The sequence below is a fragment of the Nelumbo nucifera genome, chromosome 4, assembly GCF_055504915.1.
Source record: "Nelumbo nucifera cultivar China Antique chromosome 4, China Antique-T2T, whole genome shotgun sequence".
Taxonomy (NCBI): Eukaryota; Viridiplantae; Streptophyta; class Magnoliopsida; order Proteales; family Nelumbonaceae; genus Nelumbo; species Nelumbo nucifera.
Window position 1 is genome coordinate 45,894,089 of NC_142652.1, and position 144,179 is coordinate 46,038,267.

Consider the following 144,179-nt stretch of genomic DNA (forward strand, 5'->3'; position numbering starts at 1 on the left):
AATTCACATTCTTTTCTAAAGGACCATTAGCTAATAATGATCCTACTGATCCAGGCTCAGAGGAGGGGTAACCTTCAGCATTTGTCTCAAACAAGCATTCTCATGGGAGCCAGCCTGAGATCTTACCATTGCACCTAGCAATGGATCACTCTTCTAAATTGATGCATCAAATTCAGTGATTTTAATTTAAGGCAAAATTACTATACAAGATCTTTTTCTATATAACAACTCTGAATCATAGTGAATTGGCCAAAACCCAAAAGAAAACAATAGAATAGTAAAAACTATCATCTTAACTGAAGAACTGTATATAAGGTATCAATACTGTATAAAAGATCTCTTTATCCAAAAAAGAAACTTGTACAACCTATATATATCAGCAGCCATAATTACCAAAATCAGACAAAAAAATCCACTCCATATAAAATACTACAAACATTTTTTCTAAAACCATGTCATGTTTTTGTCAGTAAAACTAAATTTTATTAACATCTCTGAGAAATAATGGTATACACCCAAGTTATGCCAACCACCCAAAAATGCTAGCCTTGGTTAACCCTCCCTTCTATTTTTCCATTTACATATCCCCCTATCACTGATAAAAAGCCATATACACTTCCATTAAACAAATGGAGTATTTTCAAAAAAAAAAAAACAAAGATTTTTCACTTTTGATCTCACAAGTAGCCCTTGCCCCTTGTTCTACAAGAAAAGGATTGTATGAAAACCAGTCACTAATCATTATATTGTTGAATTTTCTTACCCCTGTGAGAGGACTCTGCACTATTGAAGATGATCTCCTTTCAACAGATAAAATTAAAATGTATAAGCTAAAGAAGGCAATAATTTGTGATGCAGAGTAACTAGTAAATTTAAATATAAAATATTTTAAATTAAAACAAAGAGGATTTTTCATTTTTCCATATTAAAAATTTTAAATATAAAATATTAATATATATCTATAATTGAGTCATGTTCAAATCGAAACCAACCCAACGCCTCGAATTAGCATAATGCATGAACCAAATCCCATCGAAAATAGTTAAAAACTGACCAACTCAGATTGACCGGTTTGATTTTTTTTTTCTTTTTTTGATATTAGATTGATCGCCTTGATCGGACTTATGAACAATCATATTTTCAGTATATTGTTACCAAAAAGGGCAAAAGACTTAAACCTCCCTTGGGGTTTGTCATAAATACTTATACCTCCCCTCTAATTTTTAATAGGACTTAAACCTCCTATATAAATAAGATGCTGTTATATTTAACATAATTGATAAAAAGGCACTTTTATCCTTTATTATCCTTCAAATTTTCCAAGAGTACCACATGGCCTTCAATAAATGGGAGGTTGCTAGAGAATGAAAACTTTAGATTTCTCTTATGAAACTATTCAAAAGACTAAACCTGGACTAGCTAGGCTAAAACAGCGAAGGCAAAGCAATGGTGATAAAAGCACATATTATTTTCTTGCACTGCATTTTCTAATTTAAACACATCAACGTGCATTGAGTGATTGATGACAAGCTCTATAAGAACTTGCCTCTGTAAAATTTCTTGCCTCAGATTTTAATTGAATATTCATCGGAAAAAGGATTTTCATTCTCCATGAAAGCCAAATCTGCATAAAATAAACAGAGTACTGAATCGTACTCCTATTAATCGGTGCTTGTTCTCTCTCTCTCTTCCTGTCTTCTTTTCCTTCATCTCTATTCATTTTGATTTTTTCCTTCTTAGAAACCCAAATCATGAGTATGGTATAGAGGGACAATATTGAGTTTTTAAAAATATTTAATAAAATTTAACCGCACACGAACTCACATGCAACCAATTATTAACAATTAGCTAACAGAAGGAAGGTATTTGTTCTATGACATCACTCAATAAAGGAGGTGTTAGTATATTTTGAAAATAAAAGAAAGGTCTTAGTATTTAACATAAACCTCAAAGGAGGTTTAAATCTTTTACAAAAAAAAATAGTTTGAGTATATTTTATTTATCAAAATTGTAGTATGGATAATTCTGGTATAACATTGTTTTAGCCCAAACCCAAAGATAATATGCATAATAATCGCTTTATCCACGAGTAATAACTCGGTTGTAGGTATATAGTGGTTGCTCAGACCATCAAAATACAAAGGACACTGAATTGATATCACATGGATGCTTGCGATGAGTTTACAATTTATCGGTTGCTTACGATGAACTTATAACTCATCGAATGTCTTCGATGAATATATGACTCATCGCACGATTGCAACAAACTCATATTCGAGTCGAGTCATGATAAACTTTGGCTATTGTGAACTCACGATGAACTTTAGACACATACGGTTTTGCGATGAACTTCGGATGCATGCAGATTTGCGATGAACTTCGAACATGCTAGGAGTTACGACGAATGCCAGACCATTACAGAAACGTGAGATCACTATAGACTATAAATAAATATCGGTTACACGTGTGTCTTTAAGTTACACACGTGATAAGGTGTCACGTTGGTTTAATAAAAGCATGCCCGCTAAATGATAACATCACCATGCCACGTTGGTTAAATGGGTCACGAAAGGAAGTAACACACTTGGATTATGAGAATCCTCAGATGAAAGGAAAGTTAATTGACTAAGCTCATTCAATCCCTTTGCTTATCCTTTTACATAAAAATTTGTAAATTTCTTAAACTATCTCTATGGTTTAGTTAATTGACTAAGTGCACCCTTACTGTTTGAAAATTGATTAATGCTACCCCTATTGTTTCTGACAATTGACTAACTCTACCCTTATCATTAACATCCATTAATATTCTGTCAAAACCCGTAAACACGTGACAACGCATGGCGTTTAAAATTTTTTAAAACCAATGCTACCCTTGTCCCCTTCCTCTCAACCCGATACACCCTTCCTCCTCCGACCTCTCTCTCTCTCTCTCTCTCTCTTTCTTCCCTCTATCTTCCTCCCACGTCTTCGTCAACACCAGATCATCGGGGAGCAATTGCACCATATCCACACTATATAAAAGAACAAAGAAACCAAAAATAAATTAAAGCATCTGTCGATATTTTCACAATCAAGAACCAAAAAAAGAATAAAAAGAAAATTAAAGCCAATCTCTATTGTTTGCTACTGGTATCTTTCAAATTTTTTATTCACAAGAGTATCTATTAATCTTTCTTTTTCAGTGGGGTTTCTTCTTCGACCAACCATCTTTGGCCATTTGCTTGATCATCTCAGATTGAAGGGCAATGGCCTTGTTGACCTCAAAGTGCTCTCCATTGGAGCTCCTCACAATGAACTTTTTGGCTTCATTCTCTTTCTTCTTCAATAGTGGGGGTGCTTTGTTGAAGAAGTAGAGAACGAGTGAATTGAACAGGGGCAGTGGCGGCAACCCCCTCTGAACTCTGATCTTTCTTTCTGTCTCTTCTTCCTCTGGGTGATGGCTGCGGCAACCCCCTCTGAACTTCAATCTCTTTCTCTCTCTTCTTCCTCTGGGCGACAGCGGTGGCACTGCCTAGTAGCTCCACCCAGCGGCAGGATCACCCGACCATTCTCCCCTCTTCTTTCCTCCTCCTCTCTCTATTCTCCTATGTTTCGTCTCCCCTTTCCAATTGAAACTGACCATCCAAGTTGCAGCGACAGCTCTTGATTTCGTCGTTGATCAATCGATAGAGGAGGCCACCTATGTTCGATTGTTAGGGGCCCGGGATCGAAAGAAAACTTGAGAGATTCCACTAGACTGAAGACTGTCTTCACGGTCTTGTTGTAGGATTATCTTTGAGCTTTGCATTTTTTAAGCCGCAAGGCTCTGGACGCCATTGCAAGACTGAATATTTTGGACCATAAAAGGGCAGTTTAGGCATTTTGCACTGGTTCTGATGAAGGTTAACGGTAAGAATAGAGTTAATCAATTGTTAGATACAATAAGGGGTAGCACCAGTCAATTTTCAAACAGTAAGGATATAGTTAGTCAATTGTGAGACACACTAGGGGTAGCGTCAATCAATTTTCAAACAATAAAGGTATAATTAGTCAATTAGGTAAACCATAAGGGTAGTTTAAGAAATTTACCTAAATAAAATCTATTAAACTTAATGTGCACAGTGTACTCTCTTATTTCCCTAATTTTCTATCACCTCTAACATATAATATCAAATAAAAAAATAAAAATATATAAATAAATAATGATTGCTTATCTAAAAACTTGATCACCTTTTTCCGCATTTCTTTTACACTTATTCTAACATTTGAAAACCTTCATCTATCAAAGATCTACCATAAAGGACTGGGTACATAATTGTTTTGGTGACTCTCAGGTCGAATGGTCTGACTGTTCGGTTCAAATAGAAGGTTCATTCTGATTTAAAAAAAAAATAATTAAAATAAAAAGACCAAAAATCATTGTCTGGATCAGTGGTTTGATCGCCCAGGTCAATAGGTTACTGACCAAGCCAATGTTTTTTTTTGGCCCAAAAGCGGTTTTAGGGTGAAAAAGAACCGATTACCTAGATGGTTCATAGGTCAACCAGTTTGACCATCCGGTCCAATCCAATTTTCAAAACCATGATTAGGAGATGAATTACCATTGTAAATTTTATATATTATCCCTCTCTTTAAGTTTACCAAAAACAGAATTGTGCAATAATAAAATTTATCATACTTTCCCTCTATCTGAGATTTGGGGGGTTCATCACTTTTTTATTTTTATTTTTTTTTACCGAAAATGCAATTAGGGGGCACGATGGAAGACTCTTCCCGCAGCATCTAGAAATGATTTTTTTTCCTATTTTTTTACTTGTTTCCTAACTATTGTTTAACAAAATATTAAGGTTAAACTAGTCATAAAAAGTAATTAATGGCCTAACTGCACAACTTCCATCAATGGTCACTAACAGCAAGATGATGGAAGATAAGTTTTTAGATAACAAAAATTATTTGCAGGGGATCTTTAATGCTGTGTTTGGTTTGAAGGAAAAAGTATGAAAAGGAAAGGAAAGTTAGGGAAATTTTCATAAATCTTGTATACATTTCCTTACCTTTCCTTTCTTTTCCCTACTTTTTCCTTCAAACCAAACAAAACGCATTACAGTACCCTACCAATACTGCCTATCTATATACATGTTTCACTAGTAAACACCAGAGATATGCTAACAATGGAAACAAAACAGAAAACATCCAATACCAAAAAGTAAAAATATATATAAAAAAAAAAATAGAGAACAATTCTTTCGTCCATTCTATATTTGAATCTCATATACATTTACATTTTTCATGTGAGATCCATTAATTTTTCTTTTTTTTATAATAAAAGGTTCTCTGTATCTTTCAAATTTTATAAAACAATGTCAAGTGGGACCCACCGATTTCTTTTTATAAAAATTTCTTGCATATGTTCAAATTTCATGAAAACAAGGTCAAGTCGGACTCATGATTTTGGGTTTAAAAAACATGAAACACCAAGCAAGAAACGTGTTGAGAAATATTTTGGTCAATTCTTGAACCAAAAGCAATTTTGAAAATTCCTCTATTTTTTAATGGTACCTCTGTTTTTTTGGTAGTTAAAAGCAAATAACATTTTTCATTTCTTCCAAATTTTTTCTTTTATTCCTATTTGTTGTTAGAATAAAGTTTTGTTTAGGGCAGGGCATGGCAGAACTTGGCAACAAACCAAACAGGCCCATGATTTTGATCCTACACGTCCATATTTGAAAAAACACCACCAAGTAACCATCTCAACTATTAGATCATGTGTTCATTTTTCTACTTTGTATTGGACTGCTATTCATATTTATAGTGCAAATATAAATCAAAATGCAAAATTTGCATTCAATTTAGTCAACCTTAATTAGCCAATCCAAAATCTTAGAAGTGAGAATATTTTTGTGGGAAATTGTCTAAAATCCACCATCACTTATTACGAATTCTCTTAAACTCATCATAACTTTTTAAAACGTCCAAAACTCACCATTTAAATTCACTATAACTTCTTAAAACGTTTAAAACTCGCCATGTCAGTGAGATAATGATAACTTGACTAACGGACGTTACTAATTTACTATTTTAACTGTTCTTATGTTCGACCCATTTTACAATATCCTGAAATTACCCCTCTTCGTTCTCCTGTACGCTTGCTCTCTTGCTCACTAATGGCGTGGGATAATGCTGCTACTCTCGATCTCCAAAACTGCAACTCCTGTTCAGTTCTTCTTGGGTCCATGATCCAATTGCTGGCCATTCATTTTATTTTCTCTCCTTTACATGCTCTCCTTCCTCCTCTTCTTCTTTCTTCTTCATCGCGTTCTTATAGAAGAAGAAGAAGGAAAGAGAGAAATGTTTCTTTGATTTTTTTATTGTTATTTTCATTAGTGATTGATCGATTTTTGGTGATGGCCAACTTTTTTGTGCTAAGTACCTCGTCATTTGGTCTACTTCTAAATGGCCAATGACTCATGCCGAAGTGGAGAACTTTGGCTGCCGAGTTGAATCGAGCTGGGCAGGCTAGGTGGCGAGCTGACTATAGTGCCGAGCTGCCTATGAGGTGTCGGGCTGACCAGGTGCTGAGCTGCTTGTGAGGTGCCGAGCTGCCTAGGTGCCGAGCTAACCAGGTACCGAGTTGCCCAGGTGCCAAGCTGCCAGTGAGGTGTCGGGATGACCAGGTACCGAGCAGCCTGGCGGTGAGCTGGATTGATGAGCTTCGTTGCTCTTTAGGGACCTGCAAGGAACCAAATGTCAGAGGACCCGGGGTGGCTAACCCGGCGAGGTCGCTCCGATGCTTAAGTCAGTACTCTCATAGTAGACTAACTGCGAGCTAAAAATCACAAAGTATGAGAGCTAGAATTTGCTTACTTGCTCACTTGCTATTGGGGTTGGTGCCTTTATATAGGCATTGTTTGGTGTGGGCTTCACGCACTATATCCAAGATTTCTACGAGGTCATCTAAGTAGTTTGAGATTCCTAGAGGTAACCGTCGTGCACGTTGACCACCCTCCGGATCGTTCGGCACGTGGGCCAACTTCCAAGGATCGTGGGAGTGTTAGGACATGCATGCCGAATTTGTCGGTGAGCACGTCTTGTAGGCCGCCAGGTCGAAGCCTGGGCTAGGTCGCTAGATCAGCGCCTCGGCCAGGCCGCTAGGTCACGCCTGGGCCTGGCCGCCAGGTCGTGCCTGTGCCAGGCTGCCAGGTGGGACACCATCAAGTTAGCTAAGGCAAGTTGTTGCCAAAGTAGTTCCGGGTGTCACCTAGTTGTTTTGAGGTGCCATGTGTCACAATATCATTGGAGGGCCAAATCCGCCCTCATCATTTGCCCCCCCACTCCCAAGCCGAAAGTAACTCGGCGAAGGGAGTAGATTTCTCCTTTTGGCCCGGAATGAATAATTCGATGAGCTCGTAAGCATTGATTCAATTCCTTAGGCTCTGGGAGCGACTCGCAGTTCGCTCCTTGATTTTTACCATGCGGAAGAGGCGACTGGGTCTTATGTGGTATTTTAGCCCTTAGGCTCTGGGAGTGACTCGTAGTCGACTCTCCTTGATCTTTGATTTTGCCCAGGCCGAAGAGGCGATTGGGTCTTATGTGGTATTTTAATCCTTAGGCTCTAGGAGCGACTTGTAGTCCACTCTCCTTGATCTTTGATTTTGCGCATGCCGAAGAGGTGACTGGGTCTTATGTGGTGCCAAAGTCTTTTATCAGTTTGCCTATTCGCACCTGGGCCAGGGTGCTAGGTCGGTGCCCATGCTAGGCTGCCAAGTCGGCGCATGTGCCAGGCTGCAAGGCTGCAAAAGGGCCAGACTGCGTCTGGGCTGCCAGGTTGGCGCCTTAGAGCTATGACTGCATTGCATCAACCTCATTAGTGACGTCGGTAACCCACTCCTACAAGAAGCTACTAGGAGCTCGACTTACGGGGGGCAGCACTACTGACTTTAGGTCACTAGCTCGCACAGGATCCTTAGAAGGCTCGACCGGCAGGGGCGTCCATGCAATCTGTTGGCCGCTTACTCCGGCAGAAGCCACGAAGAGCTCATCTTTGTAGAGGGTACCTCACGAAGATGATTGATGAGGCTTTATCGGAGATTAAATAAAGTTGGTAGAGCTGCTTAGTCTGTTAGCTATCAACTTCCTGCATAGTCTTTGAATTCATAAAAAATGGAAACTATAAAGCGAGAGTTTTAGTTTCTAAAAAGTGAGGACTTAGCCTTTTAGAGGATGAGAACTTAGCTTTTTGTTGTGTTTCCTAATGAGGGCGGATTTGACCCTCCAATGATATTGTGACACGTGGCACCTCAGAACAACTAGGTGACACCCGGAACCACTTTGGAAATAACTTGCCTTAGCTAAGTTGGTGGTGTCCCACCTGGCGGCCAGGCCCAGGCATGACCTGGCGGCCTAACCTAAGCGCCGACCTGGTGACCTACGAAACGTGCTCACCGACACTTCGACATGCATATCCTAACACTCCCACGATCCTTGGAAATTGGCCCACGTGCCGAACGATCCAAAGGGTGGTCAACGTGCATGAGGGTTACCTCCAAGAATCTCGAACCACTTAGACGACCTCGCAAAAATCTCGGATATGGTGCGTGAAACTCACGCCAAACAATGCCTATATAAAGGCACCTACCCCAATAGCAAGTGAGCAAGTAAGCAAGTAAACAAATTCTAGCTCTCATACTTTGTGATTTTTAGCTCGCAGTCTACTATGAGAGTACTGACTTAAGCATCGGAGCGGACCTCGCCGAGTTAGCTCGACACCTGGTCAGCCCGACACCTCACAGGCAGCTCGGCACCTAGGTAGCTCGGTACCTGGTCAGCTCGGCACCTGGTCAGCCTGGCACCTCATAGGCAGCTCAGCACTATAGTCAGCTCACCACCTAGCCTGCCCAGCTCGACTCAGCTCGGTAGCCAATGTTCTCCACTTAGGCCTGAGTCATCGGCCACTTGGAAGCAGACCAAATGACAAGGTACTTAGCACAAAAAATCGATCCATCAATTGGTGTCATCTGTGGGAAATGATGGATCGATTTTTGGTGATGGCCAATTTTTTGTGCTAAGAACCAAATCATTTGGTCTGCTTCCAAGTGGTCGATGACTCAGGTCGAAGTGGAGAACTTTGATTGCCGAGCTGAGTCCAGCTAGGCAGGCTAGGTGGCGAGCTGACTATAGTGCCGAGGTGCCTATGAGGTGCCGGGCTGCCTAGGTGTCGAGCTCACCAGGTACCGAGTTGCCCAGGTGTCGAGATGCCTATGAGGTGCCGGGCTGACCAGGTGCCGAGTAGCTTGGCGACGAGATGGATTGATGAGCTTCGTTGCTCTTTAGGGACCTACAAGGAACCAAATGTCAGAGGACCCAGGGTGGTTAACCCGGCAAGGTCGCTCCGATGCTTAAGTCAAAACTCTCATAGTAGACTGACTATGAGCTAAAAATCACAAAATATGAGATTTCTGCGATGTCGTCTAAGTGGTTCGAGATTCCTGGAGGAAACCGCCATGCACGTTGACCACCCTTCGGATCGTTCGACACGTGGGCTAACTTCCAAGGATCGTGGGAGTATTAGGATATGCATGCCGAATTTGTCAGTGAGAACGTCTCGTAGGTCGCCAAGTTGGTGCCTGTGCCAGGCCACCAGGTCGTGCCTAGACCAGGCTGCCAGCTCGTGCCTATGCCAGGCTGCCAACTCACACCAGGGCCAGGCCGCCAAATCGTGCCTATGCCAGGCCGCCAGGTGGGACACTGTCAACTTGGCTAAAGCAAGTTGTTACCAAAATGGTTCCGAGTATCACCTAGTTGTTCTGAGTTGTCATGTATCACAATATCGTTGTTGGAGGGCAAATCTGCCCTCATCAATTAGAGATTTGAATGTTTATTCTTCCAAATTCGTGGTCAGAGATATCCCCGACGTGATTTGGTTTCTGACATTTTTGTTGTATTTGTGAGATCTGAGATATTTGCTTTTGGTCTTCCACCACTGATAATAGGTTGGACCACCTGAAGACGAACAGATGACTTTTCTTGAAAAGATATGAACTGATCATAGGGGTTTGTTCTATTGATTACCGGATAGATGAATCAGAATTTTTTGCAGTTGTGGAGTGATTTTCTGATGCTGGGTGTAGAGGCTTCCAATCACTAGTTCATCTTCTGACTTGGTAAACCAGAAATGGCTTTCTTCGGCTCCATCATAGATTTCCATCACTAGTTTGTCTTCTGACTTAGTAGGCCAGAAATTGCTTTCTTCGGCTCCAACATAGATTGTTGGGAACCAGACTTCGAAGAGTTCAAAGTTTCTATATTCTTTCTTTCTCTCCTCAGTTACCTCTACGCCATTACAGACAAAGGAAAAAAAAAAAAAAAAACAAAAACAAAGAAGGAACCATAGAGAGGGAATTTGAACTTTTACATTTTCATAATCCCACTTTATTTTAGTAAATGAAGAAACGAAAATGTTGGCTAAGATGATGCCAATTAGGATGAAGAGGACTAGAACCATTTGTGAAAGAGAAAACCAGCATTTGTCGTTGCTTCTTCCCCGTTTGAAAACATGAAATCCCATTGCCCCCGATGCTCCCATCATCTGAGAAGAACAGTCAGAACGGAACCAAAAGCACACCCTTCCATTCTTCAACCCAAAACCTTGTCTGAACGAAAGAGAAAACCCATTGCTGCAATTTCTCACCATTGTTACTGTTTCTCTCTTCACCTGAGAAGAACAATCAGAACAGAAGCCCATCTCAGGATACCTTTCAAAGATAGGAATTTATCGTCTTGTGAGAAGTTTTCTTTAGTACATGTAAAGATTCTGAAAGGCAACTACTCAAATCCGCAGACAGAAGTTGGAATTTTGAGCACAAAAGAAAAATAACAATAAAAAGGATAAAAGGATGATACTAAGAAAGGTAACACATCTCATAAATTTGTTCATTTTCATAAACACCTGAAAGCATATTAGAATTTGACATTTTGAAAGTTTTAACTAAAGAGATTTACAAATCTAGCTTCTTGTCCCTCACTTGGGGACTCTTCGATACAATCATAAAGCATACTAATAAAGTTGAAATGATCTCAATCACTCACAAAATAAACTCAACCATATCACCTAAACATAGACGAAAAAGGCAATTGCCAAAGTTCTATGACACTCCACTAAACTTGAACAATTCATTCATTCAGGATAAAACATAAACTCAGGGAATGAAAATTTTATCACATTTCTAACGAAGTATAAATGACATCAACGCCACTAATATAAATCTCTTCAGAAATCAGAACAAACGAAAAAGAAAAGAGACCATATCATAGTATCATCAAACATTTAGCAATCAACTTCAGAGAATAGACATGCCAGGAACTAGGAGAGTCCAGGACGCCTCAACAAATGCCACCACGAAGACGAAGAACGAGGTGGAGGGTTGATTCCTTCTGAATATTATAATCCGCCAACGTTCGCCCATCCTCAAGTTGCTTCCCAGCAAAGATGAGCCTCTGCTGATCCGGAGGGATGCCCTCTTTGTCCTGGATCTTGGCTTTCACATTGTCTATGGTGTCAGAGCTCTCCACCTCCAGTGTTATGGTTTTCCCTGTAAGAGTCTTCACAAAGATCTGCATACCGCCACGCAGACGGAGGACCAAGTGAAGAGTAGACTCCTTCTGGATATTGTAATCAGCTAGGGTCCTTCCATCCTCTAGCTGCTTCCCTGCAAAGATAAGCCTCTGTTGATCTGGTGGTATTCCCTCCTTGTCTTGGATCTTGGCCTTCACATTATCGATAGTATCAGAGCTCTCCACTTCCAAAGTAACAGTCTTCCCAGTTAGTGTCTTGACAAAGATTTGCATGCCCCCACGAAGCCTGAGAACAAGGTGGAGGGTGGATTCCTTCTGAATGTTGTAATCGGCCAAGGTACGACCATCCTCAAGCTGTTTTCCAGCAAAAATGAGCCTCTGTTGGTCAGGTGGGATGCCCTCCTTATCCTGAATCTTAGCCTTAACATTGTCAATGGTGTCTGAACTTTCTACTTCAAGTGTGATGGTTTTCCCAGTAAGGGTCTTGACAAATATCTGCATTCCACCTCTGAGACGGAGAACAAGGTGGAGAGTGGATTCCTTCTGAATGTTATAATCAGCCAGTGTCCTACCATCTTCAAGTTGCTTTCCAGCAAAGATAAGTCTCTGCTGATCAGGAGGGATTCCTTCCTTGTCTTGGATCTTGGCCTTGACATTGTCGATTGTATCAGAACTCTCAACCTCCAGAGTAATGGTTTTCCCGGTTAGAGTCTTGACAAAGATTTGCATTCCACCCCTCAATCGAAGAACCAGATGGAGGGTGGACTCCTTCTGGATGTTGTAATCTGCCAAGGTTCGGCCATCCTCCAGTTGCTTACCAGCAAAGATAAGCCGCTGCTGGTCAGGTGGGATTCCTTCCTTGTCTTGGATTTTGGCCTTGACATTGTCAATAGTGTCGGAGCTTTCAACCTCAAGGGTGATGGTCTTGCCAGTAAGAGTCTTAACAAAGATCTGCATCTGCAACCACAGGGAGCAAAGAGATTTCAACAAAACTGGCAAATCAAAGAATAAAACTAAGCGCAGGAATATAGAAGAACATAAAATAGAGACTATTATTTAGATCCACTATGACAAACAAGGCTGTGCAATCAGGAAAACCAAAAGCCCTAAACCACAAAGGAGGAAATTTTCATAGTGTAAAAACTAAAAAGGCAACAAAACGATCAAATTTCTCTTCGCGACATCTTCATAAATTTAGAACTTAAATAAAAGGTTGCAGTAGTTGACACAGGTAAATTGCAAAAGCTTCTGAAAGCGAAAAGAGAAATAAGTCTTGCACAAAAAAACCTGACGAAATAAATAGAAACGATAAACCATAAAGAATCACATATACGATAGAAGAAAATGGAAACCCTAGGTATTCAAACACAGCTCGAATCGAAATAAAAGGAACATCCAAGCGGATGAAAACCACATAAACCAAAGAGAAAGAAATAAAGGAAAATGATTAAACAAAAATCATAAACAAAAGCCGATAAATCTAGAATAGAATTTTAGATCAAGAAAAAGAGAAAGGAAAAAAGCACTAGAGAGAAGAAAGAATCGTTGAGAAGAAGAAAAATCATGCATACCTTGACAGTGTAGTGTAATCTGAATGAGCAACACGGGAGGAAGGGCGCTGGAAGCGAATTTAGAACCGAAGAAAACTGGAAGAAGCTTATATATATCTCTTCGTATTCGATGATATTGCTCACGGGAGAGAAGAGACGGAAATTTATAGGCTTTCTTCGAGGAGGTCGGTAGTTCTTAGCTTTTGGTCTCCAACTCCATATGAGATGATGATTCTTACACGTTTCTAGTTGTTGGACCACACCGGACATTTCTAGAAGTTGCCAGAAGCCCAGAACCCAGAAGTGCCAACGTCAGTCAATAAAATTCGGGCCGGGTAACCGGGTTCAGTGTTCTCACCTCACCCGCACTTATACATCTGAGATTCCACCTTCTGGAAAATGATCGTGGATCCTGGGCCCTGGCCCTTGGGCCGTGTTTAGAGTGTTGTGTGTGTTTTTCTTATTTGAATGGGTTTGGAAAGTTATTTTTTTTTTCAAAAAAGTTTTTTGAGAATATGTGAAGTAAATAGTGTTTGGATGGATGGTTTTTTAATCTAAATAGTTTATTGGGTAAAATATAAAGTCCTCTGCCCTGAATTTTCTGACAATCATAACAACCTCCCCTCTGGTTTCACAAAAACTTCGGTTACCTCCCTTTCATCTTCGTTCTAGTAATGTAGATTTCACATTTACGAAATTATTCTTACAACTTATTAGGGCATTTTCAATATAATTCAAAATACCAGATTTCTCCTTTAGACTTCATAGACCTAACTTTTGATAGAGTAAAATTGATTTATTCTTTTGAACAAGAAATATTTTTAATTAAAAGTAAATTCCCATCTGAATTGATAGATAGATGTAAGGGGGTAAAATGGATATTTTTGAAAACTAATGCATGAGGCAAGGTTTTCCATCCAAGACAATAACATAAGGGAGATAACTGCAGGTTTTTTCAATATTACAGGGGAAGTTTTTGTGAAGTTGAAACCTCAGGGGAGGTTTTTCTATTTTACCCTTATTTTATTTTATTTTTTAAGATGCTAGAAGATCATTTCAAACTTTTCCATCAAATTTTTACCCTCCTCCCCCCAAAAAAACATTTATGCCTTTTGGCTTCTCTAACGTGAAAACCTTTATGTCTTGATGTTTTTATTTTTTATTTTTTTTTGCATAAAAGGGCATATTTTGTATAAAAACATTGTGTGTTATTGAGATTTGAGGTCATTTTTGGAACATAGCCTTAAAAATAAGCAGTGATTAAAATCCACTTGGTAAGGCACTTTTCGGGGTGCTTTTTTCCAAGGCTGCATTTGGAAATAATACAAATGGAGTGTAAATCCCAGTTCACGGTAAATTTGCATGTATTTGGCAACATTATATTTATGCATTGACAAATGACAGAAAATACATTTTCCAATGCATATTTATATTGATAATAAGATGTAAAAATACATTAATAAAAAAGAAGTAAATTTGATAAAAAAGGTATATACTTTATTAGAATTTGTGTTTACATATATTACAGTTGAAAGTCTATTTAGTAAGAAGGTAAAATTATCTGAGCAAAATTAAACGCATCCTAATGAAAAAAGCACTTATTTGATAACATTGTGAGGTTCAAAATGGGCTTTTGCTAATATAAAGACAATATTACCCTTCATTGTTATAATCATAAAAAACATGTATAAATACCGTTTTATCCCTATTAAATAACATTTTCTTTGCTACCAATAATTTGCCAAGTCAATGGATGTTCTCACACCAGCTTCACATGGTTTAATTGACCCCAAACCACATTTGCTCGATATAATTGAAGTCCCTTCTTATAACTTATAGTGTTAAAGACAATATATAGCTAGATTTAACATAAAAAATAAAATAAACTTTGTAATGCCTTGGTTCATTGCAAAAACCACCATTGGAGGTGTTTGATGCAAAACAAATAACAATAAAAGGAGAAAAAAAAATGAACGAGATGGAGTAGTGGGAATCAATATTCGATCAATTATTTAGGAGAAAACAAGAAAAAATGGTATCAAACTTGATTGTAGCTCGCCACCACTATAAGTGGTGAGAAGTGAAGATGGAAAGTAAACATGTGGAAGAAAATGGGGAGAGGGTTTTAGAGTAGACTAGGCACTATCATTATTAAGAAAAATTTAGGGGGCTGTCTGGCATCATTGTCGTTTCCTGGAGCAACGGCGTCACATCAGTGCTATATCGGAAAAAATGGTGCTCTAGGAAACAGACATTTGTTTGGAACCATTTTTCCATAAAAAATGGTGCTCCAAGCCATGTCTTAAAAATCGGGAAGCCATGGCTTGGAGCAACACCAAATTTGGCATTTTCTGGAGCTGCAGTTCGTTGCTGCCAACAGGATAGCGGTGTAGCACTAGATAATGGGTACCAGTGCTGAAAACGTTTCCTGGAGCAATGGTACCAAACAGAAAAAATTGTTGTTGCTCCAGGAAACATCCTACCTAGCAGCAACGATTCCAAACAAAAATAAATGCACCATTTTCTAATAAAACGGTGCTCCAAGCCACACATCAGCAGCACCCTTTTCTGATAAAAGGTGCTGCAACTGCAGCATCAATGCCAAACATATACTAGATGAACAAAAACGGGATGAAAAAAAAATAAGAAGCACTTGTTGAAAACTCAAGAAGCCAGAATCCGCCCATCAACTGCCTTTTCTATTGAGCTTTTTTAGTGGAAAAATATCATTCACTTCTTTTTTCACCAAGCCCATTTTGTATGTGCTTTTAGCTTCTAAAATGCAATAAGCAACCTAAATTATTTAAACCTCCCCTATAATTGCTTTAACCTCTCTCTACCAAGCCCATTTACTTCTAATTAGTTTTTAACGTTTTTTTTTTTTTTTGCTTCATTAATCTTTATGTGTTGACTTATTTGATAGCTAATCAGGAATAACCAAAGAAGATCCAATTCATTCTCACCATCAGTTTCCCACAAAGGAGTACACAACAAGAAGTCAATCATAAATTTCATATCTTTCTAGGCAATGATATATACCGGGATTTGTATGTATTCTTAATGTAGATCATTAGATATTTAGGTCCGTTTTGTTTATTGTTGGAATTGGAATTAAAATCCTCTGGAATCAGAATCAGAATGGTCCATTCTCATAGTTTGTTTGGTTCAGACAGAACGGGAATGGGAATTCAAATCAGTAGCTAGGAATGGGATTTCATTCCCAAGGGAGGGGCAGGGAATGACCATTCCCTCAAATGGGAGAATGCCATTCTAGCAGGAATGGGAATGGGATTTCGATTCCGCCCAACCAAACAGTTGGAATCGAAATAGCCCATTCCGATTCCGACTCCAAACCCCTATTCCTGAAAACCAAATGGACCCTTAGGTTCTAATGATCTAAAGCATTGGAATTCAAGGAATATTGTAAGCGGTGTCGATTTGGCAATGGTCGCTAGGGAACGGCGAATACACAGAGAGATTGTCTTAGCCATATGTTTGGTTATGTAAGGTTATATCTTTCAAATATCTCCATTGCATTGATTATTGGTAAAGATAAGGATGGCAATTTTTACCTTATTCAGTGGGTGCCGATCCTTATCCTCCCTGACGGGGCGGGTTTTTTTTTGTTTGAATGACAAGTTTTGGAGCGGTAACGAGTTTTGGGATTCTACAACCCATACACGTACAGGTAGGATATGGTATTAGGCTAAACCCCACCCACCCCCACCTGCATATTGTTGGAAAGCATATAAACTTTATGTACTAGGTGAATTTTATGTAAAAGATAATTGATAGCGTATATGTTTTTTACCTATCTTAATCAAATAACTGAAAATTTTGCTGTTTATTTGTATTATTTTACTTATTTATTGTCTATACATGACAAGAAATAATAAGAAATTAAATGTGGATTCTAAACCCAACCAGCCCCTACACTTGAATGTGGGCAAGGTAGGGAAGGGAAAGGTTTTGCATTTTCATGTACGGGAAGGGATTGCATTCTCAAAATCTAACCCACTATGGGTTTTAGGGCAGTTACAAGCTGAGATGTTTAGGGAAGTGGGTAGGGTTTAGAATTTACAAAACTGGCCCCATTGCCATCCCTAATGGAAAGTTGAATTGGAGGTGGGTACCAAAGAAAGGACTGCATTGGAGGAAATCTAGAGAGCAGAATAAGCAAATTAATAATGTGGTCATTTTAGTCTTCTACATTCCTCAATTTCATATAGGTGTCCAAGACTGTTGTTATACCAACCATTTCTCATGTCTCCTTTCGTCTTTCCCTCTCACATCTCCCTTAGAGTCTTTTTCTAACAAACCGTTTTTATATACCACAATTATAATAATAAAATTATTAAAAATTACACAACACTAATAATCAAAAATAATTCTTGAGGTGGTCTGAACCAGGTGGGCCCAAATGTGAATGCCATAAGCTCCTTTTGATTTAGTCTTAATTAACAAAGCATGTGCATCGCACGGGTAGTGACTAATTGTTTACCCATGATGTATAATTAAAAATATTTTTTTTAAATAGAATAATACAAAAAAATATGAAGCAATTTTGGGCACATCTATAACATTATATACTAATAATATAAACAAAAATAAGTATGATAAATAATAAGTATTTTATCAATGATATAAATGAAATGCAAAATTTAAAACCAATTTGAAAATGAAACCATTTTCATATCTAGATGGTAGGTAGGTCAATGATCGGGTCAAATGGGTTAATCTATGATGTCATAATTAAGTAATGAATATTATATATATATATGTGTGTGTGTGTGTGTGTGTGTGTGTATGTATGTATGTATGTATGTATGTATGTATGTATGTATTTATGTATGTATATATTCACCATATTTTCGTACAGTTCTATTGTTATATATTCACTATATTAAACAAAATAAATGTGAAAATAATAATTACTTTTATTGATGATGAAAATGGAATACATGATTTAAAATTAATTAAAAAAGCAAAATATTTTTTCTATCCAAGTGGTGGGTTAGTGGTTAAAATATCATAGTCAAATGGATCAACACATAATGTTATTATTAAATAATAAAATACATAAAATTCTAGAAAAATGTAGAAATTTATTGATAATTTTGGGTACAATATATAATATTATATATTCATCATATAAAAAAGTGTGATTAATGAGAATTATTTTCATTAATGATAGAAATGGGATTAAAATTAGAATAAAAAATAAAGAGCATTAATGTCTAATGCATGACCCGACTAACCATGTCAAATGGTTCAATAATTTAATTAGCTTTGGTAGGGATGCAAACAGATCATATCATATTTGAATCAGGGTATATTCAAATCTGATATGATCCAAAGATTTGACCGGATCTCATAAACATTGATTTGAATCCGAATCCGATCAAGATGTTAGATATAGAAATCTAATACGAACTGGTTTAATTTTTTTTTAATTAATAAATTATTAAAAGAAAAATAAAATATAATAGTTGAAATAAAAAAACAAAAAACATATGTACTTTTCAACTATTTACGTCATATAAAAGTTTACAAAAATGCTATATAAATAACATATTTATAAATAAATAATAAATAACATATATATTATATATAAATACTATATATATATAATTGATTTGACCACAATATTAAAATCGAATGTTCAAACAATATATTGGAATCGATTTACTCTTGATAAATAAGTAATTTTTATTATCTCTTAAATTAAATAATAAAAAATATAGATTTTTTATAAATTTTATAAAAAAATTGAACATACATTAATATTATATATTCTTCATATTAAACAAAAATAGGTTTGAAAAAATAAGAATTATTGTTAGTAAATATAGAAATGGCTAAAATACAAAGAAAAAATGAATTAATGTCTTAATTATAGTCCATTTTCCTGGTTAAATAGGTTAATGGTTCAACCAGTAAGGTCATTTAGTTGCTGATTATTATCAACATCATCATTTGATACTACCACGTACAAAAGTAAATGCGAAAATAAGAATTATTTTTATAGATGATGAAAATGTAATACATGATTTAAATCAACCAAAAAATAAAAAATGGATTTTCCATCCAAGTGGTGGGTTAGCGGTTCAACTATCCATGTCAAATGGATCAACACATGATGTTATTATTAAATAATAAAATACATAAAATTCTAGAAAATATAAAAAATTGTAGATAATTTTGGGTGCATTATATAATATTATATATTCATCATATAAAATAAGTGTGATTAATGAGAATTATTTTCATTAATGATAGAAATGGGATAAAAATTAAGAAAAAAAATAAAAAACATTAATGTCTAACATATGACCCCACTAACCATGTCAAATGGTTCAATGATTTAATTAGCTACGTCATTGTAGGCAAGTGATTTAGTAAGAATTAAATTTAATTCGATCCGAAGATCTTATCGGATCTCATAAGTATTGATTCAAATCAAAATTTAATCAAAACATTGGATGTCCGAATCTGATATGATCTAATTTAATTTAAAAAAAAACATAAATTATTAAAAGGAAAATAAAATATAATAGTTTAAATAAAGAAAAACAAAAAATATAAGTATTTTTTCAACTATTTTCATCATATGAGAAGTTTACAAAAATACAGAGAAGTACGGATAGGTCCAATGAAGATTTCTGATTTCCACTGCAGAGCTATAAACATTCAAAATGTCAAAAACCCCCATTCTACACACCAATGCTCGCCCATGAATTGGCATCAATTCTGAGCTGGCATCCACCCCAACTGTACTTTGGGCCTAAAAATTCTGACCCTGGGCTGAACCGTCATTCTCCCTAAAAAATAAAACAGTTTAGGCCCATTACAAAAAAGAATTCTGAAATATAAATAAGACAGATAAGCCCACACATAGAATTCCGAAATCTTTGTAATCTTAAAGGTTTCAAATAATGATTTGAGTTCCAATTTGTCGCCATGGGTTTGGATGCATTAAAATATCAATGAGGACAATCCAGATTCCAGATGGTGATGTGAAGGATGTCTGATGACAAAAGAAAATCATAATTGTGATCATGAAAATGGTCTTGAAAAATTTGAGGGATTATCAAGTTGACCATTATGATAATGGCATGGTGATGAAAATGACACATTTTGATGATCTTCCATTGAGAATCAAGGCCCTAAGGAAAGATGTTAAATGACATTTAATTTATTGCCCTGATTCCAAATAATGCCAGTTAGGGTGATCAAGGGATAAGGGCTGTCTCCAAAAGTAATTCCTTTTAACTTAATTGCCATTTTGTGCCAAAAAATAATTCATACTAATCCAACATCAAGCATGGTTCAAGTGGATTTCAATCTGACAATTTTAAAATGACACAAGAACTGGCAGTTATACTAATTTCTCAGCCTTGACAAATCCCAGAGGTCCCGAAGACATGTATTTTACATGCATGTTTCCATCTGTTCAAAGCTCTTTGTTGAGAATCAAAGAATGGAGTTTTATTTGACTTTTATGCAACAAACTAAGGTCATGCTATTGTTTCAAAAAGAGAGATTAAAGCACTAAAGGAGTTTTTCAAGCATCAAAAGCTTACTTGGGTATGAAAGGAAGTGCCAGACAATGGAGATGGAAACCTGAAAAGGGTGAAAATGGAAGATTACATGTATAATTAAGGCACAATGCAAGTTCTGGAATTGTGGAACTGCATTAAAAGGATTTGATGAAAGATTAAATTGGCAGAGTTTTTTTGATCCATGAACTAGAGAATGATTTCATACTAGCACGGGAAAACTACACCTATATATCATTGTTTTCGGAAATTACTATTTATGTGGTATATTTATTTTGAGTTCCTCTTAGAAAATGAAATCAGGTTTTATTGATCTTGCTACTTGTAACATATTACGACATTGAAGTATGTCTAGGGGTTTAACTTGGTTGGACCCAGTCCGAGCCCGAACCAGCCCAACCCAGAATTTTACACGGGTTGGGCTTGGATTTTTGGTCCTCAGGCTGGGTTTGGGCCCAAGAAGTCGGGTTCTTTATTTTTTGGGTTGGGCTCGGATCTAGCCCTTAGGTAGCCCGAACCTAGAATTTTGCATGGGTTGGGCTTGGATTTTTGGTCCTCAAGCTGGGCTCGGGCCCAAGAAGTCGGGTTTTTTATTTTTTTGGGTTGGGCTCGGGCCTAGCCCTTAGGTAGCCCGAACCCAGCACGAGCCCAGCCCAATTATATACATTTATACATATATATATATATATGTGTGTGTATATATGTAAATGTTACATATATATTTACATATATATACATACATATTTGTATATATAACATTTGTATAGATATTTTGCATACATATTTACATACATACATAAATATATAAATATATATTTGTATAAATACATTTATATATGTATAACTTTAGAGTATATTCATTGACCAACCCAAGCCCACCCCGGGCCCGAACCCAACCCGAGTGCATCAAATTATAGGGTGAATTGGGCTTGGGCTGGGAAAATTGGACTTGACCTCGGACTCGAGCCTTAAGCCCAAATTTTAGGGCCGGGCCTGGGTTGACCATAAACCCAGCCCAACCCGCCCGACTTGGACCCCTAATACACACTGAGGTCAACACTACTCCCATCTGTAACATTAAACAATTAATCCTTAATGCATGATTCATTCATACCATTACAAACAGCATCACAAGTGTTAACAATCAAAAGCAAGAGGAAGAAGATGCGGCTCATTTGGTCTTGACAAGAGACAACAACCGATACAATTTTGGGCAGTTCGGAAAACAAGAATTAAAAAACTGAATGTTGATAGATGCTGTTCTTGTAATCCAAGATAAGCAATTAAGAATAGGGGATGTAATAAGACACAGGACTGGAACTATGTTAATAAGCTTCCAAGGTCCAGTTGGAGTCAACAACTCTTGAGGGCCAATAGCACATTCTCCTCCAAGTAATAAGGCTGCAACTTTACTCCAACTTGATTGTGCAAGGAGATTATCAGGTGGTGATATCTTCTAGACCTACTGCCCCTGGCTCCTCCGGTTAGAGAGGCAAGCTAGGGAACTCTTTGGCAGGAGCAGGGATTACAAGAAATCAGTTGGTTTGATGGTTCATATTTGGGTTATTTTGTATGGTGTAAAGGTGATACTATAATAGGGCCTAACAATCTTGGGCTGTTAAACTGTGCTAGTTTTCATGCCCCTACACAAGGGAAAGAAAGTTTGATTTTATAACCCAACAACAATTAGTAATTGTAACTAAAAGAAAAGAAAACAGAAGACCTGGGTTGACACTTATACATTGCTAAGCAAGTCTAATTGTTTTGAAGAGATAAGTCCAATATTTGCAGTTGACCTCAAGTCTTATGAGGATAAACAATCGAAAAGATACGAAGTAGCAAATGTTTTAGTAGTCGAACAAGACTACAGTAGGTTTTAAGATTTAATGAGAAAACAAATAAAGATTGAAGAGAAGAAGAAGAGGAGAGGAGAAGACGAACTCGAAGAGAGAATTCAGAAAAGAGAGTGAGTAGTTAGCAATAGCTGCCCCACTCTTACAATTTATATTCATATTGAAATAACTATATAAAAGGGCTGAATTACCTTTATTGCTTACATGGCAAAAAATAAAAGAAAATCTAATATCATAAGTCTGAAATAACTACTAATTAACAAAATGATGTAATTAATATAACTAACTATCTACTACTGTCATATGAACACAGTGGGGTCCACATCGGTGTTCTCTACACTCCCCCTCAAGTTGGGAATAGATATTTGTCATTCCCAACTTGCATAGGTCTGCCTCTAACTTCTTTCTTGAAATAGCCTTGGTGAGAAGATCTGCAAGCTGCATGTCGGAGGTGATATACAGAAGACATACTTCTTGAGATGCAACCCTTTCTCTGGTAAAATGTCAGTCCACTTCAATATACTTAGTTCTGTCGTGCTCTACCGGATTATGGGCTATATTAATAGCAACCTGATTATCACAGTACAGCATTAAGGGCTTTTTATCTGCAATACCTAACTCCTCAAATAGTGATCTCAACCATAGAATTTCAGCCACACCATTAGCCATGGACCTATATTCAGCTTCAGCACTGAAACAATATTTTGTTTCTTACTCCTCCAAGAGACAAGATTACCTCCTACAAAAGCACAATATCCAAATGTAGATCTTCTATCATCAACACACCCTGCCCAATCGGCATCTATGTAAACTTCTATCTTCATGTGATCATTATTCTTGAACAAAACACTTCTACTAGGGCATCTCTTCAAATATGCCAATATCCTCTTAAATACAAGTAGGTGAGTGGTTCTAAGAGAGTGCATATATTAACTAACAACACTGACTGTATAACTGATATCCAGTCGTGTGAGACAAAGATATAGAAGTTTTCTAACTAACCATTGGAACATAACTTTATCTTCAAGAGGTTCCCCACTCTCTACACTAATCTTATGGTTCTGTTCAATAGGTGTGTCAGCAAACTTAACACCCAACTTTCCAGTTTCTTCCAACAAATCAAGAACATACTTTTTTTACAAAACAAAAATCCCATACTTTGACCTAGCTACCTCAATACCCAAGAAGTATCGTAGCTCTCCCAAATCTTTTACCTCAAACTCTTGATGAAAGAGTCACTTAAGAGACTCAATCTCACTATTATCACTCCTTGTCACTACAATGTCATCTAAATATACAACAAGTAAGGTTAAGGAAGAATCCATTTTCTTAATAAACAAGTTGTGGTCTAACTGGGCCTGCACATAACCGAACTTTTCAAGGGCTTGTCTAAATCTATGAAACCAAGCTCTAGAGGGCTACTTTAGTCCATACAAGGCTCTATTCAATCAGCAAACCATCATTCATGTTTCTTCACCATAAAATCCAAGTGGCAACTGCATGTAAACCTCTTCCTGCAAGTCTCCGTTAAGGAATGCATTTTTAGCATCCATCAAGGCCAAGAGTAACTGACTGCAAGAGATAATAAAACTCTGATAGTGGTCATCTTTGCTGCTAGTGCAAAAGTCTCCAAATAGTCAATACCATATGTCTAAGTAAATCCCTTTGCAACTAATTGGGCCTTATACCTTTCAATGAAATCATCAGCATTATGTTTCACAGTAAACACCCATCTACATCCAATCAGTTTCTTCCCTTTGGGTTGATCAACCATCTCCCCTGTATGGTATCTGATAAGGCATCAATTTCTACCTTCATTGCATCCTTCTACTCAGGAACTAACAAGTCTTCCTACACTATTCTGGAATGGGAATATCAACAATGGATGCAAGAAACGACTTGTAAGAGGGGGATAGATGATCAAATGACAAGAATTGGGAAATGTAGTGGGTTATGGATGTGGTGCAATGGTGTTTGCCTTTACGGACTACAATGAGGAGGTCATGGTCATCCAATGAAGGTGAGGGCTCAACAGTTGAAGGTGAGGGCTCAATAGTGGAGGGTATCTCATCTGTAATATCTGATAAAGGAACTCTGATACTTGGATTTGGATATGTAAAAGGAACTAGGGCTGGCTTGGACTGTTGATGACCAAAATCAATCTGCCTCCACTATATGTGATAGACTCTTAAATCCCGACACCTCTAACAACCCTCCCCATTACATCCCTCTTCACTCAATAGTAGAAGGTGAGGGCTCAACAGTAGAAGGTGATGGCTCAATAGTGGAGGGTATCTCATCTGTAATATCTGATAAAGGAACTATGATACCTTAATTTGGATCCGTAAAAGGAACTGGGGTTGGCTTGGACTATTGATGACCAAAATCAACCTGCCTCCACCGTCTATGATAGACTCTTAAATCACGACACCTCTGACAACCCTCCCCTTTACATCCCTCTTCACTCAACAATGGAAGGTGAGGGCTCAACAGTGGAAGGTGATGGCTCAATAATGGAGGGTATCTCATTTGTAATATCTGATAAAGGAACTGTGATACCTAGATTTGGATCCGTAGAAGGAACCGAGGCTAGCCTGGACTGCTGATGACTAAAATTAACCTGCCTCCGCCATCTGTGATAAACTCTTAAATCTTGGCACCTCTGACAACACTCCCCATTACATCCCTCTTCACTCAAAGGAATAGGTAAAGGAACTTTTGATGAGTTAATGCCAACCTCACTACTCTCCCCCTAAAGAGAAACCCTAGGATAATAGGGTACATCCTCAAAGAAAGTGTCATCCATAGAAACAAATCTCCTCCCAAAAGTAGGTTCATAGTAGTAATATCCCTTTTGAGTTTGTGCATAACCACGGAAAATACATTTTGAGGCCTTAGTGTCAAATTTGGAATGTCGAGGGCCAAGAATCTGAACAAAGCAAGTACAACCAAAAGGTTCTAAGGGGAACAATAAACAATTATTTATCAAGATATAAAAGGGTAAATGGAGATTTCATGTTAAGAACCAGTGAAGGAATCCGATTGATGAGATATACTACTGTAGGAATAACATCCCCCCATAAATGTATAGGCACATTGGAGTTAAACATAATGCTTCTACCCACCTCCAATATGTGTATATTCTTTCTCTCAGCAACCCCATTCTGTTGTGGTTTATGAGGGCAAGTACTCTGATCAATAATCACATGGTCAAGAAAGTAAGAGGCTAATGGTTTTGCAAAATATTCTTTCACATTATCAGATCTAAAAATTTTGATTTTAACCCCAAATTTGGTTAAAATCATCTGATGAAATATCCGAGCCAATCCTGGAACCTCATCTCGAGAATGCATAAGGTAAACCCAAGAAAATGGGTATAATCATCAACAAATAGCAAGAAATATCTATACCCCCCCATAGCAGTTATATGATAAGGTCCCTACACATCGGTATGCACAATTTCAAAAGGAATATTACTTCTTTTATTACTCAATGAATAGATTGTTCTACAATGCTTTGTAAGCTCACAACTTTCACATCTCAAACTGGACATTTGGATAGACTCAAACAAACTAGGAAACAAACTCTTCAAAGCCCAAAAAGATAAATGAACCACCCAATTATGCCAAAGCATAACCTGACCAATAAACTGAGAAACAAAAGACCTCCTAGCTTCACTATCTTCCCAATGAGAGCTCCTTCCAAGCAGATAGATTCCATTCATCTCATTGCTAGTCCCAATTGCCTTCCTTGTCTCCAAATCCTAAAAAACACATCGATCAGGGAAAAAAGTCATTGAACAATTCTGGTTTTAGTAATGTTACTAACTGAAAACAAATTAGTATTAAGTTTAGGAACATGCAAAACTAAAGACAAGGAAATGGCATTAGACAACTTGATGTCTCCCTTTCCAGAAATGAGTACAATGGAACCATCAACAATGGACACTTTGTCTCTACCAGAAGATAAGTGGTAGATAGTAAACAGTAAGGGCAAGTCAGTCATATGGTCAGATGCACCTGAGTCTATTATCCAACAATGTTCAATGTTACCTGGAGCTGAAGCATGATAAGCTGAGGACCGAGTACCTGAATGAGAAAAGGCTGAGGTGGGAGGAGATGATGGTGGTTGAAGTGATAGAGCTAAATTACCAACTTCACTTTCCAACTAAATTAGAGCAGCCCGGATAGCGGCTTGGGTGTCAAGTGGTGTGCCTCTTATGCTTGATGAGGTTGCACAATCAGTATTAACAGCCATGTTAGCATTACCCTTTTTGTTTCCAAATTTTGCTAGAACTAGATGATGATGCAACTTTCAACAGGTGTCTTTAGTGTGTTTAGGTTTCTTGCAACGTTCACATATTAGGTCCCTCTTGTCTTTCTTCCTCATATCCCTCTCCTTATCACCCCCAGACTTGAGTTTAACTGCTGCCAAGGCTAATTCAAAGGGCTGATGCTACAATATAACTTTTCTCCTAATCTCTTCACCATGCACTAAGGAATAGGCTTGTGAAAGGATCACATTGTCTCTTGTCAACAGTTGTTGTCCCACAATATCATATTCAAAATTCAGACCAGCGAGGAACTCAAAAACCCTATTAGTTTAAACCTGCTTTCTGTAAGTTTGTGCATCCTTTTGACTTTTCCACTCAATTGTTTCTAGATGATCAATTTCATGCCACAAGGATTTCAAGATTGAGAAGTAAATCGAGACATGTTTCTCTCATTGCTTAAGATTATTAACCTTACATTTAATCTCATAAGCCCTAGCAACATTAAGAGGTTGGGAGTAGGTCTCTTTGATGACATCCCATATTTTCTTAGTTGTTTTTGCCCACAAATAGTTTCGATTGATATGTAGCTGCATAAAGTTGCACAACCAAGTCATCACCAAATAGTTCTCCTGAACCCATTTGGCATAAGTTCGGTCCTCCATAGTTGGTTCCTTCACATCCCCTAACAAATAGTTCAGTTTTTCCCTACTCCCAATGGCCATCATGGTTGATTGGGCCCATTCTAAGTAGTTTAATCCATCAAACTTAACAGTTGTAGTCTAAAAGGTGTTATCGGACATGTTACCCGAACCACCAGCCCCAAAAACACCTTCCCCTTGGTTCTTCAACTCCATTCCTAGTTAGGAGTTAATTAAAAAAAACATTTTTTTAATCACTGTACTATGAGAAACTGTACCCAAACTGGTAACAACCAACCTAGGAGGATGATTTAGATTCGGCAGTTACCCAGAAACAATTAACCGCTCTACTGGATCTTTTAGAGAGCAAAAAAACAAACCTAGATTTTAGGTTTTCTTCTTAAAACCCTAAAAATAGGTGAAAATGAGGAGATTTTCTAGCCGCAATCAATCTCAAAATTATTATTTTTTAAATCGATCTCAAGAAAAAAGACTTACTTCATGAAAAGATGAATTCCATCTTATCTCTTACTACTGCTGACCTCAAGAAGAGAAGAAAAAACTTGCCCAGAAAAATTTTGATTGCCTTCTTCAATCTTGACCAAAAAACTGTTACTAGCCTTAAGAAGAGATGCAAGCTTACCTAGAAAATTCTGATCACCACCTTCAATCTTGATCAAAAACTAATCTTGATCCCTTTATTCTTCCTGATTACCAAGAACACTCTCCAATCTTTGGATAGGTTGCTAAAGACTTATAGTAACCTCCAAGAATCAACTGGAAAGAATAATCTTTCTAAACTTCTAGCCCTAGGTAATTCTCATGTGGTCGGTTGGGTTAGACTCACATGAGAAACCCTAGATCGTGCTTTGATACCAAGTAGTCGAACAAGACTACAGTAGGTTTTAAGTTTTAATGAGAAAAAAAAATAACGATTGAAGAGAAGAAGAAGAGAAGAGAAGAAGAGGAGAGGAGAAGAGAGAATTCAGAAAAGAGAGTGAGTAGTTAGCAATAGCACCCCACTCTTATAATATATATTCATAGTGAAATAACTGTAAAAGGGCTGAATTACCCTTAATGCTTACATGGCAAAAAAAATAAAAGAAAATCTAATATCATAAGTCTGAAATAACTACTAACTAACAAACTGATGTAACTAACATAACTAACTATCTACTACTGTCATACGAACACAGTGGGGACCACATCAGTGTTCTCTACAGTTTTCTACCACAACAGCCTCTAGGAAAGCATAATCTAACCTAAAGCATTGACTCAGTAGTTAGTGAACTTCCATAGGGACAACGAATCTTCATATCCAACTGAAAAGAATCAACTTCTTTAATCTTCACATCACTAATATCAGAGCCACCTTGTCCCTTTGATATTAAATCCGCTACCCAAGGAACTTGTATTTTTCCGGCAGCAACAACAGTGAAATTTATGAGAACATGGAAGAAATGAGGAATTCTGGAAACTGAAAGATATTCATCGGAATAAGGGATTTTCTAAGACAAATCAAATCAAAAACCATTGAAAACAAAAGATACTTCCAAAAAGGAGAAATGGAGATGATCACATAACAGACTTGAACAAATAAAATACAATAAGCCAGTAATGATAATTCATATACAGACGAATAGAGCATTACAAAAAAGACAAAAAGATAGTAGAGGATCACCTATAAATATCATCAATAATTTTAGCTACTCCTTCCTTCCCAATAGAATTCTTTCTTGCCCAACCATGCACCTTGGAAACCGTAGAAAAAACAAGAAAAAATGTGACGGTGACAAGTTCGCATCCTCTGCATTGTGGTTGCAGAAAAAACTCCACAACCACCAACGCAAATTTAATGTCATTGGTTAGTAACGGAGGTGTGGAAGGCTGAAACTAATGGCCATTTTTTATTTTATTATTTTTACTATGTGTTGAAAAACCCGCCAGTCTTTTTTCAATGCTTTCTCTCTTCCCCCGCTTTCTTTCTCTCGCCCTCCCTCCTGCTCAGGAGTTCATATCGTCTGCTCAGCACTCCTTTCTCTTGCCCTCCCTGTTCCACACCAACCACCAGCGACGATTGCACCACTGGACACCGTCCACCAGCGACAATTACTCCTCTCTCTCTCTCTCCCCTGTTTTCTTGTTTCCTCTTCTTCCCTCTTCCTCCAAATCAGCAACCCATCACTCCATCCGGGCCACCGCTGCAATCATCGACGCTGCTGCAACCACTAGGCATTGGACAAAGCATGAACAAAAGGTTAAAATGTTAACCTCTAATGATTTTGAACCCTAAAACCTTAGATATTGTCTATTGTTTCCAGTGTTAGTTATTTGCTGCAATAATTAAGGGATCGAGATTTTTGCTTTTTTTTCTAAAAGTTTTTGCTTCTCTAGATTGAACCGTTATATCTAAATCATATCGTTTTTTTTTTTGCTTCACTATATGCATACCTGATTTTAGTTGTTCAATGTTCATCCCAATTGTCTTCCCGCTTATCTATTACATCAAGCCCTTATTCCTTCTTATCCCACTCTGTTATAGATACCAATAATATTTTCCTGTGCGTTTTAAAAGAATTCCAGTAAAAGAAGTTGGTTGAATGTTGGGGTTTGGGAGGGTTGCTTCATGCTGGGGTTTGGGTTCAATGATGGTTGAATGCACCCATCATTGAATTTTGGTCTAGTCTAATACCGGTCTGATTATATTTCCTGTTTAACGAGATTGTTTATGATATTAATATGAATTTAGGGTAGTATTACTAATACTTGTCAAGCGAAATACCTAATCTACCAAATTCCTTAATTATTGACCATTTCAGAAATGACCCAAATCTATATACTTCTCAACTTACCAACTTCCTGGATGACTGTATGCCGACTTGTTGCAAAGATACTTAAACTTGGCCAACCACCTAAATGTTTCTTATTCTTTCTTTAGTTTAATACTTACAATGGGTTATATACTCTTGTAATCTCAACTGTAAATTCATTTTTGTTGAATTCTTTATAGAGGTAGTTGAATTCAAGGGAAACAATAATCTTTAATTTGTTGTTTTCTTAAGTTTTCCTTATCTTTTAATTTGTACCTGATTTTGGTGTACAAAGTACAAAGCAATGTATTAATATCTATGGAGAGGGATCTCAATATATATTGAAGCATCATGATTGGTCTATGCATCCATGCAGCCATGGGATTTTGGTCAATACACATGGGAATGAAAGATTATTAAATATCTCCTTTGGGTTGTGTTTGGTCGATACACAACCTTGATTGTTTCAAGATGTTGAAGAACCTGTAATATACAAACCAATTCTGAAAGAAGAGCAGATTTTGAATTTTTTTTTTTTTTTTTTTTTGTACTTTGACCTATAAATTTGAAAACATGATTCCGACAGTATAGATAGGAACTTCAAAATGTGTGTATATCCGGATTTAGCACACTTGTTGCTATCCTACTACTGCTATTTGGGGATTCTCTATGTACATTTTCTAACATTCAAGAGAAGTTCACCTCTTTTCTGTGCCCATGCTTGCCAAGAAGGTGACCTCCAATTTCTAACCCTTTCTATTTGACTTTAGTGTGTGATTGGTTCTGTTCTCTTATTAGGTCTATCACATTCCCATTAGCAACCCCATTGGATGGATAGATGATAGTGTAGGTGTGGATGGACATGGGAAGCTTACTTGTATGGCTCCACAAGAGAGACTTCATGAAGTGGAACTGTCAAATTGGTCTTGCATAATAATGGTTATCACTATCTATATACATGGTGGACAAAACTTCTAGAGGATCACCTTCTGGCTAAGGTTTGACCCAAATTAAAGGGTGTGAATTTGATGGGCTTTTCTGATTTGGGACACCTTTTACACATAGTGAACATGTAGTGGTTCAAAGTGTGGTAGGGCCATTCCCTACAATTAAGGCTGTCAATGAATGAATGAGTCCATCTATAATCCAATACAAACCTTTTCTTTATCAGTTCCAATATGAACCCAATTCAACTAAAGCAATTTCTCATCTTAAATGGTAAATTAATTTATAATTGGGTTCATCCTAAGCCTAAAATGGAATAGGATGTAATCCTAGATAAACAATATTTCTCAGATTGTCAATAGTGATGTAGAACTTGTAACAAAAAGAACAAGTTATAATTCTAATGTGTAGATCAACCAAAGAATGTGGCTTTCTTTTGAATGATATATTTCTATCTAGAGCAAACTCAATCAAAAATACCAATTAAACAATGGCAAGAAAACAATAACCTTTATTAGTGATAAGAGTGTACTTCTTATATTATTCCATATCTCACAATTCTAAAACCTAGTAGCTTTGAAATTAATCCCTAACAGTAGCATGAATAAATGGATATGAACAAACAAACAAACAAATAAATAAATAAATAAACATGAAAAAGGAAACCGTGATAACAATAAAAATAAATGTGAAACAAGAATAAGGTAACATGAAGGGCAAAATCAACCTTCATTTGATATCAAAATAGGTAGAGCAAAAGCTTGTATACTTGTAGAGAAACTCATCGGAATTATACAATAACGACACCAAAATACAAAGCACAACCGAAAGGAAATGAACGAATGAATAAATAAAGAAACAAACTAAACTTAACCAATCAAAACCAGAGTTCTTCTAACCCAAAACCAACCAACCTTCATCAAACAACAATTAAGATTGGGAAAAATAACAATAAGCCCTAAAAACAAAGTAATAGAAGCAACAAAGTGAAAAAAAAAACAATTGCATTGGAGAAGCCTTGGAGTTGGGAAGGGTCACTTTTGGAAAAAAAAGACTTCATTATGTATTCTGTTTGTCACTCCTTATGCAACAAAACCAATGATCTTAGAGAAAACACTCAATCAAAAATGAAAATATAGGAAAGAAAACCTCAACCTAATGAGATCAACTAATAGGGACAGTAACCAAGTCTTACGTCTTGGGTATCTTGGATCCCGAGACGTAACAGGGAGAAGTAGTAGATAGAGTAGAGACAAAAACAAAATGTATCCACAGAAACTACTCTTGGCCAGCAAAAAACAAAAATGTTTGATGCAAAACCACAAGAGAAAAACAACTAATAAGAACAGAAAACACTTCAATTGCTTCAGACCTGAGAATACTTCAAACACGAGAGGAATGGAAAAGAGACCCAAAGGCCAAGGAAGATAGGGGAAGAAAAGAGGAGATGGAGGAGGTTGTCATTGAAGAAATCGTTCGAAGAGAGAGAACCCTATGCTTGGGAGGAGGAAAGAAGTATATTTGCTCGAAAAGAGTTAAATCGTGACTCTTCTTTTTTTGCCACCAAGATGGAGGGGTAAATATGTTATTACAGAGGCATTAGGTATTCCAGTAGTGAATTATGTTATAGAGTTGGGAGTTAGTTAAAGCATACAAAGGCATTAGAAATTCTATAATAAAGTTGGGAGTCATTTAAAGCATGCATTTAGTTATTGTTGGTGATCAATAACAGAATTCATTCAAATATGCCAAATACGAAAGGAGATATCATCAAATTCAAATATGCCAAAAGAGTTGAGATACCATTCAAATACCAAAGGAGCTATCGTCTTGGCTCTTGGCGATCAAGAACAAAATTCATTCTTCTTCAATTCTTCTCGTCTCTGAGCTATCGTCTTGACTCTTGGATATCAATAATAGAATTCATTTTTCTTAGATTCTTCCCGTCTCTCTCCTTCTCCCTTGACTCCCTCATTAGTTGGAGTTTTTTATTTTGTTTTGCTTACATTGTCTTGCTATTGGATGTTTTGTTTACAAAAAGAAATAAGAAAAAGAAAAAAAAAACATATTAGTATTCACTCTTTGATGCTTCGTCTAAGTTTAAGGTTTTTGAACTATCTCTCTTATTCTCTTTTCCTAGTTTGCTACTGATCAATACATTAGGGTTGAGGGATTTCCATTTTCATGTTCAAGAATCAAGATTTAAGATTCACTAATTTATCTTTTCCTACCAATTCATAGCCAACCGACTCTTGGGGTTTTCTATTTTCATCAGTTTGTCTTCAAGAACCAACTTGCTTATTTAGTCTCTTTTGATGGTTCAAAGTTGAAGGGACTTAGAGTACAAACTTTGAATCTCAGGTATGTCAACATCAAGACTCAAGACTCTTGTTCACATTTTCTGATTTTTTTTAGTAGTTGACCTTTTCATGAATCATGATAGCTAGGTGTCACAAGGTGACCAGATTGATGCTATGTGACTCGACCCTACTATGGGAAGGGATGGTAGAAGAGGTTTCAGGAACACTTTAGAAGCTTTCAAAAGCCCCAAGACACTTCAAGAGAGTTCAGGGAGATTCCAGAAGCATTCTAGAAGCCTCATGAACACCATTGAATTTTGTACATACTTGTACATACTTCTAAAACTATTCTAGAGTATTCTTATATCTAAGGGAACTAAAATAAGTCCAGAAGAAGGAGGAGTCTAGAAGCAAGTCTATGTTCTAGAGAAATCCTTTAAAGAAGTGGAAGTGCCTATAAAAGGAAACCCCCTCCCTCATTTGCAATCAACCAAGCAATCAAGTGTCGTATTCCACTCTTGAGCAATACAAGGAGTTCCTTTAAGTTCTTTATCTCTCTTTCCTTTTGTGCATTATCCCTTTGTTGCCCCAAGTGTGTACCTCAAAGTGAAGGGCGAGTTAGTAAGCTACTTGGTCTCAAGAGCTAAGAGAGTGCTCTAAGAGAGGAAGGTTGACTTGTGGAATGATGGACTATTACTTAAGTGTCGCACGAGACGCTAAAGGAGTCTAGGTCTATGACAAGTGGTATCAGAGCCTCATCAACACTAGGTGCATGGCTAAGGACAGGAAGGATATTGCCTTTTAAGTGGAGGATGCCACAAGGATTGGTGTGACCAAGGTGGAGCCAAGCAAAAAGAGTAAGCATGGTAACAAGAATCGGGAGGCATCCTTGGACAAGGTTGCTAGCCTGGACCAGCGTTACCAAGGTGGAGATGACTCTTGGTGAAGCCCAAGAGGAGATCAATAAGCTTAATGGCGGTCTGGACTTCTTTGAGAAATTATCTAGGTTCGAGGAGGCCATGAATGACACTATTACTAGGTCCATTAAGGCCTTGCACAAAGAATATCAAGGCCAAATGGAGGCCATGCAGCAGGCTATTGCCGAGCATTAAGCCAAGATGGAGGAGATGCAAGAAAATCATGTCATATGGAAGAGGGCTATGGCTAGTGGAGGACCACCCGCCCCAGCTTGTAAGGTGGTGAAGGTGAAGACCCCTGAACCTAAGTCATTCAAGGGAGCGTGAGCTGGACAATTTCCTATGGCATATGGAGCAATACTTTGAGGCAGTTGGCCTTGAAGACGAGAGGTGAAAGGTACATACTACAACTATGTACTTACTAGACACTGCCATACTATGGTGGTGTAGGCAGTGCATGGATGATGAACATGGCACATGTACCATGAATACTTGGAAGGACTGTAAGAGGGAAATCAAGAAGCAATTCTACCCGAAGAATGTTGAGTACCTTGCTAGGAAGAACCTTAGGCAGTTCAAACATACGGGTACTCTAAGGGACTACGTAAAGGCATTCTCTACGCTCATGCTAGAGGTACTTGACATGACAGACAAGGACTTCTTGTTCCACTTCATGGAAGGTCTTTAGCCATGGGCAGAGCAAGAGTTAAGGCGCCATAGCGTTCAAGACTTGGCTAGTGCCATGGCCGCTGCTGAGTAGTTAACTGAGTATAAAAAGGAAGCCAAAGGCCAACCCACCAAACCGGGTCAGGGTAAAGGTGGGGGAGATAAGGCCTATGCCAAAGAAGGATTGTCTAAGCCCCAGTTCCCTCAAGGCCAGAAGGACGAACTGAGTGGCAGTTGGAGAGACAAAGTCAAGGGCCCAAAGAAGAAGCCCCTCAAGTGCTTTCTATGTGATGGAGCACACATGATCAGGGACTGCCCTAAGAAGTAGGTCTTCAACTCCCTGACAGCCAAGGAAGAAGAGCAAGGGGAAGAGGCATCAATGGGTTCAATGCAACTCCTCAACATAGTGAAGAAGGTTGAGATGGCCCCAAAGCCTACAAAGGCTGGACTAATGTATGTGCAAGCAGGTATCAATGGCAAAATCACTCATGCAACGGTGGACACTGATGCCTCACACAACTTTGTCTCGGTAGAGGAGGCAAAGTGACTTGGCCTAAAGGTTATACTAAGGAGAATGATCGGCTTAAGGTCGTTAACTCGCAAGCCCAAGGCCATAGCTAGAGTAGCTCGAGGAGTCGACTTGCAAGTTGGATCATGGAAAGGCAAGGTCGACATGTCATTAGTGCCTATGAATGAATTCAAGGTTTTCTTTGGCTTAGACTTCCTTGATAAAGTGAAGGTTGTGCCCATGCCACATGCCAACTCAGTATGCATCATGGAGGAGAGTGCCCCATGCATGGCCCCTGCTACTCGTGGCTCAGGCTGTTAGACAGTGTATGCCCTTAGCTCCAATCAAAATGATGTACATTATGACATTTATTGTAAATGAATAAAATACATATTTGATTCATGTTATTATGGCGTGTTTCTGTATAATACCCTTAAACTAGACACATATGAGACTCGTATTAGTTTAGAATCTTCACAGTTGTTGGATAAATCTAGGGAGATTTATCCTGCCAAGGCTGACACTGATGTACCACCAAAATAGTTGGGGTGGCTTGTCTCAGCTACCAGGGTGAGACCTGAGGTACATGCAGTGTGGGTTTTCTTGAAATCCTGAACTGGACCAAAATTCCAGTATTTCCCTAGACCTTGGAGATAGATGAGAAAAACTGGAATGTTACACTTGACCCCTAGACTCGATTATGATACTGTACTAGGTGTCGGATTGGGCTAATTTTGATATGCCAATCAGTAAGATCCTTAGAGGGGGTCAAAACTTGGGTATGTTGGGACAGTCCGAGTATTCATTTGAGTGGGTGATCATAGTGACAGGATCAGCCCCTTTGTCGGACAAAGTGAATGATCGGGGATGCACTCTTTCTGATGGAAACCTAAACTACTGGCAGTTGATTTCAACCGTTGAAATTTGTTTTTGCAAAATATATTTATATATATATATATATATTTCAAAATGTTTGCAAAGGGTTTTAATTCTCGGGATCCATGTAAGTAGAGAGTGCAACACTGCACCTTGCAACCGAGGGAGAGGTCCTCTCTTGTCGGATAGTATTTGATCATTATGGGCTGAGAGGTTAAGTGTATGACCATTAAGGGTTATACTTGGTGGGCTAATCTTGCATTTGCCCATAGTCCTTGGGCCTTCATAAGATGGTTGGACCTAAGGACCATTTAGTGTAAATGTTGGGCCCATTAAGAGCATATAGTGATGGACTCAGGGGTTCACTGTATTAAACAGTGAATTCGGCCAAGCCTTGTAACAGAGGCTAGGCTGAACCCATGTGGCTGATGTGTAGATCAATGATAAGGTCCCACGCCATACAAAGAGAGCCAAGCTAGCCATCATTAAAGAGGAAGTGAGCCTGAAAGCTTAATGGGCCTAAAAGCCCATTTCAAACTGGGTTAATTATATTAATTAAATAGGGGCTGATATGGGATTTGGATCAACAGATAAGATAAGGGATTATCCTTATCCACTTAAAGAGTCTAAATCCAAATAAAGATTTGGATCATGGAACTCCTAATTTGATTAGGAATGATGATCTTTATCTGCAGATAAGATATAGGATTATCCTTATCACTTAAAGAGTCCAGATCCAAATAAAGATTTGGATCAGGAAACTCCTAATGAGATTAGGAAATTGTCTCTTTAAGGCTATAAATAAGAGAGTAGGGTGAACTTTGAAAACACACTCATTCAATACAGAGAGAAGACAACTCAGTTAGACTGATCTTGCCTTCAGTTCTTTTTCTTCCAACTCTTGCCGCCCTACCCTGTTCGATCTCCAGTTCTTGGATTTGATTAAGATTCGATCTTGATATTGTTTCTTGCCAGAAGAAGCAATTAAGAAGTTGTGTTCACTATCCCATTCGATTCTTGCTGAAGAATCACTAGTTCTTAGTGAAGAACTACCTGCTGATCCTTCCTCATCTCAAGCTGTGTCATCTTCAATGGAGGGATGATTTGGTATGCTCTTTGGGCGTGAACACCAATGTTGGGAGGAGCATTCTTGCATGGATTCCGTATCAGGTATATCATTTCCTAATTTTGGTTTCAGATTTGGTCTAATTTGGTTACAAGAACGAACCTTGAAAATGTAGTTTTCAAAATTGGGAATAGGATTATCGGATGGGAGTAAAGAAATTTTTGAAATTTTGCCCAACCTTACTGCAGGGTTCAGCCATCCATATGATGGATCTCCCATCCCTTCACAGGCACCAACCCAAGAATGTTGTGAGCCTTACAACTAGTAAAAGGCTTGAAGAGGGGTGAAGAGACTTACTTAGCAGGTATGATGGATGAAGAGGCCCAGGCAACAAGGGAGGAATTGCTCAAGGAAATTAAGAACGTGTTGAAAGAATTCAAAGATGCCATGCCAGCTGAGTTACCTAAGAAGCTACCACCTAGGTGGGAAGTGGACCATAAGATTGAGTTAGAACCTGGGGCCACCCCACCAACTATGGCCCCACACCAGATGGCACCACCTGAACTGAAAGAGTTAAGAAAACAATTGAAGGAGTTGTTGGACGCAGGCTACATTTGGTCCTCCAAAGCCCCTTATGGAGTCCTTGTGCTCTTCCAAAAGAAGCATGATGGTTCCCTCAGGTTATGCATAGATTATCGGGCACTGAACAAAGTAACAATCAAGAACAAATACCCTATTCCTCTCATTGCTAACCTATTCGATCAACTTGGTGGAGCCAAGTACTTCTCCAAGTTGAATTTTCGCTTGGGGTACTACCAAGTCTGCATAGTTGAAGGGGATGAGCCAAAAACTACTTGTGTAACCAAGTATGGCTCCTTCGAATTCTTGGCAATGCCATTCGACCTGACCAATTCTCCTTCCACATTCTGCACGTTGATGAACAAGATATTCCACCCCTACTTAGATCAATTTGTGGTGGTCTATCTATATGATATAGTAGTCTATAGCAAGACCATGGAAGAGCATATGGGCCACCAAAGAAAGGTTTTCCAGTTGTTGAGGGAAAATCAACTATATGTGAAGAGAGAGAAATGCTCATTTGCTCAAATGGAGGTAGTTTTCCTTGGCCACAAGATTAGCCAAGGGTAGTTAAGCATGGACTAAGCCAAGGTTAAGGCCATTTTAGATTGGGAGCCACTAACTAAGGTGACAAAGATACAGTCTTTCCTTGGCCTAGCAAACTACTACAGGTGGTTTATCCAAGGCTACTCGAGGATAGTTGCTCGTTTAATGGATTTGTTGAAGAAGAATACTAAGTGGCACTAGATAAAACAGTGCCAACTTGCTTTTGACCAGTTGAAGAAGGCTATGATGGAAGAACCGATATTGCACTTGCCCGACCCTAACAAGAGTTTTGAAGTACATAAGGATGCCTTAGACTATGCCATAGGTGGAGTACTTATCCAAGATGGACATCCCATAGCATACGAGACCCGGAAGCTAAACGAGGCTGTGCAGCGGTATACGGTCCAGGAGAAAGAGATGACAGCCGTAGTCCATTGCCTTAGGACATGGTGACACTACTTACTTAGGGTCAAGTTCACAGTCAGGACAGACAACATTGCCACAAGCTACCTCCAGACCCAAAAGAAGCTAAGTCCCAAGCAAGCCCGTTGGCAAGACTTCTTAGCTGAGTTTGACATGGAGTTGGCCTATAAGCCTAGGCAGACTAACCAGGTAACTAATGCATTAAGTAGGAAGGCCGAGTTGGCCCAAAGAGCTCCCTCCTAGACCGCATTCAAGAAGGGTTTGAGCAAGATGCGCTAGCCAAGGAGCTGCTCAAGGCAACCTAAGAAGGTAAGAAATAGCGATTTTGTGTACAAGATGGATTGTTGTATACTAAAGGGAATAGGACCTACGTGCCAAAGTGGGGTAATCTACAGAAGGAGGTATTGCAAAAGTGTCACGACACTCCATGGGCTGGACATCTTGGCCAATGCCGCAACTCAGTCTTGGTCAACGTAGCCTACTATTGGCCTCACATGGCGGACGATGTGAACGTTTATGTTTGGACATGTCTTGTGTGCCAGTAGGACAAAGTAGAGCAATAGGCACCAGGCGGCCTGTTGGAGCCCATGGGAGAGTGTCTCCATGGACTTCATCTCAGCCTTGCCAAAGTCAGAAGGGTGGTGGGTCTATCATGGTTGTGGTGGATAGGTTTTCCAAGTACGCCACATTCATAGCCACCCTGACCGATTGCACAGCAAAAGAGGTTGCCAACTTATTAGTGTTTGGGACCCCAAGTTCATAGGCAAATTTTGAATGGAGTTGTTCAAGCTCTTAAGCTCAGAGTTATGCTTCTTCGCCAGCTTTCACCCTCACAGATGGTTAGACTGAGCAGGTCAATGCCTTACTGGAGTTGTACTTGAGGCACTATGTGAGTGTCAACCAAAAGGATTGGGCTAAGTGGTTGGACATGGCCCAGTTCTCATACAACTTACAGAAACATGAATCAACCAACCAAAGCCCCTTTGAGCTTGCCATAAGACAACAACCGATGACACTATAGGCACTTGTGGTTGGCTACACAGGAAAGAGTCCAGCAGCCTACCGTGCTGGCCAAAGTTGGAAGGAATAAGCAAACTTGGCTCAGGCCTACTTGGCTAAAGCCACCAAAAAGATGAAGAAGTGGGCTGATCAAAAATAGGTGGCATGTGGAGTTCAACATTGGGGGCTTGGTGCTTGTCAAACTACTTCCTCAATGATTCAAGTCCCTAAGAAAGGTGCACAAGGGGTTGGTCAGGAGATATGAAGGACCATTCCCCATTGTCAAGAGGGTGGGCAAGGTGTCCTATCAAGTCCAACTACCCTCCAAGCTGAAGATGCATCTTGTCTTCCATGTGAGCTACCTCAAGCCATACCACAAAGACATGGAAGACCCCAGCCGAAATACCTCAAAGAGGGCACCCATAGCCATAGTCACATCCTTTGACAAATAAGCTGAATGCATCCTAATAGATCGGACAAAGAGAAGGCATGGTCTGCCACCCTACAAGGAGTACCTCATCAAGTGGAAGGACTTGCCAGACAATGAAAAAGTTGGGAACACGTAGAAGATCTTTGGCAGTTCAAACACTTGATTCGTCACTACAATGATGAAGAAGAGAAGAGGACATCACCAAATTAGGTGGGGGATAATGTCACAAGGTGACCAGATTGATGCTATGTGACTCGACCCGACTGTGGGAAGGGATGGTAGAAGAAGTTTCATGAACACTCTAGAAGCTTTTAGAAGCCCTAAGACACTTCAAGAGAGTTCAAGGAGATTCCGAAAGCATTCTAGAAGCCTCATGGACACCCTTGAACTTTTTGTACATACTTCTAGAACTATTCTAGAGCATTCTTATATCTAAGGGAACTAAGATAAATCTAGAAGGAGGAGTCTATAAGCAAGTCTATAACATCCACGTTCTAGAGAAATCCTTTAAGGAGGTGGAAATGCCTATAAAAGGGGACCCTCTCCCTCATTTGCAACCAACCAAGTAGTCAAGTGTTGTATTCTTCTCTTGAACAGTACAAGGAGTTCATTTGAGTTCCTTATCTCTCTTTTCTTGTGTGCACTGTGCCTTTGTTGCTTAAGTGTGTGCCTCAGTGTGAGGGACGAGTTGGTAAGCTACTTGGTCTCAAGAGCCAGGAGAGTTCTCTAAGTGGGGAATGCTAACTTGTGGAACGACAGACTCCTGCCCAAGTGCCACACGAGATGCTAGAGGAGTCTAGGTCTGTGACATAGGGATGTTAATCGACCAATTTTGGATTGGATCCAATCTGATCCAAACCTTATCAAATTGGATTTGGATGGTCCATTATAATTATTGGATTGTGCCAATCCAAAATAAATTGGTCCATGTTCTTATTGGTATGAATTGAACCTAAAGCAAACTTCCAATAATCCGATTATGAGGCCAAACCCTTGTCCAATTTGAAACTTATCAAAACTGAAGCCAGCATAAAATCACTTTTATGAAAATACTTTTACGATAACACTTTTACAAAAGCACTTTTATAAAAGTAATTTTATGAAAATATTTTTACGAAAGCACTTTTATAAAAGTACTTTTACATGAAAGCACTCTTATGAAATCACTTTTACAAAAGAACTTTTACGAAAGCACTTTTATGGAAGTACTTTTATAAAACACTTTCACGAAAGCACTTTTATGTAAGTACTTCTATATAAGCATTTTTATGAAAGCACTTCTATGAAAGAACTTTTACGAAAGCACTTTTGATGGAAGTAATTCTATATAAGTACTTTTATAAAAGTACTTTTAAGAAAGAACTTTTATGAAAGCACTTTTACAAAAGAAGTTTTACGAAAGTACTTTTATAAAAGCACTTCTACGTACTTACTTTTATAAAAGCACTTCTACGAAAGTACTTTTATAAAAATACTTTTACGAAAGCATTTTTACAAAAAAAATACTTTTACAAAAGCAATTCTATGAAAGTACCTTTATAAAAGCACTTCAATGAAAGTGTTTTTATAAAAATACTTATACAAAAGTACTTTTATAGAAACACTTCTATGGAAGTACTTTTACGAAATCACTTTTACGAAGTACTTTCATAAAAGTGCTTTTGTAGCACTTTTATGAAAGTACTTTTATCAAAGCACTTTTACAAAAGTGCTTTTTCAATGCCAAAATGGTATATTTTTGTAATTTTCAGATTTTCTTCATTTTAATATATTTTTATATATTTTATTTTTTATATAATTTTTGATATTTTCATTTGGTTTGGATTGGATCCCATCCAGTCCATTTACATTTTAATGGATTGGATTGGATTTAGTTTGTACTAATCCAATCCATTTGTAAGTGGACTCACATTGAACTGAATTGGGTTGGACCAAATCCAATCCAATTGACACCTCTAATGATAGCTATACTTCTAATTTGTTATAGTTAGGTTGTACCATGCAATAGGGTTATGCGGGCATATTTGAACGTTTGGCCCAACACATCCATGCCACAGGTCCGGGTGGGACCAGGCCATGCTTGAGTAGCCCAAAGTGCCATTAATGTGTTGTAAAAACCTGGTCCAATCCAAACTTAGCCTGGCTCATGGTCATCCCTAGGGAGAATCCAATTGTTGTGCCAATCCGGCCCAACCCATGATTACCCTATTTAGGCTGTCTTTCTTTTTGGTGTAAATGCCATTTCGATACATAAATGTATTCTAATTCACTTTTGCAACTATTATATAAGCATACATTTGTGTACTTAGTAATGATAGCTATTATAACTTCCAAGACATATTTGTTAGTTTGTATCAATTTTTTGATACAAGATTTGCACTCATAGTTTGCTAATGTAAAAATAAAAAAAAATAAAAAAAAAAGATTTTGGTCTTGAAATCCACATTTGTATTCATTACAACAAAAAACCGTTTAATTTGAGTAGGGGTGGAAATTTTTCACCCAACCCTTTGAACCCACCCATTTACTTGGCAGGTTGGAAATGGGTTGATGACCCATTGGGTCAATTTAAATGGGTTGAGTTGGGTTAGGTTGTGGATAACCATTGGGTTAACTAGTAAAGATACAAGTATGAATTCCTTAGTTTTTTTTTCTTCATTTGAGTGAAATGATTTATAATTAATACATTAATTAATTACTAAAATTAGTTTTTCTTGAATTAATACACTTCACCTGAATCGACATAAACCCAAATCAACCCGATCTGAGTTTGGACCAGTACGAATCAATTCAGCCCGGTCTAAATATGAACAGACCTAATCACCTCGGTTTGATTCATTTGGGTCGATCAGCCTAGTCCGAACCCAACCCGATTTAGTATGGAGCAATCTGATATGACCCGAATTTGGAACGGTTATGGACGGACCAGTTCAACCCATATCCAGTTTGATCTGGCCTGAAGCAACCTGGCCCACATGCTTTTGCTTGTTCTGATGCGACCGGACCCAACCCGAATCACAAACAGTTACGAACAAAACTGGTTTAGGCCAGATCCGATCCAACCCGAAGCCACATGGGCCACTCATTTTTGGATCCACTTTGGGTCGACCCAACATGGTTCCGCAATAGTTACGAGCAAGCCAATGTGGCCCAAATCTGGTCTAACCTGAAGCGGCATGACCCACTCGTTTCAGGTTCCAGGTCGGACTGAACCAACCTGAATTTGGACGGCATGCCCCCCTCTGCCCTGCTTCGAACTAGTCCATTTGGTCCCAGGCCCGTGTACAACCTGATATGGGCTGGTCCGAGTCAATCCTCCATTGACTGAACTGGTCCAATCTGGTACGATCGGATTGATCCTAATCCAAACTATTCAACCACTCTTGATGTGATTAGCTTGAAGACAAATCCAGTTAGATCGTTCAAATTGGTCTAACCAATTTGAACCTAAGTGGTTCAGTCAAACCTGAAACCCGAACATGGTCAATGGCTTCGCTACTTGTGTAAAAGTAATATGCATGTAATGTGATTTGAACCTTCACCACTTGTATAAATAACAACTACTATTACCACCAAGGTATGATCAATTTGTTTGTTAAGTGAGACAAATACTATTACCACCAAGGTATGACCAATTTGTTTATTAAGTGAGAGTTAGTTTTTAGTTTTAAGTACATAAATATAAGACTAATGGGTTTGGGCGGGTTAGATTGAGTAATAGCGGGTTTGGGTTGAATTCAACCCATGTAATTTTATATAATTGGGTCATTAAAGGGTTAGCGAGTTAGATGGATTGGATTGAAGCTCAACCCAAACCCAACCCAACCCGCCCAATTGCCACTGCTATGGGTGAGAGAATTTTTTAACAATATATTTGTTTTTTAGCCAAAAACAAACACAGCCTTGATTTCTCACAATTAAGTACAATCAAATCTGAATTTTGGAAATAATCGACTCTTTCCTGTGAATTCAATTAGGTTGCGTTTGAAATTGATGTAAATCAAAAACGGTATAAAAATTTACACCGATTTGATTTTGTCCACACTTGAAAAGAGAGTATAATGATGATCGAAATAAAACTCCACTCACATTCAGTTTTACTTACATTTTGGATGGAGTGGAGTTTTACATCCCTATCAAAAATAAAGTTTTACATCGATTATCTCCGGTTCGGATAAGTTTTGATGGAATGAAATTTTACGTCCCTATCAAGCATAAAGTTTTACATACATAATCGATTTTATCAATGTAAAACTTTACTCTTTCACCCATCACGTTTTTCAAAATGCAACGGTAACTTTCACGGTTCAGTGTATAAAGTTTGGTGACTCAGAGTGTTGAGAGTGAGAGCTTGTGCTGTGTGTCTGTTGCCAAACAATGGGAGAACATCAGCTCATGGAGTCTGTTCGCTCCATAGTGCTTAAAGAATCAGAAACCCTAGAAGGAGCATGCCAACAAATTAGGGGTTACGATTTCAGCCGAGGCTTGGACTATGCTGAACTACTCAAATCCATGGTCTCCACCGGGTTCCAGGCCTCCAATCTGGGAGATGCCATCGAAGTCGTCAATCAGATGGTGACTTTCGGCTTCATAGCTTTGGAAATCGCATTTTGCTTCCATTTCATCTTTGGCTTAAGTTTATATTTCTAAATTATTTAAGCTGTTTTGAAGCTAGATTGGAGGCTCGCCGATGAGGTTCTGACTGAAGATTGTAGTGAGGAAGAAAAGGACCTTGGCTATAGAGAATCTGTTAGATGCAAAGTATTCCTAGGTTTCACTTCGAATCTCATTTCTTCAGGTGTTCGGGAAACGGTTCGGTATCTCGTCGAGCATCGAATGGTGAGAAATGAAGGGGTGTGCTTGTGTCAGCGCGCGTGTTCAGTTTCTTGTTTTCCTTTCTAATTGTTTTTCTTTCTCGTCGAGCATTGCATGGTTAGAAATGAAAGTTATAGTTTGGAAGATTGAAACTCGAACTCGATTATTTCGTATTTGCATCACAAAATTTTACCTAACAGTACCGACATTCTTGAGTGTTGCACACTCAATTTACTTTCTTCTTGCTTTCACATGTTTTTGAGTGTTGCACACTCAATTTCTCAAAGTTGCAACCATATTGTGCTTGTGACTTGTTAACAACAAGAGCAACTGCACTGATGAAGATTTGAAGTTTAATCTATAGCATGGTAAGTTATGATACTTGGGTGCTTGTATATGCTTAGTTTACCCATGTTAGACATGATATGCATCCAAAGATACTGTATACTGCATGAGCACTTCTAGAATACACTTTGTGGCATTCAGCACTTCTAAAATATGCAAATAATATATTTTTGACAAATCATACTATAAAGAGTTACATATATTAGAAGGTTAATTGACATTGGCAAGATATAAGCGTTAGGAAGCAATACTTGCAAGAAAAATTTTAAATATATTAACCTGGTATCAGCATATTAAATGAGGTGCTCAAACCAACATCCATACCCTGGCTTTCAAGAAACAGAGCATCATATCTCCTTTTTTAATTTTTTTGTAGCATGTGCATGTTTTTATCCTTATTTGAAGTTTTGAACATCTTTGACAGTGGAAAAAGGAAGCGATCAGTTTTATATAGCAGTTGTTTTTGCTGTATTTCTGCACTATAATTTTGTCCCTGACATAACATCCTTGTCTCTTCAGAGACATTTGATAACATTGGAACAATATAAGATAAACTATCCTTGTTATGATGGTTGCAGGTAGATGTAGTTGTTACTACTGCTGGTGGTATAGAGGAGGACCTTATAAAATGCCTTGCACCCACCTATAAAAGTGATTTTTCTCTACCTGGAGATTACTTACGCTCAAAAGGTTTGAACCGCATTGATAACTTGTTAGTTCCTAATGACAACTATTGCAAGTTTGAGGATTGGATCATACCAATTTTCGATCAGATGTTGGAAGAGCAGTCCTCAGAGGTACTTACATCCTTTCACAATAATTCCATGCATGTTGTGCAATTGTTAGTTTATCATGGATATTCTTCTTTCTTTCCCTTTCTTTAACCATTTATTTCCAAGGATTTCTTTCTTAGATAATCAAATGTGATTTTTTATCACATTGTAATGACTTCCATGCAATTGCTTTTTTGGTCTAAGTCAATATCATTTGCAAATACGTACTTTTAGGACAATAAATCACATAAAACTCATATTGCTATCAGATAAATAACAATGGAATATTGGAAGGAAATTATTGACTTTTCCATTTATCCAATTAATGACTAATTTCTTCATTGATACCATCAGTTGCCACCTTTATAGCTACTATAGCAATACCTTCTTTGACAGAATTTAACTAGTGTTCAAGTTCTTTCAACTTTGCCTAAGTTGAAATTGTCATTTATCTTCTAACCTCAGATTAATGCTTTAATATTGGATTTCTTGGGGCATATAGCCCTGTACTGGAAAAATGGAAATTATAATACAAGAAAGAGAACAGAAGAAAAAATGGTCCACTTTGAGGTGGGAGTCTCATAAACCCAAAGCTAGTTTTCGAGTTAGCCTTCTTAACTGACATGGCCATACAACATCTACACCCTTAAATGGATTACTAAAACCAATTCATACAAAGACCCCTTAGTGCTGCCCAACCAATAACAACCTTATCTTATTCAATATCCTCTTCTGAACAAACAAATCCAACCTAATAATCTAATATAAATACATGTCCTACGTGAAAATCCTAATGTTGTGCACTTTCACAGCTTGCTGCTATGGTACTGTTCATCTGATACATTATGCTAGTATGCTATGTTAAAAGCCGGCAATTCATGGCTATTTTTAAGAAGGAACAAAGCCCCAAGGCAACCACAAAAAATGATTTTTTGTATTTTATTTTCATTTTATTCCCTCCTCCCTCCGTTCATTTTCCTTTTAAACTGGTCACCACAGTTGATTCCGTACTGCCTTTCTTCTATCAAGGGAATGTTTATCTTATTGGTGTGTCATTGAAACCCTCTACTTCATCTTGTCATATCAAAGACAATTCAATAACTTAGGACATCATGTAGTTTATAGTTTTATTAAAAAACTGAAAAGAACCACCTTCATAATGAAACCCTCTGCTTCATCTTGTCATATCAAAGACAATTCAATAACTTAGGACATCATGTAGTTTATAGTTTCATTAAAAAACTGAAAAGAACCACCTTCATAATGAGGCAGCCTTTCTTCTATCAAGGGAATGTTTATCTTATCGGTGTGTCATTGAAACCCTCTGCTTTATCTTGCCATATCAAAGACAATTCAATAACTTAGGACATCATGTAGTTTATAGTTTCATTAAAAAACTGAAAAGAACCACCTTCATAATGAGGCAGCCTTTCTTCTATCAAGTTTCAATAACTTAGGACATCATGTAGTTTATAGTTTCATTAAAAAACTGAAAAGAACCACCTTCATAATGAGGCAGCCACAATGTTTTAAAAGCGCAAGGCATAAAAAAAAAAAAAAAAAAAAAGTGTAAGGGGCATTTGGTACCCAAGGCACAAGGCACACACCTTTTCGAAGCAAGGCGCAAAAATACAAAAAGAAAAGCTAAGAAATACAAAAAATGTGAAAAAACTCAAAAAAATGCAAAATAATTAAAAATTATTAAACATAACATAAACTTAAATTTTAAAATGATTGCTTTAAAAAACCTATTATCTCAAATTACATAAACTATCAATCTCTTTATTTTTTTCCCAATGGCATTACTTCAAATAGCTAATATGATGTTAAACACTATGCTTTCCTAATGAAACCCTCTGCTTCATCTTGTCATATCAAAGACAATTCAATCACTTAGGACATCATGTAGTTTATAGTTTCATTAAAAAACTGAAAAGAACCACCTTCATAATGAGGCAGCCTTTCTTCTATCAAGGGAATGTTTATCTTATCGGTGTGTCATTGAAACCCTCTGCTTTATCTTGCCATATCAAAGACAATTCAATAACTTAGGACATCATGTAGTTTATAGTTTCATTAAAAAACTGAAAAGAACCACCTTCATAATGAGGCAGCCACAGTGTTTTAAAAGCGCAAGGCGTAAAAAAAAAAAAAAAAAAAAAAAAAAAGTGTAAGGGGCATTTGGTACCCAAGGCACAAGGCACACACCTTTTCGAAGCAAGGCGCAAAAATACAAAAAGAAAAGCTAAGAAATACAAAAAATGTGAAAAAACTCAAAAAAAATGCAAAATAATTAAAAATTATTAAACATAACATAAACTTAAATTTTAAAATGATTGCTTTAAAAAACCTATTATCTCAAATTACATAAACTATCAATCTCTTTATTTTTTTCCCAATTGCATTACTTCAAATAGCTAATATGATGTTAAACACTATGCTTTCCTAATGAAACCCTCTGCTTCATCTTGTCATATCAAAGACAATTCAATAACTTAGGACATCATGTAGTTTATAGTTTCATTAAAAAACTGAAAAGAACCACCTTCATAATGAGGCAGCCTTTCTTCTATCAAGGGAATGTTTATCTTATCGGTGTGTCATTGAAACCCTCTGCTTTATCTTGCCATATCAAAGACAATTCAATAACTTAGGACATCATGTAGTTTATAGTTTCATTAAAAAACTGAAAAGAACCACCTTCATAATTAGGCAGCCACAATGTTTTAAAAGCGCAAGGCGTAAAAAAAAAAAAAAAAAAAAAAGTGTAAGGGGCATTTGGTACCCAAGGCACAAGGCGCACACCTTTTCGAAGCAAGGCACAAAAATACAAAAAGAAAAGCTAAGAAATACAAAAAATGTGAAAAAACTCAAAAAAAAATGCAAAATAATTAAAAATTATTAAACATAACATAAACTTAAATTTTAAAATGATTGCTTTAAAAAACCTATTATCTCAAATTACATAAACTATCAATCTCTTTATTTTTTTCCCAATTGCATTACTTCAAATAGCTAATGTGATGTTAAACACTATGCTTTCCTAATTCTAAGAACCGCCTTTGTACCAAGCCCCTCGAGGCAAGCCCAAACAAGTTCATATCATGGTCTTAAATTCTTAATCCCTATTAAAAAAGATTTTATAACTTTAACTATCTTTTACAAATATCTTTTATTAGGATGGATGAATGAGCAACATTAGCAAATATGGGGTTTTTTGAGCTTCTGTGAGCAAATGTTTTTCATTCATCCTAGTGAAGGATATTCTTAAAAGACAATTAAAGTTATAATCCTTTTTTATAGATTTGTTTGGGCTTGCCTTGAGGGGCTTGGTCGGGGGTCCGAGGGCAAAGCCCTTAAGGAGTGCACCTGGGCTGAAGTGCAAGGCCACCAAGTGCACGCCTTTTCAAAGTGTTGCGCCTAGGGGCTAGTGCCTCACCTTTGCACCTAGGCACCCTTTAAATCACTGCTAGTGCCCCCCCCCCCATCAATTTGTTATTTTTTTGGTAGGTAATCTCCATGCTTTTGTTATTGTTGATCATTTTTTTTTTGTTTCACTTCATTTTTGTGATTATTCTTTTTTTTCTTTTATTCTTATCATAACAGAATGTACTTTGGACACCATCAAAGGTGATTGCTCGTTTTGGGAAAGAATTTAATGATCAAAGTCCATATCTTTTCTGGGCATACAAGGTAAATTTCAACAAAGGAAAGTCCTAAATGGGGGTCCCATTGTTATTATTTCAATCCACCACACCTATGTTGCTACAAAGTCTATCATAGTTATTATTTCTATTACTTTATCATCGGTAGTTATGGGGGTCTCATTGAATCTTTTTCTTTATGTTTTGTTTTCGAATCCATTCAGCATAATTCATTGATGCACTTGGTAGGTATGGATAGCAAATTTGAGAGCAGGGTAGCTCTGTTTGGAGCAAAATGTGTTAAATACTGATGGTGTATTCACTAGATGGATTGGGAATAAATAATATCGATGCAGTTGCAAAACTGAAATTAAGTGGTTTAAATGCATGAACAGGTTTTCTACATGTGCTCAACAAGACCAAATGATGGTGGTTGTAGTAGAGACCTAGAATCAAATCTTGCTGCCACCAGAGTTTGGGGGGGGGGGGGTTAAGGTGATGGGGGCGGGCTACGCTCTGTTGTGTAGCCTCATGAAGCACACAAAACATGTAACCATTGTGATGCGGTTATGTATATATATATACGCATTTGCAAATTTGGCTTCTTTCCAAGAAAAGGGATTATGTGATGCGCGGAAGATTAAGGTAGCATAGTTAGACCATTCGTTCAATGAAGAGATTTCTGGTATATCTCTCTAATGGTGTACTGCACTTATTGTCCTTAACCTTTCTTGTCCATGAATAATAACCTTTTTTAAAGGAATTTGAGGTCTTGGACAAGGTGATCCATTGCTCCATTCCTTTTTATCTTGGTAGTTGAAGTTCTTAGAAAATTGATCTCAAGAGCCAATAGCTTGTAGTTGATTAAAGGCTGGTTGATTGGGAGGGATAAAATTCTTGTAATTCACTTGCAATTTTTAGATGATATCTTAGTTTTCTGTGATGGGCATGGTTCAAAATATTGATACGCCCCTATGTATCGGCAGGGGCATATCGGTACTTAAAATAACTCGCTTTTATATGCTTTTGGTTTTTTTTTCAAAATTTGGTTTTTGGGGATATTTTTAACCATATTTTTTTATTAAAAAAGAGTGGTCCCCGAAACCCCTTTAAATAGGCGTATCGTGAAGCCTATACGGGGTGTATCGTTTCGAAATATTGAACCTTGGTGATGAGGATTGTAGAGATGGAGTGGAAAGCATGAAGAGTTGGTAGTGAATCTTTTTGAGAGGGTCTCTAATTTGAAGATTAACTAGATTAAAAGTTTATTGGTTGGTATCAATGTTTATGAAGATGTGTTGGGGGATATGGCAAGTTCTTTGGATTGTGAGAAAGGGGATTGACCGCTCAAATACTTAGGGTTACCTCTAGCTGACAACCCTAAATCACTCGGCTTTTGGAACTCAGTGGTGGAAAAGATTGAGAAGAGATTAGTTGGGTAGAAATTAAATTGTATTTCTCTAGGAGGGAGAATAATTTTGATTAATTCCACCTTAGCTAACCTTCCTATCTATTATATGTTAGTTTTCAGGATGCCCCCAAGTTGTGGTGAGAAAATTTGAAAAGGTTATGAGAGACTTTTTGTGTGAGCCCAGAGGAGGGAAGAAAGTTAAAAAGATCATTTTATTAAATGGGTGAAGGTGGTGAAATTGAAGGCAGAAGTGGGAGGAAGGGGGGGGGAGGAATTGGGAATGTTAGAATGAAAATTTTGGCCTTATTGAGCAAATATGGCTAAGGAGATTTTTGAAGGAAAGTAAAAGACTTTGGCACAAAGTGGTTTTCCTCAACCACGTCAGGTATGATTTGGTCTCGGGTCAGAAAATTAGGTTTTGGGAAGATATTTGGATCGAGGACCCCCCCCCCTTGGGCTTCACTAGGAATCTTAGAGAATTTGAAATCCCCATTGTGTCTTCTTTGCTCATCTTGCTAAATTCTTTTGTTCAAGTGGTTTTCCTCAACCACGTCTGTGAACCCTTAATCCTGTTGGGATCTTCACTTGTAAGACTTTGTTTAACTCCCTTGTAACCTCCTCACCTTTCTCTTCACCTTCTTTCCCTGTTAAGGAATCTGGTGTTCCCCCATTTCTCCTAGAGTTAGTGCTTTTTACTGGGAAGTGTTTCATGGCTGCATTAACACTTGCGATAAGCTCGAAAGGAAGAGACCAAACTAGTATTTGTCCCCCAATTGGTGCTGCTTATGTAAGCTAAACGGTAAGACTGCATTTCATCTCTTAATCTCCTATCCCTTTGTTGGCTTCATCTGGGATTGGTTTGCTTTGCTTCCCTATTCCTCTCTTAATTGCAGTTGTACAAACAGGAGGGACAAATTTATGTGAAGATGTACTGGGGCAGCAGTGGTTTAGATGGTTTGGGAGGAAAGAAACTCAAGAATATTTGAGGAAAAGGAGAGGAATAGGGAAGCCTTGATAGAGATCATAACCCTAATTGGGCCAAGACCTTGGATCTTTTCTCAGATTTTAAGGTTGATGATTTTTTCAGAGCTTGGGGGGCTATAGCTGCCTCATCTTCTAGAAGACAGATAGCAACAATGGACTGATCACCCCCATCCTAGTGGCTGGTTGAAACTGAATTTCGAAAGGAGTTGTGTGGGCAATCCAGGCCCCTCTGGAATTGGAGGGGTAATCAGGGATTAGGAATTCTTCTCAGGTTCCAGTTGAGCTAGGTGATGTGGCAACAGCAGATTATCAGCAGGCAACAACAGAATTCTCGGCAGCTGTTTTTGGAGTTGAGCAAGCCAAAGAGTTGTATTTTGAAAGATTAATTATTCAAGGTGATACCAAAATAGTTGCGGACTGGCTAAAGGGGGAAGGAGTATTTTGGCACCCAAGGAATGTTCTCAGGCGGTTCAAAATAGCTCTCTAAGGATTGTCTTGTTTTTGAAATGGTGTTTCTTTTTTGTGGCTTTTCATTGCTGTAATCCGGAGGGGGTGACATCTTGTCACCTAGTTATGTTGTACTGTTTTTTTCTTTTAGCAATAAAATTCCTTTTTATTTATCTTCAAAAAAGAAGTTAATTGGGTTAGAAGATCTGCCAACAGCCTGGCGGATGGTCTAGCTAAGCAAGGGCAATAGAGACAGACTATGTTTTGGGTTCAGTTGTAATACTTTGGGGGCTTTAGATACCTGGTGTCGACTTGTATCTTCACAACTTCTTGTTGTTCTGCTTTCTTATAATAAAATATTTTTCTGAGTTGATAATAAAAAAAGAATAATAACCTTTTTTTCTTTTTGCATAGCAGATGGCTATCCGCCTGAAGCTTTCCATACTGGAGAGAGGGTAATGTGGGAAAACATGTGAATCTATATCATGCCACTAGCTTTTACTCCTCTTGGAGTCGTGGTACAATAGGCTGGCAAAGCCACCAAACCCTCTTTGCCCATTTCTGGTAGGACTTCTAAGGATGCATTCCCCCATTACAGTTAGTCCTTTTTACTTCTTGTCTAGCTAACCCATCAGTTTGACTGTTAACTGATCTTTGGACCCAAGTGAATCTTGTAGCTTATTATTAGCCTGCTGCTTGCCAAGCTTCTTACTTTTCTTAGTATGTACCAATACTGCCATAATCCTAAACTTCTATTTCTAGGCTTGCCCACTACCACCTTTTTCCTACCTCAATGTTCCTGGGTTCTTTTTAGGAGGTAAGGAAAGTCAGGATTTTTTCTTTCCTTTTTTTTGTAATTAGAAGAGAAAGAGAGGTTAACAAGTTTAAAATCTGCCTCTGCAGTACACTTTTAGAAGCAGGGTGAGATGTTTCACAAGGATGTGTAACAAGGAGAAAGTGGATGAGACTGAAACTTACAGGAAAGTTTGTAGGTGTAATGGTGTGGTACTGTGTTTTTCCCTTGTCCTTTGAAGAAGATTTGCAGAATGAGGCTATGGTTATATAAAGAAAAGGTTTATATTAATGAGGATTGGTTTCTAGATGATCAGGAATGAATTGTGACAGTGTAAATTGGGTGTCAGTAGGTTTGATAAGATTGAGGTTGTGCTTGATGTTCAGTATTGTCAGGTTGGAGTGATGTTGGGTGTCTTCGGAAAGTTATGGTTGTGGGTCTTTGTAACCTTGTTAGTGATATCTTAACCCTTATCACTGGTGCATCTGTCTCTTTTCCTTTTTAATGAAATTTTTTTTACCATGAGGCTGAGTTTGGAAGGAGTACAAATGCAAATATGTAGAGTGCAAAACCTTATATTTTGTATGTATTTACGCTGTACATATTTGCATTTGTACTGCTTCCAAACTGAGCCTAACTAGTTGAGGGCCAGATCAATTGCATAACTAGTTGGTCATAACTCATGAGGTGAGAGGCAACACCTCTTTGCTGAATCATCTGACAAGTCTTAATCTTAACCATGGAAAACCTCCCAAGCAAAAGCTTTTGACCTTGAGGGGTACTGGACCAAGCCAAAGGGATTTAATGGCACTGCCTAAAGAAGTGGTTGAGAATAAAATTCTGAAAAAGAAAGCACAAGTAAACAGGCCTAGGGAATTAAGTGTCCAAATTCTAGCATCAGAACCAGAATTTGAGACGTAAATATTATTCAACAAATCGAGTGAATTTCAAATCAAGTAAACAGGCTTTGTGAATTTCAAAATCTGCCGACACTCTCCTAAGTTCCAAATCCCAGGTGCAACCACTATTGGAATTGTTTTTACAGCAACGATTATTTTAATGAAAAACCGTTGGACTGTAAAAATAGCTTGTTTTCACATGTCCGTGTCTATTGGAAAAGGAGATATTGTACCAATAGTATATTTAAAATGATAAATACACTTTCAAATAAACATGATTCAATAATCAACACTACATATTTCTTTTCATTAAATGATTACAAAAATTTAAAAGAGAGCTTCTGTTGAAGTTCAATTTCATCCAGCTTCTCCAATTAATTTATTAGTGTTTTTTATCAGCAAAAACAAACAGAAAGATTTTCTTAAAAATATTGAAAAAGAAAAAGGATAAGTGGACACCCCCTTCTTCCAAGAGAGAATCAGAAGATGGGATCATTCAAAAGACCAAGAGCACAAACTCTTACAGATAAAAGACAAGTGCATGATTAAACTTGCAGTCTGCACACTCTTAATTATCTTTTCCCACTCCTCTACCCACAAGATGTCTGATCCTGGATCAACCTAAATGATCAGTTTATCCTAAAATCCGTAGTTTAGTGGTTGGAACATATCAGATGTTCAGAATCTTATTCCACTGTCCTGTTATGTAGTATAATTCAGATTTCTCTTGGGTTCATAGATTTGCAAACTGTTTATTTATGCCAAGCCAAACAAGGGGTAAAAAGGATCCAACTACTGGGGAGGATATCTTTTGGAGCATGTAATACAAATAGTAGAGGCAGAGATAGGTGGCAGATGTCTGCCTAAAATTGAGGGATGCTTGGCTTCTTTGTGATGAGCTATTCTTTATTTAATCCAATACAAGTTTATAGTTACCGATAAAAAATGTCTGTCTAGAGCTGGTAAGGTTTTTGAGTAGGACATACCACATTGTTTGAATGCAACAACTTGTGACAAAAATGATGTGCTGATTTGGGAGCACCTTAGTTAAAGCCTTTGATAAGCCAGCGTAGTTAGCCATATTTTCCATGATCAAATATATGCTAACAAGATCTATGCCATGTTTTGTCAATAAAAAAAAGTTCCATGTCATGTCATTTTTGTTAAATTTCATTTTTTTTATTGGGAAAATTCCCAATTAGTATCCTGTACTTTGGGCCTAGTGCCACTTTGGCCCCCGAACTTTAAAATGCGACAATTCAGTACCCGAACTTTCAAAACGAGCCAATCCAGTACCTGCCATTAATCAGCCATTAAGTGGAATTTGAAAAGACACAAATGCCCCTCGTGTGTCATCTAATTCTCTTTATCAACCATCCAAATGTTGACAAAAAATGAACAGTCTCAAATCCTTGTCTTCTATTCAAGAAAGTTGGGGTCACATCTCACTGGGCATTCTGGTGACCCCAACTTTCTTGAATAGAAGAGGCAAGGATTTGGGACAGTTTATTTTTTATCAATGTTTGGATGGTTGATAAAGAGAAATTAGATGACACTCGAAGGGCATTTGTGTTTTTTCAAATGTCACTTAATGGCTGATTAACGGGCTGGTTAACAGCAGGTACTGGATTGACATGTTTTGAAAGTTCGGGTACTGAATTGTCGTGTTTTAAAGTTTGGGGACCAAAGTGGCACTAGGCCCAAAGTACAGGGTACTAATCGGCAATTTTCCCTTTTTTATTTTGCATCATAGCATTAATAGTCCTCTATGTTTTTACAGAACAACACTCCAATCTTTTGTCCAGGTTTAACAGATGGCTCACTAGGTGACAGTTATACTTCCATTCCTTCAGAAAACCTGGCCTAGTTATTGATATCGTGCAAGGTACGTTATCTTTTTCGGTTTTGCCATCGCCCATTGCAATCATTTGGTAGTGTGAGAATGATTCTGATACCAGTGAACAGATATTAGGGCCATGAATGGGGAAGCCGTCCATGCAAGTCCTAGAAAGACAGGCATGATAATTCTTGGCGGAGGCATGCCCAAGCATCACATTTGCAATGCCAATATGATGCGCAATGGTTGGCCTAAGAACAATCTAGTCCTCGACCAACAGAAATCGTATTACAACTTTTCCTTCTCTTTTGTGTCTGCATGCTTGTGCAGTGTCAAATTTCCTAACAGAATTATCCAAATAGTTGTGTCACGGTTAATGAGCCTGTCGACATTCATAAAGCTGTTTCTGTTTAGGATAGCCTATGAAAGCACATGGAAATGTTCCAAGAAGTGCAACTTTGATGCAACCATTGCTTTCCCACTACTGGTTGCAGAGACGTTTGCCAAGAAGGCTAATAAATATACAAAAGTTGGTGCTTAATGAAAGATGGTTTAGGCCACATTGCCAATAAGGCTAATAATAAATATACAAAAGTTGGTGCTTAATGAAAGATGGTTTAGTCCACATTGATTTCAAATTCGTTCTGGTATCAGTAAAAATATATTTAAGCATGTTTAGTGGGAATTTCAGTCCCAGTGGTTTGCATGGGTCGATAACAGGAATTACAAGCGTTGAAGACTTGATTTGCACTTTAGCAGGTGGGAATGTTAATATGGGATTGATTATGATATGCCCGATACGTATTGTATTGGTATTGGACTGCACCAATACGGGATACGCTATGACTGGCATCCGTCAATTGTGCGTATCGGCACATATCGCATAGTATATTGATCAATACATGCTGATACAAAAGCGTAAACCATGGTTTCAACGAATGATACAACATCTTACAATGAAAAAATGGGAGGAGAGTAACTCAAATCCAAGTTGGTCTATGCCCAAGCATGCATGTACATTAACTACAAAGTCATTTGTTATTTCATGGTAATAAGTGTAATAACTTTTATTAAATTTAATGTTTACATACAAACAAAAAACAACATACATTTATTTTCAAAAACTCCAACTATAAATTAAAAAGAACAATATTTTTTATAAATCGATGGAATAAATAATTTATAAAATCTACAAAAACATGCACACACAAATATATCAAAAATGAATTTTAATTTCAAAAATTTATACAAATAAAATATTTATAATAGAATAATTATTTTAATACTTAAGTTTTATAAATTTGCATATGGCATATATCTTAAATTTTTATAAATTTAATATTAATATTTTAATTTTCATTAAATAACAATGTTTTTATTATTTACAAAGTATTGGATCTATCAAATCCATTAATCTACATTTTATATAAAAATAATTTTTAACTTCAAAATTTTATAAAAATAAAATACTAATAATGGAAAATTTATTTTAGTAATTAAAATTTATGAATTTTTATATCATTTTCAAAATTTTAATAGATTTGATATTTTTCAAGTTAAGATTTTATATATTTTTATAAATTATTAATTGACATTTTAATTTACATTTTATGATAACATATTTATTGTTTACAAAAATATAAATATTATTTATCAAACATTTAAGAATTAATTTTTTAGTTGAATTTTTTGTTAATGTTAAAAAATAAAATTAGTAAAATTGAAAAAAAATGATATAATAATTCAAATATCATAGTTGCATATGCTTTATGCCTTACACTTTAATAGATAATAAAATAATATTGGCTTTTTGCATGTATTAATTCATAAAAAATTATATAATATCTACATGTCCTGGTATATTAATTATAATATATTTGCCATTTAAATATATAATTCCTATGTATTTATATATTATTTATAGTTGTGTTGACTAAACTTAATGCTATTAACATATTTATGAAATTTGTGTATATTTTCTTAGCATATCCAAGTGTTTTCATATGATACTCGATACCAATACTATTATTTATAGTTGTCATTCGTATAGTTTAATGCTATTATTTATAGTTGTGTTGTCATTCGTATTCATGTGTTTCCCAAGCATATCCGTATTTAAGTTTCCAATATGATACCCGATACCAATACTATAATGATTGAATATCATCACTATTTGATGCAATTTTATTGTTTATAAAACTACTTCTCAAGACTATTTGTAATCTCATAGAGAGGTTGCAAGTTGAAGTGACCAATTACATTTTGAAACTTTATTTATTTAAATTGTTGCATACAAGGAAAATTAGTTGGATTATTTTCTTTTTTTTTTTGTTTTTGGATGTGAACTTTCTAGATTCTCTCTCGAGTTACGCAACAAACGGTGATCCACGTCAAATAATGAGAGAAATTAACTGTGAAGAAAAAATAAAGTTTTATCTTCAAAGTTGAGTGTGCTTTAAAGCATTCAACTGACGGAAACTTATGCAAATCGAATGTCAGTCTGAGAAAGGAACTCAAGTCTTGATAAAATGTTGCTTATTATGTGAACATCTGGGGTGGTGTTTGGAATCAATGTTGTTCCCGAGGGGCATTTCCTCATGGTATTGCATAAGCATGTTGTTTTCTCAGAAAATGTTTTTTGTGTTTTTTTTTTTTTTTTGGGTTTTGGATTTGATATCACTACTATTACGTTGTTGCCACATAGGCATTTTTCAAATGCCTTGTCAACATATTTAAAGCATTCAACTGACGGAAACTTATGCAGATCGAATGTCAGTCTGAGAAAGGAACTCAAGTCTTGATAAAATGTTGCTTATTGTGGGAACATCTCAGGTGGTGTTTGGAACCAATGTTGTTCTCGAGGGACATTTTCTCATGGTATTGCATAAGCATGTTGTTTTCTCAGAAAATGTTTTTTGTTTTTATTTGGGTTTCGGATTTGATATCACTGCTGTTACGTTGCTGCCACATAGGCATTTTTCAAATGCCATGTCAGCAAATTATTGTTAGTAATAGTAAAAAAATGGGAAAACACTAAAAAGAGCATTTTCTCACACCACACCTTTCCCGATTTTAAAGACATGGTTTGAGAAAACTTTTTTTTTTTAAATGACTAACCAAACAACAGTCATTTTCTGGAAAAACAGATTTCAAATGTGGGGCCATATTTTAGGAAACGACATTGATACTCATTGGTTGGTACAAGAAGTTGGGACTCTGTTGTTTACAGTTGGTTATCTCTTAATCATACTCTTTGTTAGTCCTATTCCTCCATTCCACTAGTTACACTGACACCATTAGTGAGGGTCAATTCTCCCAACCGTAACGATCCAATATGGAACTCTGCGTTATCAACCCTACCTTTGTTCGCACAGTAAATTCTCACAGAGCACTCAGTCATCCATAGAAGGGTTGTGAAATGTTGAAACAGGTAATTCATTTTTATAAGTGGTTATGGTTATGGTTATTTGTGTCAGTTCTATTATTTGGGCCGAGCTTAATAAAAACTAGGTGTTTTTGTCTAATATAAGGGTTATGGAATGTCTAGTGCTACATGATTTTCAAGCTAGTGGTGATATCATTTCATTTGCCCAACCATGTGATGTATAAACTCTATTTGTCTGCAATGCAATTTCATTTGCATTAGTGCAAAACAAGATAAAACCTAAAGTAAACGGCGGTGTTTGGCAAGTCTTTCTGCAAGGTCTTCTGTACTTTAGCAAGTTCAAAAAGATTGAAGATCAATATATTTCCGTTCAATAATCAAAAGCCGGAAAGATGAAAAGACACGTGTGTGGAAAGACCCAAAATGACCGAATTTTAGGAAGCTTCAAATGAAGCTTTCTGGCCTTTCTACGTTATAGATAGCCTCTAAACACGTTTTTAAAAACCCGGTAGACTGAACCACTTGTTAAACGGTTTTTATCTTTAAAGACAAGACCCCAAAAGCTCAATATGTGTTTTTGATCATCTGGGCTGATGGAAGATCTTTCTAAAAAACCTTGCCAAACGACACCAAAGTAAAATAGAATGATACTACATGTGCAACAGTGCAGATGAAACTGCATTGCAAACAAATAAGGCCTTGGTTCAGATGGATTACAAAGCAGATGACCACTTAGATGGTGTTTGGTTCATCAGTAGGTCTATGATAAGTTAGTTATCAGAAAGCAAATTATCAATAATCATGAGTTTCTTATTGTCAGGTATTAGTTTTTTACTCGGACTACTCATGAAGATTTTATTAAAATTATTTTATAGATGGGAGACGAAACATACTTTTTATCTTTTCTACAAATTTTCCTTTCGAGTTCAAAAAACTAAGAAAAAAGGGTTGATATCACTAGAAAAATTATTTATTTATAGCATAGCCAATTGATCTTTATTTGATGTTATGGTATCTATTTACCTTTGAAATAAATTCGCATATAAGCATTTTGCATAAATTAGCAAAAATTCTGTTATGCCTATTTATTTAAAATTATCGATTAAAAAAATATATGTAAAATTAATTGTCTGATTTGGTATGGTCGAAATTGACAACAATAAGAATATAAGAGTTATCAGACGTGATAATTCAGACAAAGCCGTATCCAAATCAAATTGGTGGGATCAGGTCCATAACTTTGAAGTCTACACCGAGATATGGTGGCTACAATTGGTTTGACTCAAAAGCTTGAAAAGTTAATATATTTTTCATAATATATATTATAAAATATTTTTATATTCTATATTCTAATTAGACTTGCAAGCTTTTGAGCTGAATTTTTTATTGGTTAAATTCGAATTTAAATAGTTAATTGAACTTAATTAAGGTTTGAACTCAATTAGAATCAAACTTGAATCAAGCCTAAATTGTTTGATTAAAGCTCAATTCGATTGCACTTCTACAATGGGTCTCTTCTTAATGATTCATTCAAACACTTTGTTCTAATATGCCTTCTTTCAATTTTTGTTTTGAAGCCAAGGATTTACATATCGATATAATATGTCCGATATGGCATGTAGTATCAGTGAAGGGTGATATATGATATGCTATGAATAGAAGCATATCCTGTGAATCGTGCATATAGGAGCATTGGCGTTACATATCGATATAAACCAATACACAATGATACATCACATCTTTATATTAAAAAAATGAGCATATATCATGATTCAAACTAAAGTGGCATAGCACCCAATGCCCAAATCCTAAACTAGCCTTAAACTATCTTGGTTCTTATAATATGAGTGAAACAAAATAGCTTTTATCTACTTTAGAGCCTATATGCAACCCAAACAAATAATACAAATTTATGTTCAATAAATCCAACTAAAAGTTAAAAAGTATAGTATTCAAAATTATCATTTTATAAACTAATGAAATAAATAATCTATCAAACCCACATTTATATTAAAAGATAATTTTTATCTCAAGAAATTTATATAAATAAAATATTAATAATAGAATAATTATTATAGTACTTATGATTTATAAGTTTGCACACAAAAGTATTAATAATAGAATAATTATTATTTTACTACTACTATTACACATTTCTAATATTGTATATTCATCATATTAAATAAAAATAAGTGTGGCAAATAAGAATAATTTTATAGATATAAAAATATAATAAAATTATAATTTTTTATAATATATTATTTACCATCATAATCATCATCAAAAATTGCAACATGCAAAAGCACATACACACTTACTAGTACTTGTAAAAAAATCATTGTATGGTTCGATGAGTTCGTTTTTTCTAATTTCTCCTTCCGACCATGTTCTCTAGCTTCCGACTTGAGTCCATCTACAAGATATGCAAAAGGTTGAAGCATTTGTATTTCATCAAAATGAAGAAATCATTTGTTTTTTATGGATAAGCAAAATGAAAGAACCGTGATTATAGGGAGTTCAAATATGCTTTTCATATCCATAGGATCAAATGTGCTCAGAGTTTCATAAAGTCAAATACAATGTAAGAAATATCAATTTGTTTTTCAACTTACCTACTACTAAACCACAAATTGTAATAGTGAATTTAGCACAAAATGATGGAATCTCTATGTATGAATACAAAAAAAAGATATGGAAACACATCCTGCGAAAATACATACAAATTCCATAAATACATCAATTACACTAACTTTAAAGTCAAAATAGTCACAAATAAGGTATAAATACACTAATATATATATATATATATATATATATATATATTAATAATATATATGAAGAAATATTTTATAATTAATATAACCGGATGCATAGATATCATACAATTTTATTGGCAATCTATCAATCATGAGTCCAAGACTCATATTATATAGATATTTACAATTTCAGACACTCATAAAGCCTTATGTTATATTCTATTTAAGTCCAAGATACAAAACATATGCAATTATTATATTTTAATTACTATATCAATTATTTTTTATTTTACTATTTTTACTTTTTGACATTAACAAAAAAGTCAACTAAATGTTAAATTTTGAAATGTTTAATAAACAATATATTTATTTTTATAAATAGTAAATATATTATTATAAAATGTAAATTAAAATATCAATTGATAATTTATAATATACATAATTTTAACTTAAAATATTTCAAATCTACTTATTAAAATTTTTAAGATACATATTATATGAAAATTCAAAATTTTCAATTACTAAAATAATTATTTTATTATTAACATTTTTATTTCTATAATTTTTTCGAAATAAGAAATTATTTTAATATAAATGAAAATTAGTGTATTTGATAGATTCAATTTAATATTTTATTCTTAAATATTTTTTAATAAGTATTTTATTTTTCTAAATAATAAATATGTTATTATCTAGTGTAAATTAAAATATTAACAATTTATAAAAATATATTCAAATTTTAAGATACATATCATGTACAAATTTATGAATTTTAAGTACTAAAATAATTATTCTATTATTAATGTTTTATTTGTATAAATTTATTCAGTGTAAATAATCAATTTTTGAGATAAATATAATTTTGATATATTTTTATTTCATTAATATTTAAAAAATATAAAATTTTAATATTATTCTTTTTTATTTTAAGTTAGAATTATTGAACATAAACGTATGGTATTTCTTTAGAATGCATGTTTATAATATAATTAATAAAATTTATTTTATTTCATTTATTATCACAAATAAAAAGGTGGCCTGATTGCTTAAGATTTCAAGCACTAAGTGGTGTTTGAGTTAAGGCTTGGGGTCAAATCTTGGTAATGGCATCTTTTAATAGTATTTGTGCATGTATTGTTCTTGTTGTATTGATATATATCATGCCGGTTGTATCCTGAATCGGGGCCTTTTGATATGGGGTGTATTATATTGACATTTTAAAACTTGAGTTAAAGCAATTAATAAGGGGCAAAAATGGGTTTTTAGAAAATTTAATCCGTACATAATGTCATTACAAATGATTTTGAAAAGAGAGGTCTTAGACGAGTTTGAAAAGAGAGGGAATGTTTTAATATTTAGGCCCTGATCGCTTTTCGATAAGTTACTTACCCGGGTAAATACAGTTACCTAGGTAAGTTTTTCTTGGGAAACACTTACTCGAGTAAGTGCATTTACCCATGTTCTTTTGTTTCTCATGTAAATAAGGCAATGACCATTTTAGCCACAAAATCCATTATTAAAAGGGGCATTTTTGTCCCATTCAAGTGTTGGCAACCTTCCCCATAGGTGGGAAAATTATTTACCCACCTAAGAGATGGGTATCACTTACCCAGGTAAATGGTACCTAGGAAAATAAACTTTCCCTGGTCCCCACATAAATCTGAAAAAAGAACATGGGATTCTTGGTCAATAGGAACCAAAATCCCATATACCAATTTTCCTCCCTTCTCAAAATCTGAAAAAAGAACACTCCCTTAGAGGAAACCTCAAACTAGATTTTTGTCTTTTGCCCTAAATAATACTAGCAAACAACCCGTGCAAAGCATTGGATTAATTAGGTACAAATGTTAATACATGTAATAAACTATATGATTTTTATGACTTTTCCAAAGGCATATGGTAGAGATGAAACATTCCAACTTTTTTATCTTTATGAAAGTTGTCATTTCATTGGCCACAAATGGCTGCACAAGTTGTCAAGAGCAAAAGCAAAAGCATCGATGGAACTCATTGCATTATAGAGGATTTGGAACTTCTTATACACAGACCCATGAATCAACCAGATCATATGGATGGGAGGCATGTTCTTGTTCGTTAAATGCTCGCTTCAACTTGGAACTTGAATATTTTGATTAATAGGCTTTTAATTTAAGAATTCAAGAGTTGAAAAGTTATTTTAATTTCTTCTCCATGTTTTTTGTAATGTTATTGTTAGTTTTATAGTAAGGGAAAATTTTGTAAACTACCCCTACTATTTAGCTAATTAACAAGATATACCCTTACTGTTTAACCTTATCTTAAACCACTTCTAGTTCTCGAAAATTGCCATTCCTAGTAAATAATAAAATGTCCCTTTTGCCCTTGTTATTCTCATTTAAATTAATTCATTGTTGTTCATTCTCCCCTTCCTCTTACCACTAGGGATGGACACCAGTTGAACTTTTTACGAGCCAAGCGCTAGGCTTAACTCAAATCGAGCTTCGAGCCGAATTTGAGCTTTATATTATATTCGTATAGTAATCGAGCCGAGCCCGAGCATTCTGAAGTTCGGCTCGTTATATATAATTATATAATTTATATTATCATATATATATCTTGTACCTTTTCAATAAATTTTATTCGTGATACTATTTTATAATGATAGTCCCTTACACACAATGCAATTTCAGAAATCAAAAACCCTTCGACCTAACCTAACCCTTTGGAAGTTCAGTCTCCTCCCTGCTCTCTCGTCTCTCCTTTCCAAGTCTCCTCTCAACTCTCAAGCTCTCAGGCGGTTAGGCCTCAGCCTCTCACCAATCATCACCACCACAGCTCCGCCTCTCGTCTCTCTTCTCCTCTCAAGCTGTCCTCTCTCGTCTCTCCTCTCCTCTCAGCTCTCAACTGTCAAGCTCGCAGTCCTGCCGCAGTCCAGAGGCTCCAGACTCGTAGGTCGCAAGTCATAGCCGTAGCCCGTAGGTTGCAGACTCTTAGCCACAGGCCACAGCCTCTCCAGCCTCTCGCACAGTCTAGCCTCTCACGGTCTCACGCACACTCACAGACTCACAGTCAGTCGGTCACGAGTCACGACTCACTACGGACGTCAAAGGTGGGACAAAGACAAAAGACAGATTAAGTTTGCTTTCATCTTCTTTTCATTCTCTTCTGGGTTTGGGTTTTTTAGTTTTATTTATAATTTTCTAAGATTTTGAATTAGTTTCATTCGATTACAGAATTTATTTTTTCAAGAACACTCACAAACACAGTTCTGGGTTTGGGCTTTTTAGTTTCATTCTGTTTCAGAATTTATTTTTCCATTTCTGATTTGAATTGACCTCGAGCAATGCAGTTTTCTATCGAATCGAGTTTGAATACTCAATTATTCGGGGCCAAAATCCCTTGTTTGTCGATCTCCCTCGTGGGTCATATGCTCTCTTTATCCACCATCTAGAGAGAAATGGATTGCTATGTACTCAAATCATGGGACTAGTCTTTGGTGGCATCCAACGATTGCCCTCGAGATTGGCACGGGATAGTTTGCGATGAGTCAGCCTCCGTGGCTGGTATTGCTCTTGCGTCAACGGTTAAGGAGTAACCGAAGTCACAGGTGGTGAGAGAGATGAGGATATTAATGATGTGTGCAAAATAGAATGATATTAACATGGCAACTGGGACAAGGGTTATCCCATCCCTAATCCCACTGGGATCCCCATTCCATGATTTTTTATAATGTTAGCCATTTTGTTTTTATTTTATTTAAAATAATTAAAATTTACAATTTCATTATAAAAGATTCAAATATATTTAACTATATTTTTTAAAATATTAATATGCATATATTTATACATATATTAGTGGGATCTCAATGCTCTCCCCATCCCTAACCAGAAATGAGGCTTGACTGGATACCATGTGATGAGGCATTAATTGCACAGAGATGCTATTGAAGAGCAAACCTTCTTTAACTTTCAGCAAGGCTTCAAAGAGAGGTTTCTGGTTCTTCTCCTTCAAATACTGCAAACAACCAAGCGGAGTAATTGGGCTTCAAGCTTGAAATCAAGCTGATCTATGATACAATTGAAAGGCGCAATTACTTGGTTCCCCAAAAATTATAGAAAACAAATGAGGATATTTGCCTTTCCAGTGTTGTGAAGGATCCGCTCAACAGCAAGAGAAATTGTCATAATAACAGTGCAAACAGAAGCTGAGAAGCTACCATCCACCTGGTGTATACTCCAACGTTGCATCTGACTCTCCTTCTGCCATGATCTCTCGACCCCACTTGTTCTTTCCCTCTTCTTATATCTATCTATCTGTCTATTTTATATGTAAACATTAAAACAGATACTCAGCTGTTTCTTTTGCAGACTAGTGGGTGTCTGTGTGAAAGAGAGACAACAAAGAGAAGGGAGAAAAAATAAAAATAATCTAACGAACCAGTCCTTTCTCAATAGTCCAGACTCCAGAGAGAGAGTGAGAGTGATGGAGGCTTGTGTGGGGAAGGAGGAGGAATATTACCAAACAACTGCCATGCGAATTGTGTGGGAGAGAGAGAAGACGGACATAGTTGGAGGAATGGGTCCCACCATGTATATAGTGTGATTTGTTCTGAGGAGAGGTTGAATACTTTAGCTTAGCGCTGTTTCTGATTTGCTCTTCACAGAGCGCTCTTCTTCTGCGTTCTGATGGGTCGAACGAGAGTATTCTCTGGGGCATCCTCTAAATTCTAATGGGACGAACGAGAGAGAGGGAGACGTGTAGGGAATTTCTGGAGCAACATTTGATTTGTGGTGCTCGAACGCGTTGGCCGTTGGGGGAGGGAATTTCTGGATATGGCCGGCGGTTCGCGAAGCTACATTTCGGCAAAAGCTATTAGATGCCATGGTGTGTGGAATTTCTTGCAACCGTCGTGAAGAAGACAAAAATTTTAAACTTGTCTCAGATGTCAAAATAAATAAGAAGACGAAAATTTCCATTCTCTCTCTCGTTCTCTCCTCTCGTCGCTCTTTGTTGCAGTAGAAGCTTTCGTGCTTTAAATTTAAGAAGCCAAAGGCAAGGTAAGAACCTCATTTGCTCTTTTCTTCTTAGGTTTGCCCTTTTCTTCTTCTTCCGAAAATTTCGTTAAGAAATTCCAAAAAATTCGATTTCATTTGTCGAATCTCTGGTTCCGCGCCTCAAATGCGAAACCCTGTTATGGTTTCATTGAAGAAGAAGCTTTTATCTTGAGATTCATTCTTCAAATATGGTTTCATGTAACGACAGCAAAAGGGAAAAGGGAGAAGGGATTGAATGGGGAAGGAGCTTGATTGGCTTGGCCGCTCAACGGGGACGAGAAAGATTTGAAACACGTGGCTGACTTCTTTTGAGTTTATCGTATCATGGGACGCTACTGAAATGCATACAAATCACATAAATATATTAATAATAATAAATTAAAAATTGAATTATCTATGAATAAGATATAAAAACATGAAAAATGCATATTTTAATAGGCTATATGAAGAGAAATATTACAATAAATAATACGGAAACTCTATAACATTCAAACATTATACAATTATCATCATTCTTTCAATTTTATAATTATAATTTTCAATTTTTGTTAATTTTTGGAAATATTTATTAATTTAGTATTTTATTTAAATAACAACTATTTTTAAATAGTAAATATGTTTTTATTTTACACATATTTGTAAAATAAAACAAATAAATCATTTAAGGTAGATAAAATAAATTATATTTAATTTTCAGTTTTTATTAAATCTTTTAGGAAAATTAAATCTTAAATTATTCGTTTCAGTTTTTATAATTATAATTTTCTGTTTTCCATTAATTTTGTTGAGAAAATTTATTTATTTAGTATTTTTATATACTAACTATTTTTTTTTCAAATGTTAACCATATTTTCATTTTTAACATATAATTATGTGTAAAATAAAATATATAAATCATCTAAGGTAGATGAAATATATTATTTTTATAATTTTTATTTTTTATTAAATTTTTTGAAAAAAAAATAAATCTTAAATTATTTATTTCAGTTTTCATAATGCTATTTTTTTAACTTGTATTAAAGATGAAAAACAATCCAAAAGTACTCAATATACAATTTTGTCAATCTAAACACAGGATACGCCTCTGTATCAGTGTGTATCAGACCATATCTACCGATACAATGCAATATGACCTGATACAGAGGAATATCATACCGATACGCACGACTCATGGGATACATATCTAGTCGTAGTGTATCTTGTATCCATGGTCATGGATACGAATACGATGCACCCCGTATCGGAAGTATCATATTGATACCTTAATCCTTGGTCATGGTAGATTCAAAGCGAGAAAAACGGTTTTTATGAATGGCAAGTAGGGTATCCGTGCAAATTGCCCTACCCATTCCCGAACCTGCCAATTATCCCTAATTTCAAATTCGTCTCAAATCCATCTAACTTTTTCTCTCAATTTTCCAAACCCATCCCGACCCATTAAACCCCTTGACCAAAGGTTTTTCTACTAAAAAAAGTTTCTTAATGCTTATAATGTGCCTTGTACTTCAATCAATTAATAATAGTGCTAAATCTCTTAGCACTACTTTAAGCCACTAAGCTATCTCACCTTTTGTGTTATTTAATAAAATAAAATAGATTTTATTAACTTTTGTGTTCACCAAAATAGTAAATACATATATATATATATATATGATTAATAATTCTAACTAAAAATTAAAAGAAATAATATTTAAAATTAGCATTTTATAACTAAATTAAATAAGCAATCTATGAAATCCAAATTTATATCAAATGATGATTTTAATCCCAAGAAATTTATACAAATAAAATATTAATGATAGAATAATTATCTTAGTACTTAAAATTTATAAATTTGTGTATGATATATAATATAATAGGTTCATATCTATGCATCTCGGGTATCGGGTATCAGATACCATAAAGTCAAAACCCAAACCCTATAGAGTTTTGATAAACGGATCTCATTAGGACAGGATGGGTTGGATACCCGAAAATTCTCGCGAAATTGCCATCCCTAAAAAAGATGGCCCACATATCCGCCGAGATGATCAAAGTCCACCAATTCTTGATCCCCGTGATTTGAATTGCAAATATTAAAACAAATATGAAGCCAGTGATTCCATCATGAGAAAGTTGAACCAGAAATATTTGACAATTGTTTGGCTCTGCCGCATTGAAGAGAGATTAGAAGTTGTTTCCGATATATAGAAGAGGGACGAAAGAAAATATTGGATTTTAAAAAAGCTTTATATGTCACGTGTCTATGGATTTTAAAGGAACATTAACGGATATTAATGGTTGGAGTAGAATTAGTCAAATGTCAAAAACAACAAGGGTGATTTAAGACAATAATTAAGCAGGAAGGAGACAGTTTATCAATTAGGTAAACAGTAAGGGTAAGGGTAGTTTATAAAAAAAAATTATAAAATCATTTAAGTAGAGTTTAGTTCGTTGATTATGGGGTATAGGGAATTTCCAATACAACTAGTTTAGAAAGCTGCAACTTTTTGGAGTATTTTCTTAAAAGATTCCAGTGAATCTGATAGTTGGACAAATATCACCAATCAGAATGTTCAAATTCATCTAGCAGTGATATTTAATTACTTTGTATCTCTTTGTACAAGGAAAAGAAACTGCAGAATTAGACCTTTTAAGGGGGAACATTTTCTATGAAGTAAGAGTAAATAGAAGAAGAAAACAAAGATAAAAATAATCATAATTTCTCAAGCATGATATCATCTCTAATGGACCAGTTCCTCATGGTTGATAATAGTTTGTTATTTGTCTATAAATTCTAATATTCAATTACAACCAAATTTTGCAATTTTAATTCTTGGCTTTGATATACCTTGGCTTGGCAAGGATCAGTTTAACATAGCATACTTCAAATGAAGAATTTGTGTTGACTTACAACTGATTTTGCCCTCATCGAAAGGGAATGTCTTAGGACCTTCTTCTTCATGCATTATGGATTATAGAGAAGCCTTTCAATGAGGCAATTAGTCCAAGTTTTTGTAACTCATATCTTCTGTAAGGTATGTTTAGTTCATTCATCTTGAACCTTTCACTCAAATTTTTATTTCTCTTTAAATTCTTTATGAACTTTCTTCGAAATTTCTATTTCTCTCTTATAATTTATCAAAAGAAAAAAAAAATGCATAAAAATATTAAGTCCGTGAAAGAAAATAAGAATGAGAATTTACATATATAATTGATATTTCTCCATTTCCCCACTTCAAATTTCAAAAGCAGAAACCTATATAGAAAACAACATAAGGTTGATCAAAAGAAATAAGATGACTTCCTGTTTAGAAAGGCTTTTAAATGGTAGTTTTGCTTATGGAGAGAATGGAAGAACATTTCTAATTTCAAGGCATCACTAGAACTTGTAAGCATGAATTCTAGACAAAATCAAAGATCACTTTGTATTGCCATCTCAAGTAAGGAATTTAGGTTTAATTTGGAAAGAGTACAAGTACATATAAAATAATACAAAATACATGGTTTTGCACTCTACATATTTGTATTTATACTCCTTCCAAACTGAGCCCTAAGTTCAAATTTTAGAAGAAAATTCCACACAAAAAAGGGCTATCTAGGAGAAATATCATGTGAAAAATTTTAGCAACCCCACGGCCACAGGTGGAGAACCAAGATATATATTTGGAAGAGAAACATGGGTGCTTGGCCAGTTTTTTTCTTTTTCTTAATTAGCAAAAAGGAACAAAGAACCTTGTGAAGATCCACTAAGATGAAGAAATATATGTTAGATAGCCACTTGTTCACTGGCTATACAATGTTCAAAACAACATGCACAAACCAAATGCGTCATGATACACATACACATACACATACACACAATATCAAGTAGCGACTACCACCAAGAGTTAAGAAAGCTAATTAAGCATAGTTGATCTACACCACTCACTCGTTCAATACCCCTGCAGGTATAATCTTGGGTGCCTTTTGCTGCACATGCTGCCCATAGTTCCATATTCCTCTTGTCATACATGCTACGAGTGCTTCCCTGCTATGAAGTTGTAGGTCCACACAACATAAACTAACAGGCTGCTACGACAAATCAACTTGGGAACAGAAATCATGTTGCCAGTGGGAATATAACCATGTTGTGGGAACCAGGATGGGACTAAATAGCACCAACAAAGGCAATTCTGTCTAGTGTGGACTTGGGGTCGATTCCAATATTCACTCGTCAAATGTTGTAGGAACCAGTATGGGATTAATTTGATCAGCCATGGTCGACGAAAAAGTAAGATAAGTGAAATGGAGCATTAACAAGCAAGTGAAAGGATGGAGAAAGCAACTTAGGTGCTTAGCCATTTCAAAACATTGAAAGCAATGAGAAGGATGATTGAAGTCTTCTCTGGGTGCTTAACCGTTTCAGATTAAGCCGTTTCACACATGGTTTTTAAAACCAGACCGGACCGGACGATCAGACAAGAAAAACTGGTAACGTCAGCCCTGGGTCCGATTATACTAAAAACCAGAAATATTTAAAAAACGTTGAAAAAGTCAAAAAACCACTAACCCGGGCAGTCGGACCGTTAAACCGTTCGACCTAGGTACCGGTTCGCGGGTTCTCTTTTTCATTTTCAATGTTTTAAATAAAATAAAAAATAAAAACAAAAAATAAAATTCCTTTAATATCCCCATCCCAAATCAATTAATTGAATGTAGGGTTAGAACCCATTTTTGTTCTTCCCTCCTCTCAACCCTCACACCCAACCAACCACCTATGGTGGCCGGCACCTCCGGCGTTTGACGGCGATACACACCGACTGACGGTGATTAATGGCGATTGACAACGGTGAGTTTGTAGTGGCGGCCAATGTTTTTTGCGATTTCCAGCACTTCCAGGCTTTGCAGCAGGTGAGTTTGTAGTGGCGGCCATCCCTCACACCCAACCGACCACCTGCGGCCACCAGCACCTTTGGCATTCGATGGTGACACACACCAACCAACCGCGACTAACGGTGACTAGCGATGACAAATTTGTAGTGGCGGCCAGCGTTTTTTTTGCAATTTGCATCACTTCCAAGCTTTGTGGCAAGCAAGTTTGCAACGACGGCCATCCCTCACACCCAACCGACCACCTGCGGCGGCTAACACCTCCAGCGTTCGATGGAGACACACACTGACCGACCACAATTAATGACGACGGTGATGGCTAGCATTTTTTGCAATTTGCAACTCTTGGAGGCTTTATGGCAAGCAAATTTGTAGCACTTCCAAGTAAAAATTAGTGTAATTTTTTTTATCAATTAGGTAAAATTAATGTGTATTGAAGTCTTTTACATATCAATCTTGGTTGCATAGCAATCTATCACTCTAGAGTGAATGCTCATATTTCTCCCCTTTTATTTTGGTGCCAGGGGAAACTATCTCTGTGAATCTTGATTTTAGGTCAAGGATTTTTGCATTTTAGGACTTAACATTCTAGAGTTTTTTTTTCTGTATTTTTTGCAATTTTGTGTTTTATTTTTCTGTTTTTTTTCTGAATTTTTTTTTGTGTTTTTTCTGTATTTTTTAGATTTTTTGTATTTTATTTTTATATTTTGTACTATATTATTTTTTATTTAGATAGTTTTATTTTCTGTATTTTTTGTTTTTTATTTAATTTTATGCTATTTTTTATTATTTATTTTTAATTTATTTATGGCACCAACCCTTATTTTTGTCCTTTAAAGAAAAAGTTATCACACATGTGAGAAGGGAGAGGCCAAACAAAATGTGCAAGCAATGTAATGTGAGGCCCCTTGCCTTCTCTCTTTCCTCTTTCTATTATAGAAGATACAATGACATTCAATGTATTTATTTATTTAGAAGGCAAAATTAAATAAATGGAATTATCCTTAAGGCTATGTTTGGAATTGATGTAAATAAAAAACGATGTAAATATTTACATTGGTTCGGTTTTATCTGCATTTAGAAAGAATACATAATAATGATTGACGTAAAATTCCACTCTGATTCAGTTTTATATACACTTGGATGGAGTGGAGTTTTACATCATGAACCAGCCTAAAATCTCATTATATATAAAGTTTTACATCAATCGATATAAATACTATATCAATAAAATCAATATAAAAAGTCGCTTAATGATGATTCAGTGTAAAATACAATGGTCGATAAAAAATACTTGTACAATGATTCTAACACAACCTAAGGAAATTTGTTACAATTAATTACCCGATATAATTTATAGCAACAATACATAACAAAAAGAAGGGGAAGGAAAAAAAAAAAAAAGAAGAAAAGAAAGAAAGAAATGGAGGAAGAACAGCAGCTGTAATACATTAAATTATCACTTTAGAGAGATATAAAAGGTACTACCGAACAACTATAAAATAAAGTGCACATTATGCCCCCACACATGATCGTATTTTCTTTTTTGTTATTTTAAACATCCATCCATCATCATCATCATCATGAATGTACAATTTGAATGACTCGGATTGGGTTTTATCAAAATTTTGAATGAGAGTGGTGAACCCGATATAATGGAAAATGCTAACTCGGCCCCACCAGATTCGACATTATCATAGCAGCCTTATCTCAATTATATGCATCCTTTTTCTTTTCAACATACTCCAAAAATGCTCATGATCGTCGGGTTATGTCAAACTGAAACTGATGGCTCAATCTGGAGATGCTCAAAATTTCTTGTAACCCATAATATAGGCTCGGCCCAGAGCCAAACCTAGAACAAAGTGCAAAGTACTCCTCCCTACAACCGCACGCTTTGTGCCCAAATTGCATGACAAAATATTCTTTTTGAGACAACCAAATAAGTTATCTCATAAGAATATCGCCATGTATTGTTGAAACACTTTGGAGGGTGGTCACAAACCATCAGAATTGCCCTATTTGTGTAGCTTTACAGCACTAGGAAGCAATAATTTAAAAACTAACCTTGAACCAAAACCACTTTGATGTGTCTTTTAGCAATAAACTGATTGTTTTTTAGAAGTCTAACAATTTGTATTTTTGTTTTTTTCTGTTTGGTTGGGAAAAGATTTATTTGCCAAAAGATGCAGCCTTAAAAGACACGAAAAGACTATTTCAGACTATTTTTGGGAAGCTCCCAATGGAGTTTTTCAACTTATTTCATCTCGTCGTTGTGCAGAAAAACACACTTCCAACCAAACGGGCTATAGGCTATCAAGATATTTATGTAAAAGCTCACTATATGTCTTTTGACTGTCAGATCTTTCAGAAGATTTTTCAAAAAAGACTTGCCAAACGACACCTTAATTTGCTTAGTAAAATTGTCAGTTACAAGATAAGACACAAAAAATGTGATGTTTGGCATCGGTGGTGATTTCCCAGGAATCGGAACCACATAGGATCCACATCAGAATTTAAAAAATCAATGATTTTTTTTTCTTGTTTGGTTAGCCAATTATACCAATTTCTGGAAATCAGCTAAAAATCGATTTTTAAAATTGACCGTTTTCAAGGATCACATTTTCTGATTTTAAATAATTCTGATCTTTTGAGAATGACATGACATCTAACATGGCATTGAATAATAACTCTAATACAAAAATAATCAATACCAAACAAATTGAAAGCCAACTTCTCAAAAATTTACTTATATGATATAAATAATACCAAACAATAATTTTTTATAATTTTTCAAAAATCATTAACAATGAAAAATCACCATCAATGCCAAACATCACCCAATTCTGATTTTTTGGGTAAAATATGGGCTGCTTATTTGCACAGGTTCCTGAGTCGAACTGCCGACATCAACAACGGTCTTAAAACCATGACCCATTAAAGGGATATCTATGGTTGATAGTTCATAATGGTATTTTCTGGTCTTCAGGCTTTAAATTGGTGATTTGGGTAAATGGATTATTAATAAATATTAGTATGAACTTGATGTAAAGCAAAATCCCCAAATGGATTTCTCCAACCACAATAGTTCAGTGTGGTTTTTCAATGTATTTTTTATTTTTCTTGTGTATCATCTGAGTTATCCTTAAATCAAACTTTATATTTATAAAATGATATATTCATGGTCATGGGATATAATAAACTCCAGAGAGGTTATTCATATCTCAGTCTGGTCAGTATGTTTCTCCATCACATGGTTCTGACTAATTTTCTTGCTTCTGCCAAAAGAAATTCTTGTTTCCTTTGCTTTTTTTTTTAACTCTTGTCAGATCCTTTTTCCTTTGCCGAACAGTCTATTTCTTGCACTTTCTTCTTTGAGAGACTTCCCTATTACCTTCTTCAGACAGATGTGGTCCTTATATTTTCTCCATTATCTATATCTTATCACTTTTTTCAGGATTGATTTTGGTGGTGGAGAAACTCTTGCTAAGTTATTATCTCTATTATCTATTTATATATCTAATATTCTCTTGGTCTTTATTTTACATTAATTAATCTCAACTTGCCTTTGTCATAATCGAGTCTGTGATGGGCCAATAAAATCTTTAGCCAAAAGAACCCACAATAGAATAACAGAGCCCATCGTCATGTCATGTGCATTGAAAAGGACATACTTTGTCATGTGAAACCCTAACAAGAAGTTGATCCAGCCATGTTTGTGGGACCTACCACACTTGATATGCTTCCCCACATTCACCGGCACCACTCAGCAGAATTTCTCAAAATTGGGATAAATCCACAAACAAACCGAAATTCATCAAATCCCATAACCTCCTTTTTAATGACTTTGTCGGTCAATCCCTCCCCCGCCCCTCTCTCTCTCTCTCTCCACTTGACATAATTTCTCAGATTACGCCAACTCATCAAATCCCATAAACCTCTCCCTCTCTCTTTCTCTCTCTTGCATGGAAGGATAAGGATGGAGAGAAGATGTGGAGGAGATTCAAATATTGAATGGTTGACTGGTAGGAGCTGAGGAGCTGTTCTGTTTTGACTACTCCTCATAACTACTGCGACGTTTTAATATTGGAGTTGGGCCCTATTTAAACAATGACAGGTTTCATAGAAAACTAGGGGTAGCCTAGGTAGGGTAGAGTAAGGGTTGGGGCATTTAAAAATCCCATAAAAATGTAATAAATTACTGGCTAAGGACATGTATATCTTGTAAGGAGATTCATTCTTTTCACTATTTCAACCGTTTCGTCCCATTTTTTAGGTTTACTGCTTTTATCCACAGAGAATTAACATTTTAAAATGGTGAAATCTATCCGCTTATGCTTACATATGACAATGTCAAAATTTAGATCTGACCCAAAATTAGGGTTTGGGAGGTTGACTTAGGATACCCCTTTATAATATATCCACAGTTCGAGGGACTGAGCAGATAGAGATTGGGAATGACTAATGATATCTTAACAAAGCTAGAAAACAATAAGAGAAGCTTCCTGTGAACTTGTTGACAGGGATGAGGAAATTGTGGGAAAGGTTTCTTTGGACTGTATTTGGTCATGTTTCTCAACGATTCAACATATATATATTACAGAAGTGGTGATCAAATAAAGGTGATTAAAAAAGAATGTCTTCCATAACTTTTTATCCAATAAAAAAAAAGAAAAAAATGGGCTCTCTCACACACCCATTCACTAATTATTTATGACTTTTTAGGGTTTTTTATCAGAAATTAGAATAAGAATATAAATGGGTCCAAATTTACTTGATGGTCATCATCCTCTTCTTAATCCAATGGACCAAAACAACCACTTAATTCCTCCCACACCCATTTCAATATGTAGTCTATGAATTTATATATGGGGTCTATGATCAGGGTCATATCTACCAAAAGAAAAGGTGGGTCCAAATTGTATTTGTTTCTAGGTCTGATCATATCAGATGGTCATCATCCTCTTCCTAATCCAATGTGACACAATATCCTCACAAAGATTATTGCCAAATAGGAGATATGGATGAACTCAAGCGTGGAAAGCCTTATCCAAATCTGTTTCTTTTCCATAGTACGAATGGTGGGGGACAAGGAAAGCAAAAGTGGATAATGCCGAATCTAATTCAAACAATTAATTACCAAAACTTATCCTATTCCTCCCCAACAGAAACGCTAGCTGCAACCTTCTTATAGTTCTAAACGAACACCTCCATTTTCACAGTGATATAAATAAATGCCCATAAAGGTGAGTTCCCAACAAGAAAATACTTTAATGCTTATACGTGAGAATTCGGTTGTCTCGAACCAGACATCCTTGGCATGATTGATTGCTTAGAAGGCATAAGACAGAGCAAGAGAGTTGAGGTATCATCAGAGTGAAAATGGATTCTTCCTTCAGATCATCGAAGAACCAAAGAATCGTGGATGAAGAAGATGATGATCTTGGTTCTCTATCTTCCTCGTCTGATATTTCATGCAATTCGAGCTCCTCATCTGTATCGGATTTCCTGGATGATGCAACTTCTTCTACTACTTCTTCCTCCCCTCCTGGTTCATCTTCTTCATCCGAACAACTAGCTGAAGGTCCTCTGTATGAGATGTCCCCCCTCATGAAAGAGCTTCCCTTCAAGTAACTCTCTCTCTCTCTCTCTCTCTCTCTCTCTCGTTCTAACGATATTTGATGGTGTTCTGATCTGATCATTTCTCTTTGCAGGAGAGGGCTCTCAAAACACTTCCAAGGGAAGTCACAGTCCTTCACATCTTTATCTGATGTAAAATGCTTGGAAGATCTTGCAAAGCCTGAGAATCCCTACAAGAAGATGAAATCCTGTAAAAGCTATGCAAGTTTATCAGCTTGCTCCCCCAAAACTTGGACCAAGCCCATCTCAAAGAAGGCTTCCAGAGGTTCTTGTTCTTCACTCAGTGCAAGGAGGAGTAACAGCTTTCTGGGCAACAGCAGGCCCCCAATACCTCCACAAAGGGTTAATAGTTTGTTTGCTTGAATGAATGGGTATTAGGGGATAGAGCCAATTAATTTCTTCTGCAAATCTAAGGAAAAGTCATGGAGATTTTACAAAGTTTTAAAGATTTTGTTTCACCTTAACCTTTTTCTTTCTTTTCTTCCTTCTGGGTCCTGAAGATTAAATGATTAATTTATGATCTTTGCACTGCAGAGAAGATCTGAAGTTTGAGCAACTTACAGGAATTATAGTAGTTTTATTTTTAATTCATTTAATAAATATTATCATTATTTTATGTTCTGGGTATCAGGATTAGATAGTGAATTTTATTCTCCTTAACCATTGATGCTTCAAGATGTTTCGTTATCCGAAGACAATGAAAATTTGTTTAGATTGCTTGGGTGTTCATCATCCGAAGACAATGAAAATTTGTTTAGATTGCTTGGGTGTTCATCATCCGAAGCAAGAGATCTATGTCAGTCGATTTTAAGGCATGGTTTCCTTGGCTACTGTTTTCAACTTCTTACGCAGGAATCGTTTCCATCTCTCCCCATCTGGTCACCAATCTGGAGTGTGATTGCTGGTCCCACCCCTTGATAGACCAAATCAAAATTTGATATTGTCGGCCGATTGGATTCTGACCAGCTTTACTTGTAAATATGGGAAAGAATAAGGCATCTGTGCAAAAAGTTGATGGATGCCCAGTTGTCAGAACATCTCTTGGATTAATGGTCATAAAATATTAATACTCACTTCTTCCAACAAAGATCACAAAACCAATACCTAGGGTATATCTTCATTATCTTGGGCAGTGTTCCAGCTGAACTGGATGGATGCTTGGTTGAATGGGTCTCTCTCAGTAACCCACGGCTACAAAAAAATAAATCGAAAAGCCAAATCGACTGAAAAAATTCATCGAAACCAAATCAAAAAATTGATTAATCGAATTGTTCCGTTCGATTTTGGTTAATCAATAAAAAAATGATGATTAATTGAACCGATCCCTATATATATATATTTATATATTTCATATATATATGTATATTATATTATATATATTTTATATTTTTTATATATTATAAATTAATAAATATGAATTGTATATATAAATATATATATATATATAACTTTTTATTATATATTTATATATATTGTAAAATTAAAAAAAAAAAAATTGATAAACTGAATTAATAGTTACTAAATCGATTGACCGAAAGGTTTTGATTCTTTTTCACGTTCTAATTTTTTAAAAATTGGTAGTACTGGTTCAATTAAAAAAAAAAGGCCCAGGGTTCTGAATCATAAGCATCCCAACCCATGGCCAAAGGCCCAATCCACCCTATATTAGGTAGAACAATCCATATAAAATCTATCAATTCATCTTTGAGATGATTCCATGCAACATTTGAGATGTGTGGTGTATTTCAATCCACACCTAATGTTATGATTCCATGCAACATTTGAGATGATTTATGTTGTTAAGCATTAAAAACAATATTTTTTAATAGAATACATAATAGAGAAATATTAGTAAACTACTAACGATATTAATAATTAATAAAAACAATATTAATAATATTAAATAACAAATAATAATATTAATAATAATTAAAAATGAGTAATAATATTAATGATAATTGATAATATTATTAATAAAATTTAATAATAATTAAAAATATTATTAATATTAATAAAATTCATATTTGAAACTTATTAATTAATAAAATAATATTTATAATAAGTAGTATTATTAATTATTAATTATTGATAACATTAATTGATAAAAGTAATTATTTATATTAGTAAAATTAATATTCAAAAGAAAAAACTCTAATTCGATGGTCGTTTGTTACCACCTGAATATGAGTCCCACCCACCATAAGGTTCCTTCTGTCTCACTACAATTCCTAAACTTAATGACCATGATGTAGGCTTTATCTATTCCTTAACAGATCTACTTTGCCCCTAAATAAATAGTTGCTAGGAGCCCCCCAATTCCCTATTTTCACCTTCGGCCATTGTTAAACCTCAATTCAAATCAAGGCTTGAATGTGATGGCCCAACACTGTCAACCCTGATGAAGGGCCTTGCATGCTCATAATGAATGATGGATGGTTGGGACTTGGGAGTAAGAGGGGTTGGGGGCTGGAGAGCCCACTTTTTGTGGCACCACAAGGGCTTCCCTTGAATCAATCATGTATAGAACAAAGGCAGGTCCATACATAACTGGTGAAAGAGATAAAGAAAGCCCCACGTGAGGCCACTATAACTAAACAGTGGAGGTGTGGATGTATAAATGTTGTATTTCTAGGGTAAACGTTTTATTGAAAAATGTAACTTTAGAGGTTGTTTGAGCCTTGCACAAGCAATTCAATTCTTGAAAAATCTAGAACATCTTGGGAAACGTAGAGAACTGATCTAGTATTAAAAAAGTTTGAAATCGATTCATGTGACATCAATGAAAATAAAAGCATTGGTCTAAAGATTGTTTGGTGTTTCTTCTTTGTAAAAAACTTGCATATACAATGCATGTGCATGCAACACTACATCTTTGTACTAATCCAACGGTGCAGAAATAATTAACACAATTAATCTATAAATAATATTATTAATCATGATTAATTTAAATATTAAATATATTGAATGCTTAAATAGTTGACATGATTAATTTGTATTATTATATAAATGAAAAATATTAATACACACATATTTTAAAATATTAAAATAAAAAAAAATAACACAATAAACTATATAAATAATGTAAATTATTAATTTATACTATTACAAACTGAAAAATGATTAATATGATCACTCATGTTTAAATTAAAATATTAAAAATATAGAAATACATAAATAAATAATATAATAAACTATGCATTGATAATGCATATGATTAATTTCAAATATTAAATATTTGAGAACAAAAGATAAATATAAAACATTAAATTAACATGATTGTTTTCAAAATATTAAATTAATATATAAATACATAAGCCGCAAAATAATATAATTAACTACATAATAATGTACATGATTAATTTAAATTATTAAATATTCGAGAATAAAAGATAAACATACTGGTTGTATTAATATTGATTGAGAATGTTTGCATACTACATTATAAACTTAAAATTTCAAATACAAAAGTGTTTCGAATAAAAAACCGTAATGAAGAATGAAATATATTAACCGTGAATAACAAATATATCACTTTTAACACTATCAACCAATAAAGAAAGAGGAGAGAGAGAGAGAGAGAATTTGGTAACAAGTATCACTTAACAAAAATATTCAACATAGTCTATTGTTTGCTTCATATATATGTTTACTACCATAACATTCCTTGTAAAGTTATTCTAGCAAATATAGAAAAATCCAATGATGTGTGGCAAGTGTTCTACTTTGATAACTTGATGGTGAATAGAGCCATTTCAAGTAATAGCCAAAACATGAAACAAATTACATTGCACCCACAACAAGCCAATAAAATCAACTTCTTTATGGCTTCACACCCATCATTGCCATGAGTAGACATAACATTCCCTTCTCGAATTCTCAATGGTAGTTGTTCTCCTAAATATTGATTAACCTAGTTGGCCATCAAGTTTTCAACTTCTCATCTCTCTAATTTTGAATCATGTCGTGCTTCTCTATTTATGAAATCGTAATTAATAAAGCAAGTTGCCACTATATACCTTTGAGATTGTATCTCACAAGGAGACATATATTTTTAGGATGGGGAACTTCCCCTTCAATCTGCCTAAACATTGTTCAATGACATTCCTTAGTGAAGTATGGGTGAAGTTGAACAAACCTTTTTCTAAATCTACCCGATTGATGGTGAAACTCACTCAAATGATATCTTGTTCCAAGATAAAGAGTAAGATATTCAGGTGCACTAGCAAATCTAGAGTCTACAATGTAGTATTTCCCTACAATTTATAATTTACGGGGGATTAATCTATTTAAGGTATGTAAATAAAACTAAGTTGAAAGTTCATGAAACTATAGGGGGTGTTTTAGTAAATGACCCAAAACATATTTGTATGATCCAAAAAGCATCATAGTTCAAAGTATATAAAGTGGGCATCTATGGTTTAGTGATATAAAAGAGAGTTGTCCAAACAAACATAGGATGTTAAAATTTGGTAATAGAAAAAGAATCAGAAAGCATAACCACTCCAAAAAAGTCCTATGCTAGACCTCCTAACATATTCCCAAAACCCAAACAAAGCATCCCTCCCTCCTCAAACATCATGTCCATCCAATGTATGCAACCAAGTGATCCTTAGTTCATCTAACATGTTGGTAAACATGAACCTCTAAATATCTTCTTTGAACAATTTCGTTGCATATATACAAATAGCATTGTGGAGGCAAATTATGGGTTGCATATATGTCATTCAAGATTAAGATGCAACTATCAACACTTTGCTACTCCTTGATTAAATCATTAGATGGCTCATCTTGACCTTTCATGGCCAAGCATCTCCTTCTCAAGGTTCAGCTTTTGCACCTCATACTTAAGTTTACTAGCCTCAGCCCAAATGGACATTGCTACATCTGAGGAGGAGGGTGTAGCCTTTCATTTCTTCTTCTTCAAGGTCAGTAGTCCACCAACCTTAGTTTGACGATCAATTATGTACTTAACATCTTCATCATTTGCTTCAAATTCACAAGTCATTGGAGTTTTGGGACCACAGTTATGAACAACTAGTTGTGTCTCAAACACTCCATCCTCATTATCAAATGGTATTTGTATACAACTATAGGCATGTTTGTTAGTGGCTTGTGTTCCTAGGAAGACAAATTCCAACTCATTCCAATATTCATATTTTTTGAACCTAAACTTCTAGGCCCATCCATGTGTCGACAAAATTTGTGTTAAAATGAAATTAACTTTGCAAGTATAAGCAACTACATGCATCAAACATATCATTATGCCTACATACTTAACTTGATATATATTGGCCCATACGTCATCATTTGTCGTAGGCTTCTTTGTCTTAGGGTCAATAGTAAACCTCATGTGAGAAAGCAAAGTATTATACTGAGCCCTCCTCCTCAATGCATTATACTTGTTCTTAAATTGGGAGTGCACATAGTAACTTTTGTGAATCCTATTGAAATTCTCTTGAATGTACTTTGGCTACTAGAGCTTGAAGTTGATCTATTATTGCCTTTTACCATTTTCACCATTAATTAAGTCAATGAGAGTCTTTTCTTTGGCATCAGTCCAACTTGCATTGACCTTGGTCATCTTGTCCTCAATTTCAATAATAGTTGATGCATCTATCCTATTAAATAAATTGTAATTAGATAATAGTTAAAGATGTGTAACCGCTCTTGTCATTATTGCCTCCAACTCATCTATAAATAGACTTATGTAAGGGATGTTCCATTCCTCTATAATCACCCAATCCTATATTTACGACTAATGCTAATATTTGATCATGAATTTAGAATGACAAATATGTATTAAGACTGATTATAGCAATCTGAATAAATAGCAAAAACAAACAACATCGTTCATTCACGAGTTCATAGTCAAATCAAGTTAGCAAATATTAACGAGAACTCTTCTTCGCATTAACTCTCTGTCCTGTTCGGACTTTAAGGCTATGGATTGAATCCCTAGGTGGCAACTATGATGAATCCCAAGGGTGATCTTGCTCTCTCTTCAAAACCCTCTTTTGTGTCAATGCTCTCTCATTTCTCTCCTTTGTCCAAACTAGTTTTAGACATTCTAGTTTTTGATGCAGGCCTAAAGCATAGTCTAAAGAATGAAGTCTGGGTGACAACTCTTGACTCCAAACATATTCTCATTCGTTTTGTTGAAGAAGATGATTTCCTCAAAGCCTGGCTGAGAGAGGTTTTTAAAATCAAAACCTGTTTGTTCAGATTATTCAAGTGGGTCCCTAAGTTAATTTGAACTTGGCTAGGAGCCTTCAGTGGTTCTAGTTTGGATCAACCTTCCCTTCCTTCTAGTAAACTTCTATGTAGAAGGATTGCTTCATTCGGTTGCTCTGGTAGTTGGACCCATTTTGAAGTTTGATCAAGCAACTGTAACCCTAGCCAGAACTTCAATGGATAGGGTTTGTGTTGAACTTGACTTACTAAAAAAACACCCAACTAGGGTTTGGATTGGTATAGGTCGCAATGGCTTATGGCAAGAAGTTGTCTATGAAAACCTTCTAAATTATTGCAAGAACTGCTTCAAGGTTGGCCATGAAGCCTTAGTTTGCAAACATAACAAAGCCAACCGTCATGCTAGAAGATCTGAAAGTTCTTCAAAGGAGAAGAAAGAGACGGATAAAGACGAGGAAGTTATCGAGGTTTATGTTCCAATGAAGCCATACATAGTTGTAGATCTGATAGTCTCCCCCCACCCCCACCCCAGGTTTCCTCTAGAAAACCCTAGTAATTTCCATCACTCTAATCCTCAAGAGACAAACATTACTCCCCAACCCTCTCAAGTCATGGCAGCCATAGAATCAAAAAATGAAGCCCAAGTTTCAAATCTCATTCTATCAGTTTCAGATTTAGAAATTGAGGAGATACCATCCCTATGTATTCCAGTCTCCAAAGATGATTTATTGGTTGTTCGAAGCAAAGATGATGCTAGTATTCTAGAGGCACCTTCTCGTGGTTCTCTATCTGAACACAAAAAGAATAGAATGGTAGTTTCTATTGATGAAATTAGGTCCTTTCAGTCCTCCATTGATGTCAAAATTCAAACATTTGAACAAAATCAGAAGTACTTGCTGATTCAAATCCGTACACTAGTTTTCAGTAAGTTAAAACAAAAAACAGGAAAAAAAAAGAAAGGATTATAGTTCCCAAGTTGGTGAGAAATAGGTAACTAGATCCCAAGGGGGTCTAGGTACGTCTTTTGTTTCATTTTAATTTATGAATATTTTATTGGGATTATAGCTGATAGGGCAACTTTTGGGCCCTAATATCAATAAAAGTAATATTATTAATAAAATATAAAAAATAGGTTAACTTTTTAAAAATTATATCAGTTAAGGGCAAAAATACTATTCATATTCTTCCTCTTACAATCCGTTCATTAGTGCCACCGCCTCTAGCAACACCTCCGCCGCCTTTGGAAACGCCTCCGCCCATCTCCGACAACACCTTCACCTTCGCCTTCAGCAACGTTACTAGAACTTCCTTGTACCTTGCTGTGAACTTCTCCCATCTATCCGGCAACGTTGCCAGAGGCGGGGACAGAGGTGAGCGGAGGTGACGGCGTTGGGCAGAGAAAAGAACCGAGTCAGAGTTGAGCAAGTTGATGAGAAGAAGTGAAGATGCAAAGGCTAATGAGAAGGTCATCAGCATATTTGCTGCGCAGGAGAAGAGCTGGTTGAGTGAAAGGAAGAAAATCCGTTAACAGATTGGAACTCTTCTAATTGAATTGCAGGTTCTCAAGAAAAAGAAAGAAGTTAAGTCAAGTCTAAGTGAAAAAGGTATGGGAGAAAGAACATTTGATACAATCTTGAGACAAGGCACTACAGGAAGAGGAAGGGATGAGGAAGGAGCTAGAAGAAAAGCTACGGAAGGTCGAAGCCATCATGGAGGAATTAAGGGAAACTGTGAAAAGACAAAATCATGAGCATTCTTCTGAGCTCTGAAAAACAAGACTACCTTCATTGAGATTGTCTCAAACCAGTGGCAACTTGAAGCGAAGATGGGTCGTGCTCTGCAACAAGTGGAGGTTGCAAAGCAAGAACTTGACTTCGTCTTCAAGGAGAAAGAGGAGTCAATCTCAATGGTCTAGAAGCTTTCTTTGGAGATTATAAAGTTGCGCAGGGATTTGGAATAGAAGGATAAAATCTTGTCCACCTTGCTGAGGAAATCCAAATTGGATACAACTAAAAAACAAATGCTACTGAAGGAGATTAAAACAAATCCAAAATGGGTACAAGGAAGTTTTGGCAACGTTGCCGGAGGCGGGGGTGGGCAAAGGCATTGTTGGAGATGGGCGGAGGCGGCAACACTAATGAATGAATTGCAAGAGGAAGAAGATGAACAATGTTTTTGCCCTTAATTGATATTATTTTTAAAAAATTAACCGATTTTTGAAATTTTATTAAAAATGTTACTTTTATTGATATTAAAGCCCAAAAGTTGCCCCTTATCTGCTATAATCCCTATTTTATTTTGGAATGCCATGGGTTTGAGAAACAAGCCCACAATTTGTGGACTTAGAAAGTTGAAAAACTCTCATGATGTTGGTATCATAGCCATAATTGAACTTAAGATTCCAGTGATTCAAATGCATTTTATCGTTAGAAGACTCAACTTTAGTGGAATGACTATCAACCGTTTTGAGGATTCTCATATTGCCATTTTATGGCACTCAACTGTGCCTACTGACTACTAAATGTTCTGTCAATTGCTTTGTGGAGATTGCAGATGATGAGCCTTTTAGAAAGAAGACAACTTTGGCATTTACTCTCAGAGGCCTTACTTGGTATTGATTTGCCATGTCTTCTTCTGGGGGACTTTAATGCTATTCTTAATGAAGATGAAAAGATATGGGGTAAGACTTTAATGCTATTCTTAATGAGGAAGAAAAGATATGGGGTAGCCGTCCAAATTTACAGTCCATGAGGGAGTTTCAAGATTTTGTTCTCTCTGTGGGTTTGCATGATTTGGGCTTCTCTAGAAATACTTTTACTTGGTGCAATGGTAGACGAGGTAATACTTGTGTATGGGCTAAACTTGATAGGGGTTTGGTTAATAGTCATTGGCTATCTTCATTTAATTCCAATATGGTTACACATCTGAAGAACTTATATTCAGATCATTCTCCTATTTTATTCAAAATGCCAAATGATAACAAAAACCACCCAACTATGTTCCGCTTTCAAGAGATGTGGTTAAACCATGAGGATGATTTTCTTAATACCGTTGGAAGTATTTCAAAACATTAAAACAATAGAAGGCGGGGTGCTCAGAAAGGAAGTTGAACACGCCCAACTAAACTAGATCTCCTAAAAGCCATAATGCCCTCTTCAACGCTGGACAAAATCTTCACCATTGGCTTCTTTAGGAGGAAATCTATTGGAAGCAAAAATCCCATGTTATGTGGCTTGCCGAGGGAGACAAAAACACCCATGGGATAGGTAGTAGGCTATGTTATGGGCTTGAAACTTGAAGCTTGCAAGTTCATTATAATTTCTTTGAAACAAAAACAAAAAGTTTTGATATCTATAAAAAAAATTTGCCTAATTGTTGTTTTCAATTTTTTTGACGGATAATCAAGTATTTTATTATTATTAATAATAAAAGTAAGTAGACAAATTCATACAAAACTGATATCCATAAGGAGGCGTGAGTTGCTGCCTCAAAAAACAAAGTAAAATTACAAATGAACCCAGAATAATTGATCCCTGTTCACCTCTTGCTTAGCTAGTAGGTTAGCCATCTCGTTTGCTGACCTCCTCTCCTACTGAACTCTAACTGTGAGATTAGAGGTAAGCCATTTGAATGTTTTCATTTCTCTCCTAAAAGACCATGCTACTGTCTATGTTTCTTTCAGCCACCCAATTACCACTCTAGAGTCACCTTCAATGACCAACCTCCTAAAGTTCAGTTCTTTAGCAATCTGTGCTCCATGTAGAGCAGCTTGCACCTCTGCACTAACTATATTTGGCACATCAATTGGGCACAAGAATAAGGCCACAATCTGTCCCTCTTCATTCATAAAGACACTCCCAATGCCAAAGGGTCCAAGATTGCCAATGCTACTGCCATCAAAATTGAACTTTATGAAACCTTCTTCTAGTGGCTACCAATCTACAACAGGTTTATCCTTAATGAAGAAGAATTTGCATTAGATACCTAGTTTCTCTGTATGTCATCAAAGGAGTAAAGTGAGAATGAATCTAATGATTTGGCCCAGCTTATAGCCCTCAGTAGTAGACATTCCCAAACAGTATCTACATCCCTTTCTTTATCATTAAAAAGTATGTTATTTCTTTCCTCCCAAACTTTCCATACTAGGGCAGCCCTAACACATCTCCATAGGATTCTACCTCTTCTCTTAGCCACCTAAAAGTCGTAGGGCCGAAAAGCCCCCCAGTTTGTGGAGGCATCTCCCACCTACCCCCAAAAGGTCAATTCTTTTCCCAAAGATTTACAATAAATGGATAAGAAATTAAAAGATGGTAGCAACTCTCTCCATTTTTTTTGCAAAGGAAACACTAACTTGGGGATATGTAGAGGTTAGGTCTTTTCTTTGCAATGCATCCAATGTGTTTAATTTCCCAAGGGAGGCTTCCCAATAGAGGGCTCCAACTTTAGGAGGAATGGATTTAGTCCAAATTTCTTTCCAAAAAAGGGTTGAGGGTTAGTGACTCTACACAATTGAGAGAAAAAAGAGGCACAAGAAAAAAGACCTAGATGGTTGGGAGTCTAGATTCTAACATCAGGTTTAGAAGGGTCCAAGAAAGCATTCTCTAGGGTCTTGATCAACAAAGTAGCTTTATCAATTACAGAATCTCTTAAATCTCTTTTGAAATCCAAATTCCAGTTGAATCTAGAGGATTGGGAGAAAGAAACAAATCTTAGAATGGATTCACTTTTAAAAAGGGAGAGGGAAAACAAAGATGGATAGAGATCCTTAAGGGTGGAATTACCAGTCCAGGGTCTTGTTGTTTTCATGTTTAACCCCATTTTAATCTTAAATCAGAACCATGTCTTAAGTAACCAACATTATCATTGTCCTACAAATGCTTAGTTCATCATCTAAATGTCATACTTCTTTAATCAAGTTTCAATACATATATTGTATTTCTTTTTCTTATGAGAAAGCTTATTTTTAGCGGTAATAAATAAAAAATTTCCTTGATGTCTATGCAAGTCCCTAAATCTTCTCTCAGACTCTTGTATATAGATCTTTATTTGTTGTTTTTCTTTTTGCTCATAAGTAGGTAAATGTGCTTGTATTAACTTCCTATGAAGCTACATTGGCAAATCCAATGTTTCTTGAATATTTTCCCAATTTCCTAGATTTACCACATTTCTAAGTGAAACTTTCCTACATATGCATAAGATATTTTCTAATTAATCAAATGCTCAAACATTTCACCAACTTAAAGGACAGAGTGCAATGCAACTCTATTTGAACTTATATTTATTAGAATTGACATGGTTTTGTCTATCAAACGGTCAGGAAGTTGATTAAAAGAAATTGGTTGCTATCAAACATGATTTTGTTTATGAGAAACATGAATCAAATGGCTATGCCAAACAAGACTGGTGATTCTTAAGATGAAAATTCTCAGAATCCATTCTTTTCTGAAAGGATTTTGAGAATGAGAATCCTTGGAATTGATGCCAAATTAGTGATTTAAGAATGCACTCCTTTGGTGTGCCTAGGTGCATTTTGGGGTATGCACCTCGCCTAGGTCCTAGGTGCACGCCTAGTGTGCCTGTTGTGCCTTGTGCCTCAGCCCAGGTGTGCGTCTTTTTAAAATTTTGCGCTTTTTGCTTTTTTTTTTTGAGTCTAATGGTTGGAACGGGGGTAGAGCCCTTGGACCTCGACCACACCCCTCTAAGCAAGCCTAAACAAGTTATACTAGGGTCTGGAATTTTTATTTCTCAAATAAAAAATAATGATTTTATAACTTTCATCACCTTTTAAGAAGATATTTTATTGCAATGAATGAATGAACAACATTAGCAAATAGAGGGTTCTCAGAGGTCCGGTATTATTTTTTATGTGAGAAATAAGAATTTCAGACCTTAACATAGACTTATTTGGGCTTGCCTCAAGGGGCAATGGTACAAAGGCGACTCAGAGAATAAAAAATGCAATATATTTTACATCACATTAGCTACTTGAAGTAATGCAATTAAGGAAAAAAAAGAGATTGTGGGTTTTACATGCTTGAAAATGCTTTATATTTTTAAATCGCATTTGCTTTTATTTTTAAATTTTCATTTGAATACGCTTTACATATTATGTTTATGTATTTTAATTTTAGATAATAGGTTTTTTTAAATTTTTATTTTAAAATTAAAATTTATATTTTTTATTAACATTAATATTTTTTTGATTTTTTAAAATTTTCTGACTTTTTTTTTGATTTTTAGCTTTTTTTTTTAATTTTACGCCTTGCTTAAAAAAGGCGCGCCTCGCCTTGCGCGTTAAGCCTCAACGCAAATTTGCCCTTGCGCTTTTTTTTCGCCTTCCGCTTTTATAACAATGAAGGATGTTTATCATCCGCCATTGAAGGAAGCTTCAAAGGCTACAACGTACCGCTCCATGTTGCCATTGAAGTAAGCTTCACCATCGTTGACGACCTTTCTCCACTCCAAGTCTCCATTAGTTGCCCCTGCTTTTTTCCTCTACTTCCTTAGGTCTGCAACTTCTTCCCTCTGCTATTGAAGCAAGGTGCTGCGAGGTATCTCTTAACACCAGAGTGAGCTTTATGATTCATGCACTTCATTATTCCAATTTTCTTTGTATCATTGCAAAACTTGCAGACTCTGTTTCTGTTCTGCGGGATTTGATGTTTCTAATACTATCTTTATTTCATATAATTTGATTATTTCCCTTCAATTTTCTTCTTTTTTGGTTTCCTTTCTTCTTTCTGGTTCTAAAGGGTTAATTTTGGTTGAATTTTCTTTCTGCGCTGCTACTTCATTCCTTCTTTGTTTCATTCGCTCGAGGAGTTTATTCGGTTGTGGGGTGCTCTTTATTAGTCTATCAACCGAATAGTGAATATCTCGGTTTAGTGGGTCTATACTGCTAGATGACTTGAAAACCTTCACCCGGGTATCTGGGAGCGGTGTTACAGTTCAATGAGTCTACCAACTGAGTATTTGTTGTTCTTCGTGGGCTGAAGGAAGTCAAGGCTGTATTAGATGGGTTAAACGAGTGGACCTGGAGCTACTGAGATTGATTCTCTGCATTACAGAGTTAAGATTTTTAGTCTTGTTATATCCGACCTCATTGAGATGGGTTATTTGATAATGTAATGCTACAACTGCTTCATTGGCAAAACATGAGTTGATAGAAAGGAGTTGTGTGGTAGAATCTTCATGTCATTGTTAATATCTCTTTTGAGAGCAAGTTGTATTAAATCAAGGGGTTTTTATAGTTCAGTCCACCCCTAGGGTGGAGCTAAGATTTCTAGGGGTGGACTGAATCCTGCCCGTGGGTTGATGCCGAATTCACGGGCAGAATGCGGTTTAGGGGGGGAGGTCGCTACTAGTAGACTAGGAGGGGGCTACAATTTCAGATTTCTGAGGTGGATTGCAGTCCACTTATCCCTTAAATCAAAGACAAGATTTTGGTCTGGTTTTCTTTATTATCATATGTTTTCTATTTTTTTCATTCATCTCAATATTTGCATTCTTTTCCACTCATCTTTTGGATATTTTGTTGGGAGTTGGGACTACTCTCATCTTCCAGCTTTAATTTTTATTAAATCAGTTCCAAGGTGGATTTTCTTACATTATCTGAAAGTTTGTTTATCTGTGTTCAGTCAGTAGGCATACTACTCTGATTTTAATTTTTTTTTTTTGTTTTTTGCTTTTTTAAGTTGTATTCAGAATTTAACTCTTGTTTGATAACAGTTCTGCTTCATCATAATTATAGTTAGCAACCTGACATATTGTAGGTCCTATGTGATTGATAATTTTGCTTCTATGGAAAAGTTTAATTTGCATCTCTGATATAAATCCACTACAAGATATATGAATAATAATTTGGGTTGGTGATTCTCCTTTGAAAGACCAATTTCTGATCCTTTTTTCTATCTCTACCTTAAAAAATGAACCAGTTTCCACTTTCCTTGTACCCTCTAACTCGAACTCTGGGTTTGGATGGAATTTGGGTTTGAGAAGAGCTATCATGGACACAGAACTGGACAGTACTTTGACTCTTTTGACCATCCTTGATGGGGTTTTCTTGGAACCCACAAAGATAGTAGAATTTGGACCCCCTCTCCTTTAGGCTCTTTTACTTGTGCTTCCTTCTTTAAAGCCCTAACTCAACCGATTGTCCCTCTTGGCTTGTGATGCTTGTCATTCCTTGTTAAAGAAGTTTGGTGGGAAGCTTTCTTGGAAAGAGTCAGCACAGGAGATTTTCTTCAAGGAAAGAGACCCAATGGATGTTTATCTCCTCACTAGTGTGTTCCTTGTAAAGCTGATGGTGGACTCCCCCACTGAATGTGCAAAGCTTGTTTGCTTCCTCTTCCTTCAAACGACCAACAAAAAGGGGGAAGGATTATGTGGAGACGTGTTCAAGCTGCTGTTTGCTGGACTTTATGGGAAGAAAGAAATTCAAGGATTTTTTCAAATAAGGAGAGAAGTTTAGAAGTTGTGCTAGAAGTGATTCACATAAGGGTGATACATTGGCTGAAATAATTGGATTTGTTTACAGATTTTTTCAGTGGATGATTTGCTAAGAAATAGGAAAGAAATTGTTAGTTCAATCCCAGTTAAGAAGACCTTAAGTCCTTTTTGAAATCCTCTGCCTTAGGGCTTTATTAAGCTGAATTTTGATGGTAGTAGTATGAAAAATCCAGGGCCTTTTGGTATTGGTGGAGTGTTCAGAGATGAGAATGGGAATATATGTGGCTTGTATTCAGGTCCTATTGATCAAGGTGACTCAGTGAGAGCTGAATTCTTGGCTGCTATTGTTGGGTGCAAAAAGCTAAGGATATGGGAATTACTAGGCTGATTCTTGAAGGGGCTCCAAAATAGTTGTTGGCTAGTTGAAAAAAGAAGGGGGGTTCTATGGCAATTTGGAAATGATCTCAGAATATTCAAGATGATACCAAGAGATATGCAAACCCATATAAGATGGGTTAGGAGGTCTGCAAATGGGTTGGCGGATGGTTTGGCTGCGCAAGGAACTCATAGACAACTTTGTTTCGGGCTCAATGTTAAATGTGTTGAGGGTTCTTTGCCGTAAAGGGTCTTTGGCCTAACAACTTCTTGTTGTACCTTTTTGTTCCTTAATCTTAATAAAATTTTCTTGAGTTGCTGATAAAAAAAAATCCAGGACCGAGGTACTAGCAGCTTTGGAAGGGGTACAAAGAGCTAAAGACTTGAATATTAATAAGCTGGTTTTAAAGGAGATTCTGAGATTTAGTGGTTAAAGGAAGACAACTCTAGGCTCTACAACTACAACAATAAAAAGAGAAAGTTTAAGTAGTTGATTAATGACATTGAAGTTAAATGCACATGGGTAAAGGGAAGTGCAAATTCTTTTGCAGATGTGTTAGGTAGGCAATGGGTGAATTGGGATTCTGTTTTCTGGGCTTAGATGTAATTATTTTTCTTCTTTTTTGGGTGTCTGTCGACATCCTTGGGGAGTTAAGATAGTTTAGCTCCCCCCCCTTGTAAGTTAAATTTGTTTTGTTAATGAAATTTCCTATTATTGATAAAAAAAGAAGGGATGTAACCTTGTTTTCTTATAATTTGGAATTTTGGGTGTATGGGTTGATCCATTTGGTTATAGCATTTGAGATAGAGGAGAATTTAAAAACATGTTACGCTTGGGTTAGCGGGTCAATATGAGTGGGTCAAGGTCAGAGTGGGTTGTGACCCACTAACTTGCAGCCAATGTGGGTGGCAAATGGATCTGGGTCAGTAATGGGTTGGTTGGTACTCTACTCACACCCAGCCCAACCCATCCTACCCATTTGTCAATTGCCATTTCTGACTCAACCCATTTGACCTGTGTCACCCATCCAACCCATCCACTTGCAACCCATCTAAAATCCATTCGTTTTTCATATGTGTTGACAATGGTTGGTCCAATTATCCATTGTATCAAAATAAAACGGTTAAGGTGGGTTGGGTTGAAGGTGTACAGATCAAATTAAAATGACTGTCTTATATAGATCTGGTAATCCATTGGGTCACATAAAGAAGGTTAGGTTGGGTTGGGTTGAAGGTATACTAGTATGGTCACGGTTTAGGGTTCGACTCTTTGAATGCTACTCTGCAACTCTCTCAGCCTCCGCCTATTTGCAAAGGAGACAGGGAAGCTTCGAGTGTCATGGGGGGGTTGGCTCTTTTCTCCAGTAATCAGTGTTGATTGGTATGTGTTCCTTCTCTTCCTTTCTTTTTTACAAACAAGAGAGAGGTCTCAGAGCCTGTGTAGCATGGGGTACTGCTCGGTCTGGTGAAGTTGCTGTATATATAGGATTTGAAGTTCTATGCGAAAATTATTTCCTCCTTGTTAATCACCTAGGCTCTGTTTGGGAAGAGTTCAAATAGAGTGCAAATATAAATATGTAGAGTACATTCTGGTCCATGCAAATGCAAAGTTGGTTTAGTTTTGCATTGATAAATTTACTTTTTTGCCAAATGATTTTTAGTTGTAATGGGTGCAAACACAAACTCCTAGATTGGAATCTACCTTTTTTTACATTGACCAACTTTGAGTGCAAAGTTTGCATCCATTTTTTGGTTGCAAACTTTACTCTCATTTTCGATGCAAACATGCCACTTTCAGTACATAAATGTACTCTTACCAAACACCAACAAAACTGAACCAAAGTGCATATATGCACTGAACTGGCATTTGCACTCTTACCAAACAGAGCCCTAAGAGGTTTTCCTCTTGTTCTGCTTCAACAAACTGAAATCTTGTGCTTATTCAATTATGTAACAAGTTAAGGTTTCAACTTTCAAGGAAAGCTTCGTTAGAGGGACAAGAGAAACAAAAATGACAGCAGTGGTGGATCCTTGGCCTTGCTTTCTGCCAATAATCCTTTTAAGTGGAAGATATTGACCCTGGTGTGTCAATATTGGAGTTGGAGCTAATGATCCCTTCTCTGGTCTCCCCAGTTCCTTTTGCCTCTCCCCGGTTAAAAAAAAAAGAATCTTTGCAGATACTCTTCTCTGTTACACCCCTTCCTTTCATCCATATCAACTTCCTTTCACATGCTGATGGTAACCTCTAGTTCCTTATGTCCTTCCTCTCTTTCTTGGATTCTGTCTTGTTAATAAATTACTGTTTCTTCCGTTACATTGACCTCCGAGAGCTCCTGTTTTATTTGTTCTGTCTCTGCTTCTTTATTCGTTTTGTTTTTTTTAGTGGTGAATTGCACATTCTTTGCTCTGTCTCTTTAGCTTCTCATGTTCTGATTCTATAAATTTCCTCATTATGTCATTCTTCCTGTCCACTTTTGGCTTCTACTTACTATTTACTGTGGTGCTATCACTACAGCTGTGTTTCTATTTGCAAGTTTGTCAACTCTAAAATTGGTGGTATTCTATTTGGTGCATGTATAGTAGGATCAATTATCATCTATGTTGGACTATTAAAAGGAAAATGTAACAAAACCACTGAAACTTAAGCAGTCACTGCCTGTCTGCTGCGATGGGTCAATGCAAGTGTTGTTGGGTGGGCAATCTCTAAGCAGTTGTTAGTTGTTTTGTGTATTAAGTTTTTGTATGGATTTTGTGTATTAATTTTTGTAGCATATCTTTTGAGGATGGGAGGCAATCTCTGCAGAGTTGTCCACTAACTACAGGATATCTGCCTGTAAGATTGCAATTAAAATAAAGAAATTATCCCTGTAAGATATTTAATTCATCTCTGCATTACCCGTTTGACACTGACATTCAGGAAATGCGAATCCAGATGTTGTTATCAACTGTTGTGATTAAAGAATGCGTTTTCTAAATTCTATTAGAAATTACTGCACTTGATGGCAATTAAAAGATGTCTACCACAATGCTCCTTGGCTTATCTATCTATACTTTCCTTTTATCTTTGCGATCTCATGCTTTAGGAAAAAGGAGTGATCTTCAAGGTTTGAGAATGATATTTGTTGTGTTCTTGATCATAACAATCATGACCAGTGTTTTAAAAGGCATAGGAGGCGTATACCTGGAGGTGCGTCCCCAGGAGAGGTGCCCCCCAAAATGCCCTTAGGTGTTGATACCTCTGAGGCGTAAGCCTCATGTGCAAGAGGCGTATGATACGCCTTTATATGAGGCATGCTAGACGTGTATGCCTCATGCACCTCATGCATTAAGTATATATGTATAAGATATATGATGACATGTTATGATATGATGTGATTTTTCTTGTGCCAGTTAATAATGTTGAAGATTTCAACTCCAAAAACAGCAAAATCCAAACGAGTGCTTGAAAAGCGTGCTCCCAAGCTTGTAAGCTCTTATGGGTTACTTTATTTTTCAGTTTTTCTCAATCAGGAACTATCCATTATCTATCATATGGGCACTCGAACTGATTTTCTTTATGAATTCTGTCGTGCAGGTTGAGAATGGGAAGAAAACACTGATACTACAAGGAACCAAGACCAGCAATATATTAAATTCTGTTTTGACTGAAATTTATCATCTGAAGAGGGGCAGTGCGGTTAGGTTCACCCGTAAGAATGAGAATATCAGGCCCTTTGAGAGTGGCGGAGAAACTTCTTTGGAGTTCTTTTCACTTAAAACTGATTGCAGTCTCTTTGTGGTGAGCAGAGCAAACCTAGGGCCATTTATTTTTTGTTTTTTAATTTAACCCAGCTTTTTATTTTGTTGCTGGTGTTTGGATGATGATGGAATAAGTTAATAACTGGAAGTTGTCATGAATTTCCCTTGTATAATTTGAATGAAGTTTGTTGGGTAGTATGTTTGAGTGAGATAAATGAAAAACATGGTATTGTGGTGCAGGACAAGGAATAGTATCTCAAAACTGTAGGTAGACCAGCTTTGGATACTGAGTTGAATTGTAATTATATATCTCTTACTTGTTCCTACTACTAAAAAATAAAAGTAAGTGTCTCAACAAAAATGAATGCTACTGTCTGTAAAGATGCTTATTAATCAAATTCTGCCTGCAATAATTCTTTCCATGAGTTTGAAACTTTCTTGCTCACTCTATCATGTAGTTTTGACTCTTAAAGTTAGGGGTGCAACTTGGACAGGCCTAAGCTAACCTTGGACCAACCCTGCCCACAATTTGGGCTGGGCTTGGGGCCAAAACTCAGAGCTTTCCTATTTTTTGGGCTGGGCCCAGTCCTAGCCCTTGGGGAATGTATTGATTATACACATGTCATTGACTAACCTGAGCCTGGCCTGGGGCTGGGCCCAACCCAAGTATGCCAATGTTCAGTTTGGGCAGGGCCTGGGTTGGATAGGTTGGGTTTGACCTTGGCCTTGGTCTGGGGCTCAAGATTTAGTTCAATTCTTAGGTTTGGGCCTAGGTTCACCTTAAACCCGGCACAACCTGCATGACTTACTCCCCTTCTTAAAGTTTACAAGACAACTATGCTGAATATAATTTTAAAGGTATGCTTCTTTATTATTTCATAAAATATCGTTTTATATTTCTGCAAATTTCACAATGTATCCATCATGTCTATAACTTTTGCAATTTTTCCATATGACATTTCTGACATATTTCCTATATTTGGATAACTGATATTTTGACCAACACTGACATTTAAAACTTGGTTTTGATATATTTGTATTATTAGGTTTTCTCTTGTTCAATAGTTACTTATGGAACTTAGTAAAATTGTTTTTGTTTTCCAAAGACCTGATTGTTTCTCATTTGCTTTAGTGTTTCTGTTGTGCTCTATTTTTGTTCAATTGGTGTATAGTCCTTTGCTTGAATTTTTGAGTGGGCTTTGTTTTTATTTAATTCTTTGCTGATAACTTGGTAGGTCCCCATACAATATGTTTTTTTTCTGTGTTCATCTTAATAGCACTGTTGTGGATTAGATGAATGACTGTAAACTTACTCAAGGATGCTGTTTGCACATGTTATGTTGTAGGATTGTCACATTGGCTTTTCATGGTGGATTTTAGTTATGAGAATCTCTATTAATTTGATTACTTGCTGCTAGAAATTCATTTGTATAGTTTTCGTAGGGACTTTCCATCTCTTATCAATCAAATAAGGTGGATTTATTAGAAACAGCAACAGAAGATGCTAATGAGTTTTTCAGGTTCCGCTGGGGTGTGTTTTTGGAGGTGGAGATTATATTCCTATTTCAAGATTTCAGATTAGTCTTCATGGGCTTTACTGAGCCATGTTTAGGATGATTTATAAGCTGTATTGGTTTGAAAAGATGTATTATAGGCAGTCCATGGTGATTCTTACTTCCTTTCATGCCATCTGAGAGGTGCATGTTTTGTCTTCTAGAATTAACATCTTATTCCAGTTGACATCTATGTTTGCTAACTCTAACAGCTGATGAATTAGCAAGAAGCAGACTTACTAGGCTGAATTCATGTGTTAGGGATCATCCTTTTAAGTGTAGCCTCTCAAATCGAGTACTAGTGTTATGCCAGTATAATTTTTAGATGATGCCTTTTCTATTTGCCCTCCCATCTTGTTTCAAATCCTCTTGTCATTGGAATTTCTCAAAAAGACACAATTATGGGTTATTTTATTACATTTTGATGTTATTTTAGTTGTTTTTATTACTCTTGCAGGCCACCCTCAACTTATTTGATGCTTGTTAAACAAGCCACTAAGAGCCTAAGACTCCTTAAATCTCACCCTTTTAGAAACTCTAGGTAGTTGTTGTGTGTGTTTATGAAGTGTTGTTGTGCTTAAAGATCCAATAAGTATTCTTATTGTTTACCCCAAAGAAGCAATTGCAAGACTCTTACACATAATGATGACAATGGTAAAGAAATCAAAGATGTAATGGAGGGCTAAAACTGAAAAAGGTTAACTCTGCTCCTTTCTGGCTTAGTTTAATCATAAATGACTCTTCTCCTTTTTGGCTCGGTTTAGTTACAGTTAGCATAGTTAGCTCTGCTCCTCAAACTTCTTAGTTTGATAGAATTGGAACAATGTCCGGGTAACCCACCTGCAATTTGCCGATGATATCTTAATATTTTGTGAAGGGGGCGACAAGTGTGAAGTGAGGAATCTCAGAGCATTCCTACAACACTTTGAGAGTGTCTCCAATTTGAAGATAAACCTGGATAAGAGTTGTGTGGTAGGTGTTAATTTGAATGACAAGACTCTTCAATCTGTGGCAGATTGCTTAGGGTGTCCCATTTTTTCATGGCCCTTGCAGTATCTAGGTCTCCCTCTAGGGGCTAACCCAAATGAGAGTAGATTTTGGACCCCAATTTTGGAAAAGATTGAGAAAAGATTAGCTTCTTGGAAAAAGAACTACATCTCTATAGGGGGTAGAGTGACTTTATTGAGAGCTACTCTAGCAAACCTACCGGTCTATTTTTTCTTTATCTTTAGGATTCCTAATAGGGAGGCTAAGAAGTTGGAGAGGATAATGAGATCTCTTTTGTGGGAGCCTGGGAAGGAAAAGAAAAATCACCTAATCAATTGGGAAATAGTTTGTAGGAGTAAAGAGGAGGGTGGATTGGGTTTAGGAAGGTTAGCTCTAAAGAATAAAGCTCTCTTAGAAAAATGGTTGTGGAGGTGGCCTAGAGAAAGGGAGAGGTTGTGGCATGAAGTGAGAGCTAGTATACATGGCAGACGGGAAAATGGATGGGATGCGGGTGTATCACATCAAGCTACGTTGGCATCTCCTTGGAAAGCAATTCAGAGTATCCTCCCTCAGTTTCTCAATTTGGTCAGGTATGATGTCAATTCTGGTGACTTTGTTTTATTTTGGGAAGACACTTGGGTGGGTACTGTTGCCCTTAAGGACAGGTTCCTGTCTCTCTATTCTCTTTTCCTTTACAAGGAAAAAGCTCTCTCTCATTTTCACCCATCTCTTACTTCACCCTTTTCTTTGGCAGTAAGGTCCCAACTTACTTCACCCTCATATCAAGTATCTTTCTGAAAGATAGGTTCCCTCTATTTTTGCATTTTCAAGTCTGAAGAGGAGACCAATCTCTGATTTTTTTTTATTATTTTTTTTCTGCCTCTAATCCTAATGCTGCTCTCCCTGATCCTATTTGGAATTTGGAAGAAGGAATTCTTGATGGGGTGCTTTTTGTACCTAATAATGATGACATCCGTATTTGGTCTCCAAGTTCTTTTAGGATTTTTCCTTGTGTTTCTTTCATCAAATCCTTAACCTTGTCTCCTCTTGCTTTGGTTGGAACTAAGGAAGTTAGGTGTATTCCCATGCCCCCAAAGTTTAGTGCCTTATGTTGAGAAATATTTCATGGGAATGTTAATAATGTTTTGTTGCAAAGAAGGAAACCCAATTTGTGTTTATTGTCTAACTGGTGCAACTTGTGTGGGTTGAATGGTGAGACTGCATTTCACTTACTAATCTCCTGTCCATTTGCCTCTTGTATTTGGGAATAGTTCTTCTCTTTTTGGTTGTAGGTGGGCTTATTCTGTTAGTCTAGACAAGTTTGATCTGAATACTTTCAGTTTCAGGTGACCGAAAAGAGGGAGAATCATGTGGAGATGCACTGGGGGAGCTTTGATTTGGAATGTTACGGGAGAAACTCATTATTTTTGAGGATAAATGGAGTAAGGAAGCTATCATAGAAATAATAATGGTGAGGGTGGCACATTGGGTAAAAACTTTGGAGTTGTTTAAGATTTCTCAGTTGATGATATGTTTAACAATTGGGGAGCAATGATGGGACCATTGGCAAGGAAACAAGGAGTGGAAAAGAAGTGGCTGCCTCTGGAAGCTGGATTCTTTAAATTGAACTTTGATAGTAGCAGCTTTGGAAATCTAGGTCCATCTGGAATTGGGGGGGGGGTGATAAGGAATGAAAAAGGATAGATTATGTGCTATTCTTGAGACAAATTTGGGAAGGGGATTCTACAAAGGCAGAATTATTGGCCGTAGTTTGTGGGGTGTGTAGAAGGCTAGGGAGGTGGGGTGGGGAAACTTGTAATTGAAGGGAATTCAAAAATTGTAATTAGCTGGTTGTTGAAAATGGAAAAGATTTTGTGGAATGCAGGAATGGGATCAAGAAGTCCAAGCATTTCATGCAGGATATGCAATTGAAGGTTCGATGGTTGATGGGTCTGAAGATCAGCAAATAGTTTTGCGGACTATCTTGCAAAGCAAGGAGTAAATAGAGAGCACTTGTTTTGGGTCATGTTGTAAATATTGGGTGGGGAAATACTAAGACATTGTAAAGGGGTTTGGGATGTGTTGTATTGAATTTTATCTTGTTTTACTTCTTTGAATTTCTTTAATAAAGTTTTCTATTATTCATCAAAATGTAAATAAATATAGTCCTTGGAAGAAGAAATTTTCTCCATATTCTTGAACCAATGGACTGTTAGTAATTTTGGGCTATTTTAAATTTGATATTATAGTTTGTTGGTTTCTTAGGAATAGAGTTAGGCAATAATTTTCTAAAATTTTCCAAGAAATTAAAAGGAAAAGGAGATAGGGGTGGAGAGACTTGTAATTGAAGGGGAATTGAAAACTGTGATAAGCTGGGTGAACTAGGAGGGTCAGGAGATGTGGTGCTATAGAAATGAACTTAAGCGATTCAGATCTCATGTTTGGTGTATAAAAAGAGGCATCGTAATTGGAACTTTGAAAGTTGATTTGATGGAACAAACATTTATTTTGAAGTTACATGTGGGTAATCATGTATTTCTCTACTTTATATCTCTTTTGCTTTAAAAAGTGCATTATTCTTTTCTTTCACTTTCCTATTCAGATCTGAATCTCTCATAATTTAGATCATTAAATCTCCCCCCTCCTCTTTCTTTTTGATAAGTGAAATTTGATTAGAGCATTAAATAGAACAGTACATGCTTTCCAAGGGGAGGCACAAGATGTAACCTCCCACTTTAACAAAAAGAAAAATCAAGTTACAACTGAGCCCAAAACAAATGATTTCTGTTCACCCATTGCTTAGCTAAAGCATCTGTTGTCCCATTAGCCAACCTTCTCACCCAAACTATCCTTAGGTTCATGCCTCTAGTAAACCATTTGAATTTCATCTCCTCCCCAAAACAGCAAGTACTGATTCTGTCTCCTTTAATCGTCCTACCACCGATTTTAGTCCCCTTCAATTTTCACATTTACCAAGTTCAAATAATGTGCAATCTTTACTTGTAATGCAACAAGCAACTCATCCTTGATGGAGTTACCCTCACCCACTGGATCTGAGAATAGAGCTATAATATATCCAGATCAATCTCTCACACCCCTCCAATTCTAGTAGTGTGAGAATTGCCTTGGCTACTTCCATCAAAGTTCAATTTCACAAAGCCTGCATCAGGAGGCTTCCAAACTACCTCCACTCTTTCTTTTTTAGAAGATCTTCTTGCCACCTTTCTCCAATTTCTCCAAATGTCATCAAAGGAGAACTCTTATTCCCATCATGTAGGATTTTCTCCTTCCCATCTGATACTAGGGTTTCAGAGAAATTGGTTGTATTTGGATTTTCCACCCTCTTCTCCTTTCCCAATCAATGTGTTATATTTTATGTTCTCTCAGGAAAAAAAAAACAGTTGTATTTGGGTTCTGTCCCCCATGGGGACTGACTGCAATTTGGAATTAAAAAAGATAAATAGGGGGTAGACAAGTTAGTCTAGTCTACCAATGTGAGGTGCTTGGCACATTTATCAACTATGCTATCCAGATACCTGTATGTACTCTCTAGCATCAACACTTTTAAAATATGTAAGGTGGTATATTTTAACTAAATTTTACTTCAAAAATATTGAACATGTTAAAAATTTAATTAAATTTGGCAAGACGGTCTTGGGAAATGACATTTAACTTCAAAAACTAAATATAAACACATGATATAAACGTATTAAATTGAATATACTTGTGCCTGTATTCATGTCCAGAACTTTAGGAAATGGAGAGTTATATTGTTACGATTCATTAGTCCCATATCAGTAGTATGGGATGCCGTTGTGGGGTGTATATGTGTCTGGGTTCCCTCCCTCTAACAGCTAGCTTTTAGGGGTGAGTTCTCCTAAGGCACATAACAGATGGTATCAGAGCCTACACTATGCCTCCCAGTTGCAATCGTACGGCGCAGGTGGTGACGTCGGTATTGCAGTGTTCGACCGGGACTAGGGGGACTAGTGCAAAGCCATCTTGCTTGAGTGCCGAGATTGTGGAGCGTGGTGGAATGTTATGTTTCATTAGTCCCACATCGGTAGTATGGGATGCCATTGTGGGGTGTATATGTGTCTGGGTTCCTTCGCTCTAACAGCTAGCTTTTAGGGGTGAGTTCTCCCAAGGCACATAACATATATATCCCCATTTCCCATGTGTCCATGTTTGTATCCATTCCACTCTTTTATATTAATCAGTGATTTTTTTTTTGAAGAATAAAAGAAAAAATTTATTGATAAAATAAAAAGGATTACAACACTGACAGGGGTGTTAAGATAACACCATAAACCCACTACCAACAATAGCAAGGCTCACAATGACACAAGACTAACCTAAAGAAAGACTGAGAAATCCCTCACCCCCTTTTCATACATCGGAAAGTCTTCAGGATCAAATGACTCGTCCTGCCCGTCATCTTTCTCATCCCAAACTTTTTCTATTTTCCGTTGCAACATCTTCTTCAATTTCTCTTCCCTTTTACTCATTTCAATTTTTTCAAAAGCAGTTATAGCGAACTCTTTGCCTCCCCAAAAGAATATCCCTAAACTCTTACCAATTTTAACCTCCTTGTCCACCAAGGTCTTAATCTCCACTTTCTCTCCTTCCTTGTCAGCTTGTTGAGACAAAGTAAGGCTACTCTTACCAGCACCAGCTTGACCTCCCTCTTCTCATCCCCTGACCTTGGTCTAGTCTCTGGCCCTTCTTTTGTCAGGGTAGACTTTATCTCCCCTACGACAACTTGATGCTCCTCCCCTCTCCTTTCATCACCCTTTTTCTTTGCATTTAAGCCTTTTAATGTCTTCCTTCTGTACACTCTTATATTTGTTAGGACTTGCCCCAATAAAACCGTCTTTAGCCTTGAGAAAACCTTAGACACATGGACAAGGCTACACTTGCTTGTCTCTCTAGCTTCTTTCACTCCTTCTATAGGTCCTATGACACCTTCCTTGTTCACAACTCTTCTCTGCCCTAGATGTACTCCAATCCTACCAGCTGAAATTTCAAACTTTTGATAATCCTCGTAGTCCAAAGATGAGTATGTTTTGTCATTCTTGTCCAAAGCCTCTCTTGCAACCTCGTTGCCGTGTTTGGTAGTTGTACTCTTAGCATCGTCCCCTCCATAGTCAGCCCTACCTAACATTCTTTCCTTGTCCTTCCCTTCCCATCTACTAACTCCTTTGCTACTTCCTCAGAAACCACCTCCCTTCCTTCCTTCCTTCCTTCCTTCCTTCCTTCTGGCCTTCTGAACCTTCTGAACAAACAACCACTTGCTGATTAGGACTTGTCTTCTCCTTTTTCCTTTCATCGCAATGTTCTCTTAGATTAAGAGGTTCAGCGAATCTTCCACATCGGTCACTCTTTTGAAACACTTCACGAGCAGTCTCGGCTCTCAGACTCCAAAGCCTCTTCCCAGAGTTTTCGAATTGAAATGTGTGCCTAAAACATCTAAGATCGCTTGAAATTTATCTTGTTCGAAACCCATAATTTGAAACGGTGTTTCGTAGAGAACTCTCCAGCATTGTTGATGAACATTGTCTTCGAAGCTTGGTCCACAACCGAACGATAAATATTTTTGCTTCCTAAAATACCCTCGTCTTCAACCTCGTGCCCTTCCCCTTCGGTCTGATTATTCGTCTTCCCTCCATCGCCAGAACCCAACCTGGTCTTTTGGGTATCTTCTCTCCACAATTCAATATTTTCGATCCATCTTGTTGTGTAAGATCCTTCTATGACCAGTCTCAAGTCAAAAGATTCACCGACGAAACGGAGGGATAGGAAAATAGGAACAAGGTGGATCTCTTCAACTTCAATTAAGATGCGGGCAGCTGAAAGGTTTCTCCATGATATTGTTCTAGGGTAAGCGAATTTGAATCTTCCACATGCGTCTCCCACTATCTTAAAAGTCTGGAAGCTGCATGCGTGCAAGGGTATCCCGAAAACAGTAATCCAGACCATATTCAGAGGACCCATATCCCTGATTGCTCCGACTAAAGGATTCCATCTCCCGATTCTGAGATCAGGTTCGCGAAACTTTCTGTTCACTCGTCAGGATGTTGCTTGCCTCCTCGCTCTTGAAGATGAACAAGAAGAAACCAGCATTTAGCTTCCTCATGTTAAAAGGTTTCTCAGGTCGCCATTCAGCAGCAGCCCACTCTTCGATCTTCTCCACATCTGGGTCGGAATTTACGAAACAACCAGCCAAACTATGACTCAGCAGCCTGAATCAATCTGTAACTTCTTTATCCAGATTCGGCGTCACTACCTACCACATCTTCTATCTCATAGTTGCTTTTATTATTAATCAAGAAGATGTATATGTCTCAAAATATTACTTATAGGCCCTTCTATTTACACCCAAACCCATGAGAAAAGCTGGCTTACCTCATTAGGTACAACTTGGATCATGAGAAAAGCTGGCTTACCTTATCTACACCAAGTCTTCGTCTCCTTTCTACTCTCCAGGATTTTTCCTCAATGAAAGAAAGCATTTTTCATGTTTGAATATTCTGGACTTGTAGCCCTCCATAAGGTATAGGAAAAGGTGAATTATCAATTATGCCCGACTTTATACTTTATTGCCCAAGCTACAAATAAAAAGGGGTCATTATTCAACGTTAGTCCCAGCTATCTAGGTTCCTGGAAGGGGTGGACTGGACGAGATCGGCTTCAGTCAGTGCAAGGCCCGTTCGAACACTGTTTGAACAGCCTTGCACCGGGAACATCTCCATCTCCGTACTTCAGTGATTTATTTCATGGGGAGATATTCCCAATGCAAGGCTATAATGGCTGTTGGAACGGGTTCTACACTGACTGAATCCGATTTCGGACTGGACCTAACTTCAGCATCTTTTGCACAAAGAGGTCATTTACTTGGACTTACATTTTCAAACTTGTTAGCCAGAGACTACCATTGCACCAATCAATGGCCCTTTAGTGCCCAAACTACCTCATCATCATGATAGAGGTGTAACACTAGAATTAGCATCAGACCACTTAAATGGGTTGCTAGATAAAATTGAAATTGATAGGGTGCCATCCTTGTACTTGGAGATCATGCTCAAGGTTTATTTGTGAGTACCAAATGGTTAGATTTCACTTGTTGAGTTTTTACAGTGCCCAGTGGAGCAAGAGAAATGTTAAATATGGTTTTCATTCTTCTACTGATTTATTAATACAACTTCTGTTCATGGATACTATTATGACTTTTTTTTTTTTTTTCTTTCCATTCAGTTTGGTTCCCACTCAAAGAAACGCCCCAATAATCTAGTTATAGGGCGGACTTATGATCATCACATTTATGATCTTGTTGAGGTTGGAGTGGAGAATTTCAAAACCATGGACTCCTTTTCATATGACAAGAAAATAGCTCCCCATGTGGGGTCAAAACCTTTCTTTGCTTTTATTGGAGAAGGTTTTGAAAGCATAGAAGAGCTGAAACATTTGAAGGAAGTTTTGCTCGACTTATTCAGGGGAGAGGTACATAATATATTTCAAAATTTCTTTCTTCCTAACGATCAAGAAAGTACAAAACTGAATAAGTATGTTTCTGATTCATGCAGGTTGTAGAGAATTTAAACCTTGCTGGGGTAGACCGGGTATATGTTTGTACCGCTGTATCCTCAAATAGAGTGTTCTTCACACACTGTGCACTAAGGTTAAAAAGGTCAGGCACAATTGTTCCAAGGATGGAGCTGGTGGAAGTGGGCCCATCCATGGATTTAGTAATTCGGCGGCATCGTCTTCCCAACGACAGCCTAAGGAAAGAAGCCATGAAAACTGCTGCTGAAAAGCCTAAGAAAAAGGTTAATCACCAAGTCTTCTTTCTGAAATCCTCTACGCTTTGTGTTGGTTTGTGCGCATGCATGTGCAACCTTTTCTGTTGTACAGTGGAGCAGAGATGCTTAAGTGATGCGACTTGTTTTACCTTTTTCAGGAGAAAAATGTTAGCCGTGATGCAATACAAGGAAAAATTGGGAAGATATACATTCCAGATCAAAAGGTGGTTTTTGTCTTCTGTATCGTCATTTTTTTTTCCTTTTCGCATGTTTCATTCAATTAGTCATGGATGGAAGCTTGTCATAAATTTGATTCTCATTTTCATTTTATTTATTTATTTTGCTTGACATCTAGGTTGGTGGTATGTCACTATCAAATAAGGTTAAGGGGCTAAAAAGGGAACGCCGTGAGGCCAAGATGAAGAATGGTGCAGATGATCATAGATCAAAGAAGCAGAAGTCAGATTCTAATTAATTGTGATTTCACTTTGTTGCATCTTTAGGATATAGTTGTCACTCATTGCATGTTTCTGTTTGGTGAAATGAAGAATAATTTAGATAAACCATCTCCAAGAGCTGCAAAATTTCTGAAGTTAGTTTCAATTCATTTTATTCATGACTATCAGTCATTTTTAGTTTATTCTATTAATATTGTTCAATATTTGAAATCAATCCCAATCTTAATTAAATCTAATGGACAAGATTAGACTCAATGTATGATTATTAAAGACTCCGAAACCTTACTGAGTAGACACCTACAAAGGATAGGGAATTAGAAAACCAAATGCCACCATAAGTACTAGTTGGATTATCTAAGGTTCTCCCATCAGTAAATAATATATGTGAGATATTTAGGGAAAGGTTGACAGATGGATGTTCCAAAAGAGTTTGAGCTACGTCCAACAATAAGAGAATCAGTTGAAGAAGAGAGTGAGGAAAAGAGAGAATTAGTACATGAAGTGACCTGCTACGCAGACATTGTATGATTATTATTAAGGACTTTCTCATTTCTAGCATACCGATGAAAATAAAGCTAAAACAATCCAACCCAAAATACATGAATTCCATTGCAGGATGTTAAAGAAGAAATTAGATGAAAAAAGCATTGATACCTAGGACCTTGGAAGCTGCTCGAAAGATATATTCCACATTAAAGCAGGCAAAACAGCCTTAGAAAAAGGACAAAAGCAGAACATATGCTCAACTGATTCAACTTGTTGTTGACAAACAGCACAAAGAAAGTCCAATTACTCTTGTTTTTAGTAGGAACAAAGCCATTAAAGAATCTCCACAACAGAGGTTTAGAAGTTTAAAACAAGGTATCTTTAATTCCCAAACCAATTTGAAGCACTGTTTTTGAGTGGTATTAGGAGCAGAGAATAAAGGGCTTTGAATTTTTTATGTAGGCTTGTTTGAAGGAAAAATTTCCAGATTTGTGATGAAGCCATATCCACCTTAAAGAAGCATTATTCGGAAATATTGGAGTTTGAATTATCATGTTTCCTAATTCTGGGGGTTGAAAAATCTGATCAATTAACAAGGAATTCCATTGATGTTCTTGAAGTCTAAAATTTTCCGAGTGGATAAAGAACATTGCACGGGATTAGGAAGCTTTGTAAAAGAATGTGTTTGTCTAATCCAAGGTACAGCTGTAGTAATTTCCTGAGAATCAAGAGTACCAAATAACCAACTTCCTTGAAAACGACAAATTTGGGCCCAAAGTTTATTCTCCTCATTCAAAAATCGCCGGGCTAGTTTCTTTAAGGAGTGCCCTATCTACCACGTTAGTCACTCAGAAACCTAGACCCCCCTATTCAACATAGGTTGACACAGATGCTCCGAAGCACACCATCTATACTTCTAGTTGTTAGGAGAGGAGTGCTCCCAAGCAGACCATCTTAACGGGGAATAGCATCAAATTCATATAGTGGATAGGGGTGGACTGCAGTATACATTGTATAAGGACTTATTTTCTTGCTTGAGAAAGAGTTTTTCTCAAGAAAACCATGATGAGTAGTCAAGAAAACCATGATATCATGCAAAGAGAAGATGGGAGATTGAGGAGTCTTCCCTGAAATTTGGATACCTTTAATTAGGCCCTTTAATTTCACTTTTAATAACATCCTAGAGAAACCCTTTACGGAGAGGATAAATAGATAAGGTGAGATGGGGTCTTCTTGGCAGAACCCCTGAGACAGTTGAAACTTGAAAGAGACCTTCTGGAGATCCATTAATGAGAATAGAGAAGGCAATAATGGAGGTGCATTCCTTAAATAAGATAAAAAAATCCTGGGAAAATCTTAAAGCCCCAAGTACTACTAGAAGATGGTTCCAATCCATGGTCATAGGCTTTTGACGTCTCAAGTACTTGACACAAAAGTAGATTGAGAAGGAGCAATATACGCCATCGTCTGGTAAAGTACAAAGTCTAAAGGATAAAATCCTACAAAGAAGGAGCAATACACGTCTCAAGTACTTCTCCAAGATGTAGCATGGGCCAATCTTCCAATTTGTTAACTTGTGAGAACCATTGGCTGGGTAATGTTCTGGGGTTTGTACAAACCCAAAACAAGTCTCCAACCTCAAAACAACAATTTTCTTCACTTCTTGTCAGCTTGAGCCTTGTAATACTTGTTAGAGGCCTCAAGTCTTGACTTGACCACATATGTCTTTGTGACGCTCCGGATCTCATTGACCTTCACAATGGGTTTTGCTGGGATGGGTAAAATTGTGAATTCAAGAGGACCCAAAGTGTTGAATCCATACACAATCTAACATGAATTGAGATGAGTACAACTTACCATATTGTAGTAGTACAACTTACCAAGGGAAAGTGTTGATTAGTATTTCTACTATATAAAGAATGCCATTAAAAAATATACAACAAATTTTCTAAGAAAAATTTGAAAGGGTTGAATAATTTTGCCCTCCTGAAGGTGGTTAAGGCATTGGATAATCTAAAGGTCATGACTAACCATTCGTATAGGCTTTCTTTGGTCTTGAAGGTTGTTTTCCACTCATTGTTGGGCTTGATGTGAATTTGGTGATATTTGCTTTTGAGGTTGATCTTGCTAAACACAACAACCCAGTTGAGTTGGTCTAGAATTTCTTTCTACCAAAGTTTGGGAAAATGGTTCTTAACAGTGATCCTGTTAATGGCACGACTGTTCTCACACTTGTCAGCCTAAGATTTTAGAATTGAACCAAACAATGACCCCTACTTTGGAAACTGGTAAATAAGAAAACGAATTTTGAGAAGCATTTCAAAGTATTCAAATTTAGACACATGGCATTTTCCGAGAAGTTGTTAAAGTCTACAACCCACTGCCACCATTCAAACAAGTGGCCTTCTCATTTTCTATAAAGCTAGACATGTGGCATTTTCCGATAAGTTGCTGCTAAGGGTGGCAACGAGTTGAGCTTTTCACGAGCTGCTAGAGCTCAGCTCGCGAGCCGGCTTGATATATATGTATATATATGTATGTATATATATATGATATTTAATATATATAATATATATAAAAATATTATAATTATTAATTATTATAATTCTTAATTTTTTAAATATCAAATAAAAATATTTTTATATATGATTTTTTATTTTTATAAAATATTTTTCTCAAAATCGAGCTTGTGCTCAAGGTTTTAGCTCGAACCGAGCTCGAGCTCTCGAGCCTTGTAGAATAGTCTCAAGCTAAGCTCGAAGTTGGTAATATTCGGCTCGGCTCAACTTGAATCCACCCCTAGTTGTTGCTAAAGCCCACAACCCACTACCACCATTTTCAGTTCATTCCTAAAAAATGCAAAAAATGCAAAAGTGGTTATCCACAATCACTTCTACCTACATTCTATCAATCTCAGTTAATCATTAACCCTCTACGTATCATAACAAAAGAAAACTATCCATGTTCTAATAATTATTGAAAAGCTATTTTTTGAAATAAATATTTCTTAAAATTTTAATGATTATTTAAAATATTAATAAATATAAATTTAACATTATTGATTTCATAATGTAAATTTAACATTACTGATTCCCTGTACTTAGTACGGGGTCATTCACTAGTTGAAATGAAACAAATAGAGTGGCTGTAACTGATTTCAAGTTCTCATGGTATGTGTTATCATGCATATTGTTGCTTCTTTCAGATGCTGTACACAAAAATCTACAAAACAAATGCAGTTCTTTTGAAAAAACCAGGAGCTGTCAGAGAAGCAATAATCCTATATGGCCCTTTCTTGTTTTGATGGAACTGATGATTAAGCCATAGAAATCCAGAAAAAGACCTCTCAGAGGCTTTGTTCAAAAGAACCTAACTTATATTTCTTTGTCATCATGGTCTTTAGACTCCTGTTGACTGTCAAGAATTTAATTCTTGTAGAAGCAAAACTCTCTTCAAACCATTTCACCTGAACTTGGAGTCCAGCATCTCTCAGTGCATTCAGAGCAGACCGATACAGCTTCACATCCAAACCTGTCCCCTCTAATTTCATGTCTTGCAAAAGCTTCATCAGCTCATTAATCCTACTGCTCTTTGAGAAAACCCCAACCATTATACCTGCCAAGGCTCTGTCTAATTTGCCTCCATTGAACCTGAACTCCTGGTAAAGCTTTATACACGCCTCAAACTCTCCAGCTTTACTGTATGCAGTTATCAAACTGGTATAGCTAACCTTATCAGGCGCGACCTTCCTTCGCTTCATCTCCTTCCAAAGCTTCTCCACCTGCCTCAAGTTTTGGGCTCTCCCATGCATATCGATGAGTGAATTATAGATCCAAACATTTGGCTCACACCCTCTTTCCTTCATCTTAGCCACGAGCTTCATAGCATCCCTTAGCCTTCCAACTTTCCCATACATAGAGACCATGGTAGCATAAGCTACAATACACTTATCAAAACCCTTCTGCTCCATCTCAAAATATGTCATCTCAGCCTTAGTATGAAGCCCAATCCCACAATAGATACTTATGACAGAAGCATAGGTTACTTGACCAGGCTCGCAACCCTGTGAGACTAGATCTTCATAAACTCTTATTGCTACTTTAGGCCCTCTTTTCTTAGAGTAACCATTAACAACTGCACAGAAAATGCAATCTGAAACTCTAATTTTTGCTTGCTTCATTGCCTTAACAATGTCAAGAGTTTTATCCATTAGCCCTTCTTCCACATACATTAAAATAAGTTTTAGAAACAGAGCTGGGTCTTTCACCATTTGCTTCTCCCTGGCTTCCTCAAAGATCTCTTTAGCCATCTTGACCTCTCGAATGCTTGCAAAAGAACAAATCAGAGAGGAGTAGATTGAAGAATCCTCTGAAATTCCTTTCTTTGTCATATCTCTGAAATATTCAAGAGCTTCAAAAGCTCTCCCTGATTTCCCCAAAGAATCACATAAGATCCCATAAATCTGAGTGGAAAACGATGTTGGTTCTATAAGTTTCCGGCTTTCAAATTCACAGAACAGAGAAACAACTTTATCTGTGTCACTAATTTTCCTATAAGCTTCCATGATATGGCAGTAACAACTAGGGTCTGGCAAAATTCCTGCAGATTTCATCTGATTGTATAGTAAAATTGTGCTGCTATACATATGGAGCTTGTTGTAGCTTCTCATTGCTGAATCAAAGGCTGAAACAACAAGCTCTCCATTGGATTCAAAACTTTCAAGCAAGGCCTTAGCAGTCTTAAATTTTCTGGCTCTAATGCAACTACCCACCAATCTAGAACTTGTAATTCTATCAGGGAAAACGGAGAAAGCCTTAAAATCTTCGGAAATCAATGAAATAGAGCTCCATTTCTTTGATCTGAGCAAATACCTGATAAGAAGCTGTAACGTCGAAGACTCCGGTCTAAATTCCGGTTGAATTTTTGCCTTCTGGTAGTATTCAAAGGCAAGTGCTTCGGTTCGACGATCATTCAACAATCCGCGCAAGAAAACATTTGGGTTTTCAAGTTTTGGTCCCCGACATTGCTCTAAATCTGGGAATTTCTGCTGAGGTTCAATGGTCTTGACACTGGTGGAGTCGTCTTCCAACAGGGGTGAGGGACAGAAAGAACAGTTAATGTGAAAAAATGGTCGAGTTGAGCGGGAAACAGAGAGAAATGAGAGAATTTTTGAGGTTGAAAATGGAGTTCTCGAGTGGGTTTTCCTGTGAGAAGTGATGGTGGTCGGTGACCAGTCAGGAGAACTGGAAATCGCCATTGGACTGGTCAGAGAGAGAGAGAGAGAGAGAGTATATATACCTTATCTCCTTCTGGATTTTTCTGTGTCTGAGGATCATAATAGCCACTGAATTGGTGACATTTGGAAGAACCAGAGACAGGAGATTATAACGGTTTTTTTTTTTTTTTTCATTCTGTGGACGTAAAGCAGTTCTAATTTAGCTCATAAAAACGAAAAGCCTGACCGAAAAGGTGGAGAGCGAACCAAAATCTACTTAACCAAACGGACCGGTATATAATATACTAGTCGGGGAACCCGTGCAATTGCACGGGTTTTATTAGAAGATCGGCCAAGATTGTGGTAAGAGTGACACGATCCTTGTGATAGTCAAGTTGGCCACTATTCAAGTTGTAATATTTTTATTATATAATTTTAAAATTTTATTAATGTAATTTAAATGAATATTAAATTGATCAACGTCATTGTTTTCGGCCCAGGAACTATCCAATCAACCAGTTTCATTTCACCCTTAACCTGTTTCTTGACCAAAAGCTATTGACTTGATTAGCAATCCATTGGCTCCAACAGTTGAACTATCGATTCGTTTGACCTGAACAACAATTTTTGACTGTTATTTTATTTTTATATTTTTAAATTAGAACATATTGTTGAACTAGATGGTCAAATCATTGACCCAGAAATCTTTGATCAAAGTGGTTTCAGTATCAGGTTGGTTTTTATTCAATCCACCCGTAAACTTTTGTACAATTGTACATTTGGAATAATAACAGGTGGGCAAAATTCAAGGAGGATAATGAATCATAGGTGGAGGTATTAATAAAAATCCGGGGTTTTAACCGTTCTATCCACCCTTAGGGTGGAGCTAAGACTTTTAGGGGTGGACTGAATCTTGATTGTGGATTCATGCCAAATCCACGGGCAAGATGTAGTTTATAGGGACTACTAGTAGACTATGAGGTGGTTGTAATTTCAGATTTCTAAAGAGGTGGTGGGGCACAGTCAACTTATCCCTAAAAATCCCTTAGATTGGCTTAACTCTAAATTTCCCATATATTTTAATAGGTTAAAGTGACCAAATAGGATGTGTCCTCACAGAATGGACATTCAATCAAGAATTCACATCTACGCCCCACCATTAGGGATGGCAATTTTCTCCATTTCTCCGATTCCCGTGGGGATCTGCCTTGAATGGAGCAAGGATGGGGTTGATTTTCCCCCAGCGGGGATGGAGAAATTTTCATCCCCATTAGAGGGAACGGGGCAGGGACGGGGAGCACTCTCCACCCCACGGGGACCCCGATTCCCGCTTCGTGGGATCCCCACTAATATATATGTATATATGTATGCATACGCTATATATGTAAATATATAAACATACATCTATATATTAATATTTTAAAATATGGTTGAATATATTTAAATATTTTCTAATACGATTGTCAATGTTAATTATTTTATTTTTTTTTAAATAAAATAAAAAACAAAAATAAAATAATTAGCATTATAAAGAATCACAAGGAATAGGGATCCCTGCGGGGATGGGAATCCCATGGGGATAACCTTGTCCCTATTAGTGGGAACGGGGATGGGGAGAGGCTCCCCGTCCCCATCCCGCCCCGTTGCCATTCCTACCCACAACGCCCCACAGTACATTCCCGCCGTATATTAAGAGCACCATGACATTATCAGTTTTGATGCTATCATCGGAAGATGCTCCAATACACGGTGAGGATGTATTGTGGGGCGGGACTTTGTGGGCGGAGATGTAAACTCTTCAATCAATGGTTATTTAGTACTGTTGCTAAGATTTGCCACGTTGCCCTATTGCAAGACCAGACATGGCCTTGTGTTTAGAAAAATGTGCTCTGTCCCATTTTAGAGATATTTAAATGGGTCATAGGACCAACAGAGAACATGGATGGGTCGACCTAACCGATTTTCATTGTCTTTTTTCACCCCAACATTAAAATGGTCATTCATGATCATCCGTTTCAACCTCTTCCTTTGTTATTCTCCTTTACTTTGGCCTTACAATCCTTTTGGACCTCTTACATTTTCCCGTCTTTCTCTTATTTTTAACAAACCATTTTGCTCCTTATGATGCTTGATGGAGTACGATATGGATGCTCCAAGCTAGAAGATGATCTGGAACTTGGCTGCGTGGAGCTGGTTTGGTCTATAAAACAGTGAAGCTCAGAGATCCCAGGGTGGCTAACCCAACGAAGTCGCTTCGATGCTTAAGTTAGTATTGCGAGCTGAAAGTTGAATGATAAGTGTATTAGGGAGCAAATAATCGTGTGTACCTAGGCCTTGTAGGGCTTGATGCCCTTATATAGTTGAGCCGCCGTAGGTCTCACGAAACGGTTTCGAGATCTTCGGCCTGAGTAGATGAGATCCGTTTCCGCTTTAGTCGGAGAGTAACATGTCAGTTAATAAAGTCTATAGTCTCCGCCCGATCCGGGTGGGGAGAGGATAAGGCCAGCCGTTATGCGGTGTGATCCGGTGGGGAGCTTCTGGAGTTGATTACATGTCACTTCGGTTCTTGGGCCCCAAACTGGATTAGGTACCGAGGTGCCTCTATGCCGAGGTGACTTTATGACGAAGTGGCTCTGTGCCGAGGTGACTGAACACCCAAGCTCTAAAAATTGCTAACTAGGCTCCTTTTGCTGAATTGTCATCCTTCAGTCGGATAGTATCCACGCGACCTTTTCTTACTAGGTTGTGCCAAATCACCCCTCATCAATTGCCCCCTACTCCTCGTACCAAAGATTCTGACCCGGTGTGAGGAATTCATGATGAGCCCAGGTGGATTTGGCATGAAGTCTAGGTGATATGGAGGGTGGACCATTGGTCAAACCTGTTTGACCGCTTAGCTCAACCAGGAAGTGACCCAGATCACGCATTAGGTATGTGGGGACGTCAAGCCGATTATAGCCTCCACAAAAGTCAAAATGTGCGCTAAACTGATTCCAACATCGGGAAGCATGCAACCGGTTTTCCTAGGAGCCGTTGGATTGTGTGGATCTCGACCGTTGATTCCCGAATATACTGGTTATAAATAGGGGCTGAAGGGCCCATTTTCTTCACCACAAAACTGCGAATCCATAGTCCTTATGGTTGTGTTCAAGTATCCCAGCTCAGTGTTTGCTATTCTTGGGTCCGAGGTTGTCTTGCTCTTTTCTGTCTTCCTTCGGTGAGTTCGCCTTCCTTTGCTTTTGATTCCGTTGTCCTTTTTGTTAATATGTTTAGTCTTAGCTTAGATAGCCTTTTAGATGGAGCGGTGAGTCCACTGGGGCCGAGGTGGGGACCTCGACACAGATCGCAGAGCCTCATCCTGCCGTGGTGGGCACTTTGGCACAAGATGTGGGCACCAATCTGTCCAAGGCAGACTCACCTTGGCGAGAGTGAGAGGCCTTTGGTAGGTCGACCTCCACCTCACACCGAGGTCGCCTGCCGGACAGCTTCGGTCGGTCTACCATGACAACGGACAGGCTCCTATCTCTGGTAGCTCGATACAGACTTCCCAACAACCTTGTATACAGTATTCCCTTAGGCAACTTTCCTTGGGATCATGTTTATGATGAGATCGTGGACTTCAAGGAGAAGCTCATAGCCGGGCTGCATCTTCCGCTCCACGCTTTCATAATCAAAGTCATTAAGTTCTTTGATATTGCCATAGGCCAACTACATCTGAACTCCATTCGTAACATCATAGGTACCATTTCCCTTTTCCACGATTACAACTGACCTCTAGACCTTGACATCTTCTCTTCGATCTTTTCCATCAAAAAGAACTCATCCTATGTACTACCCGAGCATAGGCGAAGTTACTATATGTCTCCTCACCTCGGGTACAAGCTGTTGCACGAGCTCCCTAACAAGGTCTCGGCCTGAAAGAGATGCTACTTCATGGTCCGTAACACCGAGGGGTGGTCTTTCCCGACTCACTAGAGGGCAGCCATCTAGGACCCCGACGTCAGATTGGACCCGAAGACAAGGGTGGAGGTCCGATCTTGTGCGAAACTCGGCCTGAAGTTCATAAAATTCGTGAACGAGGAGAAGCTCATGCAAGCCGGTCTAAGTCCTCTTGGTAGGTTTCTAACTATTGCACCTTTTTCCTGTTTGTTTTACTTCAGTGTTGTATCTAACTTAGTTCATCACTTGTCGTAGTTGCCATGGATGACATCCCCACTGACGTGCTCTTCGGGAGCATGTAGAAGGGAAAGAAGAAGAGGGCCTCCAAGAAGGCCCACCTCCATACCGAGACCAACACCTCTAATGTTGCCACCTCTACCCCCAAACTCCCATCCATCCCCAAACAGCCTTCCATGATCGACTTGGTTAAGGAGGACCTAGGCAAGGCCACTCCACCCCGCGTACTCGAGGAAACCACATCTTTAGAGCCTTAGCCTGTACCAATGACCGCCACATCTTCGAGCAGCGATACTTTAGTTTAGAGTATTTTGACTTCGATGTATGGCCTTCTCAAGAGAAAGGATGTGGTGTTTGCCAAGGAGGTCGCTCGTTGGACTGACTTGCCGGTTGCTCAGCACGAGGCCCAAGCGGCTACACACTGTGTGGTGGTACATACTTAGCCTTTAGGTTACTTGATACTTAAATTTTTCTTCATACTTGTACTTATTTTCTTCTTTTGGCAGGTAAACTCCTCTATCCACACCTTGGTCTACCAGTTTGAGGTGAACTTAAAACGAGCTCTTGAAGCCGAGGAGTCCTCTCAAACTGCCCACTCTAAAATCAACTTAGCTCGCAGCGAGATTAGTCAGCTAAAAAATGATGCGTGAGCCAAGAAGGAGCTATTGACTCTGCTGATGATGGAGAAAAAGGAGCTCGAGGTGGAGAAGAAGCAACTTGAGGAGCGCAAGGTGGCTCTGAAAAGGGAAAACAAGAACCTCGAGGCTCTTATGAAGGAGCGGACTGAAATCCTACATCAGGCGATGGAGGAGGCAAAGATCAAGGCGGTTGAAGAGTATAATTCATTGGCAGAGCTTCGAGAGAGGTTAGTTAAGGCTGGGATAGCGGGCTACCGCAAGGGATTCAAGCTCAATAACTGGTTGACCCGGTGTGAACTTCCCCACCTCGACCTCAGCGCCATCACCACTTCCAAGATCACCAAGGAGATGGTCGTTGAAGCCACCAAGGATTTGGATTCCGAGGCGGAGAGCGACGATGACCTTCTCGACAATGAGACAATGGGAGGGGGAGAGGAGGCCGATGCCGTCGAGGTATAGAGACTGATCCGCTTGCTAAAGCTTCTGTTGGGGATGAGGAGCCCCGAACTGTTTGATGCCTCTTTTCTTGGACCCCCCTTTGTAAATACTTGATGTCCCGAGCCTCCAAGCTTGGCTAAACAATTGTAATCTTTATTTTTCTTCTTTTTTTACTATGTACTTGAAGCATCTTATCAATGGAATAAGAACAATTATGCTTTTCGTCCGTAGGCTTCTAAGAGTGACTTAAGATCCTCTCTCCAGTTTTTTGTTTGTAGGATCAGATCGGTGGTCTTACGGACTTGGTCATCTTTTGCTTGTGTTGAGGTTTATAGGTAGTATCTCCTTAAGTTGTCGATATTCCAAGCGTGAGATACTTGCTTCCCTTCCATGGTCTCAAGCTCGTAGGTTCCTTCTCCGAACACCTGTCTCACCCGGTAAGGACCTTCCCAATTTGGGCTGAGCTTACCCACCCGGGCTTAGGTACCATTACCTTGTGAAGGACCAGATTGCCGAGTCGGAATAGTCGCTTCCTAACTCGGGCGTTATAATACCGAGCTACTCGTTGTTGGTAAGCTGTAGTACGAATGTGGGCCAGATCGCGTACCTCCTCAATGAGGTCCAAGTTAGTTTTGAGCTCATCGTCGTAGGTTTCAAGCCACAACGTCGGTACTTCAATCTCTGCTGGAATCACAGCTTACGTCACGTACGTGAGGTTGAAGGGTGTCTCACTGGTCGCGGTCTTGATGGTAGTCCGGTAGGCCCAGAGGACACCGGGTAGTTCATCCACCCACAAACCTTTAGCTCGTGCGGTGCGAGCTTTCAGTCTGCAGAGGATAGCCCTATTCATCACTTCGGTCTGTCCATTTGCTTGTGGATGTGCTATCGAAGTGAAGTTTTGCTGAATCCCCATCTCGGTGCACCAGTTCTGGAATTTGATGTCTTCAAATTGCTTCCCGTTATCCAAAATCAGGACTTGGGTAGTCCAAAATGGCACGGATGCTTTTCCAGAAGAAGTTCTGCACATTCTGGGTTGTAATGCTTACCAACGATTCATCTTCCACCCACTTCGTGAAGAAGTCCACTGCTATGACCAAGAACTTCCTCTGCCCAATTGCTAGCGGGAAAGAACCGATGATATCGATTTCCCACTGCGTGAAGGGCCATGGGCTAGTAAGATACTTCAAATTGGTAGTAGGTTAATGTGGGATGCTGGCGTGCCTTTGACATCTGTCACATTTCTTGACAAGCTCGAGTGCATCCACCTTCATTGTGGGCCAATAGTAGCCTAGTCTTAATGCCTTTTGGGCGAGGGCCCTGCCCCCCAAGTGTCCTCTGCATAAACCTTCATGCATATCGTGAAGTACAAGCTCGGTTCCTGAGGGTCACAACCAACGTAGGTAGGGGAGCATGAAGAATCTCCTATACAACCATCCGTTTATGAGGAGGTACCAGGCTGATTAACGCTCTACCCTCCGAGCTACATTGCATTTTGCTGGCAGGGTCCCGTGGAGCAGATAATTAATGAACGGGTCTATTCAACTCGGTTCTACTACTAACATGGGAGCAACCTCTTCTGCCCCCCCCCCCCCCCCCCGAGAATGCTAGGACAAGGTAGGTCTTCAATATATATTGTTTGCTTCGTGTTCTTGCTGGTACTAGCCAATCGAGACAGTGCATCGGCCTCAGTGTTCTCGGACCTTGGTATTTGCCTGATAAAGCAAGAGTGGAAGTTCGACAGAATTTCTCTGACCTTGGCGAGGTATACTGCCATGGTCTGGTCGTGAGCCTCGTAATCACCGTTAACCTGGTTGACCACCAATTGTGAATCGCTACATACGACGAGGTGTTTGGATCCCATCTCCTTCGCTAGGTTAAGCCTGGTGGTTAGTGCATCGTACTCCACCTCGTTGTTTGACGCTTCGAATCCGAATCGGAGAATGTACTCTAACTTCACCTCGCTAATCTCGTACAACATCAGTCCAGCACTGCTTCCTTACAAATTCAATGAGCCATCTACGTGGAGGATCCATGGCTCCTCATCTCATGTCAGTCCAACACTGACGGGGACCGGTGCCGCACTATTAATGCCTCTGACGTACTGGTGGGCTTAGTCAGTTCCGGGGTCGATGTGTTGAATGTGCATTCTGCGATGAAATCCGCCAAGACGGGCTTTGATCGCTAGGCGGGGCTTAAACCGGATATCATATTCACTCAGTTTGATGGACCACTTTGTTAATCTTCCAGACACCATGGGCTTGAGCAAAATCTGTCTTAGGAGTCTGTTGGTGAGGATGACGATAGTGTGGGCCTGGAAGTACAAGCGTAGTTTCTAGATTGCTATGACCAGTGCATATGCTAGCTTTTCGATATCGAGATACCTGGTTTCGGCATCCTGCAAAACTTTACTAACATAGTAGATGGGTCGTTGGACCCGATCTACCTCTCTGATCAGTACTGAGCTGACTACCTCATCACTCGCGGAGAGGTACAACTTTAACTCATCTCCTTCTTTAGGTCGGGTTAAAATCGGTGTAGTACTTAGGTACTTTTCCAACTCGTTAAACGCGAGTTGGCCATCCTCGGTCCATTCGAAGTACTCGTTCTTTTTTATTGCCTTGAAAAAAGGCAGGCATCAACTTACCGACATATACATGAACCGGCCTAGGGCGGCTACCCGGTCAATCAGCCTTTGGACTTCCTTTGTTTTTTGGGGTGGTTTATATCTAAAATAGCTTTAATTTTTTTCGGGTTGGCTTCGGTGCCACGTCAGTTCACCATGTAACATAGGAATTTACCCAACGTGACCTTGAAGACACACTTGTTCGTGTTTAATTTCATATTATACTTCCTTAAAATTTGAAAGACATCATTTAAATCATTGAATAAAGAGTTTGAAAATTGGGTCTTCTGACCATGTCATCAACATAACATTCCACTTTATTGCCGATCAATGACTCAAAAACTTTATTTACAAGTTGTTGGAACGTTGCCCTAGTGTTTTTCAAACCAAAGGGAATAACTTTATAACATTACAGCCTGCGTTTGGTTATAAATTTAGTCTTATCCTGGTCAACAGGGTCCATCCTAATCTGGTTGTAGCCGGAGTAGGCGTCCACAAAACTCAACAACTCATGCCCCGAGGTCGCGTCTACTAGGCGGTCATTTTTGGGCAGTGGGAAGCAATCTTTCGGGTAGGCTCTGTTCAAATTGAAGTAGTCGACGCAGATGCGCCACTTGCCATTGGCCTTCTTCACCAGCACCAGGTTGGCGACCCAGTTCGGGTAATGGACTTCCTTGCTGAAGTCTGCGGCAAGGAGTTTCCTGACCTCCTCATCGACTACCCTCCACAGCTCCAGGGCAAGATTGCGTTTTCTTTGTCTTACTGGCCTGACTAGAGGGTCCACATTAAGTTTGTGAGTTATTATTTTAGGGTCGATTCCAGGCATCTCCACCGCGGACAATGCAAAGATGCCTAGATTTTTGAGTAAGAAACTTACTCAATCAGCGAACCGACCAAAACTCTTCAGATCGGTGCCTTAATCAATGTACTGCTCTAAACTTCATCGCTAAGTTTGTGAGTTATTCTTTTAGGGTCGATTCCGGGCATCTTCACCGCAGACCAAGCAAAGATGTCTAGATTTTTTAGTAAGAAACTTACAAGTTAAGTTCGGAGTGGTTCGCTAATTAAGGCACCAATCTGAAGAGTTTTGGTCGGCTCGGTCCTAGAAATCGGTATATGAACCATTTCTTCTATCAGGGCAGCTCGCTCCTCTGTATGCTCCGCTGGTTGTTCGAGCATGACGTCCTCCACTAGCTTTGCCTTTCCTTTCAAGGCGGCCACGTAGCACTTATGGGATTCAAGCTGGTCACCTTACACGACCCCCACACCGTAATTAGTTGGGAACTTCATTGCTAAGTAATAGGTGGACACTATCGCTTGAGGAACTTGATGATGTTCTTCGGTTTGTTTGCTACCACGTGCCACTTGAACTCTTTGTGGGTGATCCCCTTCTTCACTGCAATGAGGTGCACCACTGGATCGAGGTCCAGTGTCTATAGGCACGTCTCATTGAAGCGCTTGATATAGCTTCTGATACTCTCCTTCCTTCTGTACCACATTCAGAAGGCTCTCCTATGACTTTGGACAATTCTTACTGGTCATGAAGTGTGTTGTGAATAGGTCAAAAAACTGAGCGTAGCTCTTGATTGAGCCCAGTGTGAGGTTCCTATACCAGGTCCGAACTACTCCTTTGAATGTAGTGGAGAAGGCCATACACATGCAGGTTTTATTAGCCCCGACGAGGTGCATCTGAGACTAGAAGGCATCCACATGGTCACTGGGATCGAATGACCCATCATACTTATCTAGCGGGGGGACCTTGAAGTCTCCTTTGAATGTGGTGGAGAAGGCCATACACATGTAGGCTTCATTAGCCCCAACGAGGTGCATCTGAGACTAGAAGGCATCCACATGGTCACTGGGATCGAATGACCCATTATACTTATCTAGCGGAGGGACCTTGAAGTCCTTTGGCATTGGGGCCACTAGGAGCTCAGGTGGCAGGGGGTATGGCCGGCTCAGTAGAGCAGGTATAGTCTTTGTCGCCACCGAGCTCACCTCTTCTCTTTCTTTGGTCTACTCCACTGGCTGGCTGGGCTTTGCTGGCGGACTGTTTCTGGCTGAGGAGCAACAAGTCTTGCGACGCCACCGTTGTTGCTTCTTTGCCGACTCGGCATTGGTGTTGCTGATCTCAATCTAGTTCGATACCTCAACCCTAGTTCTCTTGTGCTCCCGAACACTGTCGTGAGGTGGATCGGGGTTCCTTCTTGCTGACTCCTCTTGGTTATGAAGCCTGCGCTAGTCATGGTGCGGCACAAAGGGGGCTTGCCTCGAGTCTACGCCCTGGGCTTCGAGCTGATGATCTTCTCTCCATGACCTGTTGTTCTCAGGCCGCGCGTGCTGCGATTGGTTGGCTTTGTCGGGGTGGTTGACTTCAGGCTTGTCTCCCAGGTTCCACCTCTGAGAGACAGGGGAAGTGTGTTGCCTGTTTGACCTGCCTTGTGGTGGAGTCTAGTTCCTGGGAAGTACTGTTACCTGCTATGTCCCCTCACCCCGATGGGGGATCGACGACATTCTGCGCGGATCTATGCAGCCTCGGGTGCAAGGGTGGAAATTGCTGCTGGTAGAGGAAGTATTGCTGGAACTGTTGGACTTGTTGCATTTGGATCTGCATCATCCAGACACATTGAACCAGGTCATCGAACTAAGTGTGCCCGACCCTGGGGGGAATCACAAATGGCTCTGAGAAGGCAGTGCCCACCCAGGGGAGCAGGATGCTCACTTGCGGGATGGTCTGCTGTACAGACAGTGATGCGACCCCCAAGAATGTGAGGGGAATAGTAAACTAACCGATACACACTGTGGGACCTTGAGGGAGAGTTGATTGCTGATCTTACTCCCCGGTGACGTTCATGTTGATACCTTTCCCGGTGTTGCTAGAAGAGTCCATTGAGAGTAAGATAGAGGTTGGAATGACCTTTTAATCGATTCCCATAGATGGCGCCAAATGATGGAGCACGATATGGATGCTCCAAGCTGGAAGATGATCTAGAACTTGGCTGTGTGGCGAGCTGGTTCGGTCTACAAAACAGTGAAGCTTAGAGATCCTGGGGTGGCTAACCCGGTGAGGTCACTTTGATGCTTAAGTTAGTATTGCGAGCTGAAAGTTGAGTGATAAGTGTACTAGTGAGCAAATAATCGTACGTACCTGGGCCCTAGAGGGGTTGATGCCCTTATATAGTTGAGTTGCCGTGAGTAGATGAGATCCGTTTCCGCTTTAGTTGGGGAGTAACGCATCAATTTATGAAGTCTAGAAGGAGAATAATTACCATTTGGTGTGAGTCTAATATAATTTATGGGAGAGATCCACACACCTATTCAACAACTATACCTTCATCACTAAATTAACATAAGGTTTTGGCAATATTGAAGGCAACATGTCACGTCCCCATTGTATAGAAGAGTGATCTAATAAAATTTGCAACTTGACTCTGATAAGGAAACCAAATAGTGTGGTCTTCAAGGACACCGGCATGGAACCATGGACAACTAAAAAAGTCCACACCTATTCATTACCAACATTCTACTTCAAGCTTTGAAATAGAACATCTATTGTTTTCAATGTTGCCCAGTTAGCCTAACCCAGGAGGGGAGGTGAATTGGGTACTAAAAACGTTTTTTCTCCAAATTAAATTTTCTAGTATGATGAATGAAAGAATGAACAAGCAATCAATGAAGGCTGTATGTGTGTATGCTATGTAAATGTAGTGGAAAGTAAAAGCAATCAAACTTAAGCAAATAAATAACTAAAGATGGTAAGAAAGTATAAGCACACAAGGAATTTTATAGAGGTTCAGCCAACCCAAGCCAATGTCATCTCCTTAAGCCTGAAAGTTCTATTAAAACTGATCGGGCTTTTGGGTGCCAATCAAACCTTAATAGTTGGCTTGAAAGTGCCTACAATACCTTAGATAGACTTCCAAGTCCCAACCAACCTAAATAGTTAGTTTCTAAGTTCCAACCACACATATAATAGTGTTTTACAATTGAACACCTCAAGTACAACAAATAATACAATGAAAGCTTAAATACAACAGATAGGTAGATAATAGAAAATACAAAACACAAACTATATCAATGCAAGAGATTAACAATATAAGCTCAATTCTTGAAGGAATTTTCAAATTTCAATAAAAACAAGTAAGCCAAGAAAGATTCTCAATTTTTCTCACTATTATTGGTTTAGTACAAAAATCCCTTCTTCAAAGAATGACTCTTGCTTAAAGAAGGCTCTCTATACTTAGCAAAAATGTTACTAATCAAGTTCTTGCTCTTCTTCAAGACAAAACCGCTAATTTCTAGTGGTTTAAGAGCATTTATCTGTTGGAGAGCCATTAGAATGGATTAATCCATACAAGAAAATATTTTGATTGAGTTCCAAAGAAAATAAAATGCATACCATAAGAGGAAATAGCCATTATGCCTTCAAATGGTTTTTTTTTTTTTTTTGCAAAATCGTTTACTAGAGTAAGTTAGTTGTCAACTGCCAATCATAGGAGGGAATATTTTTTTTTCTCTAGTAGTCGACTATTACCTTTTAATAGTCAACTAAAAGCTTATACCCAATCTCAACTGTCATGGTTAGTTGACACATCATTTGTTGTAATCAACTATTGAACACTGTCTTCATCTACACTAACCTCGTGTAATGGACTGCCTAACTTCCTTTCCACCCCCCCTAAGGGCCTTTCCAGGAGCTTTTTGACTCTTCTAGAGCCTTCACATGCCTAGAGTCTCCTAGCCCATTCTTTGTAAAGATATCTAGAGTTCCCTTGTAAATATCTTGTATTCTAAAATGACAATATTTTTAGGAGATTCCTAGAAGCTTCCACCAAAGGAGGTGGGAACATGTGGTTGTCGTAACAAGGTGCTATTCAACAATCAATATAAAGAGGTGATAAATGAAGGGATAGGATTACGCCCCTAAAGGAGATGGAGAGCCCTATAAATAGGAGTGGCCTTTCCCCTACCCCCCATTTGTATCCTTCAATCTTTGAGTTTAATAAAGCCTTCAACTTCCATAAGACCTCTTTCTTTGTTCATTTTCTTTATACCTTTCCTTTCCTTTGTTCCCTTGTTCCCTTGTCATTCCTTGTCTTTCCTTAGCCAACTTTGGGTCCAAGTCACTTAGCTTGGGAAGCTAAGTCCTTTGGGGAGTTTAGCTTATCCTTGCTAGTAGCCAAGAGTGCCACACAACTTGTTCTTTGAAGAGCCAGGTCGTGACAAGTGGTATCAAAGCATACATTTTGGGTGATCACCACTAAGGGGAAACCATGTCAAAGACAACCGAGGTGGCTGTTAGGAGGGAGCCGGAGGGCTAAGCCAAGAAGAGGGACAAGTTGAGGGGCCTTCTTTCTGCCTTGGAGGCTTGGCTTGCCAAGGTGGAACTGGTTGTGGCAGACATGAGAGATAAAATTGATAAGGTCAATTAAAGTATGGAAGTCAGTGTAGGCAACTTTGGAGACCTTGGGAGCAACGTGCTTGCCCACTCTCAATGAGCTGGTGCATGAGGAGACTTTGAAGAGGGACGCCTTAAAAACCAAGGTCATGGGCAAGATGGCAACATTTAAGGCACAACAAGAGGAGATGATGGGTGACTTGGCCTTGTGCAAGAAGGCCATGACAGTGGGGGAGTGCTTAACCCCTAGGGAGGTAGTGCGAGTGAAGGCACCCGGGCCACCACAGTTCAATGGAGCTAGAGATGCCAAGGACTTAGACAACTTTTTATGCCACACAAAGCACTACTTTGGAGCCATTCATATAAAGGATGATAAAGCCAAGATTCAAATCACCACTAGATACCTCATTGACATTGCAACCATGTGGTGGAGACGCTGCATGGACATGGAGAAGGACAATGTTCTATCAACACTAGGAAAAACTTCACAACATAGATTAAACACTAATTCTACCTTGAGAATGCGAAGTATCTGGCCTAGAAGAATCTTAAGAAGCTCAAGCACACAAGCTCCATTCGAGAATATGTGAAGGACTTTTCATCCTTGATGCCAGAGATCCTTGACATGGCTGAGAAGGAGCTCTTCTTCAACTTCATGGATGACCTACAATTACGGGTGGAACAGAAGCTACATAGGCACAATGTCCAAGATCTTACTACAACCATAGCCACAACTGAGCAACCAGTGGAGTTTAAGCGGCCTAACTAGTCCAAGTAGAAGTCTTCCAAGGCAAGCCAGGATAAAGGTGGGGGAGACAAGTCGCCCACCCATAAGGAGGGGAACAAGCCACCAAGCTACAAGGAAGGCAATCTAGGTAAGTCTAAGGCCAAAGACAAGTCATTCAAGGACTAATTGCTTTATTTGTGATGGTGATCACTGGGCCAAAGAGTGCCTAAAGAGGAAAGCCCTCAATGCCTTTGCTACCAAGGTAGGGGAGCAAGAGGCTAGGGTGGGTTCTCTCCAACTTCTTAATGCCCTTAAGAAGCAACCCCTATAGCCCAAAACTATGAGCAAGGGGCTCATGTATATTGAAGCTTGCATTAATGAAAAGATGACATGGGCCATGGTTGACACTGGGGCCACTCATAACTTTGTGTCCTTAGGAGAAGCTCAGAGGCTAAGCCTACTCATAATTGGGGACAAGGGCTGGCCTAAATTTGTCAATTCTCAAGCCAAGCCCATCAAGGCCATTCCTATGCCATTTGTGAACACTATGTGCATCCTAGAGGAAAACTCTCCTTGCATGGTGCCTACAGTCTGAGAAGATAATTCCGTGACCAAGATGATCTCAGCCTTGCAAGTAACCAAAGTCTTGAATAAGGGCGAGGACACCTATATGGTTTCCCTTGTAAAGAGTAATGTTGGAGATATGGACAACCTATCATCTAAAGTGGAGCAAGTTTTAAATGAGTTTCAAGACATTATTCCACCAAAGCTGCCCAAGAGGCTACCTCCTAGGAAGGAGGTTTATCATAAGATTGAGATGGAGCTATGGGTTAAGCCACCAACCATGGTCCCTTATCATATGGCCCCACCAAATATAGAAGATCTAAGGAGACAATTCAAGGAGCTACTTGATGTTGGGTTTATTCGGCCATCAAAGGCCCCATATAGAGCATTCGTCTTATTTTAGAAGAAGTGCAATGAGTCTTTAAGCCTATGCACATACCAGGACCTCAACAAGGCAACTATCAATAACAAGTATCCTATTCCATTGATTACTAACTTGTTTGATCAACTAGGACATGCAAGGTTCTTCTCTAAGTTGGACTTGCACTTGGGATACTACCAAGTGAGGATAACAGAATGGGATGAGCCAAAAACCACTTGGATGACTAGGTATGGCTCCTTTGAATTCCTATTCATGCCCAATGGCCTCACCAATGGCCCAATAGATTTTTGCACCTTAATGAACAAGGTGTTCTATCCCTATTTGGATTAGTTCGTAGTAATCTACTTAGACAACATAGTCATTTATAGGCAGAAATTGAAGAAGCATGTATAACATCTAAGGACTGTCTTCCAAGTATTACAAGAGAATCAACTATATGTCAAGATGGAGAAGTGCTCCTTTGTTTAAACATGAGGTGACTTTCTTGGGGCACAAGATCATGGATGGGACTTTGCGGATGAATGAGGGCAAGGTTCAGGTCATCCAAGAGTAGGATCCACCCACTAAGTTGATTGAGCTAAGATCCTTCCTTTCTTTGGTTAACTACTATTGGTGCTTCATTAAGGGATACTCTGGTTGGGCAACACCACTAGCTGACCTTAAGAAAGGTCATGCCTGAGGACTTAAAGAAGGCCATCATGGAGGAGCCCATACTACATTTGTCGTTAATAGAGTACTTATGCATGAAGGGCACCTCATTGCCTTTGAGGGTAGAAAGTTGAATGATACAAAAAGGTGATACATTATCCAAGAGAAAGAGATGACTACTATTGTGTGCTGACTGAGGACTTGGAGGCACTACTTACTTGGGGCAAAGTTTATTGAAGACCGACAACATTGCTAATAGATAGTTTCAATCACAAAAGAAGCTCAACCCAAGCAAGCAAGGTGGCAAGACTTTCTAATAGAATTTAACATGACTTTGGAGTATAAGCTAAGGCAAGATAATCATGTGGTTGATTCATTGAGCAGAAAGGCCAAACTAGTAGCCATGACGAAAGACTACTTGGCCACTATCACTCAATTCCAAGGTACCATGCCAACCAAAATCAAGGTATGCCTAGATAAGGATCCTATGGCTAAGAACATCTTATAACTGATCCAAAAAGGTAAGACATAATGATTTTGGCAAAGGGACAGACTCGTCTAGACTAAGGGCGACCACTTATATGAGCCTAATTGGAAGAACCTTAGGCACACCATCATTCGGGGGTGTCATGAAACTCTATGGGCTGGGTGCATTAGTTGAAGAATCTTACTATTGGCCTCAAAGGAAGGGCTAGGAGGCTCACTAGAGTTGTTACCCATTCCAAGTAGGCCATGGAAAAGTATCACCATGGATTTCATATCTGCCCTACCAAAGTCTGAAGGGTATGGCTCTATCATAGTGATCATGAATCAATTCTCTAAGTATAGAATCTTTATACCCACCCGTATTGACTGCATTGTAGAAGAGGTAGCCCACCTATTCTTAAAGTATGTAATCAAATATTAGGGGTTGCCACAAGCCATTTTAAGCGACTGTGACCCTCAATTCATAGGGTGTTTCTAGATGGAACTATTCAAGCTTATGGGGTTGGATCTTAATCTTTCCACCAGTTTCCATCCCCAAAGAGATGGTTAAATGGAGTGGGTTAATGCCTTACTAGAGCTATTATCTTAGGCACTTTGTTAATGGTAACCAACGAGACTGGGCCAAGTTGTTTAATGTGGCTCAATTCTTTTACAATCTACAAAGGAGTGGGTTTACTGATCACAACCCATTTAAGATGGCCATAGGAGAACAACCACTCACGCACATACTCTTGTGTGTGACTATACAAGATGGAGCCCTACAGCCCACAAGTTTGTCAAGGACTAGCATGAGAAAGTAGAACTGGCCAAGACATATCTCACCAAGGCAACCAAGCAAATGAAGAAGTGGGTAGACAAGAAGTGGCGACCAATTGAATGCCAAGTAGAGGACTTGGTAATAATCAAGTTCCTACCCCAACAATTCAAGACTTTAAGAAAGGTGCATAAGGGCTTAGTGCGATGGTATGAGGAAACCTTCCCATAGTCAAGAGGATCGTTTGAGTACCTATACGGTGCCGTTGCCATCTCGGCTAAAGATCCATAATATCTTCCATTTTAGAAAGCTCAACCCATACCACCAAGAGATGGAAGACCATTTGAGGAGTGTCTCAACAAGGGCGCTATAACCATCACCACCTCCTTCGACAAAGAAGTTGAGTATATCTTGGCTAATTGAGTCATATGTTGGTGAGGAGTCCCATTATATACTGAGTACTTAGTAAAGTGGAAGCATTTTCCTAACAGTGAAGCTAGTTAGGAGTGTGCCAACATTTTGTGGTAATTCAAGGAGTAGATACAACACTACTTGCAAGGGGCATCGATGAGGATGTTGCCACCTTAGGTGAGGGTGAATGTAATGGACTACCTAGCCTTTTCCCTCCATAAGAGCCTTTCTAGGGACTTCCAGACTCTTCCAGAGCCTTCTACACATGTCTAGAGTCTCCTAGGCCATTCTTTATAGAGATATTGTATCCATTAAGCTTTGAGTTCAATAAAGCCTTCACCATTCATAAGATCTCTCTCTTTGTTCACTTTCTTTATACCTTTCTTTCCCTTTGTTCCCTTGTCATTTCTTGTCTTTCCTTAGACAACTTTGGGTCCAAGTCACTTAGCTTATAAAACTAAGTCCTTTGAGGTGTTTGGCTTACTATTGCTAAGAGTCAAGAGTGCTACAAAACTTGGTCTTTGAAGAATTGGATCGTAGCATTTGACTACTCACTATTTAAAATCTTAGAAATTTAGAATTTTATTTTTCAAAGGTCCATAAACTTTTCTTTAAGTTTTCAAACTTAGATTAATTACTTTTTAAGTCCAAGGACACCGAAGAACTAGACCTAAGACTAGTCATTTGTCTCTAAGATTAGGATAATTGAGATAGGTCAAGCTTGGGCTCATATAGTATGCATCTCATTCATATGATTTACATCAAGTCCAAAACAAAAATAATGCTAAACCATGTAGACCACTTGGACTTTAATGCTGTTTTTCTTTATTTTTTGGTAGCAGGTAACTTCTTCTTGGAAGGTTACAAGTTGATAAAAATTAATAGCTGCCCACACAATTTATCCATACTTGTCTTCTCATAGCAACATGTTAGAGCATTTCTTATCTCAATGGATACAATTGCACGCTCAATGCATTCATTAGTTCTCTCAATGAGTTTGTTGTCATCAAAACACGTAAGGTCAACATTCAACATTGATAATTAGGTGGAGGAGAAATTATGTTTAATTTGATAACATCAAAAACTGCTTCCCTTCAAATATTTATCCTTAAGAATTTGTGCCTATAAAGAGTGTAGGTTTACAAGAAATTGCCAACTTAATTTTAGAATAATTACTTTACTTCTTAGTTCAGCCATTTTTAAGCCAAGACCCCCTTCAACCTTAGGCTTTAAGAAGAAATTCCCTTTAGATAGAATCCATCTGTTTACATGTTTCCTTAGGTAAGAGATGTGTTTGCATGATATAATTAAGAACGACTTCGAGAGTGGATTTTATAAGCATGGTTCTACCAACCTGAGATAATAAATTGGTTTTCCAACTAGTAAGCTTCATTTACAGCTTATCAATCAAGTACTATCGATTCTTGACTTTAGATCTACCAAAGAACAATGGTCTACCCAAATAGAGACAAGTTGTTTTATCTTCCAAAGAACACTCGTTCACTTTATAATCAGGTACTTTAGATTTTCAATTGATGAATACTTGACATGTCTATGTTTTGATGTCAAAGCATGGAAGTAATTGTATCCAAATGCATGTTCTTGCTTTCTACTACAAAAGGCAAGTTATGAAATTTGTTGACTAGGTAGGTTTTTTGACTACTAATAAAATTTGGGGAAGGTTTTAGGGAAACCTAAAACTTTCGAGAACGTGAATGGGGCAGAGATGGAAATTTTCCACCCCTCCCCGGCCTTGACTCCGAGCCCACCCTGACTAAATAGTATATATAGGGTGAGGCAAATTCGAGGATCCTTTGTTCCCCATGGGAACATGGATGGGGTTGGGATATTTCTAGCTCCATTAGGGTATGGGACAAGAATGGGACGAGGTATTTGATTTCGGGGTTGAGGATGGAGCATGCAAAACTTGGCCATGTTCCGCCTTGTTTCCATGCCTAATTAATAAGGTCCAAAATCATGGTTTTGCTTTTAAGCTTTTGAAAACGCAAAAGTAGAACTTTATCCTAACAATAACTATGAAGATAAGAAACTATATTGTTCCTTTTACAAGCTAACAACCAAGAAGGTGACTATGACACCTAATAACTAGTGTAATGTTTGATACGATGGCTATTATATTATGACCATTGCTTGTTTTCAGACATAAGTATCTGTTTCAGTGCTGGTACCTACCAGGCTTATCAAAGAAAGGAAAATACATTTGGAATGCCATTCCAGCTGTAGTTATTAGCACTATATGGTCTGAGAGAAATGACAGAATCTTTAAAAAAGAGAAGAGAGAGCCAAAGGTGCTGATCCAGTGTATTGTAGCTAGACTTGCCTCTTGGCTTTCTACCATCCCTGTGTTTTGTAATCAAAACTTGTTTGTGATGCTTAATTTTGTCAATCTGTTGGATATATGATTAGACCCTTGGGGGGTGAATGATTCTTGGTCTTTCCCCCTTTCTTATATGATTATCTTCATCATGAATAAAATTTACATTACCTTTTTAAAAAAAAATGTTAGGGTTTAATATTTAGGATAGGTTTAATTGGCATCTTATCCTTATTAGGTTAATGTCAATAAGTTGAATGCTTCTATGTTGTTCCTGGAAGGTCTGTTTCATTAAAGCTATATAGAAACAAGAGAGACAGGCAGGATTAAAGACATAAATTATATAAATGGACAAAAGGGTCAATCAAAGAAGTTTGATTTAATAACAGAGGTTACAATTTTTCCCTGATCTATGTCAGAAGTGCAACTGTACAACCCATCTAGGGGACTTGAGCTTAGTTCTTCTTAGAAAGCTATTGTATTTCGATCTTCTCATATAAGCAGGTGATACTTTTATCATAGGCAATGCTTTGATCTATATTTCTTATGTTGCTTATGGTGAATAGTCCATCTGGTTCAGGTTCTGGTTCTACTTCAATTTGTCCTTGACTTCTTTGTTACTAACAATCTAGCAAATAAATATGTTTTTTGATAAGTACCTAGCAAATAAATAATTGTCAAATACTTTCTCATTTTTCTCTTTTCTTTCAAAACAAATAAGACATTTTCTTCCAAACAGGAATTGATTTACTTTTTAAAAATGCTTAACATACAGGGAGTGAGAAAATAGAAAACATTTTACCCTTTCATTCACATTGTATTTGATTTTGAGGTTGGGAAAAAAGTGCTTGGCTTTGTTTGCCACTTCTGCTTCCAATATTGCCTCCGAGAAGATATCTGATCCTTTTACATCATCTGCCATGATATCCACTTTTTAGTTATTTAAACATTTTTTTTCAACAGGAAACGTGTAGTTGTCCGCACACAAAGTAAAGACTAGTGCATTATCTAGTTAATTCTTTCAAGATACAAGTGGAAATTGTAAGTAGAGGTGCATGCATAAGGAGGACTACTTAACACCTTTATTAGAACTATATTTGTCAACCAAGTTGCGTGTTGAATTAGTTTGATGAACCTGAGAAACAAAAACTTTTCATTTCAATGTTGACCTGCTTCTTAACCTTAGAGAAATGTCCTTTGCTCTACTGGCATTACCCGTGGAGATATATGTAAAGATATGCAACCTCAGAATTTAAACCCAGAATTTCATCATAGTTCTACACAAGAACATCTTTCACTGGCACAAAGTATCCATGAGTTGTATTTTCTTACTATCTTTTAAATTAGCATTGGTTAAGATAGTTGAGCAAGGGACCATTAATTGGTGTAATAGTAAAATCTCAGGCTGGCAAGTGTGAGAACATGGTTTGAATTTGAGGGCGGCCACTTTGTGTGGAAAAAAATGACAAAAGTTAGGACCATACCCAATCTACCACTCCCAAGACCCCAGCTAGCTGGGACCAATATTGGGTAATGGCCTTTTTTTATTAAGACATTGAGCAGTTTTTGGATCATTAATTATTGTTGTTCTATGCAAACCAAGATGTTCCTCTTTCCTCCATAAGTTTGTCAGACTTGTCTACAGGACCTTCAATACATGGCAAACATATGTGGTTAGATATACTGTTATTTTGTAGACATAACTGGTATAGTAGTTTGTGGCTATTCCAGACCTAGATACAATGAATTTTTTATTTTTGTTTCATAAGTGGTGGGTTTTCATTATTGGATTCTGATATGGAAGCGGCATGCTTCTCAAGAAATCAGGATCCAAAGGTGACCACTTGGGGCCAGCATTGAATTGCTGTATTCCTAAGCAAGCTCACCTGTACATAAATACACATAATTAACTAGTAGCAAAAGTGAACCAATAACCTTATTGTCAGAAAGAGCCGGTGTATAGGAAATTCCCTGGAGGTGAAATGCATTGGTGAAAGAGAGATACCTTCTCTTTTGTAATGCCCTTTTGACACGAGAGCTTCTCTTTTGTACCGCCCTTCTCTAGTAGGAATTTTCACATAGAACTACCAGATGCATTTTAATTGATTATAGATTCAATATCTTCAAAGTGGCTTAGTACTAAGGAATAGGGTATCATTTCCAAGTAAATTTACTGAATGCCACTACCGAAAGTTTTGTCCTTTGCCCTTTTGATTTTGCTTGAAATTCTATTCTAGGGCATTTAACATGCCAAATGCATTGGCGCATGGCTGGAGAGAGAGAGAGTGAATCTTACTAGAGATTGACAGTAGGTGGTATCAGAGAACAAACTTGCTTCAATGGCAGAACAAATGTATATGCAAAGTAAAAAATGTTTTCTGAATTGCGACAAGATCATAAACACTAAACAGATGTATATGCAAAGTAAAATAAAAATATAGATAATTATCTCTTCAATGGCAGAACAAATGTATATGCAAAGTAAAAAATGTTTTCTGAATTGCGACAAGATCATAAACACTAAACAGATGTATATGCAAAGTAAAAAAAAATATATATAGATAATTATCTGGAACTTGAACCAAAATATCCGAAAAATTTCTTTTTTTTATTATTAAGATAAATGGACACATACAAAGTCTCTTTTTTCCTTTTACATCAAAGCAGAAACATTGCAGTCAAGGACATTAATCTTTTTTTCCATGTCTGATGTTGCGCAAGAAAGTCTGAGGATAATTGTGTCCCTTGAAGGTAAAAGGTGTTCTCTTGCTTCGCTTTGACCTTCTTGGAGATCTCCCACATGCTTGCTCCTCCACATTTGCCTACGCCTCTTCTTGAATGTGGGGGGAGAGGATGGCAAGAGAGCTCCCAGGGCTGGCAGGTGGAGGGGGATTGGCAGGGGTAGAGGGACTCGGCACCAGAAAATCTCTTTCCTCATTCCAAGCAGTTATGTACTCTACGTAATAGGTAGGCCAATCTCTTTGGTCTCCCTTCCTTGTCTTCGATTTTACTTTGATTGGCTTCCTAAACACAAGTTGTGCAAGCGGGCAGCTTAGTTGATGTTCACACAAGTGCGAGTCATAGAGCCATATCCGATTCATGCAAATTAGATGTACCCTAGCTAAGCACAATTTTAATTGGCCAGCCATTTCAATAGGTACATCTTCAATATCAGCATATGGCCTCCATGAAATCACCACCTGCACAGTTAATAAAAGAAGAAGTTTTTAATCATGATTTTATTCAAATAAAAAAAATAGATGTATCCATTTAATATAAGCTAAAAGGCCATTTTGGACCCTCAACTATATCGAAACATAGACAAAGATTGCAATATATGAAAGAAAACTCAAACCTGGTTGTCATTTGAGTAAATGGCTGCCGGTAAATGCATTCTGTTCATGGTGTCCTTGGATTTTCTTGCAATGGTTTCAGTCCATCCTCTTACAAGAGGGAAAGATTTCGGAAAATTCTGAACCGAAAGTAATGAAAAATAAGTAGCGAGCGCGGGAATGCGCACTAAAGCAAAAATCTGTAAAAAAAGATATTATGATTCTGAAAAAGAAGTCAATATAGAAAAAATCTGAAAGATAACTATGATACCTGAAGTACTAGGCAGCTGCCTGAAATGTTCTTCTTCCCCTTGCCCTTCGCTTTATGCAAAGCTTCATGGAGATGAGCCAACATGGCTGATCCCCATGCATATTTATTGACTCTTGATATATTTTCAAGGAGTCTAATATACATAGCTGAGACCTTTAATTTTGGAAACCCAGGAACAATAACACAACCTAATATATACAACAAATAAGCCCTGACATATCTATCAATGTTAGGGCAATCATCTGGTACTTGTTAAAAATCTTTCAATTGGTTCAGAAAAAAATCTGAACTGTTATTGGTTGGAGTAATGCCTAGTAAATTCTGGCGTACATTTTCTATCCCTATAACATTTGAAATGACTGCTTCCCCATTAATGGGAAGTCTAGTCAAATAAAAAATATCTTCTAATCCTAAATATAGTCTATGTTCTCCTATATGAAATGAAGAATCATTTACATTATAGGAGTGACAAAGAAAAGATAAAAGTCCTATATCTAATTTTATATCAGAAATGCTCGAAGCAAACTGGTACAGGCATGTGTTCTGTACAATTTCCTTCACTCTGTCATCCAATTGCCAACTGCAGAGCATTTCAATGTGATCTAGAGTTTGCACTCTAGGATAAACATTTGCAGCATCCATCTGTAAACAAAAATAAGTTAGATCCAAAAAATAATAAGAGCATATCCAAAAACAATAATCTGACTAAGCTTACAACGTACAATACTAGTACTTAAGGTGAGAGAGAGAGACAGAGAGAGAACCTTAAGAGCATATCCAAAAATAGTAATCTGACTGAGCTTTGAAGGTAAAGTACTAGTACTTTCGGTGAGCGCCAACTTAAAAAAAATTATGAGAACACCCAAAGTACCAGCTTAAAATCATCACATTAACCATCAACTTCCTCATTTCAACCATGAAATACTGATTCAAGAAATTTGTAGCTTCTGCAGTCAATCTAGAGTTATATTTTTTGGATCAATCTTTTGTACACTATGGTCCTTGTTTATCTTCTAACCCAAATAAACCGCTTTTGTTTGAGATCTGGCATTTACCGTTTTCTTGATGTTTATGTTTACACTTTTTATCAGAGTATCTCCACTTGTTTGGTAGGATTATTTGCTGTTACAGAAGTGATTTTTTTTAAGAACAATGGGTATCCTAGAAAATAAACAGAAGTGAAAAGTTTAATATACTTTCTTTTCGCAGGTATTTTTGGGAACAATGGGTATCATAGGAAATATTAAAAGACATTGAAGCAGAAATGGCACGGACACAGAAAAACAAGTAACAGGTTCTTCTCCTGACGCTCCCCAAAAAACAAGTAACATCTCAGATGCATTGGCGCATGGCTGGAGAGAGAGAGAGAGAGAGAGAGAGAGAGAGAGAATCTTACTAGAGATTGACAGCAGGTGGTGCTAGAGAAAAATTTGCTTCAATGGAGAACATATAGAGAGTTGAGAGAGCTAAGAAAAAAATTCCGACCCTAACAACTTCAATGGCGAAACAGCGGCGTTGAAATCCTGACAGCTTTCCACCTGCCTTCGATTTGGTGACCGATGGAACAGAAAACTGAGGGAGGACTTGCGGCTTAATCTTCAATGGTGGAAGAGATTTAACAGCTTCAATGGCGTTGAAACCCAACTCTGTTCGACTGTTCTCTCTACTATATACACTAGGGTCAGCCTCGGGTAGAGTTATACCATTAGGGTCAGTCCGGCCCGGCCCGCCGGGAAATTCCGGGCTTGTGCCTGGGTTTTGTGTTCAGGCCCAGGCCCACATCAGGCCTGCAAATTTTAGGGCCAGGCTTGGGCTTGAAGTAGCCGCATAATTTAAAATTACATATTTTGTGTATAATGTATACATGTTATTTTACATTATATTATATTTTTATATATAAATATTATAACATGACCTATATAATTTATATTGTATGTAATATTTTATATATATGTAATGTTTTATATATGAGTGACATTGGCCCTGAATCAAGCCTGGTCCAGCCCGAGCCCATGTAGACCTGAGATAGGGCTTATGTTTCAGGCCTAAAACCCTAGGCTGGGTCGGGTTCGGGCCTAAGCTAAGTATTATAATAAAACCTAATCAAGGAATTTCATAGTGAAAGATATCAAAACATGAGCAAACCTTGACCAAAGTAAGAGTATAACCAGAGAACAAACATGCTTCAATGGCAGAACAAATAGAGAATTGAGAGAGTGGAGAAAAAAAATAAAAGTAGTATTTTCTGAAAGGGAATGAGAAGCCATTTATCAAAGTCCTAAAAACCTATAAAAGTAGTATTTTCTGAACAAAAAAGCAAATGTCACGAGGCAAAGACAAAACAAAATCCATAAACAAGCAGTTAAAAACTAAACTCGGCTATCATAACAAAGCTGAGTACCAATCATTTAGTATTTTACTAGCTATTGGAGGTTTGTTTATTTTTCTTCTTACTATGTTGTTAGTATTTCACTGGCAATTGAACATTTCAGCAAGTATATACTAAGAGCGTTTCAGCAAAGCTTTACCCACTAGTGTCTCAAATACAAGAGAAAGAAGGGTGAAAGAAAGAAGCCTTACCATTCCAAATGTTACATGACCACTAGGTTCATCAAACACATCATAAGAAAATAAATTCGTTAGGAAGAATTTAATACTTCAGAACACCATTTTCTGTCTTCATTGAATTTTGAATGAGCAGCCAAAGCCTCTTGTATGTCATTAAACTTACGATATACAACATTCAGAAATCCGCTAACTTAAGCTTTGCAACATTCCTAAAAGCCAGGCACTCGACCAACAAAGACAACGTATATTTTCCCCATCTCAAAAGAGGGGAAAAAACATTAATATCCACAGAAAACATTAAAAGGCATGATAAAAGCCATAAAGACATTTATTCAAGCAATTTAGCAGAGGGCTGCTATGGACGAAAAACAAATATTAGAAAGAGAAGAGAGAGACTGTATTCACTCTAAACAAATATTAGAGAGAGAAAGAAAGAGAAAGAGAGCTATGAGAGAGAGCTCTTGTAAATACAAGAGAGAAACAAAGGAGAGCTACCATTACTGCTCAAAGCATCTTAAATTCACAAGCCCCTGAATTTCTACCCAATAACCCCAACCTTCTCCATCGTCATAATCTTTTCCTCCTATATCTCCCACCTTTCCATCTCCAAATCTTAACCCTTCTTCCTATATCTACTTGGTGGATCAACCCTAGGTGGAGACAAGAGTTGTTTGTAAAATTAAAAAAATTCGCAATTCTTATCCCCCAGCTCAAATTTATTGCGGATCAGGCTTTTTGGCCCGAGGTTAAGCCCGCGGGCCCATATACCTGTTCAAGCCCGTCAGGCCACCCAGCCTATGAACAGGTCTAATCTCAATGCGAGTAAAATACTATATTTTATTGAACTCAAGAAATATAATTATATAAAATGAAAGTTGCCTTGAGCCGTATCATGTCTAAATCGGCAGATCGCTGCCTGTGTTTCTTCAAGGTCATTAAGAAAAGTAAAGAATTCGAGTGGACTGAGGAATGCCAAGTCCGCCTTCGACGAACTAAAAAATTACCTGACCAGCATCCCAGTTTTAACCCGGCCCGTGGAGGGCGATGTTTTAAAGTTGTACCTCTCCGCAAGCGACGAGGTAATCAGCTCGGTACTGATAAAGGAAGTAGATCGGGTCAGACGACCTATCTACTACGTGAGCAAAGTTTTGCAAGATGCCAAGACTAGGTATCCAGAGATCGAGAAACTAGCATATGCACTGATCACAACAGCTTGAAAACTTCGGCCGTACTTCCAAGCCCACACGGTTGTTGTCCTTACCAAACAGCCTCTGAGGTAAGTACTACTCAAGCCCGAGGTATCTGGGAGGCTGACGAAGAGGGCTATAGAGCTCAGCGAGTACGACATTCGGTACGAATCCCAAACGGCAATTAAGGCCCAAGCTCTAGCCAACTTCATGGCAGAATGCACTTTCAGCACCACAATGCTCGAACTGATGGAAATCAAGCACGCGAAGGAAGCCTCCACCAGTGCGGAACTAGCCCCAATTAGAACGAAGTCAACCTGGGATGAGGAGCCTTGGATCCTCCACGTAAACAGTTTGTCAAATCAACAAGGAAGCGGCACCGGAGTCATCCTATACGGACCAGGCGGAGCATAGCCGGAGTACGCGCTCCGCTTCGAGTTCGCGACATCCAACAACGAGGCGGAATACGAAGCACTGATAACCGGACTCATGCTAGCAAACGAAGTACAAGCGAAACACCTCGTCATCTGTAGCGACTCGCAGCTCATGGTTAACCAGGTAACTGGCGATTACGAAGCTCGCGACCCCACCATAGCTGCCTATCTTGCCAAGGCCAGGGAGGTTCTACGCGGCTTCCAATCGTATTTCATCAAGCAAATTCCAAGATCTGAGAACACTAAGGCCGATGCATTATCCCGGTTAGCCAACACAAGCAGCAACTCCATGAGGACCATGATTATAGAGAACCTGTCTCGGCCTAGCATTCTCGAGGGGGGGCAAAGGAGGTAGCTCCTATTACGCAAGTAGAGCCAAGCTGGATTGACCCACTCGTGAGCTACCTGCTACACGGGACCCTCCCTGCAGATCGCAATGCATCCAGATGAAAAAAAAGATGTAACAACATAAATTGCTTGTGGTCGAGTAGCACCAACAAATGCACGATTGGCCAACGGAATGCTAAACCACCAGAATGAACCGGACACACAAGTGGCGTGCCAAAAACAATGGGGAACCACCTCCATGGCAGTTGAACATAGGGGCTTGAGAAACCTTCTAGTGCCCGTTAAAACTAGATTCGAGTGTCTTTTCAACGGTTAACGCAAGGTGCCTCCGACGGATGGTGAACAGTAAACCGGTGCTCCAGCTTCCTTCGAATGGTGAATGTCGAGTGCCCTCCATGGTTGGTGATCAACGTACACAGGAGAATTTGAGAATGTTTCAACGTCCAAAATAAGAAAGATCGGTGATAAAACGACAAACACAGGTAGAGATGAAGCTTTGATGAAACAACGAATATAGATAGAGATGAAGCTCCGGTGATGAGTAAGAGATGAAGCTCCGGTGATGAAATGACTCTGAGAAATTTCGAAATGGGGAAAATGCTGTAGCTTCGGTAATAAGAGATGAAGCTCCAGTGACTAACGATTCTGAAAAATGGGAAAGGCATTGTAGCGTCAAAATGGGGAAGACGCAATAGCTTAAGTGACGAGAGATGAAGATCCGACGATTAAATGACTTTGAGAAATTAACTCCAGTGATTAATGGCTTTGAAAAATGGAGAAGACATTGTAGCTTTGAAACGGAGAAGACATTGTAGATTCAAAATGGGGAAGAAGATGATTAACATTTCATAGAGGGGTATGATGGGTATAACACTGAAATTACGCTGATGTGGGGAGGAGCTAAGCAAATTTTCCAAAAGTACAGACATGCTCAATGCAGATTTCTGATTTACAATGTAGAGCTATAAACATTTAAAATGTCAATAACCCACATTCTATACAAATGCCCACCCATAAGCCTATAAATTCTAACCTGGGCTGAATCGTTATTCTCCCAACAAATTTCGAATTTTCTAGTTGGGGCTGGTTTCGATTTCCGTACGTCCCTAATCGAGATTTCGATTTCTAAGGGAGAGCTGACCGAAGAAACCCCAAAAACCAATCACATTCACACGTTCCCCCGATGCATTATTTAGGGAAAAAAACATCACCCGCTGACCCACGTGTCGGGCCGACATAACACCAATAGGGAGGTTAGAGGAATGGCGCGAGGCGAGAGTCGATTTCCTTTCTGTTTAAAACTCGTTTTGCCCGAGTCACATCGCTTTTCGTCAACTGAGTCGATCTAATTGAGCACGTGTGCAAGCAAATGCGACTCGACATGCACGCTACATCAACAACTCAAGGTCAAATATTCAGAAGTAGGGCTGTACACGGGTCGGGTTGGGTCGGTTTACTGGGGTTTTTCCAACCGACCCGACCTGGTCGGGTTATCTGAGGTGGAAACCGAAATTGACCCATTGATAGGCAAAACTGACCTGGCCAGTTTGAGTCGGGTTGGATCGGTTTGGGTCGGTTTCGGTTTTGCTCCTGTAGTCAAACCTTATTTCTGAAACTTGTCTCACCTTTGGTCCAATGTCAACCTTACTAACCCCTGTTCCACTCAAAAAGCTTTTGTATTTCCCTGGTAAGCAAGCAACTTTAATTTGTTCAAACCTTTGTTGACCACCACCTGTCATTGGGCAGAGAATTTTTCATGTCTGGGTTCCCAACTATCCTTTCTCAGAGCCTAGAGTAGCCATCTAGGCATAAGTTTTGAATTGAGACGTTGGATTCCGACCCAATGATCCTGATCTGTTATTAGAGGAAGGAAGTTATAAGACTTCCTTTCCCACACCGAGCTCCAGAGTTTCCTTATTTTTGAAACTTCTAATCCCCTTCTGTGATTCCTTTCTTTGGCTAAAAAAGAAGCTACTTTTGTCCATGTCATCATCTTCTTCACCAAGATCTCCCTCCTTCCACCAAGAAGACTAGTTAAGTAGGAAACTAGGAAATACCGAACTAGTAGAAGACTAGTTAAGTAGGAAGACTAATTCGGTTCGGTTCGAGTCGGTTTCGGTTTTTACACAAGAAAACCGAAACCAACCGATATATCGGTTTATAAATTTGCCCAACCCGAAACCGACCGATGCTAATGAAAACCTGGCCGACTCAGGTTGGGTCGGTCCGGATTGGTCGGTTTGGTCGGGTTGGGCCTTCTTATGAACAGCCCTATTCGGAAGTAACTTTTTTTTTATCATCAAGTTAAATGATTAAACCCTCTAGAAGACTGATAAAACAAGTCACCGGCAAACATCCTAGCCGCAAGATCAAGATCCGAGGGTAGCCGCACAAAGTAATAGACACCCGTCGGATCATAGCACCATGGGATTGAACGGTTGAGATTTTCTAAGCGACGGTGGGGAAAGGAGTCAGTGGTCTTTAAGTAGAGGAGCGCAGTAGACGAGCGAACGCAGATTCGCTTAATTCTGATACACCAATAATAATGAACAAAACCAATAAATTGCAAAATAAAAGAACTAATACATAATTTAGATAGAAAGGGAACTTTGTGGCTTTGTCCAAACAAGATTTTGACCTGAATATTCCTGAAGATAAACATAGTATAATCAAGAGTCGCGCATTTCTACGGAAAACCATGGTTTCACTGCTCTGTGCAGAGAAAATCGATGATGGTTGGAACTTAAGGTTTTTGATTGAAGATGCTGATGGCAGGCATTAGAAACCACAGAATTAGAACTGACAAGATCCGTATTCCGCTCAATATTCTCAATTTTGTCAATGTCACATTCAGCAACTCTCAGGAAGACCTCCTCCAAAGTTGTGACTGAGATACCGTAACTCTCAATGCCTAGACAACGCACTTCATCACTAGAACTTGTTTCAGAGATATTGGCTGGTCTTCTCATACAACTTTCAATCTCACGGAACGTACTCTCAAAGGAAGATGAGGATGCTATCGGAAGTCTGAAGGAAATCTCTGTACCAACCTGAAATGTTAGACAATACTGTTAGCAATTCCAATAACCAAAAAATGAAGAAAAAAAAAA

General features: G+C 37.7%; 4 protein-coding genes, 1 long non-coding RNA gene and 1 pseudogene across 7 annotated transcripts; 4 read left to right on the forward strand and 2 right to left on the reverse strand.

The window, feature by feature from the left end:
• Positions 1-10,368: 10,368 nt before the first annotated feature.
• On the reverse strand, positions 10,369-13,317 carry LOC104607002 (polyubiquitin-like). The gene is made up of 3 exons (XM_010272489.3): positions 13,122-13,317; positions 11,333-12,507; positions 10,369-10,690 (listed from the first exon to the last, which is right to left on the reverse strand). The coding sequence occupies exon 2, from the start codon at positions 12,505-12,507 to the stop codon at positions 11,359-11,361; it is 1,149 nt and encodes a 382-aa protein (XP_010270791.1). The 5' UTR covers positions 13,122-13,317; the 3' UTR covers positions 10,369-10,690; positions 11,333-11,358.
• A 31,443-nt stretch (positions 13,318-44,760) lies between these two features.
• On the forward strand, positions 44,761-57,047 carry LOC104607003 (deoxyhypusine synthase-like; annotated as a pseudogene). Its single transcript, XR_016068626.1, has 6 exons — positions 44,761-45,063; positions 45,160-45,327; positions 46,227-46,445; positions 50,028-50,114; positions 56,380-56,484; positions 56,565-57,047. The product of XR_016068626.1 is annotated as a deoxyhypusine synthase-like (transcript).
• Positions 57,048-64,999: 7,952 nt separating this feature from the next.
• Positions 65,000-66,901, forward strand: LOC148792249 (uncharacterized). The gene is made up of 2 exons (XR_016085390.1): positions 65,000-65,665; positions 65,906-66,901. It is a non-coding gene; the product is annotated as an uncharacterized LOC148792249 (long non-coding RNA).
• Positions 66,902-77,679: 10,778 nt separating this feature from the next.
• Positions 77,680-78,717, forward strand: LOC104607004 (uncharacterized). The gene is made up of 2 exons (XM_010272490.3): positions 77,680-78,091; positions 78,176-78,717. Exons 1-2 carry the CDS (start codon positions 77,844-77,846, stop codon positions 78,462-78,464), a joined length of 537 nt encoding a protein of 178 aa, XP_010270792.1. The 5' UTR covers positions 77,680-77,843; the 3' UTR covers positions 78,465-78,717.
• An 11,948-nt stretch (positions 78,718-90,665) lies between these two features.
• LOC104607005 (ribosome production factor 2 homolog) lies at positions 90,666-107,862 on the forward strand. 2 transcript variants are annotated; one of them, XM_010272492.3, is made up of 7 exons: positions 90,666-90,859; positions 96,504-96,578; positions 96,688-96,891; positions 106,646-106,891; positions 106,975-107,217; positions 107,349-107,414; positions 107,546-107,862. In XM_010272492.3, exons 2-7 carry the CDS (start codon positions 96,510-96,512, stop codon positions 107,663-107,665), a joined length of 948 nt encoding a protein of 315 aa, XP_010270794.1. In that variant the 5' UTR covers positions 90,666-90,859; positions 96,504-96,509; the 3' UTR covers positions 107,666-107,862. The 2 variants fall into 2 exon arrangements, with proteins under 2 accessions (XP_010270794.1, XP_010270793.1); XM_010272491.3 differs by having other exon boundaries at positions 90,666-90,841.
• Positions 107,863-111,121: 3,259 nt separating this feature from the next.
• On the reverse strand, positions 111,122-113,410 carry LOC104607006 (Pentatricopeptide repeat (PPR-like) superfamily protein). Its single transcript, XM_010272493.3, has one exon. It carries the CDS (start codon positions 113,389-113,391, stop codon positions 111,481-111,483), a length of 1,911 nt encoding a protein of 636 aa, XP_010270795.1. The 5' UTR covers positions 113,392-113,410; the 3' UTR covers positions 111,122-111,480.
• Between the last annotated feature and the right edge of the window lie 30,769 nt (positions 113,411-144,179).

What these genes read in the sequence shown, in the direction of transcription:
- LOC104607002 (XM_010272489.3), bottom strand. Translation starts at nt 12,507, where the DNA reads ATGCAGATCTTTGTTAAGACTCTTACTGGCAAGACCATCACCCTTGAG.
- LOC104607004 (XM_010272490.3), top strand. Translation starts at nt 77,844, where the DNA reads ATGGATTCTTCCTTCAGATCATCGAAGAACCAAAGAATCGTGGATGAA. An exon ending in ATGAAAGAGCTTCCCTTCAA is followed by an intron (nt 78,092 to 78,175) that starts GTAACTCTCTCT and finishes TTCTCTTTGCAG; the next exon opens with GAGAGGGCTCTCAAAACACT.
- LOC104607005 (XM_010272492.3), top strand. Translation starts at nt 96,510, where the DNA reads ATGTTGAAGATTTCAACTCCAAAAACAGCAAAATCCAAACGAGTGCTT. An exon ending in CTGATTGCAGTCTCTTTGTG is followed by an intron (nt 96,892 to 106,645) that starts GTGAGCAGAGCA and finishes CTTTCCATTCAG; the next exon opens with TTTGGTTCCCACTCAAAGAA. An exon ending in TCGACTTATTCAGGGGAGAG is followed by an intron (nt 106,892 to 106,974) that starts GTACATAATATA and finishes TGATTCATGCAG; the next exon opens with GTTGTAGAGAATTTAAACCT.
- LOC104607006 (XM_010272493.3), bottom strand. Translation starts at nt 113,391, where the DNA reads ATGGCGATTTCCAGTTCTCCTGACTGGTCACCGACCACCATCACTTCT.